The following is a 144,179-nucleotide window of genomic DNA, read 5'->3' as shown; positions in this document are numbered from 1 at the left end:
GACAGAAAAACGGGGGCAGAGAGAGGGATACAGAAAAAGGGGAACAGAGACAGGGGACAGAGAGAGGGAGGACAGAGAGAGGGAGGACAGAGAGAGGGGGACAGAGAGAGGGGGGACAGAGAGAGGGGGACAGAGGGAGAGGGATACACAGAGATGCGGGACAAAGAGAGGGGCGACGAGGGGCAGAGAGGGGGGAACAGAGAGCCGGGGGACAGAGGGAGTGAGGCAGAGAGAGAGGGGGGATAGAGCGAGGGATACAAAGAGTAGGGACAGAGGGGGGACAGAGAGAGTGGGGGACAGAGAGGGTGGACAGAGAGATGGGGCCCAGCAGAGCAGGGACAGAGAGTGGCGTACAGAGAGATGAGGTTCAGAGAGGGGGACAGAGAGAGGGAGACAGACAAAGGGGGGACAGAGAGAAGGGCAGAGCAGAGGAGGGACAGAGTGGGGGACAGAGAGAGGATGTTCAGAGGGGACAAGAGAGAGAGAGAGGGTACAGAGAGAGGGCAGGACAGAGAGAGGGAGGATGGGGGTGCAGAGAGATCGAGAGAGGGTATAGAGGGGGGACAGAGAGAGAGGGGGACAGAGAGCGAGAGGGGACAGAGAGTGAGAGAGGGACAGAAAGCGAGGGGACAAAGAGTGTGAGACAGAGAGAGGCCGTACAAAGAGAGGGGGACAGAGAGAGGGGGACGGGGGCAGAGAACTGGGGACAGAGACAGGGGGGCAGAGAGAGGGGGGCAAAGAGAGGTTAACAAAGAGAAGGGAACAGAGAGAGGGGACAGAGTGGGGATAGAGAGCGCGGGGAGATAGCAGAGGTCAGAGAGTGGGGGCACAGAGTGAGGTGGAGAGAGAGAGAGAGGGGACAGAGAGTGTGGACAGAGTAGGGGACAAAAGGGGGGAACGAAAGAGGGGGAGAGAGAGGGGGCGACAGAGAGGTACAAAAAGGAGGGGTCGGATGGCAGAGAGAGGGGGACATAGTGATTGGGGTACAGAGAAAGTGGCGACAGAGTGGAGACAGAGAGAGGAGGCAGAGGTGGGGTGTAAAGAGAGGAGGGGGAGAGAGGGGGGGACAGAGAGAGGCGGACAGAGAGAGGGGGACAGAGAGAGGGGGTAGAGAGAGGGGGTAGAGAGAGGGGGACAGAACGAGGGGTGCCAGAGAGGGGGGAACAGAGGGAGGAAAAGAGAGGGGCAAAAAGAGAGAGGGAAGGCAGAGAGAAGGAGGGCAGAGGGCGCGGACAGAGAGAGGGGGACAGAGAGAGTGAGGGACAGAGAGGGGGGGAACAGAGAGGGGGACAGAGAGGGGGGACAGAGAGAGGTAGGGCAGAGAGAGAGGGACAGAGAGAGGGGAATAGAGAGACGTGGACAGAGATTGGGGGTGCAGAAAGAGCGAAAGATGGGATTGAGAGAGTGGGGGGAGAGTGAGAACGGACAGAGAGAGGGGGACGGAAAGCGGGGGCAGAGAGAGGGAGGACAGAGAGAGGGGTACAGAGAGATAGGTACAGAGAAAGGGGTACAGAGAGATGGGGACAGAGAGAGGGGGACAGAGAGAGGGAGACCGAGAGGGGACAGTGAGAGGGGATACAGAGATAGAGGGTGTAGAGAGAGGGGGACACCGTGAGGGGTGTCAGAGGGGGGACAGAGAGGGGGAACAGAGAGAGGGAAAGAGAGGGGGAAAGAGGGAGTGAAGACAGAGAGAAAGGGGGACAGAGAGAGGGGGGACAGAGAGAGGGAGGACAGAGTGAGGGAGGACAGAGAGAGGGAGGATAGAGAGAGGGGAACAGAGAGAGGGGGACAGAGAGAGGGGGACAGAGAGACGGGGAGAGAGAGACGGGGACAGACAGTGGGGGCAGAGATAGCGAGAGAGTGGGGAGGTGAGAGAGAGAATGGACAGAGAGGGAGGGGACTGAGAGGGGGGAGGTAGAGAGGGAACAGAGAGGGGGGTCAGAGAGACGAGGATAGAGAGATGGGAACAGAGAGAGGGGGACGGAAAGCGTGGGCAGAGAGAGGGATACAGAGAAAGGGGAACAGAGAGCGGGGGACAGAGAGAGGGAGGACAGAGAGTGGGAGGACAGAGAGAGGGGAGGACAGAGAGAGGGGGACAGAGAGCGAGAGGGGGCAGAGAGAGAGAGAGAGAGGGACAGAAAGCGAGGGGACAGAGAGAGGGGGACAGAGAGAGAGAGAGAGTGGGACAGAGAGAGGCCGTACAAAGAGAGGGGGACAGAGAGAGGGGGACGGGGGCAGAGAAATGGCGACAGAGACAGGGGGGCTGAGAGAAGGGGGCAAAGAGAGGTTAACAAAGAGAGGGGAACAGAGAGACGGGAATGGAGAGAGGGGATAGAGAGTGGGGATAGAGAGCGCGGGGAGATAGAAGGGGTCAGAGAGTGTGGGCACAGAGAGAGGTGGAGAGAGAGAGAGGGGACAGAGAGAGTGGACAGAGTAGGGGACAGAGGGGAGGAAAGAGAGAGGGGAAGAGATAGAGGGGGCGATAGAGAGGGAAAGAAAGGGGGTGTCGGAGGGCAGAGAGAGGGGGACATCGTGACGGGGGACAGAGAGAGGGGCGACAGAGTGGGGACAGAAAGTGGAGGCAGAGATGGGGTGTAAAGAGAGGAGGGGGAGAGAGGGGGGTACAGAGAGAGAGGGACAGTGAGAGGAGGATGGGGGGGCAGAGATAGAAGGGGTAGAGAGAGGAGACAGAGCGAGGGGTGCCAGAGAGGTGACAGAGAGGGGGGTCAGAGAGAGGGAAAGAGGGGCGAAAAGAGAGAGGGAAGACAGAGAGAAGGGGGGCAGACGGCGGGAACAGAGAGAGGGGGACAGAGAGAGTGAGGGACAGAGAGAGGGAGGACAGAGAGAGGGGTGACAGAGGGAGGGAGGACAGAGAGGGACACAGAGAGGGGAATAGAGAGACGGGGGCAGAGAGAGTGGGGGCAGAGAGAGCGAGAGATGGGATAGAGAGAGTGGAGGGAGAGAGAGACTGGACAGAGAGGGAGGCGGGGACAGAGAGAGTGGGAGAAAAAGAGGGAGACAGAGAGAGGGAAGGGACAGAGGGGGGACAGAGAGACGGGGACAGAGAGAGGGGGTCAGAGAGTAGGGGACAGAGAGAGGGAGGACAGAGAAGGGGACGGAAAGAACATAGAACATAGAGGAATACAGCGCAGTACAGGCCCTTCGGCCCTCGATGTTGCGCAGATCCAAGCCCACCTAACCTACACTACCCCACTATCCTCCATATACCTATCCAATGCCCGCTTAAATGCCCATAAAGAGGGAGAGTCCACCACTGCTACTGGCAGGGCATTCCATGAACTCACGACTCGCTGAGTAAAGAACCTACCCGTAACATCTGTCCTATACCTACCCCCCTTAATTTAAAGCTATGCCCCCTTGTAATAGCTGACTCCATACGTGGAAAAAGATTCTCACTATCGACCCTATCTAAACCCCTAATCATCTTGTACACCTCTATCAAGTCACCCCTAAACCTTCTTTTCTCCAATGAAAACAGCCCCAAGTGCCTCAGCCTTTCCTCATACGATCTTCCTACCATACCAGGCAACATCCTGGTAAACGTCCTCTGCACCCGTTCCAGTGCCTCCACATCCTTCCTATAGTATGGCGACCAAAACTGCACACAATACTCCAGATGCAGCCGCACCAGAGTCTTATACAACTGCAACATGACGTCAGGGCTCCGGAACTCAATTCCTCTACCAATAAAAGCCAGTACGTCATATGCCTTCTTCACCGCACTATTTACCTGGGTGGTAATTTCAGAGATCTGTGTACATGGACACAAAGATCCCTCTGCTCATCCACACTACCAAATATCCGACCATTAGCCCAGTACCCCATCTTTTTGATACTCTTACCAAAGTGAATCACCTCACACTTAGCTACATTGAACTCCATTTGCCACCTCTCTGCCCAGTTCTGCAGCTTATGTATATCCCGCTGTAACCTGCCACATCCTCCTTCACTGTCTACAACTCCTCCGACTTTCGTATCATCCGCAAACTTGCTCACCCAACCTTCTAACCCCTCCTCCAGGTCATTTATAAAAATGACAAACAGCAATGGTCCAAAAACAGATCTTTGCGGAACACCGCTAGTGACGGCACTCCAAGATGAACCTTTACATCAACCACTACCGTCTGTCTTCTTCCAGCCAGCCAACTCCTAATCCAAACCTCCAACTCACCCTCAATGCCATACCTCCGTATTTTTTGCAGTAGTCTACCATGGGGAACCATATCAAACGCCTTACTAAAATCCATATACACCACATCTACTGCTTTCCCCTCGTCCACCTCCTTAGTCACCTTCTCAAAGAATTCAATAAGGTTTGTGAGGCACGACCTGTCCTTCACAAAACCATGCTGACTATCCTTGAACACATTATTCCTTTCCAGATGTTCATAAATCCTATCCCTTACAATTCTCTCTAAGACTTTGCCCACAACAGAAGTGAGACTCACCGGCCTATAGTTACTAGGGTTATCCCTACTCCCCTTCTTGAACAAGGGAACCACATTTGCTATCCTCCAGTCTTCTGGCACTACTCCTGTAGACAACGAGGACATAAAAATCAAGGCCAATGGCTCTGCAATCTCCTCCCTTGCTTCCCAGAGAATCCTAGGATAAATGCCATCAGGCCCAGGGGACTTATCTATTTTCACTCTTTCCAGAATTTCCAGCACCTCTTCTCTACATACCTCAAAGCTATCCATCCTACTTAATTGTGACTCAGTACTCACATTGACAACAATGTCCTGTTCCTGATTGAATACTGACGAAAAGTATTCATTCAGTGTCTCCCCAATCTCTTCAGCCTCCACACGCAACTTCCCACTACTATCCTTGACTGGACCTATTCCTACCCTAGGCATTCTTTTATTCCTGACATACCTATAGAAAGCCTTAGGGTTTTCTCTAATCCTACCAACTAAGGACCTTTCATGTCCCCTCCTTGCTGCTCTTAGCTCTCTCTTCAGGTCCTTCCTGGCTACCCTATAACTCTCAATCGCCCCAGTTGAACCTTCACGCCTCATCTTTACATAGGCCGCCCTCTTTCATTTAACAAGGGATTCCAATTCCTTATTAAACCACGGCTCCCTCACACGACCCCTCCCTGGCTGACGGGAACATACTTGTCAAGGACACTCAATAGTTGCTCCTTGAACAAGCTCCACATATCAATTACACCCTTGCCTTGAAGCTTACTTTTCCAAACCACACATCCTAAGTCATGTCTCACCGCATCATAATTTCTCTGCCCCCAGTTATCCCTCTCCATCACGAGAGTAAAAGTCACTGAATTGTGGTCAATGTCCCCAAAGTGCTCACCTACCTCTAATTCTACAATCTGGCCTGGTTCATTACCCAGAACTAAATCCAGTATGGCCTCACCTCTTGTTGGCCTATCTGCATATTGTGTCAGGAAACCCTCCTGCACACATTGGACAAACACTGACCCATCTAATGAACTTGAACTATAGCTTTCCCAATCAATATCAGGAAAGTTAAAGTTCCCCATAACAACCACCCTATTACTTTCACTCTTCTCCTGAATCATCCTCGCAATCCTTTCTTCTACGTCTCTAGGACTATTAGGAGGCCTGTAAAAAGCTCCTAACAGGGTGACCTCACCTTTCCTATTCCTAACCTCAGCCCAAACTACCTCAGATGGCGAGTCTTCATCCATCGTCCTTTCCACAGCTGTAATACTATCTTTGACAAGCAATGCCACACCTCCCCCTCTTTTACCCCCACCTCTGACCCTACTAAAACATTTAAACCCTGGGACATGCAAGAGCCAATCCTGTCCCTGTTCTACCCATGTCTCCGTAATAGCCACAACATCGAAGTCCCAGGTACCAACCCACGCTTCAAGTTCACCTACCTTATTTTGTATACTTCTTGCATTGAAGTATACACACTTCAAGCCACTTTACTGTTTACAGACACCCTCCTTTGAAATTGATGCCATGTTCCTAACCTCCCTACACTCCAGGTCCTGCACCTTAAAGCTACAGTCTGGGTTCCCATGCCCCTGCAGAGTTAGTTTAACCCCCCCCCCCCCCCCCGCCCCCCCAAGAGCAGTAGTAAACCTCCCACCAAGGATACTGGTGCCCCTCAGGTTCAGGTGCAGACCATCCTGTTTATAGAGGTCCCACCTTCCCCAGAAAGAACCCCAGTTATCCAAATACCAGAATCCCTCCCTCCTGCACCATTCCTGTATCCACGCAGATAGAGGGCAGATAGAGGGGTACAGAAAATGGGGACAGAGAGTGGGGGACAGAGAGTGGGGGACAGAGAGAGGGGGGACAGAGAGACAGGGACAGGTAGAGGGAGTAGAGAGAGGGGGGTGAAAATGTGTTGCTGGAAAAGCGCAGCTGGTCAGGCAGCATCCAGGGAACAGGAGAAACGACGTTTCAGGCATAGGCAGTCCTTCAGGAATGAGGAAAGTGTGTCCAGCAGGCTAAAATAAAAGGTAGGGAGGAGGGACTTGGGGGAGGGGCGTCGGAAATGTGATAGGAGGAGCAAGGTCAAGGTGAGGGTGAGAGGTCAGACTGGGGTGGGGTCGGAGAGGTCAGGAAGAAACCAGGACAACCAGTACCTACAACAAAACCCAAGCAGGACAACCAGTACCTACATCAAAAACCCAAGCAGGACAACCAGTACCTACAACAAACTTTCTCCTCGTAGAGAGAGGGGGACAAAGTGAGGGGGACAGAGAGAGGGGACAGAGAGCGGGGGACAGACAGTTCAGAGAGATAGAAGGGATCAGAGAGTCTGGGGACAGAGAGCGGGGGACATAGTGGGGGGACAGAGAGAAGGGGTCGGAGAGAGGGGGTAAAGAGTAGGGAACAGAGGGAAGATCGGTGCAGAGGGAGGGACAGAGAGAGGGGGAGAGAGATAGGGAGTACAGAGAGGAGGGACAGAGGGGACAGGACAGAGAGAGAGGGGACAGAGAGAGGAGTGACAGAGAGATTGGGGACAGAGAGGGGGACAGAGAGAGAGAGGGGGCAGAGAGTTGGGGACCGAGAAAGAGGGAGACAGAGAAATGGGTGCACAGGGAGAGGGGGCAGAAAGCGGGGCAATGAGACGGGGACAGAGAGGGGGTGGACAGAGAAAGGGGGGACAGAGAGGTGGGACAGAGAGATGGTGACAGAGAGATGGAGACAGAGAGATGGAGACAGAGAGAGTGGGGACAGAAAGAGTGGGGACAGAGAGGGAGAACAGAGAGTGGGACAGAGAGAGGGGGTAGAGAGAGGGGGAACAAAGGGAGGGGGACAGAGAGAGGGGGACAGAGAGAGCAGGGAGATAGAAGGGGTCAGAGAGTCGGGGACAGAGAGTGGGGGACATAGTGGGGGGATAGAAAGAGTGGGTCGAGAGGGGGGACAGGGTGGGGAACAGAGGGAAGATCGGTGCAGAGGGAGGGACAGAGAGAGGGGGGCAGAGAGAGAAGGGAGGACAGAGAGAGGGGGATGGGGCAGAGAGAGCGAGAGAGTGGATAGAGGGGGGACAGAGAGAGAGAGAGTGGGGATAGAGAGCGAGAGGGGTCAGAGAGAGAGGGACAGAGAGCGGGGGAACAGAGAGAGTGGTACTTAGAGAGAAGGGGTACAGAGAGAGGGGGACAGAGAGAGGAGGTGGAAGAGGGCGGGAGAGTGGGGGTAGAGAGAGGGGGACAGAGAGTGGTAGAGAGATGGGGAGAGAGAGGTGGAGAGAGCGGGAGACGGGAGGTGAAGACGGGAGGGGGACAGTGAGGGTGAGAGAGAGAGCTGGAGAGACTAGTGCAGAGAGAGGGCGGAGACAGAAGGGGAGAGTGAGAGGTCGAGTGAGGGAGTGAAAGAGGGACCGGCTGAGAGAGAGAGAGAGAGAGAGAGAGAGAGAGGGGACAGCTTTCGGTGGCAGAGTTTGGGGAGGCAGTTAGTGAAGAGAGAGAGAGGGGAGAGAGAGAGAGGAGGTAGAGAGAGGCGTGGAGAGAGAGAGGAGGTAGAGGGAGGGAGAGAGAGTGGGGGTAGAGAGAAAAGGGAAAGAGAGATGGGGTAGAGAGAGAGGGAGTGGGGGGAGGGGGAGAGGGAGTGAGGGGGAGGGGGAGAGGGAGCATGAGAGAGGGGACAGAGAGAGAGGCACGGAGAGAGGGGGAAGAGAGAGAGGCACGGAGAGAGGGGGGAAGAGAGAGAGAGTGGGAGAGTGAAGGAGGGGAGGGGGAGAGCGCGGGGAGAGACGGGGGGACGGAAAGAGGGGGCAGATAGAGGGGTACAGAAAATGGGGACAGAGAGCGGGGGACAGAGAGAGGGAGGACAGAGAGAGGGGGACAGAGAGATGGGGACAGAGAGAGGGGGGACAGAATGGGGAATAAAGCGAGGGGGACAAAGAGAGGGGACAGAGAGGGCAGGGAGATAGAAAGTGCAGGGAGATAGAAGGGGTCAGAGAGTCTTTGGACAGAGAGTGGGGGACATAGTGGGGGACAGAGAGAAGGGGTCGGAGAGAGGGGGTACATAGTGGGGAACAGAGGGAAGATCGGTGCAGAGGGAGGGACAGAGAGAGGGGGACAGAGATAGGGGGTACAGAGAGGAGGGACAGAGGGGACAGGACAGAGAGAGAGGGGACAGAGAGAGGGGTGATGAGAGATTGGGGACAGTGAAAGGGGGTGACAGAGAAATGGGTGCACAGGGAGAGGGGGCAGAAAGCGGGGCAATGAGAGGGGGACAGAGAGAGGGTGGAGAGAGAAAGGGGGGACAGAGAGAGGGAGCACAGAGAGAAGGGGTCAGAGAGAGTGGGGACAGAGAGGTGGGACAGAGAGATGGAGACAGAGAGATGGGGACAGAGAGAGTGGGGACAGAGAGAGTGGGGACAGAGAGAGTGGGGACAGAGAGGTGGGACAGAGAGATGGAGACAGAGAGATGGGGACAAAGAGATGGGGACAGAGAGAGTGGGGACAGAGAGGGAGAACAGAGAGTGGGACAGAGAGAGGGGTTAGAGAGAGGGGGACAAAGGGAGGGGGACAGAGAGAGGGGGACAGAGAATGCAGTGAGATAGAAGGGGTCATAGAGTCGGGGGTCAGAGAGTGGGGGTCATAGTGCTGGGACAGAAAGAGGGGTTCGAGAGGGGGGACAGGGTGGGGAACAGAGGGAAGATTGGTGCAGAGGGAGGGACAGAGAGAGACGGTACAGAGAGAGAGGGGAGGACAGAGAGAGGGGGGATGGGGCAGAGAGAGCGAGAGAGTGGATAGAGGGGGGGCAGAGAGAGAGAGTGGGGACAGAGAGCGAGAGGGGTCAGAGAGAGACGGGGACAGAGAGCGGGGGAACAGAGAGAGTGGTACTTAGAGAGAAGGGGTACAGAGAGAGGGGGACAGAGAGAGGAGGTGGAAGAGGGCGGGAGAGTGGGGGTAGAGAGAGGGGGACAGAGAGTGGTAGAGAGATGGGGAGAGAGAGGTGGAGAGAGCGGGAGACGGGAGGTGAAGACGGGAGGGGGACAGTGAGGGTGAGAGAGAGAGCTGGAGAGACTGGTGGAGAGAGAGGGCGGAGACAGAAGGGGAGAGTGAGAGGTCGAGTGAGGGAGTGAAGGAGGGACCGGCTGAGAGAGGGAGAGAGAGGGGACAGCATTCGGTGACAGAGTTTGGGGAGACTGTTAGTGAAGAGAGAGAGAGAGGGGGGAGAGAGAGAGGAGGTAGAGAGAGGCGTGGAGAGAGAGAGGAGGTAGAGGGAGGGAGAGAGAGTGGGGGTAGAGAGAAAAGGGAAAGAGAGATGGGGTAGAGAGAGAGGGAGTGGGGGGAGGGGGAGAGGGAGTGAGGGGGAGGGGGAGAGGGAGCATGAGAGAGGGGACAGAGAGAGAGGCACGGAGAGAGGGGGGAAGAGAGAGAGGCACGGAGAGAGGGGGGAAGAGAGAGAGAGTGGGAGAGTGAAGGAGGGGAGGGGGAGAGCGCGGGGAGAGACGGGGGGATGGAAAGAGGGGGCAGATAGAGGGGTACAGAAAATGGGGACAGAGAGCGGGGGACAGAGAGAGGGAGGACAGAGAGAGGGGGACAGAGAGATGGGGACAGAGAGAGGGGGGACAGAATGGGGAATAAAGCGAGGGGGACAAAGAGAGGGGACAGAGAGGGCAGGGAGATAGAAAGTGCAGGGAGATAGAAGGGGTCAGAGAGTCTTTGGACAGAGAGTGGGGGACATAGTGGGGGACAGAGAGAAGGGGTCGGAGAGAGGGGGTACATAGTGGGGAACAGAGGGAAGATCGGTGCAGAAGGAGGGACAGAGAGAGGGGGACAGAGATAGGGGGTACAGAGAGGAGGGACAGAGGGGACAGGACAGAGAGAGAGGGGACAGAGAGAGGGGTGATGAGAGATTGGGGACAGAGAGGGGGGACAGAGAGATGGGGACAGTGAAAGGGGGTGACAGAGAAATGGGTGCACAGGGAGAGGGGGCAGAAAGCGGGGCAATGAGAGGGGGACAGAGAGAGGGTGGAGAGAGAAAGGGGGGACAGAGAGAGGGAGCACAGAGAGAAGGGGTCAGAGAGAGTGGGGACAGAGAGGTGGGACAGAGAGATGGAGACAGAGAGATGGGGACAGAGAGAGTGGGGACAGAGAGAGTGGGGACAGAGAGAGTGGGGACAGAGAGGTGGGACAGAGAGATGGAGACAGAGAGATGGGGACAAAGAGATGGGGACAGAGAGAGTGGGGACAGAGAGGGAGAACAGAGAGTGGGACAGAGAGAGGGGTTAGAGAGAGGGGGACAAAGGGAGGGGGACAGAGAGAGGGGGACAGAGAATGCAGTGAGATAGAAGGGGTCATAGAGTCGGGGGTCAGAGAGTGGGGGTCATAGTGCGGGGACAGAAAGAGGGGTTCGAGAGGGGGGACAGGGTGGGGAACAGAGGGAAGATTGGTGCAGAGGGAGGGACAGAGAGAGACGGTACAGAGAGAGAGGGGAGGACAGAGAGAGGGGGGATGGGGCAGAGAGAGCGAGAGAGTGGATAGAGGGGGGGCAGAGAGAGAGAGTGGGGACAGAGAGCGAGAGGGGTCAGAGAGAGACGGGGACAGAGAGCGGGGGAACAGAGAGAGTGGTACTTAGAGAGAAGGGGTACAGAGAGAGGGGGACAGAGAGAGGAGGTGGAAGAGGGCGGGAGAGTGGGGGTAGAGAGAGGGGGACAGAGAGTGGTAGAGAGATGGGGAGAGAGAGGTGGAGAGAGCGGGAGACGGGAGGTGAAGACGGGAGGGGGACAGTGAGGGTGAGAGAGAGAGCTGGAGAGACTGGTGGAGAGAGAGGGCGGAGACAGAAGGGGAGAGTGAGAGGTCGCGTGAGGGAGTGAAGGAGGGACCGGCTGAGAGAGGGAGAGAGAGGGGACAGCATTCGGTGACAGAGTTTGGGGAGACTGTTAGTGAAGAGAGAGAGAGAGGGGGGAGAGAGAGAGGAGGTAGAGAGAGGCGTGGAGAGAGAGGAGGTAGAGGGAGGGAGAGTGGGGTAGAGAGAAAGGGGAAGAGAGATGGAGTAGAGAGACGGGGGTGAGGGGGAGGGGGAGAGTGAGCATGAGAGAGGGGACAGAGAGAGAGGCATGGAGAGAGAGAGTGGGAGGGGAGGGGGAGAGCGCGGGGAGAGAGTGGAGGACAGAGAGAGGGAGGACATAGGGGGTAGAGAGAGGGGGCAGAGAGAGGAGTCCAGAGAAAGGGGAACAGAGAGAGGGGGACAGAAATATGGGGACAGAGAGATGGGGACAGAGAGAGGGGGACAGAGAGAGGGGGGACAGAGAAAGGGGAACAGATACAAGACAGAGAGAGCGGGGACAGAGAGAGAGGGGACAGAGGGGGGGACAGAGACAGGGGGATAAAGAGACAGAGTGGGCTGAGATAGAGGGGGTGAGAGAGAGGGGGTGAGAGAAAAGGGTGTGTGAGGGAGGAGGAGAAGGGTAGAGAGGGGGAAAGAGAGGGGGGAGAAAGAGCGTGGAGAGAGGGGGAGGAGACAGAGGGCGAGAGAGAGAGAGTGGATGGGGGTGTGAGAGAGAGGGTAGGATGTGAGGGTGAGAGAGATAAGGGGGTGAGAGAGAGAGAGGGTGAAAAAGGGAGAGGGGGTTAGAAAGGGAGAGAGGGGTGAGAAAGAGTAGGGGGAAGAACGAGAGGGGGTCAGAGAAAGAGTGGAGGTGAGGGGGTGAGAGAGAGGGAATGGGAGAGAGGGAGTTGGAGAGAGAGAGGGGGCGAGAGAGGGAATGAGAGAGAGAGAAGAGTGAGAGGGTGAGAGAGAGGGAGGATGAGAAAGATCGGGGTGGGGGAGAGGGCAGGTGCAAAAGAGAAAGGGGGTGAGTGAGAGTGGAGGAGAAAGAGAGGGTGAGAGAGAGAGGCGTGAGAGAGAAGGTGTGTGAGAGAGATCAGGGTGGGAGAGACTGGGGAGAGAGAGGGGGCTGATAGAGAGAGGGCTGATGGAGGTGTGAGAGAGACGGGTGAGAGAGACGGGTGAGAGAGAGAGAGACAGAGAGGTGGGTAAGAGAGAGAGGGTGTGAATGGGGGAGATAGAGTGAAGGGGTGAGAGAGAGAGGGTGAGAGAGAGGGTGTAAAGGGAGAGAGGGTGAAGGGTGACAGAGAGAGAGGTGAGAGAGAGAGCAAGGTGGAAAGAGAAGAGGTGTGAGAGAGCGAGGGGGAGAGAGATAACAAAGTGAGAGAGAAAGGGGATGTGAGAGAAAGGGGCTGAGAGAGAGAGGGCTGAGAGAGAGGGGTTGAGAGAGAGAGGCAGTGAGAGAGAGAGGGGCGAGAGAGATAGTGAGTGGTGAGAGAGAGAGGGAGTGAGAAAGAGAGTGGGTGAGAGAGAGAGGGGTGAGAAAGAGAGGGGTGAGAGAGAGAGGTGGAGAGGTGGTGGACAGAGGGAGGGGGTGAAAGGGTGATAAAGTTCGTAGGGTGTGAGAGAGTTTGTGTAATAGAAAGGGGGAGAGAGAGTGGAATGAGAGAGGGGGCAGTGAGGGAGAGGGTCTGAGAGAGACAGGGAGTGCAAGAGAGGGTGGGTGAGAGCGGGAGGGGCTGAGAGAGAGATGGGCTGAGAGAGAGGGGCTGAGATAGGGAGAGTGTGATAGAGGAGGGATGAGAGTGGGAGGGGGAAAGAGGGACGGGATGAGAGAGGGAGATGAGAGAGACGCGTGTGAGAGAGAGAGGTGAGAAAGAGGGGTTAGAAAGGGGGAGAGAGGGGGAGAGAGGGAGGGTGTGAGAGTGGGAGGGTGTGAGAGAGGGACGGGATGAGAGAGGGAGGGCGTGAGAGAGGGGTGTGTGAGAGAGAGATAGGAGAGAGAGAGGGTGAGAGAGAGGAGTGAGAGAGGGGAGACAGAGAGGGGAGAGAGAGGGGAGAGAAAGTAAGAGAGTTAGAGTGGTGAGAAAAAGAGAGGGGTGACAGAGAGAGGGGTTTGAGAGAGAGAGAGGGTGTAAGAGGGGGGTGAGAGAGGGGAATGAGAGGGGTAGGTGGGTGAGGGTGTGTGGGGGGGATTGGGGTTGGAGAGGGGTTGGGAAGGGGGGTGAGGGAGGTGGGAGGGAGATAGAGGGGGTGTGAGGGAGGTGGGAGAGAGAGAGGTGTGTGAGAGGGGCTGAGGGGGGCTGAGAGAGAGAGGTGGGTGAGAGAGTGAGAGGGGAGGTGATAGAGAGGTTGGTGAGAGATGGGGAATGAGAGAGAGGGGAGGGTGAGAGAGAGGTGGGTTGAGAGAGAGAGATGGGAGTGAGAGAGAGAGGGTGGGAGAGAGAGGGGAAGAGAGAGAGAGGGTGAGAATGAGGGGGGTGAGACAGAGGGGTGAGAGAGAGGGAGTGAGAAGGAGAGAGAGGGGATGAGAAAGAGATAGAGAGAGGTTGGGAGAGAGGGGGGAGAGAGGGGGTGAGAGAGAGACGGGTGTGAGACAGACGGGTGTGAGAGAGGGAAGGGGGGGGGAGAGAGGGATTGAGAAAGAGAGAGAGGTGTGTGAGAGAGGTGGGAAAGAGAGAGAGGGGTATTAGAGAGAGGAGCTTTGAGGGAGAGAGGGGTGAGAAAGAGCACGGGTGAGGGGGTAAGAGAGAAAGGGGTTGAGAGACAGTGGGGTGAGAGAGAAGGGGGATAAAGAGTGAGGGGCGAACATAGAGTGAGAAGGGTGAGAGAGAGAGAGCAAGGGGTGAGAGAGAGGGGGTTTAGAGAGAGAGGGATTGAGAGAGCGAGAGAGAGCGGGTGAGAGAGAGGAGGATGAGGAGGGTGAGAGAGACGGGTTGAGAGAGAGGGTGAGAGAGAAAGGGGTGAGAGAGAGAGGGGTGAGAAAGGGAGAGTGGGCTGAGAAAGGGAGAGTGGGGAGAAAGAGAGAGGGGAGAGAGAGAGGGCTGAGAATGAGAGAGAGCAGAGAGAAAGAGAGGGGGTCAGAGAAAGAGTGAATGTGTGGGGAGTGAGAGAGAAGAGGTGGGAGAGAGAGTGGGAGAGAGAGGGGGTGAGAGAGAGGGATTGAGAGAAAGGGGGAGAGATAGAGAAGGAGTGAGAGAGAAAGGGGGACAGCGAGAGAAAGAGGGATGAGAGAATTGGGGCACGAGAGAAAGAGAGCGAAAGGGGTGAGAGAGGGGGTGAGATAGACAGTGAATGATGGGTTGAAAGAGAGAGACAGAGAGAGAGAGAGAGAACGAGTGAATGGATGAGAGAGTTAGAGGGGTGTGAGGGAGATGGGGTGAGATGGTGGGTGCTAGAGAGAGACAGAACGAGAGCAAGGAGGAGGGAGAAAGAAAGGGGTCAAAAGAGAGAGAGAAATGGGGCGAACGAGAGAAATGGGGCGCGAGAGAGGGGGAGGGGTGTGAGACAGAGCGCGAGAGTGAAGGAGAATGAGAGAGAGAAAAGGGAGTGATAGACAGAAGGCAATAGAGCGAGAGAGAGGGGGGATGAGAGAGAGGTCTGGGGAGAGAGAGGGTGGGGGAGAGAGAGAAGTGTGAGAGAGAAAGAGAGACAGAGAAGTGGGTAAGAGAGAGATAGGGTGTGAGCGGGGAGATAGAGTGAAGGGGTGAGAGAGAGAGAGGAGTGAGAGGGAGGGCGGGAGAGAGAGGGCGGGGAGAGAGAGAAGTGTGAGAGAGAGAGACAGGCGGGTAAGAGAGAGAGGGTGTGAGCGGGGGAGAGATGGGGAGGGGGGACTGAGAGGGGGAGAGAGGGAGAGTGTGAAAGTGGGAGGGTGTGAGAGAGGGACGGGATGAGAGAGGGAGGGCGTGAGAGAGAGGGGTGTATGTGAGAGAGAGAGGGTGAGAGAGAGGGTGAGAGAGAGGAGTGAGAGAGGGGGAGAGAGACGGGGAGAGAAGGTAAGAGAGTTAGAGTGGTGACAGAAAGAGAGGGGTGACAGAGAGAGGGGTTTGAGTGAGAGAGGGGGTGTAAGAGGGGGGTGAGAGAGGGGGTTGAGAGGGGTAGGTGGGTGAGGGGGTGTGTGGGAAATGGGAGTAGGAGAGGGTGTGGAGATAGAGGGAGTGTGAGGGGGGTGGGAGAGAGAGAGGTGTGTGAGAGAGAGAAGGGGGTGAGAGAGAGGTTGGTGAGAGAAGGGGAATGAGAGAGAGGAGAGGGTGAGAGAGAGGGGGGTTGTGAAAGATAGAGAGACGAGAGTGAGAGAGAGAGAGTGGGAGAGAGATGGGAAGAGAGAGAGAGGGTGAGAATGAGGGGTGAGAGAGAGGGAGTGAGAGAGAGGGAGTGAGGAGAGAGAGGGTGAGAAAGAGGGAGGGGGTTAGGGGGGTGAGAGTGAGGGGTGAGAGAAAGGGAGTGAGAGAGAGGGAGTGAGAAGGAGAGAGAGGGGATGACAAAGAGATAGAGAGAGGGTGGGAAAGAGGGAGGGGGTGAGAGAGAGAGAGGAGTGTGAGAGAGAGAGGTGCGAGAGGGGTATAAGAAAGAGGAGATTTCAGAGAGACAGACGGGTGAGAAAGAGCACGGGTGAGGGGGTAAGAGAGAAAGGGGGTGAGAGAGAAGGGGGATTAAGAGTAAGGGGCTAACATAGAGAGAGAAGGGTGAGAGAGAGATCAAGGGTTTAGAGAGAGAGGGATTGAGAGAGCGAGAGAGAGTGGGTGAGAGAGAGGAGGATGAGGGGGTGAGAGAGAGAGGGTGAGAGAGAGGGTAAGAGAGAAAGGGGTGAGAGAAAGAGGGGTGAAAAAGGGAGAGAGGGCTGAGAATCAGAGAGAGGAGAGAGAAAGAGGGGGGGTCAGAGAAAGAGTGAATGTGTGGGGGGGTGAGAGAGAGGAGGTGGGAGAGAGAGTGGGAGAGAGAGGGGGTGAGAGAGAGGAATTGAGAGAAAGGGGGAGAGATAGAGAAGGGGTGAGAGAGAAAGGGGGGCAGCGAGCGAAAGAGGGATGAGAGAGATGGGACGCGAGAGAGAGAGAGCGAAAGGGGTGAGAGAGGGGCTGAGATAGACAGTGAATGAGGGGTTCAGAGAGAACGAGTGAACGGATGAGAGAGTTAGAGGGGTGTGAAGGAGATGGGGTGAGAGAGTGGGCGCTAGAGAGAGACAGAACGAGAGCAAGGAGGAGGGAGGAAGAAAGGGGTCAAAAGAGAGAGTGAAATGGGGCGAACGAGAGAAAGAGGGCGTGAGAGAGGGGGAGGGGTGTGAGACAGAGCGCCAGAGTGAAGGGGAATGAGAGAGAGATAAAGGTAGTGATAGACAGAATGCAATAGAGCGAGAGAGAGGGGGCATGAGTGAGAGGGCGGGGGAGAGAGGTGTGAGAGAGAGACAGAGAGGTGGGTAAGAGAGAGAGGGTGTGAGCGGGGGAGATAGGGTGAAGGGATGAGAGAGAGAGGGGTGAGAGAGGGTGTAAAGGGGAGATAGGGTGAAGGGTGACAGAGAGAGAGGGGTGAGAGTGAGATCTGAGAGAGCAGGGTGGAGAGAGAGGAGGTGAGAGAGGGGTTGAGAGAGAGTGTGGTGAGAGAGATAACAAGGTGAGAGAGAAAGGGGGTGTGAGAGAGAGGGGCTGAGAGAGAAAGGGGCTGAGAGAGAGAGGGGCTGAGAGAGAAGGGGCTGAGAGAGAGAGACGGTGAGAGAGAGAGGGATGAGAGAGATCGTAAGTGGTGAGAGAGAGAGGGAGTGAGAAAGAGAGTCTGTGAGAGAGGGGTGAGAGAGACAGGGGAGAGAGGAGGAGAGGTGGTGGAGAGAGGGAGGGGGTGAAGGGGTGAGAGAGTTAGAAGGGTGTGAGAGAGGGAGAGGGTGTAATAGAGAGGGGGAGAGAGAGTGGGATGAGGGAGAGTGGGTGAGAGAGAGGGGGGCTGAGAGAGACAGGGGTTGAAAGAGAGGGTGGGTGAGAGCGGTAGGGGCTGAGAGAGAAATGGGCTGAGAGAGAGGGTGAGATAGGGAGAGTGTGAGAGAAGAGTGATGAGAGTGGGGGGGGGGGAAGAGGGACGGGATGAGAGAGGAACTGTGAGAGGGGAGGGGTTGAGAGAGAGGGGTGAGAGAGAGGGGTGAGTGAGAGGGGTGAGAGAGGCGGGAGAGAGAGGGGGAGAGAGAGGGGGAGAGAAGGTATGAGGGTTAGAGTGGTGAGAGAGAGGGTGACAGAAAGGGAGGTTGAGAGAGGGGGTGAGAGGGGGAGGTGGCTGAGGGTGTGTGTGGGAGATGTCAGTGGGAGAAGGGGTGGGAGGGGGCTGAGGGAGGTGGGGGGAGAGAGTGGAGGTGTGAGGGGGTGGGAGAGAGGGAGAGGTGTGTGAGAGAGAGCTGGGTGAGAGGGGGGTGAGGGGGCTGAGAGAGAGAGGTGGGAGAGAGAGAGAGTAGGGGTGAGAGAGAGAGGTGAGAGAGAAATGGGGTAAGAGAGAGGGAGTGAGAAGGAGAGAGAGGGGATGAGACAGAGACTGAGAGAGGGTGGGAGAGAGGGAGGGAGTGAGGGAGATAAGGGTAAGAGAGAGAGGAGGTGTGAGAGCGCGCAGGTGAGGGGGTGAGAGAGATAGGGTAAGAGAGAGAGGGGGAGTGAGAAGGAGAGAGAGGGGATGAGAAAGAGACAGAGAGAGGGAGGGATTGAGAGAGGGGTTGAGAGAGGGGGGTGAGAGCGAGGGGTGTGAGGGGGGCGTGAGAGCGAGGGGTGAGAGAGCGAGGGTTCGAGAAAGGAAGGAGAGAGAGAGATGGGGATGGGAGAGAGAGAGAGGGGTGAGAGAGAGAGAAGGGTTGAGAGAGAGACGGTAAGAGTGAGATGGGGTAAGAGAGAGAGGGAGTGAGAAGGAGAGAGAGGGGATGAGAAAGAGACAGAGAGAGGGTGAGAGGGAGGGAGGGAGGGAGAGAAATAGAAGGGTAAGAGAGAGAGGGGGATGAGAGAGAGAGGAGGTGAGATAGGGGGGAGTGGGGGTTTGAGAGAGGGGCAGTGAGAGAGTGGGTGAAGAGAGGGACTGAGAAAGAGAGGGGTTGAGAGAGAGGGGTGAGAGAGGGGTGAGAGAGAGAGTGTGAGAGAGAGTGGGGGTGAGAGAGAGAGGTGTCAGAGAAAGGGGAGTGAGGGGCGGGTGAGGGAGAGGGGCGGTGAGAGAGCGGGGTGAGAGAGAGGGGGTGAGAGAGGGAGAGTGAGAGAGAAAGGGGAGTGAGAGAGGGGGTTGAGAGAGAGGGGTTGTGAGAGGGGGAGTGAGAGAGCGGCGGTGAGAGAGCGGGTGAGAGAGAGAGGTGTGTGAGAGAGTGAGAGGGAGTGGGGGTGAGAAAGAGGGGGTGTGAGAGAGGGGGGAGTGAGAGAGGGGTGTGAGAGAGAGTGAGAGAGAGTGAGGCTTAGAGAGAGGGGATGAGACACAGAGAGGGTGGTGAGAGAAAGGGGAGGGAGAGAGGGCGGTGAGAGAGGGGGCAGTGAGAGAGTGGGGGTGAGAGAGGTGAGAGAGAGGGGTGAGAGAGAGAGAAGCAATGTGAGAGAGAAGTGCTGAGAGAGAGAGAGGTGTGAGAAGAAAGAGGGGTAAGAGAGAGGGGTGAGAGAGAGGGGGGTGAGAGAGAGAGAAGCGGTGTGAGAGAGAAGCGCTGAGAGAGAGAGAGGTGTCAGAAGAGAGAGGGGTAAGAGAGAGAGGTGAGAAAAAGAGGGGTGAGAGTGAGAGTGGGGTGAGAGAGAGAGAAGCGGTGTGAGAGCGAAGCGCTGACAGAGAGAGGTGTCAGAAGAGAGAGGGGTAAGAGAGAGAGGGGTGGGGGGGTGTGAGAGAGAAGGGGTAAGAGAGAGAGGGTGAGAGAGAGAAGGGTCAGAGAGAGGGGTGAGAGTAAGAGAGGGCTGAGAGAGAGAAGCAGTGTGAGAGAGAAGCGCTGAGGGAGAGAGAGAGGGGTGAGATAGAGAGAGGAGTGATAGATAGAGGACCACATCGGCTGTGTCCCTAACTGCACTCACCTTGATATACCTCGGGATACTGGTGGTTAGGATTGCAGGCTGTAACAGATGGGTACGATCATGGTGAATAATACCTGGACACACCCCCAGGGGCTGGAAGGTAGATGGAACTCCCCGGGCGATCACCTCAGTTTCATTCATTTGCAGCGTTTGAGTGTTCCTGGCTGGGCCCAGTATTGATTGCCTGTCTGTAGCTGCACGGGAGCTGGTTTTGGTGGTGAGCTGCCTCCTTGAACTGTTGCAGGTGGTGGACCCACAAGGTCCTCAGGGAGGGAATTCCAGGAGTTTGAGCCAGCAGGTCTCATTCCCTTGCATTTATTCTGCTCACTGGATGTTGGCTATGCATCACAATTCTGTATGGATTATCAGAACGGAATATGTTTTGTCGAAACAGTTACAAGTGCCACAGTCGCTCAGTGGTTAGCACTGTTACCTCACAGCGCCAGAGACCTGGGTTTGATTCCACTCCTGAGCGACTGTCTGTGTGGAGTTTGTACATTCTCCCTGCATCTGCATGGGTTTTCTCCCACTGTTCAATGGTGCACATTTTTGACAGATTGCCCATAGTGCCGAGGGATATTCAGGTTAGCTGGAATAGCCATGGGAAATGCAGGGTTTCAGGGATATCATCAGGGGATGGATCTGAGTTGCATTCTCTTCAGAGGGTCATTGTGGACTCGATGGGCTGAAGGGCCTGTTTCTGCTCTGTAGGGATTCTATGATATCACTTATCAGCCCTATGACAATCGGTTTGACCAATGTACAAAATGGCTTTCGCTCAAACAGCAGGCTACTCTGACAACAAACATAACCAGCTTTTAAAATTAGGTTTGTAATTCATTGTATAAGCTTCTTTCCAGTCAAAAGACTGGGTGGGGGAGGGGGAATGGGTGAAATGTCGCGGCCTCCTTGCTAAAACACAGATAGACAGCCAAGAGATGCTGGGTATATTGGACAAGTTATACTCCCAAATCACAAAAGCCAGACAAGTTATACTCCCAAATCACAAAAGCCAGACAGCAGCCAGATGGTTATCCCATCAGCATAATGTCAAAGGCAGCAGGTCCCCTGGGCAGACATATCCCTAACAACGTCTCCACCAAACAAAGGAGGGCCCAGACAGGAAGGCACCGGGTCCTGCTACACAAAGAAACTCACAGGAACAAGCCATCCAAATGATTAGCAACGCTTCAAACTATTAACGGATTCTCCGAATTGGCCAGAAGTATAGAAAGTTCTGGGAAACCATCAAGAAATGAACAAAACCAGGGTTCACCTGCAAACTGATCTCTTGAATTTTCTGGAGGCTTTCTGAGGTGACCAACATGGCAAGGGACAGAGACCAGCTCACCACCCAGAGAGATGGAGAGAGAGAGGGAGCGAGACAAGCCGAAGCAAACCTCAGGAGCATGGGAGAGAGGGAATGTGAAAACCCATTGAGAGAGAGGGAGCTGGAACCAACTGGAATACTGAGTGTCCCCCTTCAGTCTGTCCATGCTTCAACGCCTGTTTCTCTCAGTCTAACTTCCCCTTCTCTCTTTGTCCTTCTCTCTCCCTGTCTGTCACTTTCTCTCAATCTGCCTTTCTCTCACACCCTCCCTCTCACTGTCTGTCTCTGCCCCATCTTTCTCTCAACCCCCTTCTCCATCCCCACTCTCTCGACCTCTCTCTCTTTTTCTCACACTCCTTTTCTCTTTTTCTTTGTTTCAGACCTGAAAGTGCTCACCTAATTTTGAATCCCCTAAAAATATTTTGCCCCGCATTTTCACTCTCCTCCCAAATTTATTCCCTTCCCCAATACCTTCCCTCCAAAATACCTACCTCACCAACTGTGCCCCCCTCAAATATTTTGCTGCCCCCCCAACATTGCTGTGAGACCCACTCCCTGGGGCAGAGGGAGTTGAGTGGAAAAGTGTGGAGCTGGAAAAGCCCAGCAGGTCAGGCCTGAACCATCGACTCTCCTGCTGACCTGCTGGGCTTCTCCAGCTCCTCACTTTGTAACTCTGACTCTCCAACATCTGCAGTCCTCACTTTCTCACACCGGTAAATGTGTCTGGGTTGACTGACTGGTCTGTGACTGTTTTAGTGTACAGCAAGATCCCAGCCCGAGAATTACAGAAGGTTTGCATCACAGATGGAGTCATTTCTGCCCATCATCCCCCTGCCCCATTAAATGATCCTGGTTTGGTTCAGGATCCTCAGGATTGGCCCCTGAATGGCCTCTTCTCCACCCTGTCTCAGACTTTGCATCACATGCTATCCCTCCCTCCATCTCTCTATGACCACAGTCCCTCCTTTCTCCACCAACCCCAAAACCCCATCAAACCCTCCCCCTGTCTCTGGCTGTCCCATTCTCTCCGTGTCTCCCACTCCCCCTTCCCATGCAGACTTACAGCCCCTGGGCTGGAGGACATAGTGCAGAGTCTAACTCGCCTTTTGACACTGACTGCTGTAATGCACAGCAAGATCCCACTCTAAAACCATCGCCAAGTACACACACTGTCCTTCTCCCTCCATATATGTCCTTCTCACTCTCTCTCTCCCTGTCTCTCACTCTGTCCTTTTCTCACTCCACCTCCCTGACTCTTACTGCCCATTTCTCTCTCTCCACTTTCTCCATCTCCACTCTCTCCATGTCTCTCTCTCTTTTTGTCACTCTCCCTTTCTCGTTCTCTTTCTCTCTTTTTCAGACGCACTCAGAAAAGTACTTCATGTTCCTTCCATTCACCCCCTCCCCACAGTCGGGATAAATCCTGGGAGAGACCAGGCACTGAGGCAAACTCTTCCCAATGCCCCTTCCCCAGTCACTGGGACAGAGCAGAGGGGTCCAGGGAGAAAGAGGGAGAGAAACTACAGGAGAGAAAGAGAGATGGACGGACAGACAGCGTGAGGGAGGGAGAGAACAAGACAAAGACAGGCGGGGGGGAAGGGGAGAGGAAGTGAGAAGAACTGAGAGAGAGCAGGACAGAGACAGAGAGAGAGTGAAACTCCAGGAAGAGAAATACAATGTCAGACAGATACAAAGTGAAAATGGGGAGAGAAAAAGAGGGAGAGAAGTTCAGGCAGACAGCAAGACGGAAATCCCAGGGAGAGATATAGGACAGAGAGAGAGAGTTGAGCTGCAGCAGCAGAGACATAGAGCTGAGAGAGTGGGGTGGTGGTGGGGGCTGTGATGTGGCTACAATGATGTACAGGCAGGAATAGCAAGATCCCACAGAGCTGAGAAACAGATGCAGAGAGAGATGAGCAAGGTGTTAGTTTTGTGAAAGACTGAATGATTAAGCATTACTGAAAAACCTGGTGAGGTGATAAAGGAGGAAGGGAATCTACTGGGAAATAGAAACAGGACAGATATGTGAAGGATGTTGAGAGATAGGGATTGAAGGAAAGATGTGGGAGAGAGAACTGGGAACACAAAAATAGACATGAGAGCCGCAGAGAGAGAGGGAAGCAGTGAAATCTGTGGGATCAGATCCCTCTCTAGCATTTTGCTCCTTTGTCTCTCCCCGTTCCCACACACGGCCTGAATCCCACTGTGTGTGTTTGTGTGTGTGTGTGTGTATGTGCCTGTGTGTGTTTGTGCCTGTGTGTGTTTGTGTGTGTGTGTGTGTATGCGTGTGTGTGTGCCTGTATGTGTCTGTGTGTGTGTGTATGTGTCTATGTGTGTCTGCCTGTGTGTGTGTGTCTGTGTGTGTGTGTGTGCCTGTATGTGTCTGTGTGTGGATGTGTCTGTGTGTGTGTGTGCGTGTCTGTGTGTGTGTGTGCGTGTGTCCGTGTGCGTGTGTGCTTTCATCTGATGATTCCTCATGGCAGAATAATTTGATTCTCTGTCTCTGTATTGTCCTAGTTTCAGCTCCCAAATTGAATGTTGAATCATCCACGATCCTATTGAATACCAGAGCAGGCTCGAGGGGCTGAATGGTCTGCTGTTCCTATTTCGGATGGTCTTATGTTCTTAACACTATCTCCCTGCTCTTGGCCCCCACACTGGAGGTTAGGACGACACAAGGGCCTGATCTGTAGAGTGCTGCCCTCTTCCGTGAGTCTCGGAGAGAACCAGCCTGATTTGGATTGGAGTTGCAGCCTCTCAGTGAGAAGTGAAATCTCCTTGAGGTTCCCCTCAGTCTCTCACTGTAAGGTGGAGCAGGGCAGTCTCAGGGAAGTAAACAGCAGGCCAGATGTGCTCTGTCCCTCCAGCTCCATTTCAGACGGCCAGATGGGAGGGGCTTGTTTCATCCATCAGCGTCCCGTGCTCTCCCTTCTGGGTTAGGGTGGGGCTGAATGGCCTTGCTCCTGGCTCCTCTTGAGGTGCAGGCTGGCTATGAGTGGGTTATACAGGGCATGCCCCTGGAGTGAAGTCAGTTAGCTCAGTTGGCTGGACAGTTGGTTTATAATGCAGAGTAAAACCAATAGCGTGTGTTCAATTCCCACACCAGCTGGGGTTACACTGAAGGACTCTCCTTCCCAACCTCTCTCTTCAGCCGGGCCATGGTGACCCTCTGATTAAATCCCCATCAGACACCGCTCTCTAATGAGGAGCTGTCCCATGCTCTGGTAAGACATTACATTGGTTTGTACCTGGGGCACTGTGTGCAGGACTAGTCACTGCATTGCCAGAGGGATGTTAGTGTGTGGGGAAGGTTTACCGGATAAATCCCCACGGGAATGAACAGCACTCTCTTTCCCCCAGTTCATTCACTCTTGCAGCTTTTGTGTCTTTGGAGACACGAGGACCATTTCACTTGAAGCAGCAGCTGGATTTTATATTCATGAGCACCCAATAAGATTGGCTAGTTTACACACATACACACACACATACACTCCCTCAAACACACACAGACACACTCTCACACACACATACACAAAGGACCCCGCCACACACAGGCTCTCTCACACACACAGACACACGCTCCCTCAAACACAAACACAGACACACTCTCACACACAAGCACACACTATATCTCTCACACACATACACACACAGACATACGCTCCCTCAAATACACATACGGGCACACTCTCTCACACATACACGCAGACTCACTCTCTCTCACACAGACACACTCTCTCACACACACAGACACTCTCACGCAGACACACTCTCTCTCACACACAAATACACACACTCTCTCATTTACAAACACACACTCTCATTCTCTCACACACCCACTCACTCTCTCACACAGACACTCTCACGCAGATACACTCTCTCACACACACAAATACACACACTCTCTCTCATTTACACACACACACTCTCATTCTCTCACACACCCACTCACTCTCTCACACAGACACTCTCACGCAGATACACTCTCTCACACACACAAATACACACACTCTCTCTCATTTACACACACACACTCTCATTCTCTCACACACCCACTCACTCTCACGCACATAGACACTCTCTCTCACACACACTCTCTGTCTCTCACACACACAGACATTCTCTCTCACACATACACACAGACAGACACACAAACACACGATCCCTCAAGCACACACAGACACATTCTCTCACATACACACATAAACGCACAGTTACTCTCTCTCTCATACACACATACACTCGCAGACACACGCTCCCTCAAACACACACAGACACACTCTCTCACATACACACATAAACGCACACTCTCTCACACACACACATACACGCGCAGACACACGCTCCCTCAAACACATATAGACACACTCTCCCTCACACACACACATGGACACACACTCTCACACACACACAAACTGACACACACTCTCACACACACAGACGCTCTCTCTCACACACACACAAACACACAGTTACACTCTCTCTCACACACACATACACACACAGACACACGCTCCCTCAAATATGCATACACACACTCTCTCACACACACACACTGACATACACACTCTCTCACACACACATACACACTATTTCTCACATAAGACACACTGTCATACAGACACACAGACATATACCCACATAGACACACAGACACATACACAATAGACACACAGACACATTCTCTCTCACACACAGACACACAGATACACTCTCTCTCTCACACACACACTCTCTCACGCACACCCTCACTCACACACATGCACACAGAGACACACACACCCTCAAACACACATGGCCACACATTCTCACATGAACATGCAATTTCTTTCTCACGCACACATATACAGACACACAGAGATACACATGCATCCACTCTTTCACACACACAAACACGGACAGTCTCTCTCTCTCTCTCTCTCTCTGACTGTTTCTCTCTCTCACACACACACACACACACACAGCTGTAAAGGCATTGTCGGGGTGTTGCTGGAGAAATGATTTCTCCGAGGACTGAGCCATGATCTCACATGATGACTGCTCCAGGGGGACAGACAGCAGCTGCAGAGACTTGTTGGATCTTCCTGTGCACCACCTCTTGCATCAACAGCATTAGTCTGTTTGGGTGCTGCTTTTCTAAAGCGTCTCTAAGCAACAAGTAACAATAGATTGATGAAAGTTTTCCCACAAACCATGTTTCAGACACATGCTGCTGTGATTTTTCACTGATTGTTTAAAATGATCTGGATCTGCTGAAATGGGGAGTGGCTTCCATTTCAAATTATGACACCAGAGTGCCTCGGGGACCCTGAGGAAATGATCAGGGAATTGCATCTGTTCCTTTCTATTCTCTGCACTCTGTCCCACCAGATAGTGCTCCCTCAATACCTCAGATAGTTCACCCTGAATACCTCAGATAGTGCTCCCTCAGTACCTCAGATAGTGCTCCCTGAATACCTCAGATAGTGCTCCCTGAATACCTCAGATAGTGCTATCTCAATACCTCAGAAAGTGTCCCCTCAATACCTCAGGAAGTGCTCCCTCAGTACCTCAGAAAGTGCTCCCTCAATACCTCAGAAAGTGCTTCCTCAATACCTCAGATAGTGCTCCCTCAATAACTCAGAAAGTGCTTCCTCAATACCTCAGAAGGTGCTCCCTCACTACCTCAGATAGTTCTCCCTCAGTACCTCAGATAGTGCTCCCTCAATAACTCAGAGTGTGCTCCCTCAGTACCTCAGATACTTCTCCCTCAATACCTCAGAAAGTGCTCCCTCAGTACCTCAGATAGTTCTCCCTCAGTACCTCATAAAGTGCTCCCTCAATACTTCAGAAAGTAGTCACTCAGTACCTCAGATAGTTCTCCCTCAGTACCTCAGATAGTTCTCCCTCAGTACCTCAGGTAGTGCTTCCTCAGTACCTCAGAAGGTGATCCCTCCATACCTCTGATAGTTCTCCCTCAATACCGATGAAAGTGCTCCCTTAATAACTCAGAAAGTGTCACCTCAGTACCTCATAAAGTGCTCCCACAATACCTCAGAAAGTGCTCCATCAATACCTCAGATAGTTCTCCCTCAGTACCTCAAATAGTGCTTCCTCAGTACATCAGATAGTGCTCCCTCAATACATCAGAAAGTGCTCCATCAATACCTCAGACAGTGCTCGCTCAATACCTCTGAAAGTCCTCCCTACATACCTAAGATAGTTCTCCCACAATACGTCAGATAGTTCTGCCTCAAAACCTCTGAAAGTGCTCCCGCAATACCTCAGACAGTTCTCCGTCAATGCCTCAGATAGTGCTCCCTCAATACCTCAGATAGTTTCTGCCTCAGTACCTCAGATAGTGCTCCCTCAATACCTCAGATAGTGCTCCCTGAATACCTCAGAGAGTTCTCCAACAATACCTCTGAAAGTGCTCCCTCAATACCTCTGAAAGTGCTCCCTCAATGCCTCAGATAGTGCTCCCTTAATACCTCAGAAAGTGCTCACTCAGTAGCTCAGATAGTTCTCCCTCAGTACCTCAGATAGTTCTCCCTCAGTACCTCAGAAAGTGCTTCCTCAACACCTCAGAAAGTGCACCCTCAGTACCTCAGATAGTGCACCCTCAATACCTCAGAAACTGCTCCCTCAGTACCTCATAAAGTGCTTCTTCAATACATCAGATTGTGTTCCCTCAATACCTCAGAAAGTGCTCCCTCAGTACCTCAGATAGTGCTCCCTCAGTACCTCAGAAAGTGCTTCCTCAATACCTCAGAAAGTGCTTCCTCAGTACCTCAGAAAGAGCATCCTCAATACCTCAGAAAGTGCTCCCTCAATACCTCAGAAAGTGTTCCCTCAATACCTCAGAAAGTGCTCCCTCAATACCTCAGAAAGTGCTCCCGCAGTACCTCAGATAGTGCTCCCTCAATACCTCAGAAAGTGCTCCCTCAGTACCTCAGATAGTGGTCCCTCAATACCTCAGAAAGTGCTCCCTCAATACTTCAGAAACTAGTCCCTCAGTACCTCATATAGTTCTCCCTCAGTACCTCAGAAGGTGCTTCCTCAATACCTCAGATAGTGCTTCCTCAGAACCTCAGAAAGTGCTCCCTCCATACCTCAGGTAGTTCTTCCTCAATACCTCGAAAGTGGTCCCTCAATACCACAGAGATTGTTCCATCAGTACCTCAGAAAGTGCGCCCAAAATACCTCAGAAAGTGCTCCCTCAATACCTCAGAAAGTGCTCCATCAATACCTGAGATAGTTCTCCATCAGTAGCTCTGATAGTGCTTCCACAATACGTCAGATAGTGCTCCCTCAATACCTCAGAATGTGTCCCCTCAGTACCTCAGAAAGTGCTACCTCAATACCTCAGAAAGTGCTCCATCAATACCTTAGAGAGGGCTCCCTCAATACCTCAGATAGTTCTCCCTCAATACCTCAGATAGTTCTCCCTCAATACCTCAGATAGTGCTCCCTCACAACCTCAGATAGTTCTCCCTCAATATCTCTGAAATTGCTCACTCAATACCTCAGATAGTTCTCCCTCAATGCCTCAGATAGTGCTCCCACAATACCTCAGATAGTTCTCCCTCAATACCTCAGATAGTGCTCCCGCAGTACCTCAGAAAGTGCTCCCTCAATACCTCAGAAAGTGATCCCTCAGTACCACAGATAGTACTCACTCAGAACCTCAGCTAGTGCTTCCTCAGTACGTCAGATAGTGCTCCCTCAGTACCTCAGATAGTTCTCACTCAGTACCTCAGAAAGTGCTCCCTAAATACCTCAGAAAGTGCTCCCTCAGTACCTCAGGTATTGCTCCCTCATTGCCTCAGATAGTGCTCCCTTAATACCTCAGAATGTGCTCCCGAAGGACCTCAGATAGTTCTCCCTCAGTCCCTCAGATAGTTCTCTCTCAGTACCTCAGAGAGTGCTTCCTCAATACCTCAGAACTTGTTCCCTCAGTACCTCAGATAGTGCGCCCTCAATACCTCAGAAAGTGTTCCCTCAGTACCTCACAAAGTGCTTCCTCAATAGATCAGAAAATGCTCCATCAATACCACAGATAGTTCTCCCTCAGTCCCTCAGATAGTTCTCCCTCAGTACCTCAGAAAGTGCTCCCTCAATACCTCAGAAAGTGCTTCCTCAATACCTCAGAAAGTGCTTCCTCAATACCTCAGAAAGTGCTCCCTCGGTACCTCAGATAGTGCTCCCTCAATACCTCAGAAAGTGCTCCCTCAATACCTCAGAACGTGCTTCCTCAGTACCTCAGATAGTGCTCCCTCAATATCTCAGAAAGTTCTCCCTCAATACTTCAAAAAGTTGTCCCTCAGTACCTCAGGTAGTTCTCCCTCAGTACCTCAGAAAGTGCTCCCTCAGTAACTCAGATAGTGCTTCCTCAGCTCCTCAGAAGGTGCTCCCTCAATACCTCAGATAGTGCTTCCTCAGTGCCTCAGAAAGTGCTCCCTCAACTCCTCAGGTAGTTCTCCCTCAATACCTCGAAGGTGCTCGCTCAATACCTCAGAGAGTGTTCCATCAATACCCCAGAAAGTGCTCCATCAATACCTCAGATAGTTCTCCATTAGTACCTCCGATAGTGCTCCCTCAGTACGTCAGATAGTGCTCCCTCAATACCTCAGAAAGTGTCCCCTCAGTACCCCAGAAAGTGCTACCTCAATACCTCAGAAAGTGCTCCATCAATACCTCAGAGAGTGCTCCCTCAATACCTAAGATAGTTCTCCTTCAATACCTCAGAGAGTTCTCCCTCAATACCTCAGATAGTGCTCCTCAAAACCTCAGATAGTTCACCCTCCGTACCTCAGATAGTGCTCCCTCCATACGTCAGACTGTTCTCCCTCAATACCTCTGAAAGTGCTCCCTCAATACCTCAGATAGTTCTCCCTCAATGCCTCAGATAGTGTTCCCACAATACCTCAGATAGTTCTCCCTCAATACCTCAGATAGTTCTCCCTCAGTACCTCAGAAAGTGCTCCCTCAATACCTCAGAAAGTGCTCCCTCAGTACCTCAGATAGTACTCATTCAGAACCTCAGGTAGTGCTTCCTCAGTACGTCAGAAAGTGCTCCCTCCATACCTCAGAAACTGCTCCCTCAGCACCCCAGAGAGTTCTCCCTCAGTACCTCAGATAGTTCTCACTCAGTACCTCAGAAACTGCTCCCTAAATACCTCAGAAAGTGCTCCCTCAGTACATCAGTTATTGCTCCCTCAATGCCTCAGATAGTGCTCCCTTAATACCTCAGAAAGTTCTCGCTCAGTACCTCAGATAGATCTCCCTCAGTACCGGAGATAGTTCTCCATCAGTACCTCAGAGAGTGCTTCCTCAATAGCTCAGAACTTGTTCTCTAAGTACTTCAGATAGTGCTCCCTCAATACCTCAGAAAGTGCTCCCTCAGTACCTCAGAAAGTGATTAGATTAGATTAGATTAGATTACTTACAGTGTGGAAACAGGCCCTTCGGCCCAACAAGTCCACACCGACCCGCCGAAGCGCAACCCACCCATACCCCTACATTTACCCCTTTAACCTAACACTACAGGCAATTTAGCATGGCCAATTCACCTGACCCGCACATCTTTGTGACTGTGGGAGGAAACCGGAGCACCCGGAGGAAACCCACGCAGACACGGGGAGAACGTGCAAACTCCACACTGTCAGTCGCCTCAGTCGGGAATTGAACCCGGGTCTCTGGCGCTGTGAGGCAGCAGTGCTAACCACTGTGCCACCGTGCCGCCCACCAATGCTTCCTCAATACCTCAGAAAGTGCTCCATCAATACCACAGAAAGTGTTTCCTCAATACCTCAGCAAGTGCTCCTTCAATACCAGAGATAGTTCTGCCTCAGTACCTCAGCAGTGCTCCCTCAATACCTCAGATATTGCTCCCTCAATACCTCTTAAAGTGCTTCCGCAATACATCAGATTGTGTTCCTTCAATACATCAGAAAGTGCTTCCTCAATACCTCAGAAAGTGCTCCCTCAATACCTCAGAAAGTGCTTCCTCAATACCTCAGAAAGTGCTCACTCAGTACCTCAGATAGTGCTCCCTCAATACCTCAGAAAGTGCTCCCTCAATACCTCAGAAAGTGCTTCCTCAATATCTCAGATAGTGGTCCCTCAATACCTCAGAAAGTGCTCCCTCAATACTTCAGAAAGTGCTCCCTCAGTACCTCAGATAGTGCTTCCTCAGTACCTCAGAAGGTGCTCCCTCAATACCTCAGATTGTGCTTCCTCAGTACCACAGAAAGTGCTCCCTCAACTCCTCAGGTAGTTCTCCCTCAATACCTCGAAAGTGCTCCCTCAATTCCTCAGAGAGTGTTCCATCAAAACCTCAGAAAGTCCTCCCTCAATACCTCAGAAAGTGCTCCATCAATACCTCAGATAGTTCTCCATCAGTACATCTGATAGTGCTTCCTCTGTACGTCAGATAGTGCTCCCTCAATACCTCAGAAAGTGTCCCCTCAGTACCTCAGAAAGTGCTACCTCAATACATCAGAAAGTGATCCATCAATACCTCAGAGAGTGCTCCCTCAAAACCTAAGATAGTTCTCCTAAAATACCTCAGATAGTTCTCCCTCAAAACCTCTGAAAGTGCTCGCTCAATACCTCAGATAGTTCTCCCTCAATACCTCAGATAGTGCTCCTCAATATCTCAGATAGTTCTCCCTCAATACCTCAGATAGTGCTCCCTCAATACCTCAGATCCTTCTCCCTCAATACATCTGAAAGTGCTCCTCAATATCTCAGATAGTTCTCCCTCAATACCTCAGAAAGTGTTTCCACAATACCTCACATAGTGGTCCCTCAATACCTCAGAAAGTGCTCCCTCAATACTTCAGAAACTGGTCCCACAGTACCTCAGATAGTTCTCCCTCAGTACCTCATAAAGCACTCCCTCAGTATCTCAGATAGTGCTTCCTCAGTACCTCAGAAAGTGCTCCCTCAACACCTCAGGTAGTTCTCCCTCAATACCTCGAAAGTGCTCCCTCAATACCTCAGAGAATGTTCCATCAGTACCTCAGAAAGTGCTCCCTCAATACCTCAGAAAGTGCTCCATCAATAGCTCAGATATTTCTCCATCAGTAGCTCTGATAGTGCTTCCTCAGTACCTCAGATAGTTCTCCCTCAGTACCTCAAAAAGCACTCCCTCAGTATCTCAGATAGTGCTTCCTCAGTACCTCAGAAGGTGCTCCCTCAATGCCTCAGATAGTGCTTCCTCAGTACCTCAGAATGTGCTCCCTCAACACCTCAGATATTTCTCCAACAGTCGCTCTGATAGTGCTTCCTCAGTACGTCAGATAGTGCTCCCTCAATACCTCAGAATGTGTCCCCTCAGTACCTCAGAAAGTGCTCCTCAATACCTCAGAGAGGGCTCCCTTAATACCTCAGATAGTGCTCCTCCAATACCTCAGATAGTTCTCCCTCAATACCTCTGACAGTGCTCCCTCAATACCTCAGATAGTTTTCCCTCAATGCCTCAGATAGTGCTCCCACAATACCTCAGATAGTTCTCCGTCAATACCTCAGATAGTTCCCCCTCAATACCTCAGATAGTGCTCCTCAATACATCAGATAGTTCCCCCTCAATACCTCAGATAGTGCTCCTCAATACATCAGATAGTTCTCCCTCAATACCTCAGATAGTGCTCCTCAATACATCAGATAGTTCCCCCTCAATACCTCAGATAGTGCTCCTCAATACATCAGATAGTTCTCCCTCAATACCTCAGATAGTGCTCCCTCAATAGCTCAGATAGTTCTCCCTCAATGCCTCAGGTAGTGCTCCCACAATACCTCAGACAGGTCTCCCTCAATACCTCAGATAGTGCTCCCGCAGTACCTCAGAAAGTGCTCCCTCAATACCTCAGAAAGTTTCTCCCTCAATACCTCAGAAAGGGATCCCTCAGTACCTCAGATAGTACTCACTCAGAACCTCAGCTAGTGCTTCCTCAGTACGTCAGAAAGTGCTCCCTCAATACCTCAGAAACTGCTCCCTCAGCACCTCAGATAGTTCTCCCTCAGTACCTCAGATAGTTCTCACTCAGTACTTCAGAAAGTGCTCCCTAAATACCTCAGAAAGTGCTCCCTCAGTACCTCAGATATTGCTCCCTCATTGACTCAGATAGTGCTCCCTTAATACCTCAGAAAGTGCTCCCTCAGTACCTCAGATAGTTCTCCCTCAGTACCACAGATAGTTCTCCCTCAGTACATCCGAGATTGCTTCCTCAATACCTCAGAAGTTGTTCCCTCAGTACCTCAGATTGTGATCCCTCAATACCTCAGAAAGCGCTCCCTCAGTACCTCACAAAGTGCTTCCTCAATACCTCAGAAAGTGCTCCATCAATACCACAGATAGTTCTCCCTCAATACCTCAGATAGTGCTCCCTCAATACCTCAGAAAGTGCTCCCTCAATACCTCATAATGTGCTTCCTCAATACATCAGATTGTGTTCCCTCAATACCTCAGAAAGTGCTTCCTCAATACTTCAGAAAGTGCTCACTCAGTACCTCAGATAGTGCTCCCTCAATACCTCAGAAAGTGCTCCATCAATACCTCAGATAGCTCTCCCTCAGTACTTCAGAGTGTGCTTCCTCAACACCTCAGAACATGTTCTTTCAGTACCTCAGATAGTGCTCCCTCAATACCTCAGAAAGTGCTCCCTCAGTACCTCAGAAAGTGCTTCCTCAATACCTCAGAAAGTGCTTCCCCAATACCTCAGATAGTGCTCCCGCAATACCTCAGAAAGTGTTTCCTCAATACCTCAGAAAGTGCTTCCTCAATACCTCAGAATGTGCTCCCTCAGTACCTCAGATAGTGCTCCCTCAATACCTCAGAAAGTGCTCCCTCAATACCTCAGAAAGTGCCCCCTCAATACTTCAGAAAGTTGTCCCTCAATACCTCAGATAGTTCTCCCTCAGTACCTCAGAAAGTGCTCACTCAGTAACTCAGAAAGTGCTCCCTCAATTCCTCAGGTAGATTTCCCTCAATACATCGAAAGTGCTCCCTCAATACCTCAGAGAGTGTTCCATCAATACCTCAGAAAGTGCTCCATCAATACCACAGATAGTTCTCCATCAGTACATCTGATAGTGCTTCCTCAGTACGTCAGATAGTGCTCCCCCAATACCTCAGAAAGTGTCCCTTCAGTACCTCAGAAAGTGCTACCGCAATACCTCAGGAAGTGATCCATCAATACCTCAGAGAGTGCTCCCTCAAAACCTAAGATTGTTCTCCTTAAATACCTCAGATAGTTCTCCCTCAAAACCTCTGAAAGTGCTCGCTCAATACCTCAGATATTTCTCCCTCAATACCTCAGATAGTTCTCCTCAATATCTCAGATAGTTCTCCCTCAATACCTCAGATAGTGCTCCCTCAATACCTCAGATCGTTCTCCCTCAATACATCTGAAATTGCTCCCTCAATACCTCAGAAAGTGCTCCCTCAGTACCTCAGAATGTGCTTCCTCAATACCTCAGATAGTGCTTCCTCAATACCTCAGACAGTGCTTCTCAATATCTCAGAAAGTGCTTCCACAATACCTCAGAAAGTGCTTCCTCAATACCACAGAAAGTGCTCCCTCAGTACCTCAGATAGTGCTCCCTCAATACCTCAGAAAGTGTTCCCTCAATACCTCAGAAAGTGCTTCCTCAATACCTGAGATAGTGGTCCCTCAATACCTCAGAAAGTGCTCCCTCAATACTTCAGATTCTGGTCCCTCAATGCCTCAGATAGTGCTTCCTCAGTACCTCAGAATGTGCTCCCTCAACACCTCAGGTAGTTCTCCCTCAATACCTCGAAAGTGCTCCCCCAATACCTCAGAAAGTGCTCCATCAATACCTCAGATATTTCTCCATCAGTAGCTCTGATAGTGCTCCCTCAGTACGTCAGATAGTGCTCCCTCAATACCTCAGAATGTGTCCCCTCAGTACCTCAGAAAGTGCTACCTCAACACCTCCGAAAGTGCTCCATCAATACCTCAGAGAGGGCTCCCTCAATACCTCAGATAGTTCCCCCTCAATACCTCTGACAGTGCTCCCTCAATACCTCAGATAGTTCTCCCTCAATACCTCAGATAGTGCTCCTCAATACCTCAGATAGTTCTCCCTCAATACCCTACATAGTGCTCCCTCAATACCTCAGATAGTTCTCCCTCAACACCTCAGGTAGTGCTTCCTCAATACCTCAGAAATTTCTCCCTCAATGTCTCAGATAGTGCTACCACAATACCTCAGATAGGTCTCCCTCAATACCTCAGATAGTACTCCCGCAGTTCCTCAGAAAGTGCTCCCTCAATAACTCAGAAGGTTTCTCACCCAATACCTCAGAAAGTGATCCCTCAGTACCTCAGATAGTACTCACTCAGAACCTCAGCTAGTGCTTCCTCAGTACGTCAGAAAGTGCTCCATCAATACCTCAGAAACTGCTCCCTCAGCACCTCAGATAGTTCTCCCTCAGTACCTCAGATAGTTCTCACTCAGTACCTCAGAAAGTGCTCCCGAAATACCTCAGAAAGTGCTCCCTCAGTACCTCAGATATTGCACCCTCATTGCCTCAGATAGTGCTCCCTTAATGCCTCAGAATGTGCTCACTCAGTACCTCAGATAGATCTCCCTCAGTACATCAGAGAGTGCTTCCTCAATACCTCAGAACTTGTTCCCTCAGTACCTCAGATAGTGCTCCCTCAGTACCTCAGAAAGCGCTACCTCAGTACCTCACAAAGTGCTTCCTCAATACCTCAGAAAGTGCTCCATCAATACCTCAGATATTTCTCCATCAGTTGCTCTGATAGTGCTCCCTCAGTACGTCAGATAGTGCTCCCTCAATACCTCAGAATGTGTCCCCTCAGTACCTCAGAAAGTGCTACCTCAACACCTCCGAAAGTGCTCCATCAATACCTCAGAGAGGGCTCCCTCAATACCTCAGATAGTTCCCCCTCAATACCTCTGACAGTGCTCCCTCAATACCTCAGATAGTTCTCCCTCAATACCTCAGATAGTGCTCCTCAATACCTCAGATAGTTCTCCCTCAATACCCTACATAGTGCTCCCTCAATACCTCAGATAGTTCTCCCTCAACACCTCAGCTAGTGCTCCCTCAATACCTCAGAAATTTCTCCCTCAATGCCTCAGATAGTGCTACCACAATACCTCAGATAGGTCTCCCTCAATACCTCAGATAGTACTCCCGCAGTTCCTCAGAAAGTGCTCCCTCAATATCTCAGAAAGTTTCTCCCTCAATACCTCAGAAAGTGATCCCTCAGTACCTCAGATAGTACTCACTCAGAACCTCAGCTAGTGCTTCCTCAGTACGTCAGAAAGTGCTCCATCAATACCTCAGAAACTGCTCCCTCAGCACCTCAGATAGTTCTCCCTCAGTACCTCAGATAGTTCTCACTCAGTACCTCAGAAAGTGCTCCCGAAATACCTCAGAAAGTGCTCCCTCAGTACCTCAGATATTGCACCCTCATTGCCTCAGATAGTGCTCCCTTAATGCCTCAGAATGTGCTCACTCAGTACCTCAGATAGATCTCCCTCAGTACATCAGAGAGTGCTTCCTCAATACCTCAGAACTTGTTCCCTCAGTACCTCAGATAGTGCTCCCTCAGTACCTCAGAAAGCGCTACCTCAGTACCTCACAAAGTGCTTCCGCAATACCTCAGAAAGTGCTCCATCAGTACCACAGATAGTTCTCCCTCAGTACCTCAGATAGTGCTCCCTCAATACCTCAGAAAGTGCTCCCTCAATACCTCATAAGGTGCTACCTCAATACATCAGATTGTGTTCCCTCAATACCTCAGAAAGTGTTACTCAGCACCTCAGATAGTGCTCCCTCAATACCTCAGAAAGTGCTCCATCAATACCTCAGATAGCTCTCCCTCAGTACTTCAGAGTGTGCTTCCTCAATACCACAGAACTTGCTCCCTCAGTACCTCAGATAGTGCTCCCTCAATACCTCAGAACGTGCTCCATCAGTACCTCAGAAAGTGCTTCCTCAGTACCTCAGAAAGTGCTTCCCCAATACCTCAGATAGTGCTCCCTCAATACCTCAGAAAGTGCTTCCTCAATACCTCAGAAAGTGCTTCCTCAATACTCAGAAAGTGCTCCCTCAGTACCTCAGATAGTGCTCCCTCAATACCTCAGAAAGTGCTCCCTCAATACCTTAGAACGTGGTTCCTCAATACCTCAGATAGTGGTCCCGCAATACCTCAGAAAGTGCTCCCTCAATACTTCAGAAAGTTGTCCTTCAGTGCTTCAGATAGTTCTCCCTCAGTACCTCAGAAAGTGCTCCCTCAGTACCTCAGATATTGCTTCCTCAGCACCTCAGAAGGTGCTCCCTCAATACCTTATATAGTGCTTCCTCAGTACCTCGAAAGTGCTCGCTCAATACCTCAGAGAGTGTTCCATCAGTACCTCAGAAAGTGCTCCCTCAATAACTCAGAAAGTGCTCCATCAATACCTCAGATAGTTCTCCATTAGTCCCTCTGAAAGTGCTTCCTCAGTATGTCAGATAGTGCTCCCTCAATACCTCAGAAAGTGTCCCCTCAGTAACTCAGAAAGTGTTACCTCAATACCTCAGAAGGTGGTCCTCAATAACTCAGACAGTGCTCCCTCAATACCTAAGATAGTTCTCCGACAATATCTCAGATAATTCTCCCTCAACACCTCAGATAGTGCTCGTCAAAACCTCAGATAGTTCTCCCTCCGTACCTCAGATAGTGCTCCCTCAATACCTCAGATAGTTCTCCCTCAATACCTCTGACAGTGCTCCCTCAATACCTCAGATAGTTCTCCCTCAATGCCTCAGATCGTGCTCCCGCAATACCTCAGATAGTTCTCCCTCAATCCTCAGACAGTTCTCACCTCAGTACCGCAGAAAGTGCTCCCTCAATACCTCAGAAAGTGCTCCCTCAGTACCTCAGATAGCACACACTCAGAAACTCAGCTAGTGCTTCCTCAGTACGTCAGAAAGTGCTCCCTCAATACCTCAGAAACAGCTCCCTCAGCACCTCAGAGAGTTCTCCCTCAGTACCTCGGATAGTTCTCACTCAGTACCTCAGAAAGTGCTCCCTAAATACCTCAGAAAGTGCTCCCTCAGTACCTCAGATATTGCTCCCTCAATGCCTCAGATAGTGCTCCCTTAATACCGCAGAAAGTGATCCCTCAGTACCTCAGATAGATCTCCCTCAGTACCTGAGATAGTTCTCCCTCAATACCTCTAAAAGTGCTCCCTCAATACCTCAGATAGTGCTCCTCAATACCTCAGGTAGTTATCCCTCAATACCTCAGATAGTGCTCCCTCAATACCTCAGATAGTTCTCCCTCAATACCTCTGAAATTGCTCCCTCAATACCTCAGATAGTTCTCCCTCAATGCCTCAAATAGTGGTCCCGCAATACCTCAGATAGTTCTCCCTCAATACCTCAGATCGTGTTCCCGCTGTACCTCAGAAAGTACTCCCTCAATACCTCAGAAAGTGATCCCTTAGTACCTCAGATAGTACTCACTCAGAACCTCAGCTAATGCTTCCTCAGTACGTCAGAAAGTGCTCCCCTAATAAATCAGAAACTACTCCCTCAGTACCTCAGATAGTACTCCCTCAGTACCTCAGATAATTCTCACTCAGTACCTCAGAAAGTGCTCCCTAAATACCTCAGAAAGTGCTCCCTCAGTATATCAGGTATTGCTCCCTCATTGCCTCAGATAGTGCTCCCTTAATTCCTCAGAAAGTGCTCACTCAGTACCTCAGATAGTTCTCCCTCAGTACCTCAGATAGTTCTCTCTCAGTACCTCAGAGAGTGCTTCCTCAATACCTCAGAAAGTGCTCCCTCAATACCTCAGATAGTTCTCCCTCAATACCTCTAAAAGTGCTCCCTCAATACCTCAGATAGTGCTCCTCAATACCTCAGGTAGTGCTCCCTCAATACCTCAGATAGTGCTCCCTCAATACCTCAGAAAGTGCTTCCTCAACACCTCAGAAAGTGCTTTCTCAATACCTCAGAAAGTGCTCCCTCAGTAACTCAGATAATGCTCCCTCAATACGTCAGAAAGTGCTCACTCAATACCTCAGAAAGTGCTTCCTCAATACCTCAGATAGTGGTCCCTCAATATCTCAGAAAGTGCTCCCTCAATACTTCAGAAAGTGCTCCCTCAGTACCTCAGATAGTTCTCCCTCAGTACCTCAGAAAGTGCTCCCTCAGTACGTCAGATAGTGCCTCCTCAGTACTTCAGAAGGTGCTCCCACAATACCTCAGGTAGTTCTCCCTCAATGCCTCGAAAGTGCTCCCTCAATACCTCAGTGTGTGTTCCATCAATACCTCAGAAAGTGCTCCCTCAGTACCTCAGAAAGTGTTTCCTCAATACCTCAGCAAGTGCTCCTTCAATACCAGAGATAGTTCTGCCTCAGTACCTCAGCAGTGCTCCCTCAATACCTCAGATATTGCTCCCTCAATACCTCTTAAAGTGCTTCCACAATACATCAGATTGTGTTCCTTCAATACATCAGAAAGTGCTTCCTCAATACCTCAGAAAGTGCTCACTCAGTACCTCAGAAAGTGCTCCCTCAGCACCTCATATAGTGCTCCCTCAATACCTCAGAAAGTGCTTCCTCAATACCTCAGAAAGTGCTCCCTCAATACCTCAGATAGTTCTCCCTCAGTACCTCAGAAAGTGCTCCCTCAGTACCTCAGATAGTGCTCCCTCAATACCTCAGAAAGTGCTCCCTCAATACCTCAGAAAGTGCTTCCTCAATATCTCAGATAGTGGTCCCTCAATACCTCAGAAAGTGCTCCCTCAATACTTCAGAAAGTGCTCCCTCAGTACCTCAGATAGTGCTTCCTCAGTACCTCAGAAGGTGCTCCCTCAATACCTCAGATTGTGCTTCCTCAGTACCACAGAAAGTGCTCCCTCAACTCCTCAGGTAGTTCTCCCTCAATACCTCGAAAGTGCTCCCTCAATTCCTCAGAGAGTGTTCCATCAAAACCTCAGAAAGTGCTCCCTCAATACCTCAGAAAGTGCTCCATCAATACCTCAGATAGTTCTCCATCAGTACATCTGATAGTGCTTCCTCTGTACGTCAGATAGTGCTCCCTCAATACCTCAGAAAGTGTCCCCTCAGTACCTCAGAAAGTGCTACCTCAATACATCAGAAAGTGATCCATCAATACCTCAGAGAGTGCTCCCTCAAAACCTAAGATAGTTCTCCTAAAATACCTCAGATAGTTCTCCCTCAAAACCTCTGAAAGTGCTCGCTCAATACCTCAGATAGTTCTCCCTCCATACCTCAGATAGTGCTCCTCAATATCTCAGATAGTTCTCCCTCAATACCTCAGATAGTGCTCCCTCAATACCTCAGATCCTTCTCCCTCAATACATCTGAAAGTGCTCCTCAATATCTCAGATAGTTCTCCCTCAATACCTCAGAAATTGCTCCCTCAGTACCTCAGAAAGTGCTACCTCAATACCTCCGATAGTGCTCCCTCAATACCTCAGAAAGTGTTTCCACAATACCTCACATAGTGGTCCCTCAATACCTCAGAAAGTGCTCCCTCAATACTTCAGAAACTGGTCCCACAGTACCTCAGATAGTTCTCCCTCAGTACCTCATAAAGCACTCCCTCAGTATCTCAGATAGTGCTTCCTCAGTACCTCAGAAAGTGCTCCCTCAACACCTCAGGTAGTTCTCCCTCAATACCTCGAAAGTGCTCCCTCAATACCTCAGAGAATGTTCCATCAGTACCTCAGAAAGTGCTCCCTCAATACCTCAGAAAGTGCTCCATCAATAGCTCAGATATTTCTCCATCAGTAGCTCTGATAGTGCTTCCTCAGTACCTCAGATAGTTCTCCCTCAGTACCTCAAAAAGCACTCCCTCAGTATCTCAGATAGTGCTTCCTCAGTACCTCAGAAGGTGCTCCCTCAATGCCTCAGATAGTGCTTCCTCAGTACCTCAGAATGTGCTCCCTCAACACCTCAGATATTTCTCCAACAGTCGCTCTGATAGTGCTTCCTCAGTACGTCAGATAGTGCTCCCTCAATACCTCAGAATGTGTCCCCTCAGTACCTCAGAAAGTGCTCCTCAATACCTCAGAGAGAGCTCCCTTAATACCTCAGATAGTGCTCCTCCAATACCTCAGATAGTTCTCCCTCAATACCTCTGACAGTGCTCCCTCAATACCTCAGATAGTTTTCCCTCAATGCCTCAGATAGTGCTCCCACAATACCTCAGATAGTTCTCCGTCAATACCTCAGATAGTTCCCCCTCAATACCTCAGATAGTTCCCCCTCAATACCTCAGATAGTGCTCCTCAATACATCAGATAGTTCTCCCTCAATACCTCAGATAGTGCTCCTCAATACATCAGATAGTTCCCCCTCAATACCTCAGATAGTGCTCCTCAATACATCAGATAGTTCTCCCTCAATACCTCAGATAGGGCTCCCTCAATAGCTCAGATAGTTCTCCCTCAATGCCTCAGGTAGTGCTCCCACAATACCTCAGATAGGTCTCCCTCAATACCTCAGATAGTGCTCCCGCAGTACCTCAGAAAGTGCTCCCTCAATACCTCAGAAAGTTTCTCCCTCAATACCTCAGAAAGGGATCCCTCAGTACCTCAGATAGTACTCACTCAGAACCTCAGCTAGTGCTTCCTCAGTACGTCAGAAAGTGCTCCCTCAATACCTCAGAAACTGCTCCCTCAGCACCTCAGATAGTTCTCCCTCAGTACCTCAGATAGTTCTCACTCAGTACTTCAGAAAGTGCTCCCTAAATACCTCAGAAAGTGCTCCCTCAGTACCTCAGATATTGCTCCCTCATTGACTCAGATAGTGCTCCCTTAATACCTCAGAAAGTGCTCCCTCAGTACCTCAGATAGTTCTCCCTCAGTACCACAGATAGTTCTCCCTCAGTACATCCGAGATTGCTTCCTCAATACCTCAGAAGTTGTTCCCTCAGTACCTCAGATTGTGATCCCTCAATACCTCAGAAAGCGCTCCCTCAGTACCTCACAAAGTGCTTCCTCAATACCTCAGAAAGTGCTCCATCAATACCACAGATAGTTCTCCCTCAGTACCTCAGATAGTGCTCCCTCAATACCTCAGAAAGTGCTCCCTCAATACCTCATAATGTGCTTCCTCAATACATCAGATTGTGTTCCCTCAATACCTCAGAAAGTGCTTCCTCAATACCTCAGAAAGTGCTCACTCAGTACCTCAGATAGTGCTCCCTCAATACCTCAGAAAGTGCTCCATCAATACCTCAGATAGCTCTCCCTCAGTACTTCAGAGTGTGCTTCCTCAACACCTCAGAACATGTTCTTTCAGTACCTCAGATAGTGCTCCCTCAATACCTCAGAAAGTGCTCCCTCAGTACCTCAGAAAGTGCTTCCTCAATACCTCAGAAAGTGCTTCCCCAATACCTCAGATAGTGCTCCCTCAATACCTCAGAAAGTGTTTCCTCAATACCTCAGAAAGTGCTTCCTCAATACCTCAGAATGTGCTCCCTCAGTACCTCAGATAGTGCTCCCTCAATACCTCAGAAAGTGCTCCCTCAATACCTCAGAAAGTGCCCCCTCAATACTTCAGAAAGTTGTCCCTCAATACCTCAGATAGTTCTCCCTCAGTACCTCAGAAAGTGCTCACTCAGTAACTCAGAAAGTGCCCCCTCAATTCCTCAGGTAGTTTTCCCTCAATACATCGAAAGTGCTCCCTCAATACCTCAGAGAGTGTTCCATCAATACCTCAGAAAGTGCTCCATCAATACCACAGATAGTTCTTCTTCAGTACATCTGATAGTGCTTCCTCAGTACGTCAGATAGTGCTCCCCCAATACCTCAGAAAGTGTCCCTTCAGTACCTCAGAAAGTGCTACCGCAATACCTCAGGAAGTGATCCATCAATACCTCAGAGAGTGCTCCCTCAAAACCTAAGATTGTTCTCCTTAAATACCTCAGATAGTTCTCCCTCAAAACCTCTGAAAGTGCTCGCTCAATACCTCAGATATTTCTCCCTCAATACCTCAGATAGTTCTCCTCAATATCTCAGATAGTTCTCCCTCAATACCTCAGATAGTGCTCCCTCAATACCTCAGATCGTTCTCCCTCAATACATCTGAAATTGCTCCCTCAATACCTCAGAAAGTGCTCCCTCAGTACCTCAGAAAGTGCTTCCTCAATACCTCAGATAGTGCTTCCTCAATACCTCAGACAGTGCTTCTCAATATCTCAGAAAGTGCTTCCACAATACCTCAGAAAGTGCTTCCTCAATACCACAGAAAGTGCTCCCTCAGTTCCTCAGATAGTGCTCCCTCAATACCTCAGAAAGTGTTCCCTCAATACCTCAGAAAGTGCTTCCTCAATACCTGAGATAGTGGTCCCTCAATACCTCAGAAAGTGCTCCCTCAATACTTCAGATTCTGGTCCCTCAATGCCTCAGATAGTGCTTCCTCAGTACCTCAGAATGTGCTCCCTCAACACCTCAGGTAGTTCTCCCTCAATACCTCGAAAGTGCTCCCCCAATACCTCAGAAAGTGCTCCATCAATACCTCAGATATTTCTCCATCAGTAGCTCTGATAGTGCTCCCTCAGTACGTCAGATAGTGCTCCCTCAATACCTCAGAATGTGTCCCCTCAGTACCTCAGAAAGTGCTACCTCAACACCTCCGAAAGTGCTCCATCAATACCTCAGAGAGGGCTCCCTCAATACCTCAGATAGTTCCCCCTCAATACCTCTGACAGTGCTCCCTCAATACCTCAGATAGTTCTCCCTCAATACCTCAGATAGTGCTCCTCAATACCTCAGATAGTTCTCCCTCAGTACCTCAGATAGTTCTCACTCAGTACTTCAGAAAGTGCTCCCTAAATACCTCAGAAAGTGCTCCCTCAGTACCTCAGATATTGCTCCCTCATTGACTCAGATAGTGCTCCCTTAATACCTCAGAAAGTGCTCCCTCAGTACCTCAGATAGTTCTCCCTCAGTACCACAGATAGTTCTCCCTCAGTACATCCGAGATTGCTTCCTCAATACCTCAGAAGTTGTTCCCTCAGTACCTCAGATTGTGATCCCTCAATACCTCAGAAAGCGCTCCCTCAGTACCTCACAAAGTGCTTCCTCAATACCTCAGAAAGTGCTCCATCAATACCACAGATAGTTCTCCCTCAGTACCTCAGATAGTGCTCCCTCAATACCTCAGAAAGTGCTCCCTCAATACCTCATAATGTGCTTCCTCAATACATCAGATTGTGTTCCCTCAATACCTCAGAAAGTGCTTCCTCAATACCTCAGAAAGTGCTCACTCAGTACCTCAGATAGTGCTCCCTCAATACCTCAGAAAGTGCTCCATCAATACCTCAGATAGCTCTCCCTCAGTACTTCAGAGTGTGCTTCCTCAACACCTCAGAACATGTTCTTTCAGTACCTCAGATAGTGCTCCCTCAATACCTCAGAAAGTGCTCCCTCAGTACCTCAGAAAGTGCTTCCTCAATACCTCAGAAAGTGCTTCCCCAATACCTCAGATAGTGCTCCCTCAATACCTCAGAAAGTGTTTCCTCAATACCTCAGAAAGTGCTTCCTCAATACCTCAGAATGTGCTCCCTCAGTACCTCAGAAAGTGCCCCCTCAATACTTCAGAAAGTTGTCCCTCAATACCTCAGATAGTTCTCCCTCAGTACCTCAGAAAGTGCTCACTCAGTAACTCAGAAAGTGCCCCCTCAATTCCTCAGGTAGTTTTCCCTCAATACATCGAAAGTGCTCCCTCAATACCTCAGAGAGTGTTCCATCAATACCTCAGAAAGTGCTCCATCAATACCACAGATAGTTCTTCTTCAGTACATCTGATAGTGCTTCCTCAGTACGTCAGATAGTGCTCCCCCAATACCTCAGAAAGTGTCCCTTCAGTACCTCAGAAAGTGCTACCGCAATACCTCAGGAAGTGATCCATCAATACCTCAGAGAGTGCTCCCTCAAAACCTAAGATTGTTCTCCTTAAATACCTCAGATAGTTCTCCCTCAAAACCTCTGAAAGTGCTCGCTCAATACCTCAGATATTTCTCCCTCAATACCTCAGATAGTTCTCCTCAATATCTCAGATAGTTCTCCCTCAATACCTCAGATAGTGCTCCCTCAATACCTCAGATCGTTCTCCCTCAATACATCTGAAATTGCTCCCTCAATACCTCAGAAAGTGCTCCCTCAGTACCTCAGAAAGTGCTTCCTCAATACCTCAGATAGTGCTTCCTCAATACCTCAGACAGTGCTTCTCAATATCTCAGAAAGTGCTTCCACAATACCTCAGAAAGTGCTTCCTCAATACCACAGAAAGTGCTCCCTCAGTACCTCAGATAGTGCTCCCTCAATACCTCAGAAAGTGTTCCCTCAATACCTCAGAAAGTGCTTCCTCAATACCTGAGATAGTGGTCCCTCAATACCTCAGAAAGTGCTCCCTCAATACTTCAGATTCTGGTCCCTCAATGCCTCAGATAGTGCTTCCTCAGTACCTCAGAATGTGCTCCCTCAACACCTCAGGTAGTTCTCCCTCAATACCTCGAAAGTGCTCCCCCAATACCTCAGAAAGTGCTCCATCAATACCTCAGATATTTCTCCATCAGTAGCTCTGATAGTGCTCCCTCAGTACGTCAGATAGTGCTCCCTCAATACCTCAGAATGTGTCCCCTCAGTACCTCAGAAAGTGCTACCTCAACACCTCCGAAAGTGCTCCATCAATACCTCAGAGAGGGCTCCCTCAATACCTCAGATAGTTCCCCCTCAATACCTCTGACAGTGCTCCCTCAATACCTCAGATAGTTCTCCCTCAATACCTCAGATAGTGCTCCTCAATACCTCAGATAGTTCTCCCTCAATACCCTACATAGTGCTCCCTCAATACCTCAGATAGTTCTCCCTCAACACCTCAGCTAGTGCTCCCTCAATACCTCAGAAATTTCTCCCTCAATGCCTCAGATAGTGCTACCACAATACCTCAGATAGGTCTCCCTCAATACCTCAGATAGTACTCCCGCAGTTCCTCAGAAAGTGCTCCCTCAATATCTCAGAAAGTTTCTCCCTCAATACCTCAGAAAGTGATCCCTCAGTACCTCAGATAGTACTCACTCAGAACCTCAGCTAGTGCTTCCTCAGTACGTCAGAAAGTGCTCCATCAATACCTCAGAAACTGCTCCCTCAGCACCTCAGATAGTTCTCCCTCAGTACCTCAGATAGTTCTCACTCAGTACCTCAGAAAGTGCTCCCGAAATACCTCAGAAAGTGCTCCCTCAGTACCTCAGATATTGCACCCTCATTGCCTCAGATAGTGCTCCCTTAATGCCTCAGAATGTGCTCACTCAGTACCTCAGATAGATCTCCCTCAGTACATCAGAGAGTGCTTCCTCAATACCTCAGAACTTGTTCCCTCAGTACCTCAGATAGTGCTCCCTCAGTACCTCAGAAAGCGCTACCTCAGTACCTCACAAAGTGCTTCCGCAATACCTCAGAAAGTGCTCCATCAGTACCACAGATAGTTCTCCCTCAGTACCTCAGATAGTGCTCCCTCAATACCTCAGAAAGTGCTCCCTCAATACCTCATAAGGTGCTACCTCAATACATCAGATTGTGTTCCCTCAATACCTCAGAAAGTGTTACTCAGCACCTCAGATAGTGCTCCCTCAATACCTCAGAAAGTGCTCCATCAATACCTCAGATAGCTCTCCCTCAGTACTTCAGAGTGTGCTTCCTCAATACCACAGAACTTGCTCCCTCAGTACCTCAGATAGTGCTCCCTCAATACCTCAGAAAGTGCTCCATCAGTACCTCAGAAAGTGCTTCCTCAGTACCTCAGAAAGTGCTTCCCCAATACCTCAGATAGTGCTCCCTCAATACCTCAGAAAGTGCTTCCTCAATACCTCAGAAAGTGCTTCCTCAATACTCAGAAAGTGCTCCCTCAGTACCTCAGATAGTGCTCCCTCAATACCTCAGAAAGTGCTCCCTCAATACCTTAGAACGTGGTTCCTCAATACCTCAGATAGTGGTCCCGCAATACCTCAGAAAGTGCTCCCTCAATACTTCAGAAAGTTGTCCTTCAGTGCTTCAGATAGTTCTCCCTCAGTACCTCAGAAAGTGCTCCCTCAGTACCTCAGATATTGCTTCCTCAGCACCTCAGAAGGTGCTCCCTCAATACCTTATATAGTGCTTCCTCAGTACCTCGAAAGTGCTCGCTCAATACCTCAGAGAGTGTTCCATCAGTACCTCAGAAAGTGCTCCCTCAATAACTCAGAAAGTGCTCCATCAATACCTCAGATAGTTCTCCATTAGTCCCTCTGAAAGTGCTTCCTCAGTATGTCAGATAGTGCTCCCTCAATACCTCAGAAAGTGTCCCCTCAGTAACTCAGAAAGTGTTACCTCAATACCTCAGAAGGTGGTCCTCAATAACTCAGACAGTGCTCCCTCAATACCTAAGATAGTTCTCCGACAATATCTCAGATAATTCTCCCTCAACACCTCAGATAGTGCTCGTCAAAACCTCAGATAGTTCTCCCTCCGTACCTCAGATAGTGCTCCCTCAATACCTCAGGTAGTTCTCCCTCAATACCTCTGACAGTGCTCCCTCAATACCTCAGATAGTTCTCCCTCAATGCCTCAGATCGTGCTCCCGCAATACCTCAGATAGTTCTCCCTCAATCCTCAGATAGTTCTCCCTCAGTACCGCAGAAAGTGCTCCCTCAATACCTCAGAAAGTGCTCCCTCAGTACCTCAGATAGCACACACTCAGAAACTCAGCTAGTGCTTCCTCAGTACGTCAGAAAGTGCTCCCTCAATACCTCAGAAACAGCTCCCTCAGCACCTCAGAGAGTTCTCCCTCAGTACCTCGGATAGTTCTCACTCAGTACCTCAGAAAGTGCTCCCTAAATACCTCAGAAAGTGCTCCCTCAGTACCTCAGATATTGCTCCCTCAATGCCTCAGATAGTGCTCCCTTAATACCGCAGAAAGTGATCCCTCAGTACCTCAGATAGATCTCCCTCAGTACCTGAGATAGTTCTCCCTCAAAACCTCTAAAAGTGCTCACTCAATACCTCAGATAGTGCTCCTCAATACCTCAGGTAGTTATCCCTCAATACCTCAGATAGTGCTCCCTCAATACCTCAGATAGTTCTCCCTCAATACCTCTGAAATTGCTCCCTCAATACCTCAGATAGTTCTCCCTCAATGCCTCAAATAGTGGTCCCGCAATACCTCAGATAGTTCTCCCTCAATACCTCAGATCGTGTTCCCGCTGTACCTCAGAAAGTACTCCCTCAATACCTCAGAAAGTGATCCCTTAGTACCTCAGATAGTACTCACTCAGAACCTCAGCTAATGCTTCCTCAGTACGTCAGAAAGTGCTCCCCTAATAAATCAGAAACTACTCCCTCAGTACCTCAGATAGTACTCCCTCAGTACCTCAGATAATTCTCCCTCAGTACCTCAGATAGTTCTCACTCAGTACCTCAGAAAGTGCTCCCTAAATACCTCAGAAAGTGCTCCCTCAGTACCTCAGGTATTGCTCCCTCATTGCCTCAGATAGTGCTCCCTTAATTCCTAGGAAAGTGCTCCCTCAGTACCTCAGATAGTTCTCCCTCAGTACCTCAGATAGTTCTCTCTCAATACCTCTAAAAGTGCTCCCTCAATACCTCAGATAGTGCTCCTCAATACCTCAGGTAGTTATCCCTCAATACCTCAGATAGTGCTCCCTCAATACCTCAGATAGTTCTCCCTCAATACCTCTGAAATTGCTCCCTCAATACCTCAGATAGTTCTCCCTCAATGCCTCAAATAGTGGTCCCGCAATACCTCAGATAGGTCTCCCTCAATACCTCAGATCGTGATCCCGCTGTACCTCAGAAAGTACTCCCTCAATACCTCAGAAAGTGATCCCTTAGTACCTCAGATAGTACTCACTCAGAACCTCAGCTAATGCTTCCTCAGTACGTCAGAAAGTGCTCCCCTAATAAATCAGAAACTACTCCCTCAGTACCTCAGATAGTACTCCCTCAGTACCTCAGATAATTCTCCCTCAGTACCTCAGATAGTTCTCACTCAGTACCTCAGAAAGTGTTCCCTAAATACCTCAGAAAGTGCTCCCTCAGTACCTCAGGTATTGCTCCCTCATTGCCTCAGATAGTGCTCCCTTAATTCCTCAGAAAGAGCTCCCTCAGTACCTCAGATAGTTCTCCCTCAGTACCTCAGATAGTTCTCTCTCAGTACCTCAGAGAGTGCTTCCTCAATACCTCAGAAAGTGCTCCCTCAATACCTCAGATAGTGCACCCTCAATACCTCAGAAAGTGCTCCATCAATACCTCATAAAGTGCTACCTCAATACATCAGATTGTGTTCCCTCAATACCTCAGAAAGTGCTTCCTCAATACCTCAGAAAGTGCTCACTCAGTACCTCAGATAGTGCTCCCTCCATACCTCAGAAAGTGCTCCTTCAGTACCTCAGAAAGTGCTTCCTCAATACCTCAGAAAGTGCTGCCTCAATACCTCAGAAAGTGCTTCCTCAATACCTCAGAAAGTGCACCCTCAGTACCTCAGATAGTGCTCCCTCAATACCTCAGAAAGTGCTCCCTCAATACCTCAGAACGTGCTTCCTCAATACCTCAGATAGTGGTCCCTCAATACCTCAGAAAGTTCTCCCTCAATACTTCAAAAAGTTGTCCCTCATTATCTCAGATAGTTCTCCCTCAGTACCACAGAAAGTGCTCCCTCAGTACCTCAGATAGTGCTTCCTCAGCACCTCAGAAGGTGCTCCCTCAATACCTCAGATAGTGCTTCCTCAGTACCTCAGAAATTGCTCCCTCAATTCCTCAGTTAGTTCTCCCTCAATACCTCGAAAGTGCTCGCTCAATACCTCAGAGAGTGTTCCATCAATACCTCAGATAGTGCTCCATCAATACCTCAGATACTTCTCCATTAGTACCTCTGATATTGCTTCCTCAGTACGTCAGATAGTGCTCCCTCAATACCTCAGAAGGTGCCCCCTCAGTACCATAGAATGTGCTACCACAATACCTCAGAAACTGCTCCATCAATATCTCAGAGAGTGCTCCCTCAATACCTAAGATAGTTCTCCTTCAATACCTCAGAGAGTTCTCCCTCAATAACTCAGATAGTGCTCCTCAAAACCTCAGATAGTTCTCCCTCCATACCTCAGATAGTTCTCCCTCAATACCTCTGAAAGTGCTCCCTCAATACCTCAGATAGTTCTTCCTCAATGCCTCAGATAGTGCTCCCACAATACCTTAGATAGTTCTCCCTCAATACCTCAGATAGTTCTCCCTCAGTATCTCAGAAAGTGCTCCCTCAATGCCTCAGAAAGTGCTCCCTCAGTACCTCAGATATTGCTCCCTCAATGCCTCAGAAAGTGCTCCCTTAATACCTCAGAAAGTGCTCCCTCAGTACCTCAGATAGATTTCCCTCAGTACCTCAGATAGTTCTCCATCAGTACCTCAGAGAGTGCATCCTCAATACCTCAGAACTTGTTCCCTCAGTACCTCAGATAGTGCTTCCTCAATACCTCAGAAAGTGCTCCATCAATACCACAGATAGTTCTGACTCAGTACCTCAGTTAGTGCTCCCTGAATATCTCAGAAAGTGCTCCCTCAATACCTCATAAGGTGCTTCCTCAATACATCAGATTGTGTTCCCTCAATACCTCAGATAATTCTCCCTCAGTACCTTAGAGTGTGCTTCGTCAATACCTCAGAACTTGCTCCCTCAGTACCTCAGATAGTGCTCCCCCAATTTCTCAGAAAGTGCTTCCTCAATACCTCAGATAGTGCTCCCTCAATACCTCAAAAAGTGCTCCCTCAATACCTCATAAAGTGCTTCCTCAATACCTCAGATCGTGGTCCCTCAATACCTCCGAAAGTGCTCCCTCAATACTTCAGAAAGTGCTCCCTCAGTACCTCAGATAGTTCTCCCTCAGTACCTCAGAAAGTGCTCCCTCAGTACGTCAGATAGTGCTCCCTCAATACCTCAGAAAGTGTCCCCTCAGTACCACAGAAAGTGCTACCTCAATACCTCAGAGAGTGCTCCCTCAATACCTAAGATAGTTCTCCCTCAATACCTCAAAAGTGCTCCCTCAATACCTCAGAAAGTGCTTCCTCAATACCTCAGATAGTGCTCCCTCATTACCTCAGAAAGTGCTTCCTCAATACGTCAGATAGTGCACCCTCAATACCTCAGAAACTGCTTCCTCAATACCTCAGAAAGTGCTCACTCAGTACCTCAAATAGTGCTCCCTCAATACCTCAGAAAGTGCTCCATCAATACCTCAGATAGTTCTCCCTCAGTACCTCAGAGTGTGCTTCCTCAAATCCTCAGAACTTGCTCCCTCAGTACCTCAGAAAGTGCTCTCTAAATACCTCAGAAAGTGCTCCCTCAGTACCTCAGATATTGCTCCCTCAATGCCTCAGATAGTGCTCCCTTAATACCTCAGAAAGTGCTCCCTCAGGAACTCAGATAGATCTCCCTCAGTACCTCAGATAGTTCTCCATCAGTACCTCAGAGAGTGCTTCCTCAATACCTCAGAACTTGTTCCCTCAGTACCTCAGATTAGCTTCCTCAATACCTCAGAAAGTGCTCCATCAATACCACAGATAGTTCTGCCTCAGTACCTCAGTTAGTGCTCCCTCAATATCTCAGAAAGTGCTCCCTCAATACCTCATAAGGTGCTTCCTCAATACATCAGGTTGTGTTCCCTCAATACCTCAGAAAGTGCTTCCTCAATACCTCAGAAAATGCTCACTCAGTAAGTCAGATAGTGCACCCTCAATACCGCAGAAAGTGCTCCATCAAAACCTCAGATAATTCTCCCTCAGTACCTTAGAGTGTGCTTCCTCAATACCTCAGAACTTGCTCCCTCAGTACCTCAGATAGTGTTCCCTCAATACCTCAGAAAGTGCTTCCTCAATACCTCAGATAGTGCTCCCTCAATACCTCAGAAAGTGCTTCCACAATACGTCAGAATGTGCTCCCTCAATACCTCAGAAAGTGCTTCCTCAATACCTCAGATAGTGGTCCCTCAATACCTCCGAAAGTGCTCCCTCAATACTTCAGAAAGTGCTCACTCAGTACCTCAGATAGTTCTCCCTCAGTATCTCAGAAAGTGCTCCCTCAGTACGTCAGATAGTGCTTCCTCAGCAGCTCAGAAGGTGCTCCCTCAATACCTCAGATTGTGCTTACTCTTTACCTCAGAAAGTGCTCCCTCAATATCTCAGGTAGTTCTCCCTCAATACCTCGAAAGTGCTCCCTCAATACCTCAGAAAGTGCTTCCTCAATACCTCAGATAGTGCTCCCTCATTACCTCAGAAAGTGCTTCCTCAACACCTCAGAAAGTGCTCACTCAGTACCTCAGATAGTGCCCCCTCAATACCTCAGAAAGTGCTCACTCAGTACCTCAGATAGTGCTCCCTCAATACCTCAGTAAGTGCTTCCCCAATACCTCAGAAAGTGTTCCCTCAGTATCTCAGACTGTGCTTCCTCCGTACCTAAGAAAGTGCTTTCTCAATACCTCAGAAAGTGCTCCCTCAGTACCTCAGATAGTGCTCCCTCAATACCTCAGAAAGTGTTCCCTCAATACCTCAGAAAGTGCTCACTCAGTACCTCAGAAAGTGCTCCATCAAAACCTCAGATAATTCTCCCTCAGTACCTTAGAGTGTGCTTCCTCAATACCTCAGAACTTGCTCCCTCAGTACCTCAGATAGTGTTCCATCAATACCTCAGAAAGTGCTTCCTCAATACGTCAGAAAGTGCTCCCTCAATACCTCAGAGAGTGCTCCCTCAATATCTCAGGTAGTTCTCCCTCAATACCTCGAAACTGCTTCCTCAATACCTCAGAAAGTGCTTCCTCAATACCTCAGATAGTGCTCCCTCATTACCTCAGAAAGTGCTTCCTCAATACGTCAGATAGCGCACCCTCAATACCTCAGAAAGTGCTTCCTCAATACCTCAGAAAGTGCTCACTCAGTACCTCAGATAGTGCTCCCTCAATACCTCAGAAAGTGCTCACTCAGTAACTCAGATAGTGCTCCCTCAATACCTCAGAAAGTGCACCATCAATACCTCAGATAGTTCTCCCTCAGTACCTCAGAGTGTGCTTCCTCAATTCCTCAGAACTTGCTCCCTCAGTACCTCAGAAAGTGCTCCTAAATTCCTCAGAAAGTGCTCCCTCAGTACCTCAGATATTGCTCCCTCAATGCCTCAGATAGTGCTCCCTTAATACCTCAGAAAGTGCTCCCTCAGTATCTCAGATAGATCTCCCTCAGTACCTCAGATAGTTCTCCATCAGTATCTCAGAGAGTGCTTCCTCAATACCTCAGATTGTGTTCCCTCAATACCTCAGATAGTGCTTCCTCAATACCTCAGAAAGTGCTCCATCAATACCACAGATAGTTCTGCCTCAGTACCTCAGTTAGTGCTCCCTCAATATCTCAGAAAGTGCTCCCTCAATACCTCATAAGGTGCTTCCTCAATACATCAGATTGTGTTCCCTCAATACCTCAGAAAGTGCTTGCTCAATACCACAGAAAGTGCTCCCTCAATACCTCAGAAAGTGCTCACTCAGTACCTCAGATAGTGCTCCCTCAATACCTCAGAAAGTGCTCCATCAAAACCTCAGATAATTCTCCCTCAGTACCTTAGAGTGTGCTTCCTCAATACCTCAGAACTTGCTCCCTCAATACCTCAGATAGTGCTCCCTCAATACCTCAGAAAGTGCTTCCTCAATACGTCAGAATGTCATCCCTCAATACCTCAGAAAGTGCTTCCTCAATACCTCAGATAGTGGTCCCTCAATACCTCCGAAAGTGCTCCCTCAATACTTCAGAAAGTGCTCACTCAGTACTTCAGATAGTTCTCCCTCAGTACCTCAGAAAGTGCTCCCTCAGTACGTCAGATAGTGCTCCCTCAATACCTCAGAAAGTGCTTCCTCAATACCTCAGAAAGTGCTCCCTCAATACCTCAGAGAGTGCTCCCTCAATATCTCAGGTAGTTCTCCCTCAATACCTCGAAACTGCTTCCTCAATACCTCAGAAAGTGCTTCCTCAATACCTCTGATAGTGCTCCCTCATTACCTCAGAAAGTGCTTCCTCAATACGTCAGATAGCGCACCCTCAATACCTCAGAAAGTGCTTCCTCAATACCTCAGAAAGTGCTCACTCAGTACCTCAGATAGTGCTCCCTCAATACCTCAGAAAGTGCTCACTCAGTACCTCAGATAGTGCTCCCTCAATACCTCAGAAAGTGCTCCATCAATACCTCAGATAGTTCTCCCTCAGTACCTCATGGTGTGCTTCCTCAAATCCTCAGAACTTGCTCCCTCAGTACCTCAGAAAGAGCTCCTAAATTCCTCAGAAAGTGCTCCCTCAGTACCTCAGATATTGCTCCCTCAATGCCTCAGATAGTGCTCCCTTAATACCTCAGAAAGTGCTCCCTCAGTATCTCAGATAGATCTCCCTCAGTACCTCAGATAGTTCTCCATCAGTATCTCAGAGAGTGCTTCCTCAATACCTCAGATTGTGTTCCCTCAATACCTCAGATAGTGCTTCCTCAATACCTCAGAAAGTGCTCCATCAATACCACAGATAGTTCTGCCTCAGTACCTCAGTTAGTGCTCCCTCAATATCTCAGAAAGTGCTCCCTCAATACCTCATAAGGTGATTCCTCAATACATCAGATTGTGTTCCCTCAATACCTCAGAAAGTGCTTGCTCAATACCTCAGAAAGTGCTTCCTCAATACCTTAGAAAGTGCTAACTCAGTACGTCAGATAGTGCACCCTCAATACCTCAGAAAGTGCTCCATCAAAACCTCAGATAATTCTCCCTCAGTACCTTAGAGTGTGCTTCCTCAATACCTCAGAACTTGCTCCCTCAATACCTCAGATAGTGCTCCCTCAATACCTCAGAAAGTGCTTCCTCAATAGGTCAGAATGTGCTCCCTCAATACCTCAGAAAGTGCTTCCTCAATACCTCAGATAGTGGTCCCTCAATACCTCCGAAAGTGCTCCCTCAATACTTCAGAAAGTGCTCACTCAGTACTTCAGATAGTTCTCCCTCAGTACCTCAGAAAGTGCTCCCTCAGTACGTCAGATAGTGCTCCCTCAATACCTCAGAAAGTGCTTCCTCAATACCTCAGAAAGTGCTTCCTCAATACGTCAGAAAGTGCTTCCTCAATACCTCAGATAGTGGTCCCTCAATACCTCCGAAAGTGCTCCCTCAATACTTCAGAAAGTGCTCACTCAGTACCTCAGATAGTTCTCCCTCAGTACCTCAGAAAGTGCTCCCTCAGTACGTCAGATAGTGCTCCCTCAATACCTCAGAAGGTGTCCCCTCAGTACCACAGAAAGTGCTACCTCAATACCTCAGAAAGTGCTCCATCAATACCTCAGATAGTTCTCCCTCAGTACCTCAGAGTGTGCTTCCTCAAATCCTAAGAACTTGCTCCCTCAGTACCTCAGAAAGTGCTCCTAAATCCCTCAGAAAGTGCTCCCTCAGTACCTCAGATATTGCTCCCTCAATGCCTCAGAAAGTGCTTCCTCAATACGTCAGAAAGTGCTTCCTCAATACCTCAGATAGAGGTCCCTCAATACCTCCGAAAGTGCTCCCTCAATACTTCAGAAAGTGCTCACTCAGTACCTCAGATAGTTCTCCCTCAGTACGTCAGAAAGTGCTCCCTCAGTACGTCAGATAGTGCTCCCTCAATACCTCAGAAAGTGTCCCCTCAGTACAACAGAAAGTGCTACCTCAATACCTCAGAGAGTGCTCCCTCAATACCTAAGATAGTTCTCCCTCAATACCTCAAAAGTGCTCCCTCAATACCTCAGAAAGTGCTTCCTCAATACCTCAGATAGTGCTCCCTCATTACCTCAGAAAGTGCTTCCTCAATACGTCAGATAGTGCACCCTCAATACCTCAGAAAGTGCTTCCTCAATACCTCAGATAGTGCTTACTCAGTACCTCAGATCGTGCTCCCTCAATACCTCAGAAAGTGCTCACTCAGTACCTCAAATAGTGCTCCCTCAATACCTCAGAAAGTGCTCCATCAATACCTCAGATAGTTCTCCCTCAGTACGTCAGAGTGTGCTTCCTCAAATCCTCAGAACTTGCTCCCTCAGTACCTCAGAAAGTGCTCCCTAAATACCTCAGAAAGTGCTCCCTCAGTACCTCAGATATTGCTCCCTCAATGCCTCAGATAGTGCTCCCTTAATACCTTAGAAAGTGCTCCCTCACTACCTCAGATAGATCTCCCTCAGTACCTCAGATAGTTCTCCATAAGTACCTCAGAGAGTGCTTCCTCAATACCTCAGAACTTGTTCCCTCAGTACCTCAGATATTGCTTCCTCAATACCTCAGAAAGTGCTCCATCAATACCACAGATAGTTCTGCCTCAGTACCTCAGTTAGTGCTCCCTCAATATCTCAGAAAGTGCTCCCTCAATACCTCATAAGGTGCTTCCTCAATACATCAGGTTGTGTTCCCTCAATACCTCAGAAAGTGCTTCCTCAATACCTCAGAAAATGCTCACTCAGTAAGTCAGATAGTGCACCCTCAATACCTCAGAAAGTGCTCCATCAAAACCTCAGATAATTCTCCCTCAGTACCTTAGAGTGTGCTTCCTCAATACCTCAGAACTTGCTCCCTCAGTACCTCAGATAGTGTTCCCTCAATACCTCAGAAAGTGCTTCCTCAATACGTCAGATAGTGCTCCCTCAATACCTCAGAAAGTGCTTCCACAATACGTCAGAATGTGCTCCCTCAATACCTCAGAAAGTGCTTCCTCAATACCTCAGATAGTGGTCCCTCAATACCTCCGAAAGTGCTCCCTCAATACTTCAGAAAGTGCTCACTCAGTACCTCAGATAGTTCTCCCTCAGTATCTCAGAAAGTGCTCCCTCAGTACGTCAGATAGTGCTTCCTCAGCAGCTCAGAAGGTGCTCCCTCAATACCTCAGATTGTGCTTACTCTTTACCTCAGAAAGTGCTCCCTCAATATCTCAGGTAGTTCTCCCTCAATACCTCGAAAGTGCTCCCCCAATTCCTCAGAAAGTGCTTCCTCAATACCTCAGATAGTGCTCCCTCATTACCTCAGAAAGTGCTTCCTCAATACCTCAGAAAGTGCTCACTCAGTACCTCAGATAGTGCCCCCTCAATACCTCAGAAAGTGCTCACTAAGTACCTCAGATAGTGCTCCCTCAATACCTCAGGAAGTGCTTCCCCAATACCTCAGAAAGTGTTCCCTCAGTACCTCAGACTGTGCTTCCTCCGTACCTAAGAAAGTGCTTTCTCAATACCTCAGAAAGTGCTCCCTCAGTACCTCAGATAGTGCTCCCTCAATACCTCAGAAAGTGTTCCCTCAATACCTCAGAAAGTGCTCACTCAGTACCTCAGAAAGTGCTCCATCAAAACCTCAGATAAATCTCCCTCAGTACCTTAGAGTGTGCTTCCTCAATACCTCAGAACTTGCTCCCTCAGTACCTCAGATAGTGTTCCATCAATACCTCAGAAAGTGCTTCCTCAATACGTCAGAAAGTGCTCCCTCAATACCTCAGAGAGTGCTCCCTCAATATCTCAGGTAGTTCTCCCTCAATACCTCGAAACTGCTTCCTCAATACCTCAGAAAGTGCTTCCTCAATACCTCAGATAGTGCTCCCTCATTACCTCAGAAAGTGCTTCCTCAATACGTCAGATAGCGCACCCTCAATACCTCAGAAAGTGCTTCCTCAATACCTCAGAAAGTGCTCACTCAGTACCTCAGATAGTGCTCCCTCAATACCTCAGAAAGTGCTCACTCAGTAACTCAGATAGTGCTCCCTCAATACCTCAGAAAGTGCACCATCAATACCTCAGATAGTTCTCCCTCAGTACCTCAGAGTGTGCTTCCTCAAATCCTCAGAACTTGCTCCCTCAGTACCTCAGAAAGTGCTCCTAAATTCCTCAGAAAGTGCTCCCTCAGTACCTCAGATATTGCTCCCTCAATGCCTCAGATAGTGCTCCCTTAATACCTCAGAAAGTGCTCCCTCAGTATCTCAGATAGATCTCCCTCAGTACCTCAGATAGTTCTCCATCAGTATCTCAGAGAGTGCTTCCTCAATACCTCAGATTGTGTTCCCTCAATACCTCAGATAGTGCTTCCTCAATACCTCAGAAAGTGCTCCATCAATACCACAGATAGTTCTGCCTCAGTACCTCAGTTAGTGCTCCCTCAATATCTCAGAAAGTGCTCCCTCAATACCTCATAAGGTGCTTCCTCAATACATCAGATTGTGTTCCCTCAATACCTCAGAAAGTGCTTGCTCAATACCTCAGAAAGTGCTTCCTCAATACCTCAGAAAGTGCTAACTCAGTACGTCAGATAGTGCACCCTCAATACCTCAGAAAGTGCTCCATCAAAACCTCAGATAATTCTCCCTCAGTACCTTAGAGTGTGCTTCCTCAATACCTCAGAACCTGCTCCCTCAATACCTCAGATAGTGCTCCCTCAATACCTCAGAAAGTGCTTCCTCAATACGTCAGAATGTGCTCCCTCAATACCTCAGAAAGTGCTTCCTCAATACCTCAGATAGTGGTCCCTCAATACTTCAGAAAGTGCTCACTCAGTACTTCAGATAGTTCTCCCTCAGTACCTCAGAAAGTGCTCCCTCAGTACGTCAGATAGTGCTCCCTCAATACCTCAGAAAGTGCTTCCTCAATACGTCAGAATGTGCTCCCTCAATACCTCAGAAAGTGCTTCCTCAATACCTCAGATAGTGGTCCCTCAATACCTCCGAAAGTGCTCCCTCAATACTTCAGAAAGTGCTCACTCAGTACTTCAGATAGTTCTCCCTCAGTACCTCAGAAAGTGCTCCCTCAGTACGTCAGATAGTGCTCCCTCAATACCTCAGAAAGTGCTTCCTCAATACCTCAGAAAGTGCTTCCTCAATACGTCAGAAAGTGCTTCCTCAATACCTCAGATAGTGGTCCCTCAATACCTCCGAAAGTGCTCCCTCAATACTTCAGAAAGTGCTCACTCAGTACCTCAGAAAGTTCTCCCTCAGCACCTCAGAAAGTGCTCCCTCAGTACGTCAGATAGTGCTCCCTCAATACCTCAGAAAGTGTCCCCTCAGTACCACAGAAAGTGCTACCTCAATACCTCAGAGAGTGCTCCCTCAATACCTAAGATAGTTCTCCCTCAATACCTCAGAAAGTGCTTCCTCAATACCTCAGATAGTGCTCCCTCATTACCCCAGAAAGTGCTTCCTCAATACCTCAGAAAGTGCTTCCTCAATACGTCAGAAAGTGCTTCCTCAATACCTCAGATAGTGGTCCCTCAATACCTCCGAAAGTGCTCCCTCAATACTTCAGAAAGTGCTCACTCAGTACCTCAGAAAGTTCTCCCTCAGCACCTCAGAAAGTGCTCCCTCAGTACGTCAGATAGTGCTCCCTCAATACCTCAGAAAGTGTCCCCTCAGTACCACAGAAAGTGCTACCTCAATACCTCAGAGAGTGCTCCCTCAATACCTAAGATAGTTCTCCCTCAATACCTCAAAATTGCTCCCTCAATACCTCAGAAAGTGCTTCCTCAATACCTCAGATAGTGCTCCCTCATTACCCCAGAAAGTGCTTCCTCAATACGTCAGATAGTGCACCCTCAATACCTCAGAAAGTGCTTCCTCAATACCTCAGATAGAGCTCACTCAGTACCTCAGATCGTGCTCCCTCAATACCTCAGAAAGTGCTCACTCAGTACCTCAAATAGTGCTCCCTCAATACCTCAGAAAGTGCTCCATCAATACCTCAGATAGTTCTCCCTCAGTACCTCAGAGTGTGCTTCCTCAAATCCTCAGAACTTGCTCCCTCAGTACCTCAGAAAGTGCTCCCTCAATACCTCAGAAAGTGCTCCCTCAGTACCTCAGATATTGCTCCCTCAATGCCTCAGATAGTGCTCCCTTAATACCTCAGAAAGTGCTCCCTTAGTACCTCAGATAGATCTCCCTCAGTACCTCAGATAGTTCTCCATCAGTACCTCAGATATTGCTTCCTCAATACCTCAGAACCTGTTCCCTCAGTCCCTCAGATATTGCTTCCTCAATACATCAGAAAATGCTCCATCAATACCACAGATAGTTCTGCCTCAGTACCTCAGTTAGTGCTCCCTCAATATCTCAGAAAGTGCTCCCTCAATACCTCATAAGGTGCTTCCTCAATACATCAGGTTGTGTTCCCTCAATACCTCAGAAAGTGCTTCCTCAATACCTCAGAAAATGCTCACTCAGTAAGTCAGATAGTGCACCCTCAATACCTCAGAAAGTGCTCCATCAAAACCTCAGATAATTCTCCCTCAGTACCTTAGAGTGTGCTTCCTCAATACCTCAGAACTTGCTCCCTCAGTACCTCAGATAGTGTTCCCTCAATACCTCAGAAAGTGCTTCCTCAATACCTCAGATAGTGCTCCCTCAATACCTCAGAAAGTGCTTCCACAATACGTCAGAATGTGCTCCCTCAATACCTCAGAAAGTGCTTCCTCAATACCTCAGATAGTGGTCCCTCAATACCTCCGAAAGTGCTCCCTCAATACTTCAGAAAGTGCTCACTCAGTACCTCAGAAAGTTCTCCCTCAGCACCTCAGAAAGTGCTCCCTCAGTACGTCAGATAGTGCTCCCTCAATACCTCAGAAAGTGTCCCCTCAGTACCACAGAAAGTGCTACCTCAATACCTCAGAGAGTGCTCCCTCAATACCTAAGATAGTTCTCCCTCAATACCTCAAAATTGCTCCCTCAATACCTCAGAAAGTGCTTCCTCAATACCTCAGATAGTGCTCCCTCATTACCCCAGAAAGTGCTTCCTCAATACGTCAGATAGTGCACCCTCAATACCTCAGAAAGTGCTTCCTCAATACCTCAGATAGAGCTCACTCAGTACCTCAGATCGTGCTCCCTCAATACCTCAGAAAGTGCTCACTCAGTACCTCAAATAGTGCTCCCTCAATACCTCAGAAAGTGCTCCATCAATACCTCAGATAGTTCTCCCTCAGTACCTCAGAGTGTGCTTCCTCAAATCCTCAGAACTTGCTCCCTCAGTACCTCAGAAAGTGCTCCCTCAATACCTCAGAAAGTGCTCCCACAGTACCTCAGATATTGCTCCCTCAATGCCTCAGATAGTGCTCCCTTAATACCTCAGAAAGTGCTCCCTTAGTACCTCAGATAGATCTCCCTCAGCACCTCAGATAGTTCTCCATCAGTACCTCAGATATTGCTTCCTCAATACCTCAGAACCTGTTCCCTCAGTCCCTCAGATATTGCTTCCTCAATACCTCAGAAAATGCTCCATCAATACCACAGATAGTTCTGCCTCAGTACCTCAGTTAGTGCTCCCTCAATATCTCAGAAAGTGCTCCCTCAATACCTCATAAGGTGCTTCCTCAATACATCAGGTTGTGTTCCCTCAATACCTCAGAAAGTGCTTCCTCAATACCTCAGAAAATGCTCACTCAGTAAGTCAGATAGTGCACCCTCAATACCTCAGAAAGTGCTCCATCAAAACCTCAGATAATTCTCCCTCAGTACCTTAGAGTGTGCTTCCTCAATACCTCAGAACTTGCTCCCTCAGTACCTCAGATAGTGTTCCCTCAATACCTCAGAAAGTGCTTCCTCAATACCTCAGATAGTGCTCCCTCAATACCTCAGAAAGTGCTTCCACAATACGTCAGAATGTGCTCCCTCAATACCTCAGAAAGTGCTTCCTCAATACCTCAGATAGTGGTCCCTCAATACCTCCGAAAGTGCTCCCTCAATACTTCAGAAAGTGCTCACTCAGTACCTCAGATAGTTCTCCCTCAGTATCTCAGAAAGTGCTCCCTCAGTACGTCAGATAGTGCTTCCTCAGCAGCTCAGAAGGTGCTCCCTCAATACCTCAGATTGTGCTTACTCTTTACCTCAGAAAGTGCTCCCTCAATATCTCAGGTAGTTCTCCCTCAATACCTCGAAAGTGCTCCCTCAATACCTCAGAAAGTGCTTCCTCAATACCTCAGATAGTGCTCCCTCATTACCTCAGAAAGTGCTTCCTCAATACCTCAGAAAGTGCTTCCTGCGTACCTAAGAAAGTGCTTTCTCAATACCTCAGAAAGTGCTCCCTCAGTACCTCAGATAGTGCTCCCTCAATACCTCAGAAAGTGTTCCCTCAATACCTCAGAAAGTGCTCACTCAGTACCTCAGAAAGTGCTCCATCAAAACCTCAGATAATTCTCCCTCAGTACCTTAGAGTGTGCTTCCTCAATACCTCAGAACTTGCTCCCTCAGTACCTCAGATAGTGTTCCATCAATACCTCAGAAAGTGCTTCCTCAATACGTCAGAAAGTGCTCCCTCAATACCTCAGAGAGTGCTCCCTCAATATCTCAGGTAGTTCTCCCTCAATACCTCGAAAGTGCTTCCTCAATACCTCAGAAAGTGCTTCCTCAATACCTCAGATAGTGCTCCCTCATTACCTCAGAAAGTGCTTCCTCAATACCTCAGATAGTGCTCCCTCATTACCTCAGAAAGTGCTTCCTCAATACCTCAGAAAGTGCTTCCTGCGTACCTAAGAAAGTGCTTTCTCAATACCTCAGAAAGTGCTCCCTCAGTACCTCAGATAGTGCTCCCTCAATACCTCAGAAAGTGTTCCCTCAATACCTCAGAAAGTGCTCACTCAGTACCTCAGAAAGTGCTCCATCAAAACCTCAGATAATTCTCCCTCAGTACCTTAGAGTGTGCTTCCTCAATACCTCAGAACTTGCTCCCTCAGTACCTCAGATAGTGTTCCATCAATACCTCAGAAAGTGCTTCCTCAATACGTCAGAAAGTGCTCCCTCAATACCTCAGAGAGTGCTCCCTCAATATCTCAGGTAGTTCTCCCTCAATACCTCGAAAGTGCTTCCTCAATACCTCAGAAAGTGCTTCCTCAATACCTCAGATAGTGCTCCCTCATTACCTCAGAAAGTGCTTCCTCAATACGTCAGATAGCGCACCCTCAATACCTCAGAAAGTGCTTCCTCAATACCTCAGAAAGTGCTCACTCAGTACCTCAGATAGTGCTCCCTCAATACCTCAGAAAGTGCTCACTCAGTACCTCAGATAGTGCTCCCTCAATACCTCAGAAAGTGCTTCATCAATACCTCAGATAGTTCTCCCTCAGTACCTCAGAGTGTGCTTCCTCAAATCCTCAGAACTTGCTCCCTCAGTACCTCAGAAGTGCTCCGAAATACATCAGATTGTGTTCCCTCAATACCTCAGAAAGTGCTTCCTCAATACCTCAGAAAGTGCTAACTCAGTACGTCAGATAGTGCACCCTCAATACCTCAGAAAGTGCTCCATCAAAACCTCAGATAATTCTCCCTCAGTACCTTAGAGTGTGCTTCCTCAATACCTCAGAACTTGCTCCCTCAATACCTCAGATAGTGCTCCCTCAATACCTCAGAAAGTGCTTCCTCAATACGTCAGAATGTGCTCCCTCAATACCTCAGAAAGTGCTTCCTCAATACCTCAGATAGTGGTCCCTCAATACCTCCGAAAGTGCTCCCTCAATACTTCAGAAATTGCTCACTCAGTACCTCAGATAGTTCTCCCTCAGTACCTCAGAAAGTGCTCCCTCAGTACGTCAGATAGTGCTTCCTCAGCACCTCAGAAGGTGCTCCCTCAATACCTCAGATTGTGCTTACTCTTTACCTCAGAAAGTGCTCCCTCAATATCTCAGGTAGTTCTCCCTCAATACCTCGAAAGTGCTCCCTCAATACCTCAGAAAGTGCTTCCTCAATACCTCAGATAGTGCTCCCTCATTACCTCAGAAAGTGCTTCCTCAATACGTCAGATAGTGCATCCTCAATACCTCAGAAAGTGCTTCCTCAATACCTCAGAAAGTGCTCACTCAGTACCTCAGATAGTGCCCCCTCAATGCCTCAGAAAGTGCTCACTCAGTACCTCAGATAGTGCTCCCTCAATACCTCAGAAAGTGCTCCATCAATACCTCAGATAGTTCTCCCTCAGTACCTCAGAGTGTGCTTCCTCAAATCCTCAGAACTTGCTCCCTCAGTACCTCAGATAGTGCTCCCCCGATACCTCAGAAAGAACTCCTTCTGTACCTCAGAAAGTGCTTCCTCAATACCTCAGAAAGTGCTTCCCCAATACCTCAGACAGTGCTCCCTCAGTACCTCAGAATGTGCTTCCTCCGTACCTCTGAAAGTGCTTTCTCAATACCTCAGAAAGTGCTCCCTCAGTACCTCAGATAGTGCTCCCTCAATACCTCAGAAAGTGCTCCCTCAATACCTCAGAAAGTGCTTTCTCAATATCTCAGATAGTGGTCCCTCAATACCTCAGAAAGTGCTCCCTCAGTACTTCAGAAAGTGCTCCCTCAGTACCTCAGATAGTTCTCCCTCCGTATCTCAGAAAGTGCTCCCGCAGTACCTCAGATAGTGCTTCCTCAGTACCTCAGAAGGTGCTCCTTCAAAACCTCAGGTTGTGCTTCCTCAGTACCACAGAAAGTGCTCCCTCAGTACCTCAGATAGTTCTCCCACTATACCACGAAACTGCTCTCTCAATACCTCAGAAAGTGCTCTATCAATACCTCAGATAGTTCTCCATCAGTACCTCTGATAGTGCTTCCTCAGTACGTCTGATAGTGCTCCCTCAGTACCTCAGAATGTGTCCCCTCAGTACCTCAGAAAGTGCTACCTCAACACCTCAGAAAGTGCTCGATCAATACCTCAGAGAGAGCCCCCTCAATACCTCAGATAGTTCTCCCTCAAAATCTCTGAAAGTGCTCGCTCAATACCTCAGATAGTTCTCCCTCAATGCCTCAGATAGTGCTCCCTCAATCCCTCAGATCGTTCTCCTTCAATACCTCAGATAGTGCTCCGTCAATACCTCAGATAGTTCTCCCTCAATGCCTCAGATAGTGCTCCCACAATACCTCAGATAGGTCTCCCTCAATACCTCAGATAGTTCTCCCTCAGTACCTCAGAGTGTGCTTCCTCAAATCCTCAGAACTTGCTCCCTCAGTACCTCAGAAAGTGCTCCCTAAATACCTCAGAAAGTGCTCCCTCAGTACCTCAGATAGATCTCCCTCAGTACCTCAGATAGTTCTCCATCAGTACCTCAGATATTGCTTCCTCAATACCTCAGAACTTGCTCCCTCAGTACCTCAGATATTGCTTCCTCAATACCTCAGAAAGTGCTCCATCAATACCACAGATAGTTCTGCCTCAGTACCTCAGTTAGTGCTCCCTCAATATCTCAGAAAGTGCTCCCTCAATACCTCATAAGGTGCTTCCTCAATACATCAGGTTGTGTTCCCTCAATACCTCAGAAAGTGCTTCCTCAATACCTCAGAAAATGCTCACTCAGTAAGTCAGATACTGCACCCTCAATACCTCAGAAAGTGCTCCATCAAAACCTCAGATAATTCTCCCTCAGTACCTTAGAGTGTGCTTCCTCAATACCTCAGAACTTGCTCCCTCAGTACCTCAGATAGTGTTCCCTCAATACCTCAGAAAGTGCTTCCTCAATACCTCAGATAGTGCTCCCTCAATACCTCAGAAAGTGCTTCCACAATACGTCAGAATGTGCTCCCTCAATACCTCAGAAAGTGCTTCCTCAATACCTCAGATAGTGGTCCCTCAATACCTCCGAAAGTGCTCCCTCAATACTTCAGAAAGTGCTCACTCAGTACCTCAGATAGTTCTCCCTCAGTATCTCAGAAAGTGCTCCCTCAGTACGTCAGATAGTGCTTCCTCAGCAGCTCAGAAGGTGCTCCCTCAATACCTCAGATTGTGCTTACTCTTTACCTCAGAAAGTGCTCCCTCAATATCTCAGGTAGTTCTCCCTCAATACCTCGAAAGTGCTCCCTCAATACCTCAGAAAGTGCTTCCTCAATACCTCAGATAGTGCTCCCTCATTACCTCAGAAAGTGCTTCCTCAATACCTCAGAAAGTGCTCACTCAGTACCTCAGATAGTGCACCCTCAATACCTCAGAAAGTGCTCACTCAGTACCTCAGATAGTGCTCCCTCAATACCTCAGAAAGTGTTCCCTCAATACCTCAGAAAGTGCTCACTCAGTACCTCAGAAAGTGCTCCATCAAAACCTCAGATAATTCTCCCTCAGTACCTTAGAGTGTGCTTCATCAATACCTCAGAACTTGCTCCCTCAGTACCTCAGATAGTGTTCCATCAATACCTCAGAAAGTGCTTCCTCAATACGTCAGAAAGTGCTCCCTCAATACCTCAGAGAGTGCTCCCTCAATATCTCAGGTAGTTCCCCCTCAATACCTCGAAAGTGCTTCCTCAATACCTGAGAAAGTGCTTCCTCAATACCTCAGATAGTGCTCCCTCATTACCTCAGAAAGTGCTTCCTCAATACGTCAGATAGCGCACCCTCAATACCTCAGAAAGTGCTTCCTCAATACCTCAGAAAGTGCTCACTCAGTACCTCAGATAGTGCTCCCTCAATACCTCAGAAAGTGCTCACTCAGTACCTCAGATAGTGCTCCCTCAATACCTCAGAAAGTGCTCCATCAATACCTCAGATAGTTCTCCCTCAGTACCTCAGAGTGTGCTTCCTCAAATCCTCAGAACTTGCTCCCTCAGTACCTCAGAAAGTGCTCCGAAATACATCAGATTGTGTTCCCTCAATACCTCAGAAAGTGCTTCCTCAATACCTCAGAAAGTGCTAACTCAGTACGTCAGATAGTGCACCCTCAATACCTCAGAAAGTGCTCCATCAAAACCTCAGATAATTCTCCCTCAGTACCTTAGAGTGTGCTTCCTCAATACCTCAGAACTTGCTCCCTCAATACCTCAGATAGTGCTCCCTCAATACCTCAGAAAGTGCTTCCTCAATACGTCAGAATGTGCTCCCTCAATACCTCAGAAAGTGCTTCCTCAATACCTCAGATAGTGGTCCCTCAATACCTCCGAAAGTGCTCCCTCAATACTTCAGAAATTGCTCACTCAGTACCTCAGATAGTTCTCCCTCAGTACCTCAGAAAGTGCTCCCTCAGTACGTCAGATAGTGCTTCCTCAGCACCTCAGAAGGTGCTCCCTCAATACCTCAGATTGTGCTTACTCTTTACCTCAGAAAGTGCTCCCTCAATATCTCAGGTAGTTCTCCCTCAATACCTCGAAAGTGCTCCCTCAATACCTCAGAAAGTGCTTCCTCAATACCTCAGATAGTGCTCCCTCATTACCTCAGAAAGTGCTTCCTCAATACGTCAGATAGTGCATCCTCAATACCTCAGAAAGTGCTTCCTCAATACCTCAGAAAGTGCTCACTCAGTACCTCAGATAGTGCCCCCTCAATGCCTCAGAAAGTGCTCACTCAGTACCTCAGATAGTGCTCCCTCAATACCTCAGAAAGTGCTCCATCAATACCTCAGATAGTTCTCCCTCAGTACCTCAGAGTGTGCTTCCTCAAATCCTCAGAACTTGCTCCCTCAGTACCTCAGATAGTGCTCCCCCGATACCTCAGAAAGAACTCCTTCTGTACCTCAGAAAGTGCTTCCTCAATACCTCAGAAAGTGCTTCCCCAATACCTCAGACAGTGCTCCCTCAGTACCTCAGAATGTGCTTCCTCCGTACCTCTGAAAGTGCTTTCTCAATACCTCAGAAAGTGCTCCCTCAGTACCTCAGATAGTGCTCCCTCAATACCTCAGAAAGTGCTCCCTCAATACCTCAGAAAGTGCTTTCTCAATATCTCAGATAGTGGTCCCTCAATACCTCAGAAAGTGCTCCCTCAGTACTTCAGAAAGTGCTCCCTCAGTACCTCAGATAGTTCTCCCTCCGTATCTCAGAAAGTGCTCCCTCAGTACCACAGAAAGTGCTCCCTCAGTACCTCAGATAGTTCTCCCACTATACCACGAAACTGCTCTCTCAATACCTCAGAAAGTGCTCTATCAATACCTCAGATAGTTCTCCATCAGTACCTCTGATAGTGCTTCCTCAGTACGTCTGATAGTGCTCCCTCAGTACCTCAGAATGTGTCCCCTCAGTACCTCAGAAAGTGCTACCTCAACACCTCAGAAAGTGCTCGATCAATACCTCAGAGAGAGCTCCCTCAATACCTCAGATAGTTCTCCCTCAATACCTCTGACAGTGCCCCCTCAATACCTCAGATAGTTCTCCCTCAATGCCTCAGATAGTGCTCCCACAATACCTCAGATAGTTCTCCTCCAATACCTCAGATAGCTCTCCCTCAAAATCTCTGAAAGTGCTCGCTCAATACCTCAGATAGTTCTCCCTCAATACCTCAGATAGTGCTCCCTCAATCCCTCAGATCGTTCTCCTTCAATACCTCAGATAGTGCTCCGTCAATACCTCAGATAGTTCTCCCTCAATGCCTCAGATAGTGCTCCCACAATACCTCAGATAGGTCTCCCTCAATACCTCAGATAGTGCTCCCGCAGTAACTCAGAAAGTGCTTACTCAATACCTCAGAAAGTTTCTCCCTCAATACCTCAGAAAGTGATCCCTCAGTACCTCAGATAGTACTCACTCAGAACCTCAGCTCGTGCTTCCTCGGTACGTCAGAATGTGCTCCCTCAATACCTCAGAAACTGCTCCCTCAGCACCTCAGATAGTTCTCCCTCAGTACCTCTGATAGTGCTTCCTCAGTACGTCAGATAGTGCTCCCTCAATACCTCAGAAAGTGTCCCTCAGTACCTCAGAAAGTGTTACCTCAATACCTCAGAAAGTGGTCCTCAATAACTCAGAGAGTGCTCCCTCAATACCTAAGATAGTTCTCCTTCAATACCTCAGATAATTCTCCCTCAATACCTCAGATAGTGCTCGTCAAAACCTCAGATAGTTCTCCCTCCGTACCTCAGATAGTGCTCCCTCAATACCTCAGATAGTTCTCCCTCAATACCTCTGACAGTGCTCCCTCAATACTTCAGATAATTCTCCCTCAATGCCTCAGATAGTGCTCCCACAATACCTCAGATAGTTCTCCCTCAATACCTCAGATAGTTCTCCCTAAGTACCACAGAAAGTGCTTCCTCAATACCTCAGAAAGTTCTCCCTCAGTACCTCAGATAGTGCTCCCTCAATACCTCAGAGAGTGCTCCCTCAGTACCTCAGAAAGTGCTTCCTCAATACCTCAGAAAGTGCTCCATCAGTACCACAGATAGTTCTGCCTCAGTACCTCAGATAGCGCTCCCTCAATACCGCAGAAAGTGCTCCCTCAATACCTCATAAAGTGCTCCCTCAATACATCAGATTGTGTTCCCTCAATACCTCAGAAAGTGCTCCCTCAATACTTCAGAAACTGCTCCCTCAGTACCTCAGATAGTTCTCCCTCAGTACCTCAGAAAGTGATCCCTCAGTACCTCAGATATTGCTTTCTCAGTACCTCAGAAGGTGCTCCCTCAATACCTCAGAAAATGCTCCATCTATACCTCAGATAGTTCTCCATCAGTACCTCTGATAGTGCTTCCTCAGTACATCAGATAGTGCTCCCTCAATACCTCAGAAAGTGTCCCCTCAGTACCTCAGAAAGTGCTACCTCAATACCTCAGAAAGTGCTCCGTCAATACCTCAGAGAGAGCTCCCTCAATACCGAAGATAGTTCTCCTTCAATACCTCAGATAGTTTTCCCTCATAACCTCCTAAATTGGTCACTCAATACCTCAGGTAGTTCTCCCTCAATACCTCAGATAGTGCTCCTCAATACCTCAGATCTTTCTCCCTCAATACATCTGAAAGTGATCCCTCAATACCTCAGATAGTTCTCCCTCAGTACCTCAGATAGTGCTCCCGCAGTATCTCAGAAAGTGCTCGTTCAATATCTCAGAAAGTGCTCCCTCAGTACCTCAGATAGTACTCACTCAGAACCTCAACTAGTGCTTCCTCAGTACGTCAGAACGAGCTCCCTCAATACCTCAGAAACTGGTCCCTCAGTACCTCAGATAGTTTTCCCTCAATACCTCGGATAGTTCTCCCTCAATACCTCTGACAGTGCTCCCTCAATACTTCAGATAGTTCTCCCTCAATGCCTCAGATAGTGCTCCCACAATACCTCAGATAGTTCTCCCTCAATACCTCAGATAGTTCTCCCTCAGTACCTCAGAAAGTGCTCCCTCAATACCTCAGAAAGTGCTCCCTCAGTACCTCAGATAGTACTCACTCAGAACCTAAGGTAGTGCTTCCTCAGTACGTCAGAAAGTGATCCCTCAATACCTCAGAAACTGCTCCCTCAGCACCTCAGAGAGTTCTCCCTCAGTACCTCAGATAGTTCTCCCTCAGTACCTCAGATAGTTCTCACTCAGTACCTCAGAAAGTGCTACCTCAATACCTCAGAAAGTGATCCATCAATACCTGAGAGTGCTCCCTCAATAACTAAGATAGTTCTCCTTAAATACCACAGATAGTTCTCCCTCAAAACCTCTGAAAGTGCTCGCTCAATACCACAGATAGTTCTCACTCAATACCTCAGATAGTGCTCCTTCAATACCACAGATCGTTCTCCGTCAATACATCTGAAAGTGCTCCCTCAATACCTCAGAAAGTGCTCCCTCAGTACCTCAGAAAGTGCTTCCTCAATACCTCAGAAAGTGCTTCCTCAATACTTCAGATAGTGCTCCCTCAATTACTCAGAAAGTGCTTCCACAATACCTCAGAAAGTGCTTCCTCAATACCTCAGAAAGTGCTCCCTCAGTACCTCAGATAGTGCTCCCTCAATACCACAGAAAGTGCTCCCTCAATACCTCAGAAAGTGCTTCCTCAATACCTCAGATAGTGCGCCCGCAGTACCTCAGAAAGTGCTCCCTCAATACCTCAGAAAGTGATCCCTCAGTACCTCAGATAGTACTCACTCAGAACCTCATCTAGTGCTTCCGCAGTACGTCAGAAAGTGCTCCCTCAATACCTCAGAAACTGCTCCCTCAGTACCACAGATAGTTCTCCCTCAGTATCTCAGAAAGTGCTCCCTAAATACCACAGAAAGTTCTCCCGTAGTACCTCAGATAGTTCTCCCTCAGTACCTCAGATAGTTCTCCCTCAGTACATCAGAGATTGCTTCCTCAATACCTCAGAACTTGTTCCCTCAGTACCTCAGATAGTGCTCCCTCAATACCTCAGAAAGCGCTCCCTCAGTACCTCACAAAGTGCTTCCTCAATACCTCAGCAAGTGCTCCATCAATACCACAGATAGTGCTCCCTCAGTACCTCAGATAGTGCTCCCTCAATACCTCAGAAAGTGCTCACTCAATACCTCAGATAGTTCTCCCTCAGTACCTCAGAGTGTGCTTCCTCAATACCTCAGAACTTGCTCCCTCAGTACCTCAGATAGTTCTCCCTCAATACCTCAGAAAGTGCTCCCTCAGTACCTCAGAAAGTGCTTCCTCAATACCTCAGAACGTGCTTCCCAATACCTCAGAAAGTGCTCCCTCAGTACCTCAGAAAGTGCTTCCTCAATACCTCAGAAAGTGCTCCATCAATACCACAGATAGTTCTGCCTCAGTACCTCAGATAGTTCTCAGTCAGTTCCTCAGAAAGTGCTCCCTAAATACCACAGAGAGTTCTCCCGCAGTACCTCAGATAGTTCTCCCTCAGTACCTCAGATAGTTCTCCCTCAGTACATCAGAGATTGCTTCCTCAATACCTCAGAACTTGTTCCCTCAGTACCTCAGATAGTGCTCCCTCAATACCTCAGAAAGCGCTCCCTCAGTACCTCACAAAGTGCTTCCTCAATACCTCAGCAAGTGCTCCATCAATACCACAGATAGTGCTCCCTCAGTACCTCAGATAGTGCTCCCTCAATACCTCAGAAAGTGCTCCCTCAATACCTCAGATAGTTCTCCCTCAGTACCTCAGAGTGTGCTTCCTCAATACCTCAGAACTTGCTCCCTCAGTACCTCAGATAGTTCTCCCTCAATACCTCAGAAAGTGCTTCCTCAATACCTCAGAACGTGCTTCCCAATACCTCAGAAAGTGCTCCCTCAGTACCTCAGAAAATGCTTCCTCAATACCTCAGAAAGTGCTCCATCAATACCACAGATAGTTCTGCCTCAGTACCTCAGATAGTGGCCCACAATTCCTCAGAAAGTGCTCCCTCAGTACCCAACAAAGTGCTTCCTCAATACCTCAGATAGTGGTCCCTCAATACCTCAGAAAGTGCTCCCTCAATACTTCAAAAAGTAGTCCATCATTACCTCAGATAGTTCTCCCTCAGTCCCGCAGAAAGTGCTCCCTCAGTACCTCAGATAGTGCTTCCTCATCACCTCAGAACGTGCTCCCTGAATACCTCAGATAGTTTTCCCTTAGTACCTCTGATAGTGCTTCCTCAGTACGTCAGATAGTGCTCCCTCAATACCTCAGAGAGAGTTCCATCAGTACCTCAGAAAGTGCTCCCTAAATACCTCAGATAGTTCTCCCTCAATACCTCAGATAGTGCTCCTCAAAACCTCAGATAGTTCTCCCTCCGTACCTCAGATAGTGCTCCCTCCATACCTCAGATAGTTCACCATCAGTACCTCAGATAGTTCTCCCTCAGTACCTCAGAGAGTGCTTCCTCAATACCTCAGAACTTGCTCCCTCAGTACCTCAGATAGTGCTCCCCCAAGACCTCAGAAAGTGCTCCCTCAGTACCTCAGAAAGTGCTTCCTCAATACCTCAGAAAGTGCTTCCCCAATACCTCAGACAGTGCTCCCACAATACCTCAGAAAGTGCTTCCTCAATACCTCAGAAAGTGCTTCCTCAATACCTCAGAGAGTGCTTCCTCAATACCTCAGACAGTGCTCCCTCAATACCTCAGAAAGTGCTTCCTCAATACCTCAGAAAGTGCTTCCCCAATACCTCAGAACGTGCTTCCTCAATACCTCAGAAAGTGCTTCCTCAATACCTCAGATAGTGGTCCCTCAATACCTCAGGAAGTGCTCCCTCAATACCTCAGAAAGTGCTTCCTCAATACCTCAGAAAGTGCTTCCTCAATACCTCAGATAGTCGTCCCTCAATACCTCAGAAAGTGCTTCCTCAATACCTCAGAAAGTGCTTCCCCAATACCTCAGACAGTGCTCCCTCAATACCTCAGAAAGTGCTTCCTCAATACCTCAGAAAGTGGTTCCTCAATACCTCAGAACGTGCTCCCTCAATACCTCAGAAATTGCTTCTTCAATACCTCAGAAAGTGCTTCCCCAATACCTCAGACAGTGCTCCCTCAATACCTCAGGAAGTGCTCCCTCAATACCTCAGAACGTGCTCCCTCAGTCCCTCAGAAAGTGCTCCCTCAATACCTCAGAAGGTGCTTCCTCAATACCTCAGATAGTGGTCCCTCAATACCTCAGAAAGTGCTCCCTCAATACTTTAGACATTTGTCCCTCAGTACCTCAGATAGTTCTCCCTCAGTACCTCAGAAAGTGCTGCCTCAATACCTCAGAAAGTGCACCCTCAGTACCTCAGAAAGTGCTCCGTCAATACCTCATAACGTGCTTCCTCAATACCTCAGATAGTGGTCCCTCAATACCTCAGAATGTGCTCCCTCAATACTTTAGACATTTGTCTATCAGTACCTCAGATAGTTCTGCCTCAGTACCTCAGAAAGTGCTCCCTCATTACCTCAGATAGTGCTTCCTCAGCACCACAGAAAGTGCTCCCTCAATACCTCGGAAAGTGCTGCATCAATACCTCAGAGAGTGCTCCCTCAATACCTAAGATAGTGCTCGTCAAAACCTCAGATAGTTCTTCGTCCGTACCTCAGATAGTGCTCCCTCAATACCTCAGATAGTTCTCCCTCAATACCTCTGACAGTGCTCCCTCAATACCTCAGATAGTTCTCCCTCAATGCCTCAGATAGTGCTCCCACAATACCTCAGATAGTTCTCCCTCAATACCTCAGATAGTTCTCCCTCAGTACCTCAGAAAGTTTCTCCCTCAGTACCTCAGATAGTACTTACCCAGAAACTCAACTAGTGCTTCCTCAGTACGTCAGAAAGTGCTCCCTCAATACCTCAGAAACTGCTCCCTCAGCACCACAGAGAGTTCTCCCTCAGTACCTCAGATAGTTCTCACTCAGTACCTCAGAAAGTGCTCCTTAAATACCTCAGAAAGTGCTCCCTTAGTACCTCAGTTATTGCTCCCTCAATGCCTCAGATAGTGCTCCCTTAATACCTCAGAAAGTGCTCCCTCAGTACCTCAGATAGATCTCCCTCAGTACCTGAGATAGTTCTCCATCAGTACCTCAGAGAGTGCTTCCTCAATACCTCAGAACTTGTTCCCTCAGTACCTCAGATAGTGATCCCTCAATACCTGAGAAAGTGATCCCTCAATACCTCTGACAGTGCTCCCTCAATACCTCAGATAGTTCTCCCTCAATGCCTCAGATAGTGCTCCCACAATACCTCAGATAGTTCTCCCTCAATACCTCAGATAGTTCTCCCTCAGTACCTCAGAAAGTGCACCCTCAGTACCTCAGATAGTTCTCCCTCAGAACATCTGAAAGTGCTTCCTCAATACCTCAGAAAGTTCTCCCTCAGTACCTCAGATAGTTCTCCCTCAGTACCTCAGATAGTTCTCCCTCAGTACATCAGAGATTGCTTCCTCAATACCTCAGAACTTGTTCCCTCAGTACCTCAGATAGTGCTCCCTCAATACCTCAGAAAGCGCTCCCTCAGTACCTCACAAAGTGCTTCCTCAATACCTCAGATAGTGCTCCCTCAATACCTCAGAAAGTGCTCCCTCAATACCTCATAAGGTGCTTCCTCAATACATCAGATTGAGTTCCCTCGATACCTCAGAAAGTGCTTCCTCAATACCTCAGAAATTGCTCACTCAGTACCTCAGATAGTGCACCCTCAATACCTCAGAAAGTGCTCCAACAATACCTCAGATAATTCTCCCTCAGTACCTCAGAGTGTGCTTCCTCAATACCTCAGAACTTGCTCCCTCAGTACCTCAGAGAGTGCTCCCTCAATACCTAAGATAGTTCTCCTTCAATACCTCAGATAGTTCTCCCTCAATACCTCAGATAGTTCTCCCTCAGTACCTCAGAAAGTGCTCCCTCAATACCTCAGAAAGTGCTCCCTCAGTACCTCAGATAGTACTCACTCAGAACCTCAGGTCCTGTTTCCTCAGTCCGTCAGAAAGTGCTCCCTCAATACCTAAGAAACAGCTCCCTCAGCACCTCAGAGAGTTCTCCCTCAGTACCTCAGAGAGTTCTCACTCAGTACCTCAGAAAGTGCTCCCAAAATACCTCAGAAAGTGCTCCCTCAGTACCTCAGATATTGCTCCCTCAATGCCTCAGATAGTGCTCCCTTAATACCTCAGAAAGTGCTCCCTCAGTACCTCAGATAGATCTCCCTCAGTGCCTGAGATAGTTCTCCATCAGTACCTCAGAGAGTGCTTCCTCAATACCTCAGAACTTGTTCCCTCAGTACCTCAGATAGTGATCCCTCAATACCTCAGAAAGTGCTCCCTCAGTACCTCAGGAAGTGCTTCCTCAATAACTCAGAAAGTGCTCCATCAATACCACAGATAGTTCTGCCTCAGTACCTCAGATAGCGCTCCCTCAATACTGCAGAAAGTGCTCCCTCAATACCTCATAAAGTGCTTCCTCAATACATCAGATTGTGTTCCCTCAATACCTCAGCTAGTGCCCCCTCAATACCTCAGAAAGTGCTCACTCAGTACCTCAGATAGTGCTCCCTCAATACCTCAGAAAGTGTTCCCTCAATACCTCAGAAAGTGCTCACTCAGTACCTCAGAAAGTGCTCCATCAAAACCTCAGATAATTCTCCCTCAGTACCTTAGAGTGTGCTTCCTCAATACCTCAGAACTTGCTCCCTCAGTACCTCAGATAGTGTTCCATCAATACCTCAGAAAGTGCTTCCTCAATACGTCAGAAAGTGCTCCCTCACTACCTCAGAGAGTGCTCCCTCAATATCTCAGGTAGTTCCACTTCAATACCTCGAAAGTGCTTCCTCAATACCTCAGAAAGTGCTTCCTCAATACCTCAGATAGTGCTCCCTCATTACCTCAGAAAGTGCTTCCTCAATACGTCAGATAGCGCACCCTCAATACCTCAGAAAGTGCTTCCTCAATACCTCAGAAAGTGCTCACTCAGTACCTCAGATAGTGCTCCCTCAATACCTCAGAAAGTGCTCACTCAGTACCTCAGATAGTGCTCCCTCAATACCTCAGAAAGTGCTTCATCAATACCTCAGATAGTTCTCCCTCAGTACCTCAGAGTGTGCTTCCTCAAATCCTCAGAACTTGCTCCCTCAGTACCTCAGAAAGTGCTCCGAAATACATCAGATTGTGTTCCCTCAATACCTCAGAAAGTGCTTCCTCAATACCTCAGAAAGTGCTAACTCAGTACGTCAGATAGTGCACCCTCAATACCTCAGAAAGTGCTCCATCAAAACCTCAGATAATTCTCCCTCAGTACCTTAGAGTGTGCTTCCTCAATACCTCAGAACTTGCTCCCTCAATACCTCAGATAGTGCTCCCTCAATACCTCAGAAAGTGCTTCCTCAATACGTCAGAATGTGCTCCCTCAATACCTCAGAAAGTGCTTCCTCAATACCTCAGATAGTGGTCCCTCAATACCTCCGAAAGTGCTCCCTCAATACTTCAGAAATTGCTCACTCAGTACCTCAGATAGTTCTCCCTCAGTACCTCAGAAAGTGCTCCCTCAGTACGTCAGATAGTGCTTCCTCAGCACCTCAGAAGGTGCTCCCTCAATACCTCAGATTGTGCTTACTCTTTACCTCAGAAAGTGCTCCCTCAATATCTCAGGTAGTTCTCCCTCAATACCTCGAAAGTGCTCCCTCAATACCTCAGAAAGTGCTTCCTCAATACCTCAGATAGTGCTCCCTCATTACCTCAGAAAGTGCTTCCTCAATACGTCAGAAAGTGCTCACTCAGTACCTCAGATAGTGCCCCTCAATGCCTCAGAAAGTGCTCACTCAGTACCTCAGATAGTGCTCCCTCAATACCTCAGAAAGTGCTCCATCAATACCTCAGATAGTTCTCCCTCAGTACCTCAGAGTGTGCTTCCTCAAATCCTCAGAACTTGCTCCCTCAGTACCTCAGATAGTGCTCCCCCGATACCTCAGAAAGAACTCCTTCTGTACCTCAGAAAGTGCTTCCTCAATACCTCAGAAAGTGCTTCCCCAATACCTCAGACAGTGCTCCCTCAGTACCTCAGAATGTGCTTCCTCCGTACCTCTGAAAGTGCTTTCTCAATACCTCAGAAAGTGCTCCCTCAGTACCTCAGATAGTGCTCCCTCAATACCTCAGAAAGTGCTCCCTCAATACCTCAGAAAGTGCTTTCTCAATATCTCAGATAGTGGTCCCTCAATACCTCAGAAAGTGCTCCCTCAGTACTTCAGAAAGTGCTCCCTCATTACCTCAGATAGTTCTCCCTCCGTATCTCAGAAAGTGCTCCCTCAGTACCTCAGATAGTGCTTCCTCAGTACCTCAGAAGGTGCTCCTTCAAAACCTCAGGTTGTGCTTCCTCAGTACCACAGAAAGTGCTCCCTCAGTACCTCAGATAGTTCTCCCACTATACCACGAAACTGCTCTCTCAATACCTCAGAAAGTGCTCTATCAATACCTCAGATAGTTCTCCATCAGTACCTCTGATAGTGCTTCCTCAGTACGTCTGATAGTGCTCCCTCAGTACCTCAGAATGTGTCCCCTCAGTACCTCAGAAAGTGCTACCTCAACACCTCAGAAAGTGCTCGATCAATACCTCAGAGAGAGCTCCCTCAATACCTCAGATAGTTCTCCCTCAATACCTCTGACAGTGCCCCCTCAATACCTCAGATAGTTCTCCCTCAATGCCTCAGATAGTGCTCCCACAATACCTCAGATAGTTCTCCTCCAATACCTCAGATAGCTCTCCCTCAAAATCTCTGAAAGTGCTCGCTCAATACCTCAGATAGTTCTCCCTCAATACCTCAGATAGTGCTCCCTCAATCCCTCAGATCGTTCTCCTTCAATACCTCAGATAGTGCTCCGTCAATACCTCAGATAGTTCTTCCTCAATGCCTCAGATAGTGCTCCCACAATACCTCAGATAGGTCTCCCTCAATACCTCAGATAGTGCTCCCGCAGTAACTCAGAAAGTGCTTACTCAATACCTCAGAAAGTTTCTCCCTCAATACCTCAGAAAGTGATCCCTCAGTACCTCAGATAGTACTCACTCAGAACCTCAGCTCGTGCTTCCTCGGTACGTCAGAATGTGCTCCCTCAATACCTCAGAAACTGCTCCCTCAGCACCTCAGATAGTTCTCCCTCAGTACCTCAGAAAGTGCTCCCAAAATACCTCAGAAAGTGCTCCCTCAGTACCTCAGATATTGCTCCCTCAATGCCTCAGATAGTGCTCCCTTAATACCTCAGAAAGTGCTCCCTCAGTACCTCAGATAGATCTCCCTCAGTGCCTGAGATAGTTCTCCATCAGTACCTCAGAGAGTGCTTCCTCAATACCTCAGAACTTGTTCCCTCAGTACCTCAGATAGTGATCCCTCAATACCTCAGAAAGTGCTCCCTCAGTACCTCAGGAAGTGCTTCCTCAATAACTCAGAAAGTGCTCCATCAATACCACAGATAGTTCTGCCTCAGTACCTCAGATAGCGCTCCCTCAATACTGCAGAAAGTGCTCCCTCAATACCTCATAAAGTGCTTCCTCAATACATCAGATTGTGTTCCCTCAATACCTCAGATAGTGCCCCCTCAATACCTCAGAAAGTGCTCACTCAGTACCTCAGATAGTGCTCCCTCAATACCTCAGAAAGTGTTCCCTCAATACCTCAGAAAGTGCTCACTCAGTACCTCAGAAAGTGCTCCATCAAAACCTCAGATAATTCTCCCTCAGTACCTTAGAGTGTGCTTCCTCAATACCTCAGAACTTGCTCCCTCAGTACCTCAGATAGTGTTCCATCAATACCTCAGAAAGTGCTTCCTCAATACGTCAGAAAGTGCTCCCTCACTACCTCAGAGAGTGCTCCCTCAATATCTCAGGTAGTTCCACTTCAATACCTCGAAAGTGCTTCCTCAATACCTCAGAAAGTGCTTCCTCAATACCTCAGATAGTGCTCCCTCATTACCTCAGAAAGTGCTTCCTCAATACGTCAGATAGCGCACCCTCAATACCTCAGAAAGTGCTTCCTCAATACCTCAGAAAGTGCTCACTCAGTACCTCAGATAGTGCTCCCTCAATACCTCAGAAAGTGCTCACTCAGTACCTCAGAAAGTGCTCCCTCAATACCTCAGAAAGTGCTTCATCAATACCTCAGATAGTTCTCCCTCAGTACCTCAGAGTGTGCTTCCTCAAATCCTCAGAACTTGCTCCCTCAGTACCTCAGAAAGTGCTCCGAAATACATCAGATTGTGTTCCCTCAATACCTCAGAAAGTGCTTCCTCAATACCTCAGAAAGTGCTAACTCAGTACGTCAGATAGTGCACCCTCAATACCTCAGAAAGTGCTCCATCAAAACCTCAGATAATTCTCCCTCAGTACCTTAGAGTGTGCTTCCTCAATACCTCAGAACTTGCTCCCTCAATACCTCAGATAGTGCTCCCTCAATACCTCAGAAAGTGCTTCCTCAATACGTCAGAATGTGCTCCCTCAATACCTCAGAAAGTGCTTCCTCAATACCTCAGATAGTGGTCCCTCAATACCTCCGAAAGTGCTCCCTCAATACTTCAGAAATTGCTCACTCAGTACCTCAGATAGTTCTCCCTCAGTACCTCAGAAAGTGCTCCCTCAGTACGTCAGATAGTGCTTCCTCAGCACCTCAGAAGGTGCTCCCTCAATAACTCAGATTGTGCTTACTCTTTACCTCAGAAAGTGCTCCCTCAATATCTCAGGTAGTTCTCCCTCAATACCTCGAAAGTGCTCCCTCAATACCTCAGAAAGTGCTTCCTCAATACCTCAGATAGTGCTCCCTCATTACCTCAGAAAGTGCTTCCTCAATACGTCAGATAGTGCATCCTCAATACCTCAGAAAGTGCTTCCTCAATACCTCAGAAAGTGCTCACTCAGTACCTCAGATAGTGCCCCCTCAATGCCTCAGAAAGTGCTCACTCAGTACCTCAGATAGTGCTCCCTCAATACCTCAGAAAGTGCTCCATCAATACCTCAGATAGTTCTCCCTCAGTACCTCAGAGTGTGCTTCCTCAAATCCTCAGAACTTGCTCCCTCAGTACCTCAGATAGTGCTCCCCCGATACCTCAGAAAGAACTCCTTCTGTACCTCAGAAAGTGCTTCCTCAATACCTCAGAAAGTGCTTCCCCAATACCTCAGACAGTGCTCCCTCAGTACCTCAGAATGTGCTTCCTCCGTACCTCTGAAAGTGCTTTCTCAATACCTCAGAAAGTGCTCCCTCAGTACCTCAGATAGTGCTCCCTCAATACCTCAGAAAGTGCTCCCTCAATACCTCAGAAAGTGCTTTCTCAATATCTCAGATAGTGGTCCCTCAATACCTCAGAAAGTGCTCCCTCAGTACTTCAGAAAGTGCTCCCTCAGTACCTCAGATAGTTCTCCCTCCGTATCTCAGAAAGTGCTCCCTCAGTACCTCAGATAGTGCTTCCTCAGTACCTCAGAAGGTGCTCCTTCAAAACCTCAGGTTGTGCTTCCTCAGTACCACAGAAAGTGCTCCCTCAGTACCTCAGATAGTTCTCCCACTATACCACGAAACTGCTCTCTCAATACCTCAGAAAGTGCTCTATCAATACCTCAGATAGTTCTCCATCAGTACCTCTGATAGTGCTTCCTCAGTACGTCTGATAGTGCTCCCTCAGTACCTCAGAATGTGTCCCCTCAGTACCTCATAAAGTGCTACCTCAACACCTCAGAAAGTGCTCGATCAATACCTCAGAGAGAGCTCCCTCAATACCTCAGATAGTTCTCCCTCAATACCTCTGACAGTGCCCCCTCAATACCTCAGATAGTTCTCCCTCAATGCCTCAGATAGTGCTCCCACAATACCTCAGATAGTTCTCCTCCAATACCTCAGATAGCTCTCCCTCAAAATCTCTGAAAGTGCTCGCTCAATACCTCAGATAGTTCTCCCTCAATACCTCAGATAGTGCTCCCTCAATCCCTCAGATCGTTCTCCTTCAATACCTCAGATAGTGCTCCGTCAATACCTCAGATAGTTCTTCCTCAATGCCTCAGATAGTGCTCCCACAATACCTCAGATAGGTCTCCCTCAATACCTCAGATAGTGCTCCCGCAGTAACTCAGAAAGTGCTTACTCAATACCTCAGAAAGTTTCTCCCTCAATACCTCAGAAAGTGATCCCTCAGTACCTCAGATAGTACTCACTCAGAACCTCAGCTCGTGCTTCCTCGGTACGTCAGAATGTGCTCCCTCAATACCTCAGAAACTGCTCCCTCAGCACCTCAGATAGTTCTCCCTCAGTACCTCTGATAGTGCTTCCTCAGTACGTCAGATAGTGCTCCCTCAATACCTCAGAAAGTGTCCCCTCAGTACCTCAGAAAGTGTTACCTCAATACCTCAGAAAGTGGTCCTCAATAACTCAGAGAGTGCTCCCTCAATACCTAAGATAGTTCTCCTTCAATACCTCAGATAATTCTCCCTCAATACCTCAGATAGTGCTCGTCAAAACCTCAGATAGTTCTCCCTCCGTACCTCAGATAGTGCTCCCTCAATACCTCAGACAGTTCTCCCTCAATACCTCTGACAGTGCTCCCTCAATACTTCAGATAATTCTCCCTCAATGCCTCAGATAGTGCTCCCACAATACCTCAGATAGTTCTCCCTCAATACCTCAGATAGTTCTCCCTAAGTACCACAGAAAGTGCTTCCTCAATACCTCAGAAAGTTCTCCCTCAGTACCTCAGATAGTGCTCCCTCAATACCTCAGAAAGTGCTCCCTCAGTACCTCAGAAAGTGCTTCCTCAATACCTCAGAAAGTGCTCCATCAGTACCACAGATAGTTCTGCCTCAGTACCTCAGATAGCGCTCCCTCAATACCGCAGAAAGTGCTCCCTCAATACCTCATAAAGTGCTCCCTCAATACATCAGATTGTGTTCCCTCAATACCTCAGAAAGTGCTCCCTCAATACTTCAGAAACTGCTCCCTCAGTACCTCAGATAGTTCTCCCTCAGTACCTCAGAAAGTGATCCCTCAGTACCTCAGATATTGCTTTCTCAGTACCTCAGAAGGTGCTCCCTCAATACCTCAGAAAATGCTCCATCTATACCTCAGATAGTTCTCCATCAGTACCTCTGATAGTGCTTCCTCAGTACATCAGATAGTGCTCCCTCAATACCTCAGAAAGTGTCCCCTCAGTACCTCAGAAAGTGCTACCTCAATACCTCAGAAAGTGCTCCGTCAATACCTCAGAGAGAGCTCCCTCAATACCGAAGATAGTTCTCCTTCAATACCTCAGATAGTTTTCCCTCAAAACCTCCTAAATTGGTCACTCAATACCTCAGGTAGTTCTCCCTCAATACCTCAGATAGTGCTCCTCAATACCTCAGATCTTTCTCCCTCAATACATCTGAAAGTGATCCCTCAATACCTCAGATAGTTCTCCCTCAGTACCTCAGATAGTGCTCCCGCAGTATCTCAGAAAGTGCTCGTTCAATATCTCAGAAAGTGCTCCCTCAGTACCTCAGATAGTACTCACTCAGAACCTCAACTAGTGCTTCCTCAGTACGTCAGAACGAGCTCCCTCAATACCTCAGAAACTGGTCCCTCAGTACCTCAGATAGTTTTCCCTCAATACCTCGGATAGTTCTCCCTCAATACCTCTGACAGTGCTCCCTCAATACTTCAGATAGTTCTCCCTCAATGCCTCAGATAGTGCTCCCACAATACCTCAGATAGTTCTCCCTCAATACCTCAGATAGTTCTCCCTCAGTACCTCAGAAAGTGCTCCCTCAATACCTCAGAAAGTGCTCCCTCAGTACCTCAGATAGTACTCACTCAGAACCTCAGGTAGTGCTTCCTCAGTACGTCAGAAAGTGATCCCTCAATACCTCAGAAACTGCTCCCTCAGCACCTCAGAGAGTTCTCCCTCAGTACCTCAGATAGTTCTCCCTCAGTACCTCAGATAGTTCTCACTCAGTACCTCAGAAAGTGCTACCTCAATACCTCAGAAAGTGATCCATCAATACCTCAGAGAGTGCTCCCTCAATAACTAAGATAGTTCTCCTTAAATACCACAGATAGTTCTCCCTCAAAACCTCTGAAAGTGCTCGCTCAATACCACAGATAGTTCTCACTCAATACCTCAGGTAGTGCTCCTTCAATACCACAGATCGTTCTCCGTCAATACATCTGAAAGTGCTCCCTCAATACCTCAGAAAGTGCTCCCTCAGTACCTCAGAAAGTGCTTCCTCAATACCTCAGAAAGTGCTTCCTCAATACCTCAGATAGTGCTCCCTCAATTAATCAGAAAGTGCTTCCACAATACCTCAGAAAGTGCTTCCTCAATACCTCAGAAAGTGCTCCCTCAGTACCTCAGATAGTGCTCCCTCAATACCACAGAAAGTGCTCCCTCAATACCTCAGAAAGTGCTTCCTCAATACCTCAGATAGTGCGCCCGCAGTACCTCAGAAAGTGCTCCCTCAATACCTCAGAAAGTGATCCCTCAGTACCTCAGATAGTACTCACTCAGAACCTCATCTAGTGCTTCCGCAGTACGTCAGAAAGTGCTCCCTCAATACCTCAGAAACTGCTCCCTCAGTACCTCAGATAGTTCTCCCTCAGTACCTCAGAAAGTGCTCCCTAAATACCACAGAAAGTTCTCCCGCAGTACCTCAGATAGTTCTCCCTCAGTACCTCAGATAGTTCTCCCTCAGTACATCAGAGATTGCTTCCTCAATACCTCAGAACTTGTTCCCTCAGTACCTCAGATAGTGCTCCCTCAATACCTCAGAAAGCGCTCCCTCAATACCTCACAAAGTGCTTCCTCAATACCTCAGCAAGTGCTCCATCAATACCACAGATAGTGCTCCCTCAGTACCTCAGATAGTGCTCCCTCAATACCTCAGAAAGTGCTCACTCAATACCTGAGATAGTTCTCCCTCAGTACCTCAGAGTGTGCTTCCTCAATACCTCAGAACTTGCTCCCTCAGTACCTCAGATAGTTCTCCCTCAATACCTGAGAAAGTGCTCCCTCAGTACCTCAGAAAGTGCTTCCTCAATACCTCAGAACGTGCTTCCCAATACCCCAGAAAGTGCTCCCTCAGTACCTCAGAAAGTGCTTCCTCAATACCTCAGAAAGTGCTCCATCAATACCACAGATAGTTCTGCCTCAGTACCTCAGATAGTTCTCAGTCAGTTCCTCAGAAAGTGCTCCCTAAATACCACAGAAAGTTCTCCCGCAGTACCTCAGATAGTTCTCCCTCAGTACCTCAGATAGTTCTCCCTCAGTACATCAGAGATTGCTTCCTCAAATCCTCAGAACTTGCTCCCTCAGTACCTCAGATAGTGCTCCCCCGATACCTCAGAAAGAACTCCTTCTGTACCTCAGAAAGTGCTTCCTCAATACCTCAGAAAGTGCTTCCCCAATACCTCAGACAGTGCTCCCTCAGTACCTCAGAATGTGCTTCCTCCGTACCTCTGAAAGTGCTTTCTCAATACCTCAGAAAGTGCTCCCTCAGTACCTCAGATAGTGCTCCCTCAATACCTCAGAAAGTGCTCCCTCAATACCTCAGAAAGTGCTTTCTCAATATCTCAGATAGTGGTCCCTCAATACCTCAGAAAGTGCTCCCTCAGTACTTCAGAAAGTGCTCCCTCAGTACCTCAGATAGTTCTCCCTCCGTATCTCAGAAAGTGCTCCCTCAGTACCTCAGATAGTGCTTCCTCAGTACCTCAGAAGGTGCTCCTTCAAAACCTCAGGTTGTGCTTCCTCAGTACCACAGAAAGTGCTCCCTCAGTACCTCAGATAGTTCTCCCACTATACCACGAAACTGCTCTCTCAATACCTCAGAAAGTGCTCTATCAATACCTCAGATAGTTCTCCATCAGTACCTCTGATAGTGCTTCCTCAGTACGTCTGATAGTGCTCCCTCAGTACCTCAGAATGTGTCCCCTCAGTACCTCAGAAAGTGCTACCTCAACACCTCAGAAAGTGCTCGATCAATACCTCAGAGAGAGCTCCCTCAATACCTCAGATAGTTCTCCCTCAATACCTCTGACAGTGCCCCCTCAATACCTCAGATAGTTCTCCCTCAATGCCTCAGATAGTGCTCCTACAATACCTCAGATAGTTCTCCTCCAATACCTCAGATAGCTCTCCCTCAAAATCTCTGAAAGTGCTCGCTCAATACCTCAGATAGTTCTCCCTCAATACCTCAGATAGTGCTCCCTCAATCCCTCAGATCGTTCTCCTTCAATACCTCAGATAGTGCTCCGTCAATACCTCAGATAGTTCTCCCTCAATGCCTCAGATAGTGCTCCCACAATACCTCAGATAGGTCTCCCTCAATACCTCAGATAGTGCTCCCGCAGTAACTCAGAAAGTGCTTACTCAATACCTCAGAAAGTTTCTCCCTCAATACCTCAGAAAGTGATCCCTCAGTACCTCAGATAGTACTCACTCAGAACCTCAGCTCGTGCTTCCTCGGTACGTCAGAATGTGCTCCCTCAATACCTCAGAAACTGCTCCCTCAGCACCTCAGATAGTTCTCCCTCAGTACCTCTGATAGTGCTTCCTCAGTACGTCAGATAGTGCTCCCTCAATACCTCAGAAAGTGTCCCCTCAGTACCTCAGAAGGTGTTACCTCAATACCTCAGAAAGTGGTCCTCAATAACTCAGAGAGTGCTCCCTCAATACCTAAGATAGTTCTCCTTCAATACCTCAGATAATTCTCCCTCAATACCTCAGATAGTGCTCGTCAAAACCTCAGATAGTTCTCCCTCCGTACCTCAGATAGTGCTCCCTCAATACCTCAGATAGTTCTCCCTCAATACCTCTGACAGTGCTCCCTCAATACTTCAGATAATTCTCCCTCAATGCCTCAGATAGTGCTCCCACAATACCTCAGATAGTTCTCCCTCAATACCTCAGATAGTTCTCCCTAAGTACCACAGAAAGTGCTTCCTCAATACCTCAGAAAGTTCTCCCTCAGTACCTCAGATAGTGCTCCCTCAATACCTCAGAAAGTGCTCCCTCAGTACCTCAGAAAGTGCTTCCTCAATACCTCAGAAAGTGCTCCATCAGTACCACAGATAGTTCTGCCTCAGTACCTCAGATAGCGCTCCCTCAATACCGCAGAAAGTGCTCCCTCAATACCTCATAAAGTGCTCCCTCAATACATCAGATTGTGTTCCCTCAATACCTCAGAAAGTGCTCCCTCAATACTTCAGAAACTGCTCCCTCAGTACCTCAGATAGTTCTCCCTCAGTACCTCAGAAAGTGATCCCTCAGTACCTCAGATATTGCTTTCTCAGTACCTCAGAAGGTGCTCCCTCAATACCTCAGAAAATGCTCCATCTATACCTCAGATAGTTCTCCATCAGTACCTCTGATAGTGCTTCCTCAGTACATCAGATAGTGCTCCCTCAATACCTCAGAAAGTGTCCCCTCAGTACCTCAGAAAGTGCTACCTCAATACCTCAGAAAGTGCTCCGTCAATACCTCAGAGAGAGCTCCCTCAATACCGAAGATAGTTCTCCTTCAATACCTCAGATAGTTTTCCCTCAAAACCTCCTAAATTGGTCACTCAATACCTCAGGTAGTTCTCCCTCAATACCTCAGATAGTGCTCCTCAATACCTCAGATCTTTCTCCCTCAATACATCTGAAAGTGATCTCTCAATACCTCAGATAGTTCTCCCTCAGTACCTCAGATAGTGCTCCCGCAGTATCTCAGAAAGTGCTCGTTCAATATCTCAGAAAGTGCTCCCTCAGTACCTCAGATAGTACTCACTCAGAACCTCAACTAGTGCTTCCTCAGTACGTCAGAACGAGCTCCCTCAATACCTCAGAAACTGGTCCCTCAGTACCTCAGATAGTTTTCCCTCAATACCTCGGATAGTTCTCCCTCAATACCTCTGACAGTGCTCCCTCAATACTTCAGATAGTTCTCCCTCAATGCCTCAGATAGTGCTCCCACAATACCTCAGATAGTTCTCCCTCAATACCTCAGATAGTTCTCCCTCAGTACCTCAGAAAGTGCTCCCTCAATACCTCAGAAAGTGCTCCCTCAGTACCTCAGATAGTACTCACTCAGAACCTCAGGTAGTGCTTCCTCAGTACGTCAGAAAGTGATCCCTCAATACCTCAGAAACTGCTCCCTCAGCACCTCAGAGAGTTCTCCCTCAGTACCTCAGATAGTTCTCCCTCAGTACCTCAGATAGTTCTCACTCAGTACCTCAGAAAGTGCTACCTCAATACCTCAGAAAGTGATCCATCAATACCTCAGAGAGTGCTCCCTCAATAACTAAGATAGTTCTCCTTAAATACCACAGATAGTTCTCCCTCAAAACCTCTGAAAGTGCTCGCTCAATACCACAGATAGTTCTCACTCAATACCTCAGGTAGTGCTCCTTCAATACCACAGATCGTTCTCCGTCAATACATCTGAAAGTGCTCCCTCAATACCTCAGAAAGTGCTCCCTCAGTACCTCAGAAAGTGCTTCCTCAATACCTCAGAAAGTGCTTCCTCAATACCTCAGATAGTGCTCCCTCAATTACTCAGAAAGTGCTTCCACAATACCTCAGAAAGTGCTTCCTCAATACCTCAGAAAGTGCTCCCTCAGTACCTCAGATAGTGCTCCCTCAATACCACAGAAAGTGCTCCCTCAATACCTCAGAAAGTGCTTCCTCAATACCTCAGATAGTGCGCCCGCAGTACCTCAGAAAGTGCTCCCTCAATACCTCAGAAAGTGATCCCTCAGTACCTCAGATAGTACTCACTCAGAACCTCATCTAGTGCTTCCGCAGTACGTCAGAAAGTGCTCCCTCAATACCTCAGAAACTGCTCCCTCAGTACCTCAGATAGTTCTCCCTCAGTATCTCAGAAAGTGCTCCCTAAATACCACAGAAAGTTCTCCCGCAGTACCTCAGATAGTTCTCCCTTAGTACCTCAGATAGTTCTCCCTCAGTACATCAGAGATTGCTTCCTCAATACCTCAGAACTTGTTCCCTCAGTACCTCAGATAGTGCTCCCTCAATACCTCAGAAAGCGCTCCCTCAGTACCTCACAAAGTGCTTCCTCAATACCTCAGCAAGTGCTCCATCAATACCACAGATAGTGCTCCCTCAGTACCTCAGATAGTGCTCCCTCAATACCTCAGAAAGTGCTCACTCAATACCTGAGATAGTTCTCCCTCAGTACCTCAGAGTGTGCTTCCTCAATACCTCAGAACTTGCTCCCTCAGTACCTCAGATAGTTCTCCCTCAATACCTCAGAAAGTGCTCCCTCAGTACCTCAGAAAGTGCTTCCTCAATACCTCAGAACGTGCTTCCCAAAACCTCAGAAAGTGCTCCCTCAGTACCTCAGAAAGTGCTTCCTCAATACCTCAGAAAGTGCTCCATCAATACCACAGATAGTTCTGCCTCAGTACCTCAGATAGTTCTCAGTCAGTTCCTCAGAAAGTGCTCCCTAAATACCACAGAAAGTTCTCCCGCAGTACCTCAGATAGTTCTCCCTCAGTACCTCAGATAGTTCTCCCTCAGTACATCAGAGATTGCTTCCTCAATACCTCAGAACTTGTTCCCTCAGTACCTCAGATAGTGCTCCCTCAATACCTCAGAAAGCGCTCCCTCAGTACCTCACAAAGTGCTTCCTCAATACCTCAGCAAGTGCTCCATCAATACCACAGATAGTGCTCCCTCAGTACCTCAGATAGTGCTCCCTCAATACCTCAGAAAGTGCTCCCTCAATACCTCAGATAGTTCTCCCTCAGTACCTCAGAGTGTGCTTCCTCAATACCTCAGAACTTGCTCCCTCAGTACCTCAGATAGTTCTCCCTCAATACCTCAGAAAGTGCTTCCTCAATACCTCAGAACGTGCTTCCCAATACCTCAGAAAGTGCTCCCTCAGTACCTCAGAAAATGCTTCCTCAATACCTCAGAAAGTGCTCCATCAATACCACAGATAGTTCTGCCTCAGTACCTCAGATAGTGGCCCACAATTCCTCAGAAAGTGCTCCCTCAGTACCCAACAAAGTGCTTCCTCAATACCTCAGATAGTGGTCCCTCAATACCTCAGAAAGTGCTCCCTCAATACTTCAAAAAGTAGTCCATCATTACCTCAGATAGTTCTCCCTCAGTCCCGCAGAAAGTGCTTCCTCAGTACCTCAGATAGTGCTTCCTCATCACCTCAGAACGTGCTCCCTGAATACCTCAGATAGTTTTCCCTTAGTACCTCTGATAGTGCTTCCTCAGTACGTCAGATAGTGCTCCCTCAATACCTCAGAGAGAGTTCCATCAGTACCTCAGAAAGTGCTCCCTAAATACCTCAGATAGTTCTCCCTCAATACCTCAGATAGTGCTCCTCAAAACCTCAGATAGTTCTCCCTCCGTACCTCAGATAGTGCTCCCTCCATACCTCAGATAGTTCACCATCAGTACCTCAGATAGTTCTCCCTCAGTACCTCAGAGAGTGCTTCCTCAATACCTCAGAACTTGCTCCCTCAGTACCTCAGATAGTGCTCCCCCAAGACCTCAGAAAGTGCTCCCTCAGTACCTCAGAAAGTGCTTCCTCAATACCTCAGAAAGTGCTTCCCCAATACCTCAGACAGTGCTCCCACAATACCTCAGAAAGTGCTTCCTCAATACCTCAGAAAGTGCTTCCTCAATACCTCAGAGAGTGCTTCCTCAATACCTCAGACAGTGCTCCCTCAATACCTCAGAAAGTGCTTCCTCAATACCTCAGAAAGTGCTTCCCCAATACCTCAGAACGTGCTTCCTCAATACCTCAGAAAGTGCTTCCTCAATACCTCAGATAGTGGTCCCTCAATACCTCAGGAAGTGCTCCCTCAATACCTCAGAAAGTGCTTCCTCAATACCTCAGAAAGTGCTTCCTCAATACCTCAGATAGTCGTCCCTCAATACCTCAGAAAGTGCTTCCTCAATACCTCAGAAAGTGCTTCCCCAATACCTCAGACAGTGCTCCCTCAATACCTCAGAAAGTGCTTCCTCAATACCTCAGAAAGTGGTTCCTCAATACCTCAGAACGTGCTCCCTCAATACCTCAGAAAGTGCTTCTTCAATACCTCAGAAAGTGCTTCCCCAATACCTCAGACAGTGCTCCCTCAATACCTCAGGAAGTGCTCCCTCAATACCTCAGAACGTGCTCCCTCAGTCCCTCAGAAAGTGCTCCCTCAATACCTCAGAAGGTGCTTCCTCAATACCTCAGATAGTGGTCCCTCAATACCTCAGAAAGTGCGCCCTCAATACTTTAGACATTTGTCCCTCAGTACCTCAGATAGTTCTCCCTCAGTACCTCAGAAAGTGCTGCCTCAATACCTCAGAAAGTGCACCCTCAGTACCTCAGAAAGTGCTCCCTCAATACCTCAGAACGTGCTTCCTCAATACCTCAGATAGTGGTCCCTCAATACCTCAGAATGTGCTCCCTCAATACTTTAGACATTTGTCTATCAGTACCTCAGATAGTTCTGCCTCAGTACCTCAGAAAGTGCTCCCTCATTACCTCAGATAGTGCTTCCTCAGCACCACAGAAAGTGCTCCCTCAATACCTCGGAAAGTGCTGCATCAATACCTCAGAGAGTGCTCCCTCAATACCTAAGATAGTGCTCGTCAAAACCTCAGATAGTTCTTCGTCCGTACCTCAGATAGTGCTCCCTCAATACCTCAGATAGTTCTCCCTCAATACCTCTGACAGTGCTCCCTCAATACCTCAGATAGTTCTCCCTCAATGCCTCAGATAGTGCTCCCTCAGTACCTCAGAAAGTTTCTCCCTCAGTACCTCAGATAGTACTTACCCAGAAACTCAACTAGTGCTTCCTCAGTACGTCAGAAAGTGCTCCCTCAATACCTCAGAAACTGCTCCCTCAGCACCACAGAGAGTTCTCCCTCAGTACCTCAGATAGTTCTCACTCAGTACCTCAGAAAGTGCTCCCTAAATACCTCAGAAAGTGCTCCCTTAGTACCTCAGTTATTGCTCCCTCAATGCCTCAGATAGTGCTCCCTTAATACCTCAGAAAGTGCTCCCTCAGTACCTCAGATAGATCTCCCTCAGTACCTGAGATAGTTCTCTATCAGTACCTCAGAGAGTGCTTCCTCAATACCTCAGAACTTGTTCCCTCAGTACCTCAGATAGTGATCCCTCAATACCTGAGAAAGTGATCCCTCAATACCTCTGACAGTGCTCCCTCAATACCTCAGATAGTTCTCCCTCAATGCCTCAGATAGTGCTCCCACAATACCTCAGATAGTTCTCCCTCAATACCTCAGATAGTTCTCCCTCAGTACCTCAGAAAGTGCTCCCTCAGTACCTCAGATAGTTCTCCCTCAGTACCTCAGATAGTTCTCCCTCAGTACATCAGAGATTGCTTCCTCAATACCTCAGAACTTGTTCCCTCAGTACCTCAGATAGTGCTCCCTCAATACCTCAGAAAGCGCTCCCTCAGTACCTCACAAAGTGCTTCCTCAATACCTCAGATAGTGCTCCCTCAATACCTCAGAAAGTGCTCCCTCAATACCTCATAAGGTGCTTCCTCAATACATCAGATTGAGTTCCCTCGATACCTCAGAAAGTGCTTCCTCAATACCTCAGAAATTGCTCACTCAGTACCTCAGATAGTGCACCCTCAATACCTCAGAAAGTGCTCCAACAATACCTCAGATAATTCTCCCTCAGTACCTCAGGGTGTGCTTCCTCAATACCTCAGAACTTGCTCCCTCAGTACCTCAGAGAGTGCTCCCTCAATACCTAAGATAGTTCTCCTTCAATACCTCAGATAGTTCTCCCTCAATACCTCAGATAGTTCTCCCTCAGTACCTCAGAAAGTGCTCCCTCAATACCTCAGAAAGTGCTCCCTCAGTACCTCAGATAGTACTCACTCAGAACCTCAGGTCCTGCTTCCTCAGTCCGTCAGAAAGTGCTCCCTCAATACCTAAGAAACAGCTCCCTCAGCACCTCAGAGAGTTCTCCCTCAGTACCTCAGATAGTTCTCACTCAGTACCTCAGAAAGTGCTCCCAAAATACCTCAGAAAGTGCTCCCTCAGTACCTCAGATATTGCTCCCTCAATGCCTCAGATAGTGCTCCCTTAATACCTCAGAAAGTGCTCCCTCAGTACCTCAGATAGATCTCCCTCAGTACCTGAGATAGTTCTCCATCAGTACCTCAGAGAGTGCTTCCTCAATACCTCAGAACTTGTTCCCTCAGTACCTCAGATAGTTCTCCCTCAATACCTCAGAAAGTGCTCCCTCAGTACCTCAGAAAGTGCTTCCTCAATACCTCAGAAAGTGCTCCATCAATACCACAGATAGTTCTGCCTCAGTACCTCAGATAGCGCTCCCTCAATACTGCAGAAAGTGCTCCCTCAATACCTCATAAAGTGCTTCCTCAATACATCAGATTGTGTTCCCTCAATACCTCAGAAGGTGCTCCCTTAATACTTCAGAAACTGCTCCCTCAGTACCTCAGATAGTTCTCCCTCACTACCTCAGAAAGTGCTCCCTCAGTACCTCAGATAGTGCATTCTCAGTACCTCAGAAGGTGCTCCCTCAATACCTCAGGTAGTTCACCCTCTATACCTCGAATGTACTCCCTCAATACCTCATAGAGTGATCCATCAGGACCTCAGAAAGTGCTCCCTCAATACCTCAGAAAGTGATCAATCTATACCTCAGATAGTTCTCCATCAGTACCTCTGATAGTGCTTCCTCAGTACGTCAGATAGTGCTCCCTCAATACCTCAGAAAGTGTCCCCTCAGTACCTCAGAAAGTGCTACCTCAATACCTCAGAAAGGGCTCCGTCAGTACCTCAGAGAGAGCTCCCTCAATACCTAAGATAGTTCTCCTTCAATACCTCAGATAGTTTTCCCTCAAAACCTCTGAAATTGGTCGCTCAATACCTCAGGTAGTTCTCCCTCAATACCTCAGATAGTGCTCCTCAATACCTCCGATATTTCTCCCTCAATTCATCTGAAAGTGATCCCTCAATACCTCAGATAGTTCTCCCTCAATACCTCAGAACTTGCTCCCTCAGTACCTCAGATAGTGCTCCCCCAATACCTCAGAAAGTCCTCCCTCAGTACCTCAGAAAGTGCTTCCTCAATACCTCAGAAAGTGCTTCCCCAATACCTCAGACAGTGCTCCCTCAATACCTCAGAAAGTGCTTCCTCAATACCTCAGAAAGTGCTTCCTCAATACCTCAGACAGTGCTCCCTCAATACCTCAGAAAGTGCTTCCTCAATACCTCAGAAAGTGCTTCCCCAATACCTCAGAACGTGCTTCCTCAATACCTCAGAAAGTGCTTCCTCAATACCTCAGATAGTGGTCCCTCAATACCTCAGAAAGTGCTCCCCCAATACCACAGAAAGTGCTCCCTCAATACCTCAGAAAGTGCTTCCTCAATACCTCAGAAAGTGGTTCCTCAATACCTCAGACAGTGCTCCCTCGATACCTCAGAAAGTGCTTCCTCAATACCTCAGAAAGTGCTTCCCCAATACCTCAGACAGTGGTCCCTCAATACCTCAGAAAGTGCTCCCTCAATACCTCAGAACGTGCTCCCTCAGTACCTCAGAAAGTGCTCCCTCAATACCTCAGAAGGTGCTTCCTCAATACCTCAGATAGTGGTCCCTCAATACCTCAGAAAGTGCTCCCTCAATACTTTAGACATTTGTCCCTCAGTACTTCAGATAGTTCTCCCTCAGTACCTCAGAAAGTGCTTCCTCAATACCTCAGAAAGTGCTCCCTCAGTACCTCAGAAAGTGCTCCCTCAATACCTCAGAACGTGCTTCCTCAATACCTCAGATAGTGGTCCCTCAATACCTCAGAATGTGCTCCCTCAATACTTTAGACATTTGTCCCTCAGTACCTCAGATAGTTCTGCCTCAGTACCTCAGAAAGTGCTCCCTCATTACCTCAGATAGTGCTTCCTCAGCACCACAGAAAGTGCTCCCTCAGTACCTCGGAAAGTGCTGCATCAATACCTCAGAGAGTGCTCCCTCAATACCTAAGATAGTGCTCGTCAAAACCTCAGCTAGTTCTTCGTCCGTACCTCAGATAGTTCTCCCTCAATACCTCTGACAGTGCTCCCACAATACCTCAGATAGGTCTCCCTCAATACCTCAGATAGTTCTCCCTCAGTACCTCAGAAAGTTTCTCCCTCAGTACCTCAGATAATACTTACCCAGAAACTCAACTAGTGCTTCCTCAGTACGTCAGAAAGTGCTCCCTCAATACCTCAGAAACTGCTCCCTCAGCACCACAGAGAGTCCTCCCTCAGTACCTCAGATAGTTCTCACTCAGTACCTCAGAAAGTGCTCCCTAAATACCTCAGAAAGTGCTCCCTTAGTACCTCAGTTATTGCTCCCTCAATGCCTCAGATAGTGCTCCCTTAATACCTCAGAAAGTGCTCCCTCAGTACCTCAGATAGATCTCCCTCAGTACCTGAGATAGTTCTCCATCAGTACCTCAGAGAGTGCTTCCTCAATACCTCAGAACTTGTTCCCTCAGTACCTCAGATAGTGATCCCTCAATACCTGAGAAAGTGATCCCTCAATACCTCTGACAGTGCTCCCTCAATACCTCAGATAGTTCTCCCTCAATGCCTCAGATAGTGCTCCCACAATACCTCAGATAGTTCTCCCTCAATACCTCAGATAGTTCTCCCTCAGTACCTCAGAAAGTGCACCCTCAGTACCTCAGATAGTTCTCCCTCAGAACATCAGAAAGTGCTTCCTCAATACCTCAGAAAGTTCTCCCTCAGTACCTCAGATAGTTCTCCCTCAGTACCTCAGATAGTTCTCCCTCAGTACATCAGAGATTGCTACCTCAATACCTCAGAACTTGTTCCCTCAGTACCTCAGATAGTGCTCCCTTAATACCTCAGAAAGCGCTCCCTCAGTACCTCACAAAGTGCTTCCTCAATACCTCAGATAGTGCTCCCTCAATACCTCAGAAAGTGCTCCCTCAATACCTCATAAGGTGCTTCCTCAATACATCAGATTGTGTTCCCTCGATACCTCAGAAAGTGCTTCCTCAATACCTCAGAAATTGCTCACTCAGTACCTCAGATAGTGCACCCTCAATACCTCAGAAAGTGCTCCAACAATACCTCAGATAGTTCTCCCTCAGTACCTCAGAGAGTGCTTCCTCAATACCTCAGAACTTGCTCCCTCAGTACCTCAGAGAGTGCTCCCTCAATACCTAAGATAGTTCTCCTTCAATACCTCAGATAGTTCTCCCTCAATACCTCAGATAGTTCTCCCTCAGTACCTCAGAAAGTGCTCCCTCAATACCTCAGAAAGTGCTCCCTCAGTACCTCAGATAGTACTCACTCAGAACCTCAGGTCGTGCTTCCTCAGTCCGTCAGAAAGTGCTCCCTCAATACCTAAGAAACAGCTCCCTCAGCACCTCAGATAGTTCTCACTCAGGACCTCAGAAAGTGCTCCCAAAATACCTCAGAAAGTGCTCCCTCAGTACCTCAGATATTGCTCCCTCAATGCCTCAGATAGTGCTCCCTTAATACCTCAGAAAGTGCTCCCTCAGTACCTCAGATAGATCTCCCTCAGTACCTGAGATAGTTCTCCATCAGTACCTCAGAGAGTGCTTCCTCAATACCTCAGAACTTGTTCCCTCAGTACCTCAGATAGTTCTCCCTCAATACCTCCGAAAGTGCTCCCTCAGTACCTCAGAAAGTGCTTCCTCAATACCTCAGAAAGTGCTCCATCAATACCACAGATAGTTCTGCCTCAGTACCTCAGATAGCCCTCCCTCAATACCGCAGAAAGTGCTCCCTCAATACCTCATAAAGTGCTTCCTCAATACATCAGATTGTGTTCCCTCAATACCTCAGAAGGTGCTCCCTTAATACTTCAGAAACTGCTCCCTCAGTACCTCAGATAGTTCTCCCTCACTACCTCAGAAAGTGCTCCCTCAGTACCTCAGATAGTGCATTCTCAGTACCTCAGAAGGTGCTCCCTCAATACCTCAGGTAGTTCACCCTCTATACCTCGAATGTGCTCCCTCAATACCTCATAGAGTGATCCATCAGGACCTCAAAAAGTGCTCCCTCAATACCTCAGAAAGTGCTCAATCTATACCTCAGATAGTTCTCCATCAGTACCTCTGATAGTGCTTCCTCAGTACGTCAGATAGTGCTCCCTCAATACCTCAGAAAGTGTCCCCTCAGTACCTCAGAAAGTGCTACCTCAATACCTCAGAAAGTGCTCCGTCAATACCTCAGAGAGAGCTCCCTCAATACCTAAGATAGTTCTCCTTCAATACCTCAGATAGTTTTCCCTCAAAACCTCCTAAATTGGTCACTCAATACCTCAGGTAGTTCTCCCTCAATACCTCAGATAGTGCTCCTCAATACCTCAGATCATTCTCCCTCAATACATCTGAAAGTGATCCCTCAATACCTCAGATAGTTCTCCCTCAAAGCCTCAGATAGTTCTCCCTCAATACCTCAGATAGTGCTCCCGCAGTATCTCAGAAAGTACTCGTTCAATAACTCAGAAAGTGCTCCCTCAGTACCTCAGATAGTACTCACTCAGAACCTCAACTAGTGCTTCCTCAGTACGTCAGAACGAGCTCCCTCAATACCTCAGAAACTGGTCCCTCAGTATCTCAGATAGTTCTCCCTCAATACCTCAGATAGTTCTCCCTCAATACCTCTGAAAGTGCTCCCACAATACCTCAGATAGTTCTCCTCAATACCTCAGATAGTTCTCCCTCAGTACCTCAGAAAGTGCTCCCTCAATACCTCAGAAACTGCTCCCTCAGCACCTCAGAGAGTTCTCCCTCAGTACCTCAGATAGTTCTCACTCAGTACCTCAGAAAGTGCTACCTCAATACCTCAGAAAGTGATCCATCAATACCTCAGAGAGTGCTACCTCAATAACTAAGATAGTTCTCCTTAAATACCACAGATAGGTCTCCCTCAAAACCTCTGAAAGTGCTCGCTCAATTCCACAGATAGTTCTCCCTCAATACCTCAGATAGTGCTCCCTCAATACCAAAGATGGTTCTCCCTCAATACATCTGAAAGTGCTCCCTCAATACCTCAGAAAGTGCTCCCTCAGTCCCACAGAAAGTGCTTCCTCAATACCTCAGAAAGTGCTTCCTCAATACCTCAGATAGTGCTCCCTCAATACCTCAGAAAGTGCTTCCACAATACCTCAGAAAGTGCTTCCTCAATACCTCAGAAAGTGCTCCCTCAGTACCTCAGATAGTGCTCCCTCAATACCTCAGAAAGTGCTCCCTCAATACCTCAGAAAGTGCTTACTCAATACCTCAGATAGTGCACCCGCAGTACCTCAGAAAGTGCTCCCTCAATACCTCAGAAAGTGATCCCTCAGTACCTCAGATAGTACTCACTCAGAACCTCAGCTAGTGTTTCCTCAGTACGTCAGAAAGTGCTCCCTCAATACCTCATAAACTGCTCCCTCAGTACCTCAGATAGTTCTCCCTCAGTACCTCAGAAAGTACTCACTCAGAACCTCAGCTAGTGCTTCCTCAGTACCTCAGAAAGTGCTCCCTAAATACCACAGAAAGTGCTCCCTCAGTACCTCAGATATTGCTCCCTCATTGCCTCAGGTAGTGCTCCCTTAATACCTCAGAAAGTTCTCCCTCAGTACCTCAGATAGTTCTCCCTCAGTACCTCAGATAGTTCTCCCTCAGTCCATCAGAGATTGCTTCCTCAATACCTCAGAACTTGTTCCCTCAGTACCTCAGATAGTGCTCCCTCAATACCTCAGAAAGCGCTCCCTCAGTACCTCACAAAGTGCTTCCTCAATACCTCAGAAAGTGCTCCATCAATACCACAGATAGTTCTCTCTCAGTACCTCAGATAGTGCTCCCTCAATACCTCAGAAAGTGCTCCCTCAATACCTCATAAGGTGCTTCCTCAATACATCAGATTGTGTTCCCTCGATACCTCAGAAAGTGCTTCCTCAATACCTCAGAAATTGCTCACTCAGTACCTCAGATAGTGCACCCTCAATTCCTCAGAAAGTGCTCCAACAATACCTCAGATAGTTCTCCCTCAGTACCTCAGAGTGTGCTTCCTCAATACCTCAGAACTTGCTCCCTCAGTACCTCAGAGAGTGCTCCCTCAATACCTAAGATAGTTCTCCTTCAATACCTCAGATAGTTCTCCCTCAATACCTCAGATAGTTCTCCCTCAGTACCTCAAAAAGTGCTCCCTCAATACCTCAGAAAGTGCTCCCTCAGTACCTCAGATAGTACTCACTCAGAACCTCAGGTCGTGCTTCCTCAGTCCGTCAGAAAGTGCTCCCTCAATACCTAAGAAACAGCTCCCTCAGCACCTCAGAGAGTTCTCCCTCAGTACCTCAGATAGTTCTCACTCAGTACCTCAGAAAGTGCTCCCAAAATACCTCAGAAAGTGCTCCCTCAGTACCTCAGATATTGCTCCCTCAATGCCTCAGATAGTGCTCCCTTAATACCTCAGAAAGTGCTCCCTCAGTACCTCAGATAGATCTCCCTCAGTACCTGAGATAGTTCTCCATCAGTACCTCAGAGAGTGCTTCCTCAATACCTCAGAACTTGTTCCCTCAGTACCTCAGATAGTTCTCCCTCAATACCTCAGAAAGTGCTCCCTCAGTACCTCAGAAAGTGCTTCCTCAATACCTCAGAAAGTGCTCCATCAATACCACAGATAGTTCTGCCTCAGTACCTCAGATAGCGCTCCCTCAATAACGCAGAAAGTGCTCCCTCAATACCTCATAAAGTGCTTCCTCAATACATCAGATTGTGTTCCCTCAATACCTCAGAAGGTGCTCTCTTAATACTTCAGAAACTGCTCCCTCAGTACCTCAGATAGTTCTCCCTCACTACCTCAGAAAGTGCTCCCTCAGTACCTCAGATAGTGCATTCTCAGTACCTCAGAAGGTGCTCCCTCAATACCTCAGGTAGTTCACCCTCTATACCTCGAATGTGCTCCCTCAATACCTCATAGAGTGATCCATCAGGACCTCAGAAAGTGCTCCCTCAATACCTCAGAAAGTGATCAATCTATACCTCAGATAGTTCTCCATCAGTACCTCTGATAGTGCTTCCTCAGTACATCAGAAAGTGCTCCGTCAATACCTCAGAAAGAGCTCCCTCAGTACCTCAGTTAGTTCTCCCTCAGGACATCAGAGTGTGCTCCCTCCGTACCACAAATACTTCTTCCTCAGTACCTCAGAAAGTGCTCCCTCAATACCTCTGAAAGTGCTCCCTCAGTACCTCAGATTGTTCTCCCTCAGTACCTCAGAATGTGCTCCATCAATACCTCAGATCGTTCTCCCTCAATACCTCAGAGAGTGCTTCCTCAATACCTCAGAAAGTGCTCCATCAATACCTCAGAAAGTGCTCCCTCAATACTTCAGAAAGTGCTCCCTCAGTACCTCAGATAGTGCTTCCTCAGTACCTCAGAAGGTGCTCCCTCAATACCTCAGATTCTGCTTCCTCGGTACCTCAGAAAGTGCTCCCTCAGTACCTCAGGTAGTTCTCCCTCTATACCTCGAAAGTGCTCCCTGAATACCTCAGACAGTGTTCCATCAGTAACTCAGAAATTGCTCCCTCAATACCTCAGAAAGGGTCCCCTCAGTACCTCAGAAAGTGCTCCATCAATAACTCAGAGAGGGCTCCCTCAATACCTAAGATAGTTCTCCTTCAATACCTCAGATAGTTCTCCCTCAAAACCTCTGAGCGTGCTCATTCAATACTTCAGATAGTTCTCCCTCAATACCTCAGAAAGTGCTCCTCAATACCTCAGATAGTTCTCCCTCAATACCTCAGATAGTGTTCCCTCAATACCTGAGATCGTTCTCCCTCAATACCTCTGAAAGTGCTCCCTCAATACCTCAGATAGTTCTCCCTCAATGCCTCAGATAATGCTCCCACAATACCTCAGATAGATCTCCCTCAATACCTCAGATAGTTCTCCCTCAATACCTCAGATAGTGCTCCCGCAGTACATCAGATAGTACTCACTCAGAACCTCAGCTAGTGCTTCCTCAGTACGTCAGAACGTGCACCCTCAATATCTCAGAAACTGCTCCCTCAGTACCTCTAATTTTTCTACCTCAGTACCTCAGATAGTTCTCACTCAGTACCTCAGAAAGTGCTCCCTAAATACCTCAGAAAGTGCTCCCCCAGTACCTCAGATATTGCTCCCTCAATACCTCAGAAAGTGCTTCCTCTGTACCTCAGAAAGTGCTCCCTCAGTACCTCAGATAGTTCTCCCTCAGTACCTCAGATAGTTCTCACTCAGTACCTCAGAAAGTGCTCACTCAATACCTCAGAAAGTGCTTCCTCAATACCGCAGATAGTGCTCCCTCAGTACCTCAGATAGTTTTCCCTCAGTATCACAGAAAGTGCTTCCTTAATACCTCCGAAAGTGCTCCATCAATAACTCAGATAGTTATGCCTCAGTACCTCAGAGTGTGCTTCCTCAACACCTCAGAGCTTGCTCCCTCAGTACCTCAGATAGTGCTTCCTCAATACCTCAGATAGTGCTCCCTCAATACCTCAGAAATTGCTCCATCAATACCTCAGAAAGTGCTTCCTCAATACCTCAGAAAGTGCTACTTCAATACGTCATAAAGTGATCCCTCAGTACCTCAGAAAGTGCTCCCTCAATAACTCAGATAATGCTCCCTCAATTCCTCAGAAAGTGCACGCTCAATACCTCAGATAGTTCTCCCTCAATACCTCTGAAAGTGCTTTCTCAATACCTCAGATAGTGCTCCCACAGTACCTCAGATAGTACTCCCTCAGTACCTCAGATAGTGCTTCCTCAGTACATCAGAAAGTGCTCCGTCAATACCTCAGAAAGTGCTCCCTCAGTACCTCAGATAGTGCTCCCTCAGTACCTCAAATACTTCTCCCTCAGTACCTCAGATAGTGCTCCCTCAATACCTCAAATACTTCTCCCTCAGTACCTCTGAAAGTGCTCCCTCAATACCTCTGAAAGTGCTCCCTCAGTACCTCAGATTGTTCTCCCTCAGTACCTCAGATAATTCTCCCTCAGTACCTCAGAAAGTGCTCCCTCAATACCTCAGAATGTGCTCCATCAATACCTCAGATCGTTCTCCCTCAGCAACTCAGAAAGTGCTCACTCAGTACCTCAGAAAGTGATTCATCAATACGTCAGAAAGTGCTCCCTCAATACCTCAGAAAGTGCTCCCTCAGTACCTCAGATAGTTCTCCCTCAGTACCTCAGAAAGTACTCCCTCCATACTCAGAAAGTGCTTCCTCAATACCTCAGGTAGTGCTCCCTCAATACCTCAGAAAGTGCTCACTCAGTACCTCAGACAGTTCTCCCACAGTTCCTCAGATAGTACCCCCTCAGTAACTTAGAAAGTGCTCCCTCAGTACCATAGATAGTTCTCCCTCAGTACCTCAGAAGGTGTTCCCTCAATACTTCTGAAAAATGGTCCCTCAGTACATCAGATCGTTCTCCCTCAGTACCTCAGATAGTGCTCCCTCAGTACCTCAGATAGTGCTTCCTCAGTACCTCAGAAAGTGCTCCCTCAAAACTCAGAAAGTGCTCCCTCAATACCTCAGAAAGTGCTCCCACAATACCTCAGATAGTTCTCCCTCAATACCTCTGAAAGTGCTCCCTCAATACCTCAGAAAGTGCTCCCTCAGTACCTCAGATAGTGCTTCCTCAGTACTTCAGAAAGTCCTTCATCAATACCTCCGAAAGTGCTCCATCAATACCTCAGATAGTGCTCTATCAATACCTCAGATACTGCTCCCTCAATACCTCTGAAAGTGCTCCCTAAATACCCCAGATAGTTCTCCCTCAATAACTCAGATAGTGCTTCCTCAATACCTCTGAAATTGCTCCCTCAATACCTAATATGTTTCTCCATCAATGCCTCAGAAAGTGCTCCCTCAGTACCTCAGATAGTTCTCCCTCAGTACCTCAGATAGTTCTCCCTCAGTACCTCAGATAGTTCTCCCTCAATACCTCAATAGTGCTCCCTCAGTGCCTCAGAAATAGCTCCCTCAGTACCTCAGATAGTGCTCCCTCAATACCTCAGATAGTTCTCCCTCAATATCTCAGATAGTGCTCCTTCAATAGCTCAGATAGTTCTCCCTCAAAACCTCTGAAAGTGCTCCCGCAGTACCTCAGAAAGTGCTCCTCAATACCTCAGAACGTGCTCCCTCAGTACCTCAGATAGTACTCCCTCAAAACCTCAGATAGTGCTTCCTCAGTACGTCAGATAGTGCTTCCTCAATACCTCAGAAAGTGCTCCCTCAGTACCTCAGATATTGCTCCCTCAATGCCTGAGATAGTGCTGCCTTAATACCTCAGAAAGTGCTCCCTCAGTACCTGACATAGTTCTCCCTCAGTACCTCAAATAGTTCTCCCTAAATACCTCAGAAAGTGCTCCCTCAATACCTCAGAAAGTGCTTCCTCAACACCTCAGAAAGTGAACCCTCAGTACCTCAGATAGTGCTCCCTCAATACCTCAGAAAGTGCTCCCTCAATACCTCATAAAGTGCTACCTCAATACATCAGATTGTGTTCCCTCAATACCTCAGAAAGTGCTTCCTCAATACCTCAGATAGTGCTCCCTCAATAACTCAGAAAGTGCTCCCTCAATACCTCAGAAAGTGCACCCTCAGTACCTCAGATAGTGCTCCCTCAATACCACAGAAAGTGCTCCCTCAATACCTCATAAAGTGCTTTCAGAATACCTCGGATAGTGCTGCCTCAATACCTCAGAAAGTGCTTCCTCAATACCTCAGAAAGTGCTCCCTCAGTTCCTCAGATAGTGCTCCGCCAATACCTCAGAAAGTGCTCCATCAATACCTCAGATAGTTCTCCCTCAGTACCACAGAGAGTGCTTCCTCAATACCTCAGAACTTGCTCCCTCAGAACCTCAGATAGTGCTCCCTCAATACCTCAGAAAATGCTCCCTCAAGACCACAGAAAGTGCTTCCTCAATACCTCAGAACGTGCTCCCTCAATAGCTCAGAAAGTGCTTCCTCAATACCTCAGAAAGTGCTCCCTCAGTACCTCAGATTGTTCTCCCTCAGTACCTCAGAAAGTGCTTCATCAATACCTCAGAAAGTGCTTCCTCAACACCTCAGAAAGTGCACCCTCAGTACCCCAGATAGTACTCCCTCAATACCTCAGAAAGTGCTCCATCAATACCTCAGATAGTTCTCCCTCAGTACCACAGAGAGTGCTTCCTCAATACGTCAGAACTTGCTCCCTCAGTACCTCAGATAGTGCTCCCTCATTACCTCTGAAAGTGCTCCCTCAGTACCTCACAAAGTGCTTCCTCAATACCTCAGAAAGTGTGCCATCATACCACAGATAGTTCTCCCTCAGTACCTCAGATAGTGCTTCCTCAGTACGTCAGAAAGTGCTCCCTCAATACCTCAGAATGTGCTCCCTCAGGAACTCAGGTAGTTCTCCCTCAGTACCTCAGAAAGTGCTTCCTCAATACCTCAGAAAGTTCTCCATCAATACTTCAGAAACTGGTCCCACAGTTCCTCAGATAGTTCTCCCTCAGTACCTCAAATATTTCTCCATCAGTACCTCAGAAAGTGCTCACTCACTACCTCAGATTGTGCTCCCTCAGTACCTCAGATAATCCTCCCTCAATACCTCAGAAAGTGCTCCCTCAATACCTCAAAAAGTGCTCCCTCAGTACCTCAGATAGTGCTCCCTCAGTACCTCAGAGAGTGCTCCATCAATACCTCAGATAGTTCTCCCTCAGTACCACAGAGAGTGCTTCCTCAATACCTCAGAACTTGCTCCCTCAGTACCTCAGATAGTGCTCCCTCAATACCTCAGAAAGTGCTTCCCCAATACCTCAGAAAGTGATCCCTCAATACCTCAGAAAGTGCTCCCTCAATACCTCAGAAATTGCTCCCTCAGTACCTCATAAAGTGCTTCCTCAATACATCAGATTGTGCTCCCTCAATACCTCAGAAAGTGCTTCCACAATACCTCAGAAAGTGCTCCCTCAGTACCTCAGATAGTGCTCCCTCAATACCACAGAAAGTGCTCCATCAATGCCTCAGATAGTTCTCCCTCAGTACCTCAGATAGTTCTCCCTCAGTACCTCAGATAGTTCTCCCTCAGTACCTCAGAAAGTGCTTCATCAATACCTCAGAAAGTGCTCCCTCAATACTTCAGATTATGTTCCCTCAATACCTCAGAAATTGCTTCCTCAACACCTCAGAAAGTGCACCCTCAGTACCTTAGATAGTGCTCCCTCAATACCTCAGAAAGTGCTCGCTCAATACCTCATAAAGTGCTTCCTCAATACATCAGATGGTGTTCCCTCAATACCTCAGAAAGTGCTTCCTCAATACCTCAGAAAGTGCTCCCTCTGTACCTCAGATAGTGCTCCCACAATACCTCAGAAATTGATTCCTCAACACCTCAGAAAGTGCATCCTCAGTACCTTAGGTCGTGCTCCCTCAATACCTCAGAAAGTGCTCCCTCAATACCTCATAAAGTGCTTCCACAATAGATCAGATTGTGTTCCCTCAATACCTCAGAAAATTCTCCCTCAAAACCTCAGAAAGTGCTTCCTCAATACCTCAGAAGGTGCTCCCTCAATACCTCAGAAAGTGCTCCCTCAATACCTCAGAAAGTGCTTCCTCAATACCTCAGAAAATGCTCCCTCAAAACCTCAGAAAGTGCTCCCTCAATACCTCAGAAAGTGCTTCCTCGATACCTCAGAACTTGCACCCTCAGTACCTCAGATAGTGCTCCCATAATACCTCAGAAAATGCTCGCTCAAAACCTCAGAAAGTGCTTCCTCAATACCTCAGAAAGTGGACCCTCAATACCTCAGAAAGTGCTTCCTCAATACCTCAGAAAGTGCTTCCTCAATACCTCAGAAAATGCTCCCTCAAAACCTCAGAAAGTGCTCCCTCAATACCTCAGAAAGTGCTTCCTCGATACCTCAGAACTTGCTCCCTCAGTACCTCAGATAGTGCTCCCACAATACCTCAGAAAATGCTCGCTCAAAACCTCAGAAAGTGCTTCCTCAATACCTCAGAAAGTGGACCCTCAGTACCTCAGAAAGTGCTTCCTCAATACCTCAGAAAGTGCTCCCTCAGTACCTCAGATAGTCCTCCCTCAATACCTCAGAATGTGCTCCCTCAATTCCTCAAAAAGTGCTTCCTCAATACCTCAGATAGTGGTCCCTCAATACCTCAGAAAGTGCTCCCTCAGTACCTCAGATAGTCCTCCTTCAATACCTCAGAAAGTGCTCCCGCAATACCACAGAAAGTGCTTCCTCAATACCTCAGAAAGTGCTCCCTCAATACCTCAGAAAGTGCTTCCTCAATACCTCAGATAGTGCTCCATCAATACCTCAGAATGTGCTTCCTCAAAACCTCAGAAAGTGCTCCGTCAGTACCTCAGATAGTGCTCCCTCAATACCTCAGGAAGTGCTCCCTCAATACCTCAGAAAGTGCTCCCTCAGTACCTCATAACGTGCTTCCTCAATACATCAGATTGTGTTCCCTCAATACCTCAGAAAGTGCTTCCACAATACCTCAGAAAGTGCACCCTCAGTACCTCAGAAAGTGCTCCATCAATACGTCAGAAATTGCTACGTCAACACCTCAGAAAATGCACCCTCATTACCTTAGATAGTGCTTCCTCAATACCTCAGAAAGTGCTCCCTCAATACCTCAGAAAGTGCTTCCTCAATACCTCAGAAAGTGCTCCCTCAGTACCTCAGATAGTGCTCCCACAATACCTCAGAAAGTGCTGCTTCAATACCTCAGATATTTCTCCCTCAGTACCTCAGATAGTGCTCCCTCAATACCTCAGAAAGTGCTCCCTTAATATTTCAGAAAGTGCTTCCTCGATACCTCAGAACTTGCTCCCTCAGTACCTCAGATAGTGCTCCCACAATACCTCAGAAAGTGCTTCCTCAATACCTCAGAAAGTGCTCCCACAACACCTCAGAAACTGCTCCCTCACTACCTCAGATAGTCCTCCCTCAATACCTCAGAAAGTGCTCCCTCAATTCCTCAAAAAGTGCTTCCTCAATACCACAGATAGTGGTCCCTCAATACCTCAGAAAGTGCTCCCTCAATACTTCAGAAGGTGGTCCCTCAGTACCTCAGATAGTTCTCCCTCAGTACGTCAGATCGTGCTTCCTCAGTACCTCAGAAGGTGCTGCCTCAATATCTCAGATAGTGCTTCCTCAGTACCTCAGAGAGTGCTCCCTCAATGCCTCAGAAAGTGCTTCCTCAATACCTCAGAAAGTGCTCCCTCAATACCTTAGAAAGTGCTCCCTCAATACCTCATAAAGTGCTTCCTCAATACATCAGATAGTGTTCCCTCAATATCTGAGATAGTGCTTCCTCAGTACCTCAGAAAGTGCTCCTTCAATACCTCAGAAAATGCTCCCTCAGTACCTCAGATCGTCCTCCTTCAATACCTCAGAAAGTGCTCCCTCAATACCACAGAAAGTGCTTCCTCAATACCTCAGAAAGTGCTCCCTCAATACCTCAGAAAGTGCTTCCTCAATACCTCAGATAGACCTCCCTCAATACCTCAGAAAGTGCTCCCTCAATTCCTCAAAAAGTGCTTCCTCAATACCTCAGATAGTGGTCCCTCAATACCTCAGAAAGTGCTCCCTCAATACTTCAGAAAGTGGTCCCTCAGTAGCTCAGATAGTTCTCCCTCAGTACCTCAGAAAGTACTCACTCAGTACGTCAGATCGTGCTTCCTCAATACCTCAGAAAGTGCTTCCTCAGTACCTCAGAGAGTGCTCCCTCAATACCTCAGAAAATGCGCCCTCAGTACCTCAGATCGTCCTCCTTCAATACCTCAGAAAGTGCTCCCTCAATACCACAGAAAGTGCTTCCTCAATACCTCAGATAGTGCTCCATCAATACCTCAGAAAGTGCTTACTCAAAACCTCAGAAAGTGCTCCCTCAGTACCTCAGATAGTGCTCCCTCAATACCTCTGGAAGTGCTCCCTCAATACCTCAGAAAGTGCTCCCTCAGTACCTCATAAAGTGCTTCCTCAATACAACAGATTGTGTTCCCTCAATACCTCAGAAAGTGCTTCCACAATACCTCAGAAAGTGCTCCCTCAATACCTCAGAAAGTGCTCCATCAATACCTGAGATAGTGCTCCCTCAATACCTCAGAAAGTGCTCCATCAGTACCTCAGATAGTTCTCCCTCAGTACCTCAGATAATTCTCCCTCAGTACCTCAGATAATTCTCCCTCAGTACCTCAGAAAGTGCTTCATCAATACCTCAGAAATTGCTTCGTCAACACCTCAGAAAGTGCACCCTCAGTATCTTAGATAGTGCTTCCTCAATACCTCATAAAGTGCTCCCTCAATACCTCATAAAGTGCTTCCTCAATACATCAGATTGTGTTCCCTCAATATCTCAGAAAGTGCTTCCTCGATACCTCAGAACTTGCTCCCTCAGTACCTCAGATAGTGCTCCCACAATACCTCAGGTCGTGCTTCCTCAATACCTCAGAAAGTGCTCCCTCAGTACCTCAGATAGTGCTCCCTCAATACCTCAGAAAGTGCTCCCTCAATTCCTCAAAAAGTGCTTCCTCAATACCTCAGAAAGTGCTTCCTCAATACCTCAGAAAGTGCTCCCTCAATACCTCAGAAAGTGCTTCCTCAATACCTCAGAAAGTGCTTCCTCAATACCTCAGATAGTGCTCCTTCAATACCTCAGAAAGTGCTTCCTCAAAACCTCAGAAAGTGCTCCCTCAGTACCTCAGATAGTGCTCCCCCAATACCTCATAAAGTGCTTACTCAATACATCAGATTGTGTTCCCTCAATACCTCAGAAAGTGCTTCCACAATACCTCAGAAAGTGCTCCCTCAGTACCTTAGATAGTGCTCCCTTAATACCTCAGAAAATGCTCTATCAATACCTCAGATAGTTCTCCCTCAGTACCTCAGATAGTTCTCCCTCAATACCTCAGATAGTTCTCCCTCAGTACCTCAGAAAGTGCTCCCTCAATACCTCAGAAAATGCTCTATCAATACCTCAGATAGTTCTCCCTCAGTACCTCAGATAGTTCTCCCTCAGTACCTCAGAAAGTGCTTCACCAATACCTCAGAAATTGCTTCCTCAACACCTCAGAAAGTGCACCCTCAGTACCTTAGGTAGTGCTCCCTCAATACCTCATAAAGTGCTCCCTCAAGACCTCGTAAAGTGCTTCCTCTATACATCAGATTGTGTTCCCTCAATACCTCAGAAAGTGCTTCCTCAATACCACAGAAAGTGCTCCCTCTGTACCTCAGGTAGTGCTCCCTCAATACCTCAGAAAGTGCTCCTTCAATACCTCAGATATTTCTCCCACAGTATCACAGATAGTGCTCCCTCAATACCTCAGAAAGTGCTCCCTCAATACCTCAGAAAGTGCTTCCTCGATACCTCAGAACATGCTCCCTCAGTACCTCAGATAGTGCTCCCACAATACCTCAGAAAATGCTCCCTCAAAACCTCAGAAAGTGCTTCCTCAATACCTCAGAAAGTGCTCCCTCAATACCTCAGAAAGTGCTTCCTCAATACCTCAGAAAGTGCTCCCTCAGTACCTCAGATAGTCCTCCCTCAATACCTCAGAAAGTGCTCCCTCAATACCTCAAAAAGTGCTCCCTCAATACTCCAGAAAGTGGTCCCTCAGGCCCTCAGATAGTTCTCCCTCAGTACATCAGAAAGTGCTCCCTCAGTACGTCAGATCATGCTTCCTCAGTGCCTCAGAAGGTGCTCCCTCAATATCTCTGATAGTGCTTACTCAGTACCTCAGAGAGTGCTCCCTCAATGCCTCAGAAAGTGCTTCCTCAATACCTCAGAAAGTGCTCCCTCAATACCTCATAAAGTGCTTCCTTAATACATCAGATTGTATTCCCTCAATACCTCAGAAAGTGCTTCCTCAATACCTCAGAAAGTGCTCCCTCAATACCTCATAAAGTGCTTCCTCAATGCATCAGATTGTGTTCCCTCAATACCTCAGAGAGTGCTTCCTCCATACCTCAGAAAGTGCTCCCTCAATACCTCAGAAAGTGCTCCCTCAATACCTCATAAAGTGCTTCCTCAATACATCAGATTGTGTTCTCTCAATACCTCAGAAAGTGCTTCCTCAATACCACAGAAAGTGCTCCCTCAATACCTCAGAAAGTGCTCCCTCAGTACCTCAGGTAGTGCTCCCTCAGTCCATCAGAAAATTGTCCATCAATACCTCAGATAGTTCTCCCTCAGTACCTCAGAGTGTGCTTCCTCAATACCTCAGAACTTGCTCCCTCAGTACCTCAGATAGTGCTCCCTCAATACCTCAGAAAGTGCTCCCTCAATACCTCAGAAAGTGCTTCCTCAATACCTCAGAAATTGCTCCCTCAATACCTCAGAAAGTGCTTCCTCAATACCTCAGAAAGTGCTCGCTCAGTACCACAGATAGTACTCCCTCAATACCTCAGAAAGTGCTCCCTCAATACCTCAAAAAGTGCTTCCTCAATACCTCAGATAGTGGTCCCTCAATACCTCAGAAAGTGCTCCCTCAATACTTCAGAAAGTGGTCCCTCAGTACCTCAGATAGTTCTCCCTCAGTACCTCAGAAAGTGCTCCCTCAGTACCTCAGATCGTGCTTCCTCAGTACCTCCGAAGGTGCTCCCTCAATACCTCAGATAGTGCTTCCTCAGTACGTCAGAAAGTGATCCCTCAATACCTCAGGTAGTTCTCCCTCAATACCTCGAATGTGCTCCCTCAGTACCTCAGAGAGTGTTCCATCAGTACCTCAGAGAGTGCTCCCACAATACCTCAGAAAATGCTCCCTCAGTACCTCAGATAGTCCTCCTTCAATACCTCAGAAAGTGCTCCCTCAATACCTCAGAAAGTGATTGCTCAATACCTCAGAAAGTGCTTCCAAAATACCTCAGATAGTGCTCCATCAATACCTCAGAAAGTGCTTCCTCAATACCTCAGAAAGTGCTTCCTCAGTACCTCAGATAGTGCTCCCTCAGTACCTCAGAAAGGGTTCCCTCAATACCTCAGAAAGTGCTCCCTCAGTACCTCATAAAGTGCTTCCTCAATAAATCAGATTGTGTTCCCTCAATACCTCAGAAAGTGCTTCCACAATACCTCAGAAAGTGCTCCCTCAGTACCTCAGATAGTGCTCCCTCAATACCTCAGAAAGTGCTGCATGAATACCTCAGATAGTTCTCCCTCAGTACCTCAGATAGTTGTCCCTCAGTACCTCAGAAAGTGCACCCTCAGTACCTCAGCTCGTGCTTCCTCAGTACCTCCGAAGGTGCTCCCTCAATACCTCAGATAGTGCTTCCTCAGTACCTCAGAAAGTGCTCCCTCAATACCTCAGGTAATTCTCCCTCAATACCACGAAAGTGCTCCCTCAATGCCACAGAGAATGTTCCATCAGTACCTCAGGGAGTGCTCCCTCAATACCTCAGAAAATGCTCCCTCAGTACCTCAGAAAGTGCTTCCTCAATACCTCAGAAAGTGCTTCCTCAATACCTAGGAAAGTGCTCCCTCAATACCTCTGAAAGTGCTTCCTCAAGACCTCAGAAAGTGCGTCCTCAATACCTCAGATAGTGCTCCATCAATACCTCAGAAAGTGCTTCCTCAAAACCACAGAAAGTGCTCCGTCAGTACCTCAGATAGTGCTCCTTCAATACCTCAGAAAGTGCTCACTCAATACCACAGAAAGTGCTCCCTCAATACCTCAGAAACTGCTCCCTCTGTACCTCAGATAGTGCTCCCTCAATACCTCAGAAAGTGCTCCATGAATACCTCAGATAGTTCTCCCTCAGTACCTCAGATAGTGCTCCCTCAATATCTCAGAAAGTGCTCCATCAATACCTCAGATAGTTCTCCCTCAGTACCGCAGATAGTTCTCCCTCAGTACCTCAGATAGTTCTCCCTCAGTACCTCAGAAAGTGCTTCATCAATACCTCAGAAATTGCTTCCTCAACACCTCAAAAAGTGCACCCTCAGTACCTTAGATAGTGCTCCCTCAATACCTCATAAAGTGCTCCCTCAATACCTCATAAAGTGCTTCCTCAATACATCAGATTGTGTTACCTCAATACCTCAGAAAGTGCTTCCTCAATACCTCAGAAACTGCTCCCTCTGTACCTCAGATAGTGCTCCCTCAATACCTCAGAAAGAGCTCCTTCAATACCTCAGATATTTCTCCCTCAGTATCACAGATAGTGCTCCCTCAATACCTCAGAAAGTGCTCCCTCAATACCTCAGAAAGTGCTTCCTCGATACCTCAGAACTTGCTCCCTCAGTACCTCAGATAGTGCTCCCACAATACCTCAGAAAATGCTCCCTCTAAACCTCAGAAAGTGCTTCCTCAATACCTCAGAAAGTGCTCCCTCAATACCTCAGAAAGTGCTTCCTCAATACCTCAGAAAGTGCTCCCTCAGTACCTCAGATAGTCCTCCCTCAATACCTCAGAAAGTGCTTCCTCAGTACGTCAGAAAGTGATCCCTCAATACCTCAGGTAGTTCTCCCTCAATACCTCGAATGTGCTCCCTCAGTACCTCAGAGAGTGTTCTATCAGTACCTCAGAGAGTGCTCCCACAATACCTCAGAAAATGCTCCCTCAATACCTCAGAAAGTGATTCCTCAATACCTCAGAAAGTGCTTCCACAATACCTCAGATAGTGCTCCATCAATAACTCAGAAAGTGCTTCCTCAATACCTCAGAAAGTGCTTCCTCAGTACCTCAGATAGTGCTCCCTCAGTACCTCAGAAAGGGTTCCCTCAATACCTCAGAAAGTGCTCCCGCAGTACCTCATAAAGTGCTTCCTCAATAAATCAGATTGTGTTCCCTCAATACCTCAGAAAGTGCTTCCACAATACCTCAGAAAGTGCTCCCTCAGTACCTCAGATAGTGCTCCCTCAATATCTCAGAAAGTGCTCCATGAATACCTCAGATAGTTCTCCCTCAGTACCTCAGATAGTTCTCCCTCAGTACCTCAGAAATTGCACCCTCAGTACCTCAGCTCGTGCTTCCTCAGTACCTCCGAAGGTGCTCCCTCAATACCTCAGATAGTGCTTCCTCAATACCTCAGAAAGTGCTCCCTCAATACCTCAGGTAATTCTCCCTCAATACCACGAAAGTGCTCCCTCAATACCACAGAGAGTGTTCCATCAGTACCTCAGGGAGTGCTCCCTCAATACCTCAGAAAATGCTCCCTCAGTACATCTGATAGTCCTCCATCAATACCTCAGAACGTGCTCCCTCAATACCTCAGAAAGTGCTTCCTCAATACATCAGAAAGTGCTCCCTCAATACCTCAGAAAGTGCTTCCTCAAGACCTCAGAAAGTGCCTCCTCAATACCTCAGATAGTGCTCCATCAATACCTCAGAAAGTGCTTCCTCAAAACCACAGAAAGTGCTCCGTCAGTACCTCAGATAGTGCTCCCTCAATACCTCAGAAAGTGCTCACTCAATACCACAGAAAGTGCTCACTCAATACCTCATAAAGTGCTTCCTCAATACATCTGATTGTGTTCCCTCAATACCTCAGAAAGTGCTTCCACAATACCTCAGAAAGTGCTCCCTCAGTACCTCAGATAGTGCTCCCTCAATATCTCAGAAAGTGCTCCATCAATACCTCAGATAGTTCTCCCTCAGTACCGCAGATAGTTCTCCCTCAGTACCTCAGATAGTTCTCCCTCAGTACCTCAGAAAGTGCTTCATCAATACCTCAGAAATTGCTTCCTCAACACCTCAAAAAGTGCACCCTCAGTACCTTAGATAGTGCTCCCTCAATACCTCATAGAGTGCTCCCTCAATACCTCATAAAGTGCTTCCTCAATACATCAGATTGTGTTCCCTCAATACCTCAGAAAGTGCTTCCTCAATACCTCAGAAACTGCTCCCTCTGTACCTCAGATAGTGCTCCCTCAATACCTCAGAAAGAGCTCCTTCAATACCTCAGATATTTCTCCCTCAGTATCACAGATAGTGCTCCCTCAATACCTCAGAAAGTGCTCCCTCAATACCTCAGAAAGTGCTTCCTCGATACCTCAGAACTTGCTCCCTCAGTACCTCAGATAGTGCTCCCACAATACCTCAGAAAATGCTCCCTCTAAACATCAGAAAGTGCTTCCTCAATACCTCAGAAAGTGCTCCCTCAATACCTCAGAAAGTGCTTCCTCAATACCTCAGAAAGTGCTCCCTCAGTACCTCAGATAGTCCTCCCTCAATACCTCAGAAAGTGCTTCCTGAGTACGTCAGAAATTGATCCCTCAATACCTCAGGTAGTTCTCCCTCAATACCTCGAATGTGCTCCCTCAGTACCTCAGAGAGTGTTCTATCAGTACCTCAGAGAGTGCTCCCACAATACCTCAGAAAATGCTCCCTCAATACCTCAGAAAGTGATTCCTCAATACCTCAGAAAGTGCTTCCACAATACCTCAGATAGTGCTCCATCAATACCTCAGAAAGTGCTTCCTCAATACCTCAGAAAGTGCTTCCTCAGTACCTCAGATAGTGCTCCCTCAGTACCTCAGAAAGGGTTCCCTCAATACCTCAGAAAGTGCTCCCTCAGTACCTCATAAAGTGCTTCCTCAATAAATCAGATTGTGTTCCCTCAATACCTCAGAAAGTGCTTCCACAATACCTCAGAAAGTGCTCCCTCAGTACCTCAGATAGTGCTCCCTCAATACCTCAGAAAGTGCTCCATGAATACCTCAGATAGTTCTCCCTTAGTACCTCAGATAGTTCTCCCTCAGTACCTCAGAAATTGCACCCTCAGTACCTCAGCTCGTGCTTCCTCAGTACCTCCGAAGGTGCTCCCTCAATACCTCAGATAGTGCTTCCTCAATACCTCAGAAAGTGCTCCCTCAATACCTCAGGTAATTCTCCCTCAATACCACGAAAGTGCTCCCTCAATACCACAGAGAGTGTTCCATCAGTACCTCAGGGAGTGCTCCCTCAATACCTCAGAAAATGCTCCCTCAGTACATCAGATAGTCCTCCATCAATACCTCAGAACGTGCTCCCTCAATACCTCAGAAAGTGCTTCCTCAATACCTCAGAAAGTGCTCCCTCAATACCTCTGAAAGTGCTTCCTCAAGACCTCAGAAAGTGCGTCCTCAATACCTCAGATAGTGCTCCATCAATACCTCACAAAGTGCTTCCTCAAAACCACAGAAAGTGCTCCGTCAGTACCTCAGATAGTGCTCCCTCAATACCTCAGAAAGTGCTCACTCAATACCACAGAAAGTGCTCCCTCAATACCTCATAAAGTGCTTCCTCAATACATCTGATTGTGTTCCCTCAATACCTCAGAAAGTGCTTCCACAATACCTCAGAAAGTGCTCCCTCAGTACCTCAGATAGTGCTCCCTCAATATCTCAGAAAGTGCTCCATCAATACCTCAGATAGTTCTCCCTCAGTACCGCAGATAGTTCTCCCTCAGTACCTCAGATAGTTCTCCCTCAGTACCTCAGAAAGTGCTTCATCAATACCTCAGAAATTGCTTCCTCAACACCTCAAAAAGTGCACGCTCAGTACCTTAGATAGTGCTCCCTCAATACCTCATAAAGTGCTCCCTCAATACCTCATAAAGTGCTTCCTCAATACCTCAGAAAGTGCTCCCTCAGTACCTCAGATAGTCCTCCCTCAATACCTCAGAAAGTGCTTCCTCAGTACGTCAGAAAGTGATCCCTCAATACCTCAGGTAGTTCTCCCTCAATACCTCGAATGTGCTCCCTCAGTACCTCAGAGAGTGTTCTATCAGTACCTCAGAGAGTGCTCCCACAATACCTCAGAAAATGCTCCCTCAATACCTCAGAAAGTGATTCCTCAATACCTCAGAAAGTGCTTCCACAATACCTCAGATAGTGCTCCATCAATAACTCAGAAAGTGCTTCCTCAATACCTCAGAAAGTGCTTCCTCAGTACCTCAGATAGTGCTCCCTCAGTACCTCAGAAAGGGTTCCCTCAATACCTCAGAAAGTGCTCCCTCAGTACCTCATAAAGTGCTTCCTCAATAAATCAGATTGTGTTCCCTCAATACCTCAGAAAGTGCTTCCACAATACCTCAGAAAGTGCTCCCTCAGTACCTCAGATAGGGCTCCCTCAATACCTCAGAAAGTGCTCCATGAATACCTCAGATAGTTCTCCCTCAGTACCTCAGATAGTTCTCCCTCAGTACCTCAGAAATTGCACCCTCAGTACCTCAGCTCGTGCTTCCTCAGTACCTCCGAAGGTGCTCCCTCAATACCTCAGATATTGCTTCCTCAATACCTCAGAAAGTGCTCCCTCAATACCTCAGGTAATTCTCCCTCAATACCACGAAAGTGCTCCCTCAATACCACAGAGAGTGTTCCATCAGTACCTCAGGGAGTGCTCCCTCAATACCTCAGAAAATGCTCCCTCAGTACCTCAGGTAATTCTCCCTCAATACCACGAAAGTGCTCCCTCAATACCACAGAGAGTGTTCCATCAGTACCTCAGGGAGTGCTCCCTCAATACCTCAGAAAATGCTCCCTCAGTACATCAGATAGTCCTCCATCAATACCTCAGAACGTGCTCCCTCAATACCTCAGAAAGTGCTTCCTCAATACATCAGAAAGTGCTCCCTCAATACCTCAGAAAGTGCTTCCTCAAGACCTCAGAAAGTGCCTCCTCAATACCTCAGATAGTTCTCCCTCAGTACCTCAGAAAGTGCTTCATCAATACCTCAGAAATTGCTTCCTCAACACCTCAAAAAGTGCACCCTCAGTACCTTAGATAGTGCTCCCTCAATACCTCATAGAGTGCTCCCTCAATACCTCATAAAGTGCTTCCTCAATACATCAGATTGTGTTCCCTCAATACCTCAGAAAGTGCTTCCTCAATACCTCAGAAACTGCTCCCTCTGTACCTCAGATAGTGCTCCCTCAATACCTCAGAAAGAGCTCCTTCAATACCTCAGATATTTCTCCCTCAGTATCACAGATAGTGCTCCCTCAATACCTCAGAAAGTGCTCCCTCAATACCTCAGAAAGTGCTTCCTCGATACCTCAGAACTTGCTCCCTCAGTACCTCAGATAGTGCTCCCACAATACCTCAGAAAATGCTCCCTCTAAACCTCAGAAAGTGCTTCCTCAATACCTCAGAAAGTGCTCCCTCAATACCTCAGAAAGTGCTTCCTCAATACCTCAGAAAGTGCTCCCTCAGTACCTCAGATAGTCCTCCCTCAATACCTCAGAAAGTGCTTCCTGAGTACGTCAGAAAGTGATCCCTCAATACCTCAGGTAGTTCTCCCTCAATACCTCGAATGTGCTCCCTCAGTACCTCAGAGAGTGTTCTATCAGTACCTCAGAGAGTGCTCCCACAATACCTCAGAAAATGCTCCCTCAATACCTCAGAAAGTGATTCTTCAATACCTCAGAAAGTGCTTCCACAATACCTCAGATAGTGCTCCATCAATACCTCAGAAAGTGCTTCCTCAATACCTCAGAAAGTGCTTCCTCAGTACCTCAGATAGTGCTCCCTCAGTACCTCAGAAAGGGTTCCCTCAAAACCTCAGAAAGTGCTCCCTCAGTACCTCATAAAGTGCTTCCTCAATAAATCAGATTGTGTTCCCTCAATACCTCAGAAAGTGCTTCCACAATACCTCAGAAAGTGCTCCCTCAGTACCTCAGATAGTGCTCCCTCAATACCTCAGAAAGTGCTCCATGAATACCTCAGATAGTTCTCCCTTAGTACCTCAGATAGTTCTCCCTCAGTACCTCAGAAATTGCACCCTCAGTACCTCAGCTCGTGCTTCCTCAGTACCTCCGAAGGTGCTCCCTCAATACCTCAGATAGTGCTTCCTCAATACCTCAGAAAGTGCTCCCTCAATACCTCAGGTAATTCTCCCTCAATACCACGAAAGTGCTCCCTCAATACCACAGAGAGTGTTCCATCAGTACCTCAGGGAGTGCTCCCTCAATACCTCAGAAAATGCTCCCTCAGTACATCAGATAGTCCTCCATCAATACCTCAGAACGTGCACCCTCAATACCTCAGAAAGTGCTTCCTCAATACCTCAGAAAGTGCTCCCTCAATACCTCTGAAAGTGCTTCCTCAAGACCTCAGAAAGTGCGTCCTCAATACCTCAGATAGTGCTCCATCAATACCTCAGAAAGTGCTTCCTCAAAACCACAGAAAGTGCTCCGTCAGTACCTCAGATAGTGCTCCCTCAATACCTCAGAAAGTGCTCACTCAATACCACAGAAAGTGCTCCCTCAATACCTCATAAAGTGCTTCCTCAATACATCTGATTGTGTTCCCTCAATACCTCAGAAAGTGCTTCCACAATACCTCAGAAAGTGCTCCCTCAGTACCTCAGATAGTGCTCCCTCAATATCTCAGAAAGTGCTCCATCAATACCTCAGATAGTTCTCCCTCAGTACCGCAGATAGTTCTCCCTCAGTACCTCAGATAGTTCTCCCTCAGTACCTCAGAAAGTGCTTCATCAATACCTCAGAAATTGCTTCCTCAACACCTCAAAAAGTGCACCCTCAGTACCTTAGATAGTGCTCCCTCAATACCTCATAAAGTGCTCCCTCAATACCTCATAAAGTGCTTCCTCAATACATCAGATTGTGTTCCCTCAATACCTCAGAAAGTGCTTCCTCAATACCTCAGAAACTGCTCCCTCTGTACCTCAGATAGTGCTCCCTCAATACCTCAGAAAGAGCTCCTTCAATACCTCAGATATTTCTCCCTCAGTATCACAGATAGTGCTCCCTCAATACCTCAGAAAGTGCTCCCTCAATACCTCAGAAAGTGCTTCCTCGATACCTCAGAACTTGCTCCCTCAGTACCTCAGATAGTGCTCCCACAATACCTCAGAAAATGCTCCCTCTAAACCTCAGAAAGTGCTTCCTCAATACCTCAGAAAGTGCTCCATCAATAACTCAGAAAGTGCTTCCTCAATACCTCAGAAAGTGCTTCCTCAGTACCTCAGATAGTGCTCCCTCAGTACCTCAGAAAGGGTTCCCTCAATACCTCAGAAAGTGCTCCCTCAGTACCTCATAAAGTGCTTCCTCAATAAATCAGATTGTGTTCCCTCAATACCTCAGAAAGTGCTCCCTCAGTACCTCAGATAGTCCTCCCTCAATACCTCAGAAAGTGCTCCCTCAATACCTCAAAAAGTGCTTCGTCAATACTCCAGAAAGTGGTCCCTCAGTACCTCAGATAGTTTTTTAGATTAGATTAGATTACTTTACAGTGTGGAAACAGGCCCTTCGGCCCAACAAGTCCACACCGAACCGCTGAAGCGCAAACCACCCATACCACTACATTTACCCCTGACCTAACACTATGGACAATTTAACATGGCCAATTCACCTGACCTGCACATCTTTGGAACTGTGGGAGGAAACCGGAGCACCCGGAGGAAACCCACGCAGACACGGGGAGAATGTGCAAACTCCACACAGTCAGTCGCCTGAGGCATGAATTGAACCCGGGTCTCAGGCGCTGTGAGGCAGCAGTGCTAACCACTGTGCCACCGTGCCGCCCATCTCCCTCAATACCTCAGAAAGTGCTTCCTCAATACCTCAGAACTTGCTCCCTCAGTACCTCAGATAGTGCTCCATCAATACCTCAGAAAATGCTCATTCAATACCTCAGAAAGTGCTTCCTCAATACCTCAGAAAGTGCTCCATCAGTACCTCAGATAGTCCTCCCTAAATACCTCAGATAGTGGTCCCTCAATAGCTCAGAAAGTGCTCCCCCAATATTTCAGAAAGTGGTCCCTCAGTACCACAGATAGTTCTCCCTCAGTACCTCAGAAAGTGCTCCCTCAGTACCTCAGATCGTGCTTCCTCAGTACCTCCGAAGGTGCTCCCTCAATACCTCAGATAGTGCTTCCTCGGTACCTCAGAAAGTGCTCCCTCAATTCCTCAGGTAGTTCTCCCTCAATACCTCGAAAGTGCTCCCTCATTACCTCAGAGAGTGCTCCCTCAATACCTCAGAAAATGCTCCCTCAGTACCTCAGATAGTCCTCCTTCAATACCTCAGAAAGTGCTCCCTCAATACCTCAGAAAGGGCTTCCTCAATACCTCAGAAAGTGCTTCCTCAATACCTCAGATAGTGCTCCATCAATACCTCAGAAAGTGCTTCCTCAAACCCTCAGAAAGTGCTCCCTCAGTACCTCAGATGGTGCTCCCTCAGTCCCTCAGAAAGTGCTCCCTCAATACCACAGAAAGTGCTCCCTCAGTACCTCATAAAGTGCTTCCTCAATAAATCAGATTGTGTTCCCTCAATACCTCAGATAGAGCTCCATGAATACTTCAGATAGTTCTCCCTCAGTACCTCAGATAGTTCTCCCTCAGTACCTCAGAACGTGCTTCATCAATACCTCAGAAATTGCTTCCGCAACACCTCAGAAAGTGCACCCTCAGTACCTTAGATGTGCTCCCTCAATACCTCCGAAAGTGCTCCATCAATACCTCATAAAGTGCTTCCTCAATACATCAGATTGTGTTTCCTCGATACCTCAGAAAATGCTTCCTCAATACCTCAGAAAGTGCTCCCTCAGTACCTCAGAAAGTGCTTCCTCGATACCTCAGAACTTGCTCCCTCAGTACCTCAGATAGTGCTCCCACAATACCTCAGAAAATGCTCCCTCTAAACCTCAGAAAGTGCTTCCTCAATACCTCAGAAAGTGCTCCCTCAATACCTCAGAAAGTGCTTCCTCAATACCTCAGAAAGTGCTCCCTCAGTACCTCAGATAGTCCTCCCTCAATACCTCAGAAAGTGCTTCCTGAGTACGTCAGAAAGTGATCCCTCAATACCTCAGGTAGTTCTCCCTCAATACCTCGAATGTGCTCCCTCAGTACCTCAGAGAGTGTTCTATCAGTACCTCAGAGAGTGCTCCCACAATACCTCAGAAAATGCTCCCTCAATACCTCAGAAAGTGATTCCTCAATACCTCAGAAAGTGCTTCCACAATACCTCAGATAGTGCTCCATCAATACCTCAGAAAGTGCTTCCTCAATACCTCAGAAAGTGCTTCCTCAGTACCTCAGATAGTGCTCCCTCAGTACCTCAGAAAGGGTTCCCTCAATACCTCAGAAAGTGCTCCCTCAGTACCTCATAAAGTGCTTCCTCAATAAATCAGATTGTGTTCCCTCAATACCTCAGAAAGTGCTTCCACAATACCTCAGAAAGTGCTCCCTCAGTACCTCAGATAGTGCTCCCTCAATACCTCAGAAAGTGCTCCATGAGTACCTCAGATAGTTCTCCCTCAGTACCTCAGATAGTTCTCCCTCAGTACCTCAGAAAGTGCACCCTCAGTACCTCAGCTCGTGCTTCCTCAGTACCTCCGAAGGTGCTCCCTCAATACCTCAGATAGTGCTTCCTCAATACCTCAGAAAGTGCTCCCTCAATACCTCAGGTAATTCTCCCTCAATACCACGAAAGTGCTCCCTCAATACCACAGAGAGTGTTCCATCAGTACCTCAGGGAGTGCTCCCTCAATACCTCAGAAAATGCTCCCTCAGTACATCAGATAGTCCTCCATCAATACCTCAGAACGTGCTCCCTCAATACCTCAGAAAGTGCTTCCTCAATACCTCAGAAAGTGCTCCCTCAATACCTCAGAAAGTGCTTCCTCAAGACCTCAGAAAGTGCGTCCTCAATACCTCAGATAGTGCTCCATCAATACCTCAGAAAGTGCTTCCTCAAAACCACAGAAAGTGCTCCGTCAGTACCTCAGATAGTGCTCCCTCAATACCTCAGAAAGTGCTCACTCAATACCACAGAAAGTGCTCCCTCAATACCTCATAAAGTGCTTCCTCAATACATCTGATTGTGTTCCCTCAATACCTCAGAAAGTGCTTCCACAATACCTCAGAAAGTGCTCCCTCAGTACCTCAGATAGTGCTCCCTCAATATCTCAGAAAGTGCTCCATCAATACCTCAGATAGTTCTCCCTTAGTACCGCAGATAGTTCTCCCTCAGTACCTCAGATAGTTCTCCCTCAGTACCTCAGAAAGTGCTTCATCAATACCTCAGAAATTGCTCCCTCAATACCTCAGAAAGTGCTTCCTCAATACCTCAGAAAGTGCTCCCTCAGTACCTCAGATAGTCCTCCCTCAATACCTCAGAAAGTGCTCCCTCAATACCTCAAAAAGTGCTTCGTCAATACTCCAGAAAGTGGCCCCTCAGTACCTCAGATAGTTTTTTAGATTAGATTAGATTACTTTACAGTGTGGAAACAGGCCCTTCGGCCCAACAAGTCCACACCGAACCGCTGAAGCGCAAACCACCCATACCACTACATTTACCCCTGACCTAACACTATGGACAATTTAACATGGCCAATTCACCTGACCTGCACATCTTTGGAACTGTGGGAGGAAACCGGAGCACCCGGAGGAAACCCACGCAGACACGGGGAGAATGTGCAAACTCCACACAGTCAGTCGCCTGAGGCATGAATTGAACCCGGGTCTCAGGCGCTGTGAGGCAGCAGTGCTAACCACTGTGCCACCGTGCCGCCCATCTCGCTCAATACCTCAGAACGTGCTTCCTCAATACCTCAGAACTTGCTCCCTCAGTACCTCAGATAGTGCTCCCTCAATACCTCAGAAAATGCTCATTCAATACCTCAGAAAGTGCTTCCTCAATACCTCAGAAAGTGCTCCATCAGTACCTCAGATAGTCCTCCCTAAATACCTCAGATAGTGGTCCCTCAATAGCTCAGAAAGTGCTTCCACAATATTTCAGAAAGTGGTCCCTCAGTACCTCAGATAGTTCTCCCTCAGTACCTCAGAAAGTGCTCCCTCAGTACCTCAGATCGTGCTTCCTCAGTACCTCCGAAGGTGCTCCCTCAATACCTCAGATAGTGCTTCCTCGGTACCTCAGAAAGTGCTCCCTCAATTCCTCAGGTAGTTCTCCCTCAATACCTCGAAAGTGCTCCCTCATTACCTCAGAGAGTGCTCCCTCAATACCTCAGAAAATGCTCCCTCAGTACCTCAGATAGTCCTCCTTCAATACCTCAGAAAGTGCTCCCTCAATACCTCAGAAAGTGCTCCCTCAGTACCTCAGATAGTGCTCCCTCAGTCCCTCAGAAAGTGCTCCCTCAATACCACAGAAAGTGCTCCCTCAGTACCTCATAAAGTGCTTCCTCAATAAATCAGATTGTGTTCCCTCAATACCTCAGATAGAGCTCCATGAATACTTCAGATAGTTCTCCCTCAGTACCTCAGATAGTTCTCCCTCAGTACCTCAGAACGTGCTTCATCAATACCTCAGAAATTGCTTCCGCAACACCTCAGAAAGTGCACCCTCAGTACCTTAGATGTGCTCCCTCAATGCCTCCGAAAGTGCTCCATCAATACCTCATAAAGTGCTTCCTCAATACATCAGATTGTGTTTCCTCAATACCTCAGAAAGTGCTTCCTCAATACCTCAGAAAGTGCTCCCTCAGTACCTCAGAAAGTGCTTCCTCGATACCTCAGAACTTGCTCCCTCAGTACCTCAGATAGTGCTCCCACAATACCTCAGAAAATGCTCCCTCTAAACCTCAGAAAGTGCTTCCTCAATACCTCAGAAAGTGCTCCCTCAATACCTCAGAAAGTGCTTCCTCAATACCTCAGAAAGTGCTCCCTCAGTACCTCAGATAGTCCTCCCTCAATACCTCAGAAAGTGCTTCCTCAGTACGTCAGAAAGTGATTCCTCAATACCTCAGGTAGTTCTCCCTCAATACCTCGAATGTGCTCCCTCCGTACCTCAGAGAGTGTTCTATCAGTACCTCAGAGAGTGCTCCCTCAATACCTCAGAAAATGCTCCCTCAATCCCTCAGAAAGTGATTCCTCAATACCTCAGAAAGTGCTTCCACAATACCTCAGATAGTGCTCCATCAATACCTCAGAAAGTGCTTCCTCAATACCTCAGAAAGTGCTTCCTCAGTACCTCAGATAGTGCTCCCTCAGTACCTCAGAAAGGGTTCCCTCAATACCTCAGAAAGTGCTCCCTCAGTACCTCATAAAGTGCTTCCTCAATAAATCAGATTGTGTTCCCTCAATACCTCAGAAAGTGCTTCCACAATACCTCAGAAAGTGCTCACTCAGTACCTCAGATAGTGCTCCCTCAATACCTCAGAAAGTGCTCCATGAATACCTCAGATAGTTCTCCCTCAGTACCGCAGATAGTTCTCCCTCAGTACCTCAGATAGTTCTCCCTCATTACCTCAGATAGTGCTCCATCAATACCTCAGAAAGTGCTCCATCAATACCACAGATAGTTCTCCATCAGTATATCTGATAGTGCTTCCTCAGTACGTCAGATAGTGCTCCCCCAATACCTCAGAAAGTGTCCCCTCAGTACCTCAGAAAGTGCTACCGCAATACCTCAGGAAGTGATCCATCAATACCTCAGAGAGTGCTCCCTCAAAACCTAAGATTGTTCTCCTTAAATACCTCAGATAGTTCTCCCTCAAAACCTCTGAAAGTGCTCGCTCAATACCTCAGATATTTCTCCCTCAATACCTCAGATAGTTCTCCTCAATATCTCAGATAGTTCTCCCTCAATACCTCAGATAGTGCTCCCTCAATACCTCAGATCGTTCTCCCTCAATACATCTGAAATTGCTCCCTCAATACCTCAGAAAGTGCTCCCTCAGTACCTCAGAAAGTGCTTCCTCAATACCTCAGATAGTGCTTCCTCAATACCTCAGACAGTGCTTCTCAATATCTCAGAAAGTGCTTCCACAATACCTCAGAAAGTGCTTCCTCAATACCTCAGAAAGTGCTCACTCAGTACCTCAGATAGTGCTCAGTCAATACCTCAGAAAGTGCTCCCTCAATACCACAGAATGTGCTCCCTCAGTACATCAGAAATTGCTTCTTCAATACCTCAGATTTGCTCCATCAATACCACAGATAGTTTTACCACAGTACCTCAGAGAGTGCTTCCTCAATACCTCAGAAAGTGCTCCCTCAGTACCTCTGAAAGTGCGCACTCAGTACCTCAGAACGTGCTTCCTCAATACCTCAGAAAGTGCTCCCTCAGTACATCAGAAAGTGCTCCCTCAATACCTCAGAAGGTGCTCCCTCAATACCTCAGAAAGTGCTTCTTCAATACCTCAGAAAGTGCTTCCTCAATACCGAGAACGTGCTCCCTCAGTACCTCAGAAAGTGCTCCCTCAATACCTCAGAAAGTCCTTCCTCAATACCTCAGAAAGTGCTCCCTCAGTACCTCAGATAGTGTTCCCTCTATACCTCAGAAAGTGCACCCTTAATACCTCAGATAGTGCTCCCTCTGTACCTCAGATAGTGCTCCCTCAATACCTCAGAAAGTGCTACCTCTGTACCTCAGAAAGTGCTCCCTCAGTACCTCAGGTAGTTCTCACTCAGTACCTCAGAAAGTGCTCCCTGAGTAACTCAGAATTTGCTCCCTCAATACCTCAGATAGTGCTCCCTTAATACCTCAGAAAGTGCTCCCTCAGTACCTCAGAGACTGCTTCCTGAATACCTCAGATCTGTTCCCTCAGTTCCTCAGATTGTGCTCCCTCAATACCTCAGAATGTGCTCCCTCAGTACATCAGAAATTGCTTCTTCAATACCTCAGATTTGCTCCATCAATACCACAGATCGTTCTCCCTCAGTACTCAGAGAGTGCTTCCTCCATACGTCAGAAAGTGCTCCCTCAGTACCTCAGGAAGTGCTCGCTCAATACCTCAGAAAGTGCTTCCTCAATACCTCAGAAAGTGCTCCCTCAGTACATCAGAAAGTGCTCCCACAATACCTCAGAAAGTGCTTCCTCAATACCTCAGAAAGTGCTTCCTCAATACCTCAGAGAGTGCTCCCTCTGTACCTCAGAAAGTGCTCCCTCAATACCTCAGAATGTGCTCACTCAGTACATCAGAAATTGCTTCTTCAATAACTCAAATTTGCTCCATCAATACCACAGATAGTTCACCCTCAGTACCTCAGAGAGTGCTTCCTCAAAAACTCAAAAAGTGCTCCCTCAGTACCTCAGATAGTTCCCCCTCAGTACCTCAGAGACTGCTTCCTGAATACGTCAGATCTGTTCCCTCAGTTCCCCAGATAGTGCTCCCTCAATACCTCAGAATGTGCTCCCTCAGGACACCAGAAATTGCTTCTTCAATACCTCAGATTTGCTCCATCAATACCACAGATCGTTCTCCCTCAGTACTCAGAGAGTGCTTCCTCAATACCTCAGAAAGTGCTCCCTCAGTACCTCAGGAAGTGCTCCCTCAATACCTCAGAATGTGCTCCCTCAGTACATCAGAAATTCCTTCTTCAATACCTCAGATTTGCTCCATCAATGTCACAGATAGTTCACCCTCAGTACCTCAGAGAGTGCTTCCTCAATAACTCAAAAAGTGCTCCCTCAGTACATCAGAAAGTGGGCCCTCAGTACCTCAGATAGTGCTCCCTCAATAACTCAGAAAGTGCTCCCTCAATACCACATAAAGTGCTTCCTCAATTCATCAGATTGTGCTTCCTCAATTCATCAGATTGTGCTTCCTCAATACCTCAGAAAGTGCTCCCTCATTACCTCAGATAGTGCTCCCACAATACCTCAGAAAGTGCTTCCACAATACCTCAGAAAGAGCTCCCTCATTATTACCTCAGATAGTGCTCCCACAATACCTCAGAAAGTGCTTCCACAATACCTCAGAAAGAGCTCCCTCATTACCTCAGAAAGTGCTTCCTCAATACCTCAGAAAGTGCTCCCTCTGTACCTCAGATAGTGCTCCCTCAATACCTCAGAAATTGCTCCATCAATACCTCAGATAGTACTCGCTCAGGTCCTCAGATCGTGCTTCCTCAGTCCCTCCGAAAGTTCTCCCTCAATACCTCAGATAGTTCTCCCCCAAAATGCCTCAGATAGTGCTCCCACAATACCTCAGATAGTTCTCCCTCAATACCTCAGATAGTTCTCCCTCAGTACCGCAGAAAGTGCTCCCTCAGTACCTCAGATAGTTCTCCCTCAGTACCTCAGAAAGTGCTTCCTCAATACCTCAGAAAGTTCTCCCTCAATACCTCAGATAGTTCTCCTTCAATACCTCTGAAAGTGCTCCCTCAATACCTCAGATAATTCTCCCTCTATGCCTCAGATAGTACTCCCACAATAGCTCAAATACTTCTCCCTCACTACCTCAGATAGTTCTCCCTCAGTACCTCAGAAAGTGCTCCCTCAATACCTCAGAAAGTGCTCCCTTAGTACCTCAGATAGTACTCACTCAGAACCTCAGCTAGTGCTTCCTCAGTACGTCAGAACGTGCTCCCTCAATACCTCAGAAACTGCTCCCTCAGTACCTCAGATAGTTCTCCCTCAGTACCTCAGATAGTTCTCACTCAGTTCCTCAGAAAGTGCTCCCTCAATACCTCAGAAAGTCCTCCCTCAGTACCTCAGATATTGCTCCCTCAATACCTCAGATAGTGCTCCCTTACTACCTCAGAAATTGCTCCCTCAGTACCTCAGATAGTTCTCCCTCAGTACCTCAGAGAGTGCTTCCTCAATACCTCAGAACTTGTTCCCTCAGTACCTCAGATAGTGCTCCCTCAATACCGCAGAAAATGCTCCCACAGTATCTCAGAAAGTGCTTCCTCAATACCTCAGAATGTGCTCCATCAATACCAAAGATAGTTCTCCCTCAGTACCTCAGATAGTGCTCCCTCAATACCTCAGAAAGTGCTCCCTCAATACCTCAGAAAGTGCTCCATGAATACCTCAGATAGTTCTCCCTCAATACCTCAGATAGTGCTCCCTTACTACCTCAGAAATTGCTCCCTCAGTACCTCAGATAGTTCTCCCTCAGTACCTCAGAGAGTGCTTCCTCAATACCTCAGAACTTGTTCCCTCAGTACCTCAGATAGTGCTCCCTCAATACCGCAGAAAATGCTCCCACAGTATCTCAGAAAGTGCTTCCTCAATACCTCAGAATGTGCTCCATCAATACCAAAGATAGTTCTCCCTCAGTACCTCAGATAGTGCTCCCTCAATACCTCAGAAAGTGCTCCCTCAATAACTCAGAAAGTGCTTCCTCAATACAACAGATTGTGTTCCCTCAATACTTCAGAAAATGCATCCTCAATACCTCAGAAAGTGATCCCTCAGTACCTCAGATAGTGCTCCCTCAATACCTCAGAAAGTGCTCCATGAATACCTCAGATAGTTCTCCCTCAGTACCGCAGATAGTTCTCCCTCAGTACCTCAGATAGTTCTCCCTCAGTACCTCAGATAGTGCTCCATCAATACCTCAGAAAGTGCTCCATGAATACCTCAGATAGTTCTCCCTCAGTACCGCAGATAGTTCTCCCTCAGTACCTCAGATAATTCTCCCTCAGTACCTCAGATAGTTCTCACTCAGTTCCTCAGAAAGTGCTCCCTCAATACCTCAGAAAGTCCTCCCTCAGTACCTCAGATATTGCTCCCTCAATACCTCAGATAGTGCTCCCTTACTACCTCAGAAATTGCTCCCTCAGTACCTCAGATAGTTCTCCCTCAGTACCTCAGAGAGTGCTTCCTCAATACCTCAGAACTTGTTCCCTCAGTACCTCAGATAGTGCTCCCTCAATACGGCAGAAAGTGCTCCCACAGTATCTCAGAAAGTGCTTCCTCAATACCTCAGAATGTGCTCCATCAATACCAAAGATAGTCCTCCCTCAGTACCTCAGATAGTGCTCCCTCAATACCTCAGAAAGTGCTCCCTCAATAACTCAGAAAGTGCTTCCTCAATACAAAAGATTGTGTTCCCTCAATACTTCAGAAAGTGCTTCCTCAATACCTCAGAAAGTGATCCCTCAGTACCTCAGATAGTTCTCCCTCAGTACCTCACAACTAGCTCCCTCAGTACCTCAGATAGTGCTCGCTCAATACCTCAGAAAGTGCTTCCTCAATACCTCAGAAAGAGCTTCCTCAATACCTCAGATAGTGCTCCCTCAATACTTCAGAAAGTGCTTCCTCAATATCTCAGAAAGTGCTTTCTCAATACCTCAGAAAGTGCTCCATCAGTACCTCAGATAGTGTTCCCTCAATACCTCACAAAGTGCTCCCTCAATACCTCAGAAAGTGGTTCCTCAAAACCTCAGATAATGGTCTCTCAATACCTCAGAAAGTTCTCCCTCAATACTTCAGAAAGTGTTCCCGCAGAACCTCAGATATTTCTCCCTCAGTACCTCAGAAAGTGCTCCCTCAGTATCTCAGATAGTGCTTCTTCAGTACCTCAGAAGGTGCTCCCTCAATACCTCAGATAGTGCTTCCTCAGTACCTTAGAAAGTGCTCCCTCAATACCTCAGGTAGTTCTCCCTCAATACCTCGAAAGTGCTCGCTCAATACCTCAGAAAGTGCTCCCTCAGTACCTCAGAAAGTGCTTCCTCAATACCTCAGAAAGTGCTTCCTCAATACCTCAGAAAGTGCTTTTTCAATACCTCAGAAAGTGCTCCTTCAGTACCTCAGGTAGTGCTCCCTCAATACCTCAGAAAGTGCTCCCTCAATACCTCAGAAAGTGCTTCCTCAATACCTCAGATAATGGTGTCATAATACCTCAGAAAGTGCTCCCTCAATACTTCAGAAAGTGGTCCCCCAGTACCTCAGATATTTCTCCCTCAGTACCTCAGAAAGTGTTCCCTCAGTACCTCAGATAGTGCTTCATCAGTACCTCAGAAAGTGCTCCCTCAATACCTCAGGTAGTACTCCCTCAATACCTCGAAAGTGCTCCCTCAATACCTCAGAGAGTGTTCCATCAGTACCTCAGAAAGTGCTCCCTCAATACCTCAGAAAGTGCCCCCTCAGTACCTCTGAAAGTGCTCCCTCAGTAACTCAGAAAGTGCTTCCTCAATACCTCAGAAAGTGCTCCCTCAATACCTCAGAAAGTGCTCCCTCAGTACCTCAGAAAGTGCTCACTCAGTACCTCAGAAAGTGCTCCCTCAATACCTCAGAAATTGCTTCCTGAATACCTCCGAAAGTGCTCCCTCAGTACCTCAGATAGTGCTCGCTCTATACCTCAGAAAGTGCTCCTTTAATACCTCAGAAAGTGCTTCCTCAATACCTCAGATAGTGCTCCCTCAATACCTCAGAACTTGCTCCCTCAGTACCTCAGATTGTTCTCCCTCAGTAACTCAGAAAGTGCTTCCTCAATACCTTAGAAAGTGCTCCCTCAATACTTCAGAAAGTGGTCCCTCAGTACCTCAGATAGTTCTCCCTCAGTACCTCAGATAGTACAAGCTCAGAACCTCAGATAGTGCTCCCTCTGTACCTCAGAAAGTGCTCCCTCAACACCTCAGAAACTGCTCCCTCAGTACCTCAGATAGTTCTCCCTCAGTTCCTCAGATAGTTCTCACTCAGTACCTCAGAAAGTGCTCCCTAAATACCTCAGAAAGTGCTCCCTCAGTACCTCAGATAGTGCTCCCTCAGTACCTCAGATAGTGCTCCCTCAATACCTCAGAATGTGCTCCATCAATACCTCAGATAGTTCACCCTCAGTACCTCAGAGTGTGCTTCCTCAATACCTCTGAAAGTGCTTCCTCAATACCTCAGAAAGTGCTCCCTCAGTACTTCAGATAGTGCTCCCTCAATACCTCAGAAATTGCTACATCAATACCTCAGATAGTACTCGCTCAGGATCTTAGATAGTGCTTCCTCAGTACCTCCGAACGTTCTCCTTCAGTACCTCAGATAGTTCTCCATCAGTACCTCAGAAAGTGCTACCTCAGTACCTCAGATAGTGCTCCCTCAGTACCACAGAAAGTGCTCCCTCAGTACCTCAGAAAGTGCTTCCTCAATACCTCAGAAAGTGCTCCATCTATACCTCAGATAGTTCTCCCTCAGTACCTCAGATAGTTCTCCCTCAATACCTCAGAAAGTGCTTCCTCAATACCTCAGAAAGTGTTCCCTCAATACCTCAGAAAGTGCTTCCTCAATACCGAAGAAAGTGCTCCCTCAATACCGAAGAAAGTGCTCCCTCAGTACCTCAGAAAGTGCTCCCTCAAAATCTCAGAAAGTGCTCCCTCAATACCGAAGAATTCATCACTTTGTTGTGTTTAACCCCCAAAGCCCCTTAGACAGTAGCTCCACAAAACATTCACATCCTCAACTCTTCAGGGCTCAGCACAGCTCCCCCCTCAGACTGTGTTCAAACCCCTTCAGACTGTAAGGACCCACACCCACCCCTGTCCAAGATTGGAGCCCAGGTCCCCAGAACATGACTTGTCTCTCTGGATGAATTTTAGAATTCCTACAGTGTAGAATCAAGCCATTCCGTCCATTGGCTCCACACTGACTGTCTGAACAGCATCGCACCCAGACTCACATCCTCTACTCTATCCCTGTAATGCTGCATTTCCCATGGCATCTTTGGGCGGTGGGAGGAAACTGGAGCACCCGGAGGGAACCCGCACAGATACAGAGAGAATGTGTAAACTCCACACAGACAGTCACCGGGAGTTAGAATCAAACCACTGAGGCACCGTGCTGTCCTCTCTCCTTGGATGCCATCTCCTCTAACCTTTTACTAAGCAGTCTCCCATGTGAAACCTTCTCATCTGTCTCCTTGGTCATCCCTTCAAAAGCTCTATCAAGTTGGACACATCATTTCCACAAACAAAGCCAAGCTGACCATCCCTAATCAATTCTTGCTTTTCCAAATACATGTAAGTTGTCTCTCAGAATGCCCACCAACAGCTTACCCACCACTGCCATCAGGCTCACAGCTCCATAGTTCAATGGCTGTTCCTTGCAGCCTTACTTCAATAATGGCCCATCATTAATCACCCTCCAATCTTCAGGCACCTCACCCGTTGTCACTGATCGGTCCATCTGACAAGGCCATCTCCATCCTTCTGTAACCTAAGGCTATCCTCCTCAGTATTTATCACCCCACCAATACCCATATCATTCATGAACCCAATGATTAACCATCCACCATTCAAATCTAAATCTTTTCTATCAACCACATCAGCAAGACCCCAACAGTGAGACATGAGCAGACAGAGATTTCTAACTGGGCCATCACTGTCTGCTTCCTGCCACTCAGCATTCTGCACCAAATTCCTTGGATCTTGAGTTTTTATGTTCACTATCAGTTTCCAGTATGGGTCCTGATAAAAGCCTGACTGACCTCCAAGCAGACGACAGGAAAGCATTGCCCTTATTTACACAGCTGGTCACCTCCTTAAAAAGTGCACTCCCATTGGTCATACCTGCCCTCCCCTTAACACAACCATTCTGACTGTTCATCATGAACTCCAGTCTCTGTAAATGCTGATTAATTCTATCTCCCAAAATTGCTTCCAACAGACGTCCCACCCACGATATTAGCCTGACTGGCCTGCAGCTGCCTGGTATATCCCATGTTCCTACTTGAATAACAGGACCACATGGTCAGTCCGACGGCACCTCTCCTGTGGCCAGAGGGGATTTGAAAATGTTTGCAAGTGTCCCTGCTACTTCCTCCATCACCTCATTCGGTAAACGGAGATACATTTCCACTGTCTTTGGAGATTTATTGGGCTGTAAGAAGGCCAGACCACTCAGAACCTCCTTTCTCCCTGTATATATGCTAATACATTTAATTGTATCGCAGAGCATCTCCACGATTTCATACCGTCCCTGTCCCAATGAGCATTGACACAATGCATCCATTCACTGTAGCCTCTGGGTCCATGCACACATTCTCACTGTGTTCCACAACCGACTCTTTCTCTCATTATCAATTCACCCTTAATGTCACTGTAAAGTCCTGTCAGATTTTTATTTCCTCTCTTAGCACTCCTCGCTCCCAGGCAAATAGCCTGCAATACGATTTGGAGGAGTGTGGGATGTCATTCTGGATGTGGATTAGCATTGGGAAGCTCAGAAATAAGGAACACATGACTGTGCTGAGTGTGGGGCAGTGGGATTCATTTGGGATCAGCAGACGGAAGCTGAGGAATAAACCTCAGCCCTGTCGGCTGCAAAGGGACTTGGATATGATGCAGAGCTGGGCTGAGGAGTGGCAGATGGAGTTCGACCCTGCCAAGTGTGAGGTTGTCCATTTTGGAAAGACAAATAAGAATGCGGAATACAGCGTTAACGGTAGGGTTCTTAGTAAGGTGGAGGAGCAGAGGGATCTTGGGATCTATGTTCATAGATCTTTGAAAGTTTCCACTCAGGTGGATGGAGCTTGTAAGAAGGCCTATGGTGTATTAGCGTTTATTAGCAGAGGGATTGAATTCAAAAGTCGTGAAGTGATGTTACAGCTGTACAGGACTTTGGTTAGGCCACATTTGGAGTACTGTGGGCAGTTCTAGTCGCCTCACTTTAGGAAAGATGTGGAAGCTTTGGAGAGGGTGCAGAGAAGATTTACCAGGATGTTGCCTGGAATGGAGAATAGGTCGTACGAGGATAGGTTGAGAGTTCTCGGCCTTTTCTAGTTGGAACGGCGAAGGATGAGGGGTGACTTGATAGAGGTTTATAAGATGATCAGACGAATAGATAGAGTAGACAGTCAGAAACTTTTTCCCCCGGGTACAACAGAGCGTTACAAGGGGACATAAATTTAAGGTGAAGGGTGGAAGGTATAGGGGAGATGTCAGGGGTGGGTTCTTTACCCAGAGAGTGGTGGGGGCATGGAATGCGCTGCCCGTGGGAGTGGTAGAGTCAGAATCTTTGGTGACCTTTAAGCGGCTGTTGGATAGGTACATGGATGGGTGCTTAAGCTAGGACAAATGTTCGGCACAACATCGTGGGCCGAAGGGCCTGTTCTGTGCTGTATTGTTCTATGTTCTATTGTTCTATATCCTCTGACAGTGCAGCGCTCCCACAGTACTGACCCTCTGACAATGCAACTCTCCCTCAGCACTGCTCCTTTGACCCTGCAGCACACCCTCAGAAATGACGCTCTGACACAACAGCACTCCCTCAGTACTGACCCTCTGACTCTGCAGCACTTTCTTTGTACTGACATTTCCACAGTGCAGCATTCCCTCAGTACTGACACTCATACAGTGTGGCATCCCCTCAGTACTGACCCTCTGACAATGCTGCACTCCCTCCACACTGACCCTCTGACAATACTGCACTCCCTCAACACTGATCCTCTGACAATGCTGCACTCCCTCCACACTGACCCTCTGACAATGCTGCACTCCCTCCACACTGACCCTCTGACAATGCTGCACTCCCTCCATACTGACCCTCTGACAATGCTGCACTCACTCCACACTGACCCTCTGACAATGCTGCACTCCCTCCACACTGACCCTCTGACAATGCTGCACTCCCTCCACACTGACCCTCTGACAATGCTGCACTCCCTCCATACTGACCCTCTGACAATGCTGCACTCCCTCCACACTGACCCTCTGACAATGCAGCACTCCCTCCACACTGACCCTCTGACAATGCTGCACTCACTCCACACTGACCCTCTGACAATGCTGCACTCCCTCCACACTGACCCTCTGACAATGCTGCACTCCCTCCACACTGACCCTCTGACAATGCTGCACTCCCTCCATACTGACCCTCTGACAATGCTGCACTCCCTCCACACTGACCCTCTGACAATACTGCACTCCCTCCACACTGATCCTCTGACAATGCTGCACTCCCTCCACACTGATCCTCTGACAATGCTGCACTCCCTCCACACTGACCCTCTGACAATACTGCACCCCCTCCACACTGACCCTCTGACAATGCTGCACTCCCTCCACACTGATCCTCTGACAATGCTGCACGCCCTCCACACTGAGCCTCTGACAATGCTGCACTCCCTCCACACGGACCCTCTGACAATGCTGGACTCACTCCACACTGATACTCTGACAATGCTGCACTCCGTCCACACTGATCCTCTGACAATGCTGCACTCCCTCCACACTGACCCTCTGACAATGCTGCACTACCTCCACACTGACCCTCTGACAATGCTGCACTACCTCCACACTGACCCTCTGACAATACTGCACTCCCTCCACACTGATCCTCTGACAATGCTGCACTCCCTTCACACTGACCCTCTGACAATGCTGCACTCCCTCCATACTGACCCCCTGACAATGCAGCACTCCCTCCACACTGACCCGCTGACAATGCTGCACTCCCTCGACACTGATCCTCTGACAATGCTGCACTCCCTCCACACTGACCCTCTGACAATGCTGCACTACCTCCACACTGACCCTCTGACAATACTGCACTCCCTCCACACTGATCCTCTGACAATGCTGCACTCCCTTCACAATGACCCTCTGACAATGCTGCACTCCCTCCATACTGACCCCCTGACAATGCTGCACGCCCTCCACACTGACCCTCTGACAATGCTGCACTCCCTCCACACTGATCCTCTGACAATGCTGCACGCCCTCCACACTGAGCCTCTGACAATGCTGCACTCCCTCCACACGGACCCTCTGACAATGCTGGACTCACTCCACACTGATACTCTGACAATGCTGCACTCCGTCCACACTGATCCTCTGACAATGCTGCACTCCCTCCACACTGACCCTCTGACAATGCTGCACTACCTCCACACTGACCCTCTGACAATGCTGCACTACCTCCACACTGACCCTCTGACAATACTGCACTCCCTCCACACTGATCCTCTGACAATGCTGCACTCCCTTCACAATGACCCTCTGACAATGCTGCACTCCCTCCATACTAACCCCCTGACAATGCAGCACTCCCTCCACACTGACCCGCTGACAATGCTGCACTCCCTCGACACTGATCCTCTGACAATGCTGCACTCCCTCCACACTGACCCTCTGACAATGCTGCACTACCTCCACACTGACCCTCTGACAATACTGCACTCCCTCCACACTGATCCTCTGACAATGCTGCACTCCCTTCACAATGACCCTCTGACAATGCTGCACTCCCTCCATACTGACCCCCTGACAATGCTGCACGCCCTCCACACTGATCCTCTGACAATGCTGCACTCCCTCCACACTGACCCTCTGACAATGCTGCACTCCCTCGACACTGATCCTCTGACAATGCTGCACTCCCGCCACAATGACCCTCTGACAATGCAGCACTCCCTCCACACTGACCCTCTGACAATGCTGCACTCCCTCCACACTGATCCTCTGACAATGCTGCACTCACTCTACAATGACCCTCTGACAATGCAGCACTCCCTCCACACTGACCCTCTGACAATGCAGCACTCCCTCCACACTGACCCTCTGACAATGCTGCACTCCCTCCATACTGACCACCTGACAATGCTGCACTCCCTCCACACTGATCCACTGACAATGCTGTCCACCCTCCACACTGACCCTCTGACAATGCTGCACTCCCTCCACACTGACCCTCTGACAATGCTGCACTCCCTCCATACTGACCCTCTGACAATGCTGCACTCCCTCCACACTGACCCTCTGACAATGCTGCACTCCCTCCACACTGACCCTCTGACAATGCTGCACTCCCTCCATACTGACCCTCTGACAATACTGCACCCCCTCCACACTGACCCTCTGACAATGCAGCACTCCCTCCACACTGACCCTCTGACAATGCTGCACTCCCTCCACACTGATCCTCTGACAATGCTGCACTCCCTCCACACTGACCCTCTGACAATGCTGCACTCCCTCCACACTGACCCTCTGACAATGCTGCACTCCCTCCATACTGACCCTCTGACAATACTGCACCCCCTCCACACTGACCCTCTGACAATGCTGCACTCCCTCCACACTGATCCTCTGACAATGCTGCACGCCCTCCACACTGAGCCTCTGACAATGCTGCACCCCCTCCACACGGACCCTCTGACAATGCTGGACTCACTCCACACTGATACTCTGACAATGCTGCACTCCGTCCACACTGATCCTCTGACAATGCTGCACTCCCTCCACACTGACCCTCTGACAATGCTGCACGCCCTCCACACTGATCCTCTGACAATATTCCACTCCCTCCACACTGATCGTCTGACAATGCTGCACTCCCTCCACACTGACCCTCTGACAATGCTGCACTCCCTCCACACTGACCCTCTGACAATGCTGCACTACCTCCACACTGACCCTCTGACAATACTGCACTCCCTCCACACTGATCCTCTGACAATGCTGCACTCCCTTCACAATGACCCTCTGACAATGCTGCACTCCCTCCATACTGACCCCCTGACAATGCAGCACTCCCTCCACACTGACCCGCTGACAATGCTGCACTCCCTCGACACTGATCCTCTGACAATGCTGCACTCCCGCCACAATGACCCTCTGACAATGCTGCACTCCCTCCACACTGATCCTCTGACAATGCTGCACTCCCTCCATACTGATCCTCTGACAATGCTGCACTCCCTCCACACTGACCCTCTGATAACGCTGCACTCCCTCCACACTGACCCTCTGACAATGCTGCACTCCCTCCACACTGATCCTCTGACAACGCTGCACTCCCTCCACACTGACCCTCTGACAATGCTGTACACCCTCCATACTGATCCTCTGACAATGCTGCACTCCCACCACACTGACCCTCTGACAATGCTGCACCACCTCCACACTGATCCTCTGACAATGCTGTACTCCCTCCACACTGACCCTCTGACAATGCTGCACCACCTCCACACTGATCCTCTGACAATGCTGTACTCCCTCCACACTGACCCTCTGACAATGCTGTACACCCTCCATACGGATCCTCTGACAATGCTGCACTCCCACCACACTGACCCTCTGACAATGCTGCACCACCTCCACACTGATCCTCTGACAATGCTGCACTCCCTCCACAATGACCCTCTGACAATGCTGCACTCCCTTCACAATGACCCTCTGACAATGCTGCACTCCCTCCATACTGACCCCCTGACAATGCTGCACTCCCTCCACACTGATCCTCTGACAATGCTGCACTCACTCCACAATGACCCTCTGACAATGCTGCACTCCCTCAACACTGACCCTCTGACAATGCTGCACTCCCTCCATACTGACCCCCTGACAATACTGTACTCCCTCCACACTGACCCTCTGACAATGCTGCACTCCCTCCACAATGACCCTCTGACAATGCTGCACTCCCTTCACAATGACCCTCTGACAATGCAGCACTCCCTCAACACTGACCCCCTGACAATGCAGCACTCCCTACACACTGACCCCCTGACAATGCAGCACTCCCTACACACTGACCCTCTGACAATGCTGCACTCCCTCCATACTGACCACCTGACAATGCTGCACTCCCTCCACACTGATCCTCTGACAATGCTGTCCACCCTCCACACTGACCCTCTGACAATGCTGCACTCCCTCCACACTGACCCTCTGACAATGCTGCACTCCCTCCATACTGACACCCTGACAATGCAGCACTCCCTCCATCCTGACCCTCTGACAATGCTGCACTCCCTCCACACTGACCCTCTGACAATGCTGCACTCCCTCCACACTGACCCTCTGACAATGCTGCACTCCCTCCACACTGACCCTCTGACAATGCTGCACTCCCTCCACATTGATCCTCTGACAATGCTGCACACCCTCCACACTGACCCTCTGACAATGCTGCACTCCCTCCATACTGACCACCTGACAATGCTGCACTCCCTCCATACTGACCCTCTGACAATGCTGCACTCACTCCACACTGACTCTCTGACAATGCTACACTCCCTCCACAATGACCCTCTGACAATGCTGCACTCCCTCCACACTGACCCTCTGACAATGCTGCACTACCTCCACACTGATCGTCTGACAATGCTGCACTCCCTCCACACTGACCCTCTGACAATGCTGCACTCCCTCCATACTGACCCCCTGACAATGCTGCACTCACTCCACACTGACCCTCTGACAATGCTGCACTCCCTCCACACTGACCCTCTGACAATGCTGCCCTCCCTCCATACTGATCATCTGACAATGCTGCACTCCTTCCATACTGACCCGCTGACAATGCTGTACACCCTACACACTGACCCTCTGACAATGCTGCACTCCCTCCACACTGACCCGCTGACAATGCTGTACACCCTACACACTGACCCTCTGACAATGCTGCACTCCCTCCACACTGACCCTCTGACAATGCTGCACTCCCTCCACACTGACCCTCTGACAATGCTGCACGCCCTCCACACTGACCCTCTGACAATGCTGCACTCCCTCCACACTGGTCCTCTGACAATGCTGTACTCCCTCCACACTGACCCTCTGACAACGCAACTCTCCCTCAGCACTGCTCCTTTGACCCTGCAGCACACCATCAGAAATGACGCTCTGACACAACAGCACTCCCTCAGTACTGACCCTCTGACTCTGCAGCACTCTCTTTGTACTGACATTTCCACAGTGCAGCATTCCCTCAGTACTGACACTCATACAGTGTGGCATCCCCTCAGTACTGACCCTCTGACAATGCTGCACTCCCTCCACACTAACCCTCTGACAATACTGCACTCCCTCCACACTGATCCTCTGACAATGCTGCACTCCCTCCACAATGACCCTCTGACAATGCTGCACTCCCTCCACACTGACCCTCTGACAATGCTGCACTCCCTCCATACTGACCCTCTGACAATGCTGCACTCCCTCCATACTGACCCTCTGACAATACTGCACTCCCTCCACACTGATCCTCTGACAATGCTGCACTCCCTCCACACTGACCCTCTGACAATGCTGCACTCCCTCCACACTGACCCTCTGACAATGCTGCACTCCCTCCAGACTGACCCTCTGACAATGCTGCACTCCCTCCATACTGACCCTCTGACAATACTGCACTCCCTCCACACTGATCCTCTGACAATGCTGCACTCCCTCCACACTGATCCTCTGAAAATGCTGCACTCCCTCCACACTGACCCTCTGACAATGCTGCACTCCCTCCATACTGACCCTCTGACAATACTGCACCCCCTCCACACTGACCCTCTTACAATGCTGCACTCCCTCCACACTGACCCTCTGACAATGCATCACTACCTCCACACTGAGCCTCTGACAATGCTGCACTCCCTCCACACTGACCCTCTGACAATGCTGCACTCCCTCCACACTGATCCTCTGACAATGCTGCACTCCCTCCACACTGACCCTCTGACAATGCTGCACTCCCTCCACACTGATCGTCTGACAATGCTGCACTCTCTCCACACTCACCCTCTGACAATGCTGTACTCCCTCCACACTGACCCTCTGACAATGCTGCACTCCCTCCACACTGATCCTCTGACAATGCTGCACTCCCTCCATACTGACCCTCTGACAATGCTGTACTCCCTCCGCACTGACCCTCTGACAATGCTGCACTCCCTCCACACTGATCCTCTGACAATGCTGCACTCCCTCCACACACTCCCTCTGACAATGCTGCACTCCCTCCACACTGACTCTCTGACAATGCTGTACTCCCTCCACACTGACCCTCTGACAATGCTGCACTCCCTCCACACTGACCCTCTGACAAAGCTGTACTCCCTCCACACTGACCCTCTGACAACGCAGCACTCCCTCCACACTGATCCTCTGATAGTAATGCGCTCCCTCAGTACTGTCTCTCTGGCAGAGTGGAGGTGTCCCTATACTGCCCCTCTGACATTGTGGACCAATCTCAGGACAAAACCTCCGACAGTAAAGCACTCCATCAAAACTGACACTCTGACAGTACAGCACTGCCTCAGTACTGACCCATTGACAGTGTATCAATCCCTCAGTACTGACCCTCTGCCTCGGTCCTGCAGCTCTGACAGTCCAGCAGTGCCTCAGTATTGTCTATCTGACAGTGTAGCATTCTATCTGTACTAACCCTCTGACAGTGCAGCACTCCCTCAGTACTGACCCTCTGACAGTGCAGCACTCCCTCCGTACTGACCCGCTGACAGTTCAGCACCCGCTCGGTACTGATCCTCTGGCAGTGCTGCACTCCCTCCACACTGACCCTCTGACAGTGCAGCATTCCCTCAGTACTGACCATCTGACAGTGCAGCACTCCCTCAGTACTGACCCTCTGACAGTGCAGCACTCCCTCAGTACTGACCCTCTGACAGTGCAGCACTCCCTCAGTACTGACCCTCTGAGAGTGCAGCACTCCCTCAGTACTGACCCTCCGAGAGTGCAGCACTCCCTCAGTACTGACCCTCTGACAGTGCAGCACTCCCTCAGTACTGACCCTCTGACAGTGCAGCACTCCCTCAGTACTGACCCGCTGACAGTTCAGCACCCGCTCGGTACTGGCCCTCTGACAGTGCAGCACTCCCTCAGTCCTGACCATCTGACTGTGCGGAACGCCCTCAGTACTGACCCTCTGGCAGTGCAGCTCTTTGACTGAGCAGCGCACCTTTAGTTCTGAAATTCTAACAGTGCAGCGCTCCCTCAGTACTAACGCTTTGAGAGTGCAGCAATCCCTCACTACTGACACTCTGACAGTGCAGCACTCTCCCAGTAATGACCCTCCGACAGTGCAGTACTCCCTCAGTACTGACCCTCTGACAGTGCAATACTTCTCAGTACTGACTCCCTGACAGTGTAACACTCCCTCAGTACTGACCCTCTGACAGTGTAACACTCCCTCAGTCCTGACCCTCTGACAGTGCAGCACTCCTTCAGTCCTGACCATCTGACAGTGCAGCACTCCCTCAGTCCTGACCATCTGACAGTGCAGCACTCCCTCAGTACTGACCCTCTGACAGTGCAGCACTCCCTCAGTACTGACCCTCTGACAGTGCAGCACTCCCTCAGTACTGACCCTCTGACAGTGCAGCACTCCCTCAGTAATGACCCTCCGACAGTGCAGCACTCCCTCATTACTGACCCTCTGACAGTGCAGCACTCCCTCAGTACTGACCCTCTGACCGTGCAGCACTCCCTCAGTACAGACCCTCTGACAATGCTGCACTCCCTCAGTACTGATCCTCTGACAGTGCAGCACTCCCTCAGTACTGACCATCTGACAATGCTGCACTCCCTCAGTACTGATCCTCTGACAGTGCAGCACTCCTTCAGTACTGACCATCTGACAGTGCAGCACTCCCTCAGTACTGACCCTCTGACAGTGCAGCACTCCCTCAGTACTGACCCTCTGACAGTGCAGCACTCCCTCAGTACTGACCCTCTGACAGTGCAGCACTCCCTCAGTACTGACCCTCTGACAGTGCAGCACTCCCTCAGTACTGACCCTTTGACAGTGCAACACTCCCTCAGTACTGACCCTCTGACAGTGCAGCACTCCTTCAGTACTGACCCTCTGACAGTGCAGCACTCCCTCAGTACTGACCCTCTGACAGTGCAGCACTCCCTCAGCACTGACACTCTGACAGTGCAGCACTCCCTCAGTACTGACCCTCTGACAGTGCAGCACTCCCTCAGTACTGACCCTCTGACAGTGCAGCACTCCCTCAGTACTGACCCTCTGACAGTGCAGCACTTCCTCAGTACTGACCCTCTGACAGTGCAGCATTCCCTCAGTACTGACCCTCTGACAGTGCAGCACTCCCTCAGAACTAACCCTCTGACAGGGCAGCACTCCCTCAGTACTGACCCACTGACAGTGCAGCACTCCCTCAGTACTGACCCTCTGACAGTGCAGCACTCCCTCAGTACTGACCCTCTGACAGGGCAGCACTCCCTCAGTATTGACTCTCCTTTCTTCTATTTGATAGAGTCTTGTGGAAATTTGGAGACATTGGGTATGCAAATTCTGAGGAAGCCTGAGAGAGACACACAAACCAAACCCTGTCTGAAACTCTCTGTAATAGACTATTCAGAGGCACTGAGTCACAGAGATGCACAGCTTGGAACCAGCCCCTCCTGTCCAACTCGTCCATACCAACCAGATATTCTCATCTCATTTCATTCCATTAGCTAGCACTTGGCTGATATCCCTCTAAACCCTTCCTATTCACATACTCATCCTGATGCCTTTTAAATGTCACAATTATACCAGCCCCCATCACTTCCTCTGGCAGCTACCTGCATGCCCTTGAATAAGTGCTCAAACATTCATACTATCGATACATACTCTAATAAACACCAATCTACGAAAGCTATCATTGTCATTTTCAACCCACCCTTAGCTTCTACATTACGCTGATTTCAACACAGGGGAAGAAACAGAGTTAGTGACCATCCACCGTAACCCTGTTATAAAACTTATTTTCACATGTGGCTTGTATGTGATTCCCACACCCTCTAATAGTTGTCTGGAAGGTGTGGATGAGCTGTACTCTCCTGCTGCAGTCCTTGGATGTCCCACAGTGATGTTAGGGAGGGAGCTCCAGGATTTTGACCTGAACCATGTAAAGAGCTCTCTTACTGGAGTGCCCTTTTAAAGTTGGGAAGTTATTATAGACCAGGAGGACCCGAGAGCTGCTGTCTTGTCAGAGAGAGAGGCCTGGTGGGTCACACACCTCAGGTGAGGGGTGAGGTTGAGAAGCTGGGGCCTTCATTGTAATTTCAGACATGATAGAGATTGAGCCAACAGTGTTGGCATCACGAACCTGTTAGCTGTGGTAAGTGACCCCCCCTTTGAAGCAGAGGGATTCAATCCCTTTAATAGAGCAAGCTTGAGAATGCAACACTAAAGTTAATCTGTACGGACGCGCTGGAGACCTGAAACATCAATACAGAGATTGCTGAAGAAACTCAGCATGTCCGGCAGCATCTCTGAAGGGAGAGGGAGAAAGAGACAGACAGAGAGTTCACCTTTCAATCCAGTGATTTCTGCGGGAACGTTCCATCAGAACAGACCGTTTTGAGGAAGGGTCACTTGAAATGCGAATTGTTCCTCTCTCTCTTCACCGTTGCTACCTGCTGAATTCTGCTGAATATCCCCAGCCATCTGTTTGATTGAGAATTTGACCTGATCCAAGCGTCACTGAGTCATTCAGTCTGTGTTCAATGCCCTGAGGCTGCTTCTGCTGAAAGTTGACAAACAGGTTTAAGGCTTTGTAAGGTATTGTATTCGGAGGGCGGGGTACATGGGAGAACAGATACAGAGCACAGGCACTTCACAAAGATCCTTCTCAATGTAACTTTGTGATGTTAATTCAGAAGGAACAGCTCAGAGCTAACATTTCAGTTTATCAGCGAAGGGGAGGATATATTTCATGGCAAAGACTTGTTTTAAAGACTGAACAGAACCGAACTTTAGTGACTATGTTTGTACGTAAAGTTTTTTGTGAATAAAGTCTCTTTTTGAAATTGATATAAATATTTTTTCGAGGGGGACCAAGCATCTTGAGCTTGTGGAGGCATTGCCCTTGTCCCTAATCTTTCTTAAATAAACGCTAGACAATTTCGATACTCCCCGGGTACAGACATCAAACAGTCATCAACAGGGAGGAGATGGTGGGATGGTCACCGGGGCTCAGTGTTGCCTCACCCCACCCGGGTTCGATTCCAGCCTCGGGCGACTGTCTGTGTGGAGTTGGCACATTCTCCCTGTGTCAGCCTCCGGGTGCTCCAGTTCCCACCCACTGTCCAAAGATGTGCAGGCTGGGTGGGTTAGCCAGAGGAAATGAAGGGATCCGGGGATAGAGGGGGTAGGGTGGGATGCTCTGCCGAGGGTCAGTGTGAACCTGATAGGCCGAATGACCTGCTTCCACATCTTAGGGATTGTATGATCAAACCAGAGACTCAAATAATGTTCGGGGCCCTGGGCTCCAATCATGGAGGTGGCTGTGGGTCATCACAGTGAGAACAGGTTTGGGGATGAACACGGTCCAAGGGGGCAACAGGTTTGCTTTCTGAGGTGTTGAGGGCATGAATGTTCTGTCGAGGTGCTTTGGGGATAAACATACTGAGGGGATGGTTTCTAAGGTATTGAGGGAGCACTATCTGTCAGTACAGGGTGCAGATGGTCGAAAGGTACAGATACACTTCATAGAACAGAGAACATAGGACATCGAACAGTGCAGCACAGAACAGGCCCTTCAGCCCTTGATGCTGTGCCGACCATCGATCCTCATGAAAGGGAAACCTAAAGTATGAACTCTCAAATGTCTATGACCATATGCATGTCCAGCAGTCACTTAAATATCCCCAATGACCTCACTTCCACAACTGCTGCTGGCAACGCATTCCATGCTCTCGCAACTCTCTGCTTAAAGAACCCGCCTCTGACATCCCCTCCATATTTTCCTCCAAACAGCTTAAAACTATGACCTCTCGTGTTAGCAATTTCTGTCCTGGGAAAAAAGTGTCTGGCTATCAACTCTATCTATGCCTCTCATTATCTTGTATACCTCAATTAGGTCCCCTGTCTTCCTTCTTTTTTCCACTGAAAGAAGTCCGAGCCCAGTCAACCTCTCTTTGTTAGATAAGCCCTCCAGACCAGGCAGCATTCTGGTAAACCTCCTCTGAATCCTCTCCAAAGCATCCACATCTTTCCGATAATAGGGCGACCAGAACTGGACACAGTATTCCAAGTGCGTTCCAACCAAAGTTTTATAGAGCTGTATCAAGATTTCACGACTCTTAAACACAATCCTCCTGTTAATGAAAGCCAAAACACCATATGCTTTCTTAACAACCCTGTCCACTTGGGTAGCCATTTTAAGGGATCTATGTACCTGC

The sequence above is a fragment of the Chiloscyllium plagiosum genome, unplaced genomic scaffold (assembly GCF_037043375.1).
Source record: "Chiloscyllium plagiosum isolate Xiang-an unplaced genomic scaffold, Cpla_swu_hap1 HiC_scaffold_49, whole genome shotgun sequence".
Taxonomy (NCBI): Eukaryota; Metazoa; Chordata; class Chondrichthyes; order Orectolobiformes; family Hemiscylliidae; genus Chiloscyllium; species Chiloscyllium plagiosum.
This window is presented reverse-complemented; position numbering follows the sequence as displayed.